The sequence below is a fragment of the Sceloporus undulatus genome, chromosome 3, assembly GCF_019175285.1.
Source record: "Sceloporus undulatus isolate JIND9_A2432 ecotype Alabama chromosome 3, SceUnd_v1.1, whole genome shotgun sequence".
Lineage (NCBI taxonomy): Eukaryota > Metazoa > Chordata > Lepidosauria > Squamata > Phrynosomatidae > Sceloporus > Sceloporus undulatus.
In genome coordinates, this window is record NC_056524.1 from 95535688 (window position 1) to 95649796 (window position 114109).

Genomic DNA, 114109 nt, shown 5'->3' on the forward strand with positions numbered 1-114109 from the left:
TATTATTTTTATTGAATTGTTTTTAACGTATGGTTTGTTATTTATATTGTTATTTCTTGTTGTTCACCGCCCTGATTTTCAGAAGGGCGGTATACAAATAAAATTTTATTATTATATTATTATTAAAAAGTAGCTCCATTTTGGAGCTTCTTTTTCGGTCCGCGCGGGAGTCGGGCCGTGTGAAGGCTCCGGCTCCCCCGCGGACCTACTGGCGGCGGCGGCAGAACGCCGCAAAGCGGAGGTATGTACCCCGCCCATGTCTCCTATTCAGGTGTGGTCAGGTTACCATATAAACCTGATTTATGATGACCCTAAGGCAACACTTGACCACAAACTGATGCCTTAGGGTCATCATAAATCAGAAATAGCTTGAAGGCAAAGAAACAAACTAGCACTGAAATAGGTTTCAAGTGGCTTCTACCACAAAAGCATAAGTTTTTGCTTTCCTTTGCCTCAGGCAGCAAAATATCTTGGGCCAGCCCCACCTGGTATGTTTGCATGATTTTAATCTGAAAAATGGGTCAAAGGGGAAAGGTTGAGTCTTCCTTGCCACAAACTAAACCACCTCCCATCTAGTCTGGGTCACAGGCACAATTGCTTTTCATTGCTTTTCCCCACTCACTCAGGGCTCAGAGACCCTGAAGTCTGCCATTGACATATCACACCTGCTGGCCTTTGTGTTTATTCACACAGTGTTGACATTGTTTTGCTAGGGCAACATAATAACTGAGGCTTTGCATGGTCATTATCAAACTAGACAGATTAAATCTGTGAGAATGGGGAAGGTGGCTTTTGAGAAGTCTCCTTACCATGGACACTTGTCATTGTTCAAAATTCAGGGTGCTGGAAAAGTAGCATACTGAATCTTGTGGAGATCCTCCACACAGAGAGACTCATGAGGAAAATGCACAGGATGGGAATAGGACTGGCATACAATTACTAGTCTGGGAGGGATGAGGAATTGCTATGACAACAAAAAATCCACCACAAACCATTTTCAATTTTATTTCAGTGTGCACCATAACAATATATTTAAATCTTTTTTCCAGTACAGTTGGCACAGTTCTTCAAAATTGAAATGAACAAGAGTTCCATTTCAGGAATTCTAGCCTCCTCCCTTCACCCACACATCCTGCAGTAACTGGCACACTAGCAAATACGATAGTGGAAACTGTTGTATCTTAAAAAGTTAAGACACAAAGTACTGTCATAAATTTCTTCATTCCACATTTGAAGAGAAAAACCCATAGTGCTATAAAGCACAGTGCAAGCCCACCACTATTACCTGCCCCTTTTTATATAGTGGCCCCAGTCCAGAGATCCTTTGGCATGGCAGCAGGCTGTGTAAAACATCCCCACTACATTTGATCATTTCTCTACCAAACTGATAGCTGTGCCAACCAAGCCAAAACAAATCACCCATTCTGCCTCAGAGCTGAACTTTTTTAACAATGAATCTCAGGCACCAGATTTTAAATGTCAATTCACAGAGCCATCTTAGTATGATTTCTTCTTGATAAGTGTCTTAAAGTCTTAGGGTTTTATTGGTAAAATTTATTCCAAGGAGGTGTGGCACTATCTGCCTCTATGGGCATCACTAGGGAGGTACGGACCACCCCTCCCCTAAGTAGGGATGACAAACCTACTCCCCAAACATTTACCTTTGGGCTGTGGCTTTCGCTTGTGTCCCATTAAAATGTTGGAGCTGTGGAAGAGATGGGGTGATTGGGGTGAGGCTCAGATTGGGAGAGGAGAAAGGAGAGGGCCATTTTGTTTTGTTTTTAAGAAAATAAAAAATTAAAATTAAAAATTACATTTTTGTAAAAAATAAAATTAGAAATTATTTTTTTACAATTTTCTATAAATACATCACATCTTACCAAAGATATACTTTAACTAGATGAAACTATGTACATATAAATACATTTAGGCTATGTGTATGATATTGTAATTTAAATGTATAACTTTAATTTTGCTAGTTGTTTATGTCACAACTATTGCCATTACACTCAGTGATACAGGGGAATTGCAATGTATGAGTAATATTAGTACCAAAAACAACAACAACAACAACAACCCATGTTACTAGGGATTCTGTATGGTGTGGTATGGGAGAAGGTCAGTGGAGGAGGGGGGTGACACAATGAGTTACCACACTGGGTGATGCCAACCCTAGTGATGCCACTGCCTTCTTCTTAAGTCTGAGAAAGTGTGAATTGCCCAAGATCACTCTGTGGGCTTCCGTGACAGAGCAGGGAATCAAACTTTGGATGATTACTTGAAAAGCAAATCTCACTCTTCACACAACAAAACAAATTGAGGGTATACTTGATTAAATCGGAAGCACAAACAGAATGACATGAATGGCTAAACATTTCTTAAAGCTAGGTTTTATTAAAAGCTGAAAAAATAAAACAACTCCCATCAGGCCCCTAAAAAGTAAGAGTAAAGGCACCAGGCAAATAGGCCTGAATATTCCCTGTTTACAGAGCCACAACAAAACATTTCTGCCTCATTTCTGAAGAGGGAGGCAGAAAGACAAGGCTTTCTGTCTTTGCTTTTAGCACACAGACAAGGTTTTATGAAAGAAGACAGTCTCTGACAAATTCTGAGACCCAGACATTTATGCCTTATTCAGAACCTTAGAAAACATGTTGGATCAATATATGAAGAAGGAAGCCTGCTAGTTCTGCCTGCCACGTCTCCCGTGTCATTTTTCTCAGAATGTCACAGAGTTTCCACTACATGTGGAAGCTCTGTTTGTGACTGGAAACCCTGATTTATTTATTTATTTATTTATTTATGGTGAGTCTCCACATATAGCAAAACTCTCTTGTTCTTGTTCAGATTTGTCTCTGCCCATGTGAGGTGAACAATGGAGTGGGGGACAGAGTAGGACACGTTCCTCTTTCAGGGTGATTTTACACATTTCCTAAAAGCCTGAATTCACCAACATTTTTAAAATATCATAGCCTTAGTCAAATAATTATCAATGGAAGAATAAAACTGGTCTACTGACCTGGGCAGACTTAGCATATTGCCATCATTCATTTATTTATGTTTTTCTAATCATTACGGACAAATAAATCTGGGTGCCATCCAAACCCCCCACTGTACTGATGGTCCCTATATAAATAGACAATTTAGTATAAAAACAGGTTTTTAAACAGAAAACATGCATTTTAGACACATTTAATATTTTATTCATAAAGATTTCTTTAATAGACCTCTAGCTCTAGAAAGATCATTCTTCAATTTTTACTATAGTGCATTGTTTCATATTGCACAAAATCTCAATGAGATTATTTATACATAAACATAATATAGTGCATAAACAGCTTCAGTGATCTTCTTGAAGTCATTTTTTCCTAATTCCTTAAGGGGTTAAACAACTGCTCCACCTAAAAAATAGAAATATTAGAATTCATTTATATGAAATATGCAACATAGGTACTTTAGTCTTATGTCCAAAGTGCACTTTGGTGTAGACACACACTAGACAGGGCAGGGAACCGTCTATTATCCCCTCTGTTGTAAGCCACCCGGATTCCCAGTGATTGGGCAGCATATAAATAAATCCTATTATTATTATTATTATTATTATTATTATTATTATTATTATTATTATTATTATTATGCCCCATTCATCCAAGGGTGAAAGATCAGACATTCATAAGCAGTCTCCTTCTGTACTGCTTATGAATATCCTTCTAACACCAGGTGGAGTTTCTTAAATACCAGACTTGCTTGTTTTTATAATTTTATATAAAACTAATCAGATTATTTTAAAATTCAATGGCTGCTGATCAGCTGTGATAATTTTGTAATGTTTTACATAGCATTTTGTGCATTACTAGTGATAAATTGAGTCTCTGTCCAAGCAATATTGGGGCTGTACACACTGACACTTTGTGTCGGCCTGTATGGGTGGTGAGGGCTGAGCATCCACACGCTCAAAGCCCTTACCGTGCTTCCCGGGTGCCATTTTGGTGTTCACCCATCAACACAGCACATGCCATGATGATACATGCTGGGCACAGCGCCCTATGGCACCCATTTTCGAGGCTTCTTTTTCTCCCTCCAGAGGTCCAGTGTATGGTTGCCACGGCCTAAATCTGGGGCAAACAGGGCAGCATCCTGCCACCCATCTGTACAGCCCCATTGACCCCAAGTGAATTTTCAAATTGAAATTCTAAGCGGAATGTTACCATTTTGAATTCTGATCATCTCAATTTCTGAAAACCTAATACTGTATGTTTATTACCTCCTGGATTCACCACTCAGTGTGTGTATGCATGATGTCATGCACAGGTATAGACACATAATCTTGTTATTTCTTTTGTGATGACCATTGGCTATCAACAGCAAAAACTGACTGTCTGACCAACTCTGTGAAAATTAGCTATCCTTTATGTGGAATGTTAATATTCCTTGCTCTTACTAGACTTTGATTTTATTTTTTAAGTGTGTGCTAGTTTGTTTTTTGTTTTGTTTTGGGGTTTTTCTTCTTCTCTTTTTCACCCACTAGTCCTGTGTTTTGGGGAAAAGATAGGGCAGACATAAAGTAATTGATGATACAAGCAAGTGAATAACTTATCCTGTCTTCTGGCACTTCACTTAGTCTTTCCCATTTGTTAGGATAGAAGGCCATTATCTCATCTTTTATACCACATGCTATGCATACCACTGATTCTGAGCTCCACTCTTCATTGCTCTGATAAGGAGATCAGTAGCTAGTCAAAGTAAAGAGTAATTAAACTATTTTTCATTCATCACAGAAAAAGGAGTCTATACCATTTAAAATTCAGACTTGTGTATCCTGTATACTCAGAAGCAAATTCCAATTAATTCAATGGCACTTATTATGTAAATGGTTATAGGACATCAGCTTAAATCACTGGGACTAACTCAGAGAAAGATCACTCATTTACCCTGATCTGAAGTCTATTGTAGACAGGTTTATCCAGTGGAAGCAATTTTTAAAAGTTCATTTCTTTTTAAAGTTATAACCAGTTATATAATATTGCTGTTAGTCTTACCTCTTGGTTTAAAACAGTATCGCTTTTGCTTGTAAGACGTATAGCCAGCTAGTGCTCCAACAGCTAACAGCACTACTACAGCCACAACTGGGGATGTAATCTGAGCGGCTGAACTAGAATCAACTGCAGAGGGGAAAGGAACAGCAACACAGTTTCTTCAGAAATACACCACTCTATTCTGTTTTTATTGTAAAAAGTGGATTATCACTTTGACCCATACTTTCTAGGGTATTCCTGTATTGCAAATATGTGCACATTTAAAAAGCAGAACAAAAACAGTCTGGATAATCCCCAGAGCATTTTTTTTTAAATATAATTTTAATGAGACCATTCACAATGAATGAAAAATGACTATAAGGATTTTAACAGCCTCATGGGAAGAAGCAAAAATTATTCTTATTAGTAAAAAAAAGAGAATGAAGTAAGGAGAGAGAGAGACATAAATTCATGCTCAGCCATGACCAGTCTTAAAGGCTGTTATGATATATAAAGTATAGTCATTTTTTTCACTGTCTTTATTTTACATTTCATTATTTCTAATAGTGTGCAGTATTTCAAGTGTCAGAGTGCAATTGAAGAAAATTGAGAAAAAAGTAAGTCTCACTGAAATCTCTTGGTGTGATCAGAAAAAGTGTTAGGAAGTTATATCAATTAATTTAAACTTGAGGATGGAACCAAACTAGAAATTGTATTAATTCTCTCTCTCTCTCTCTCTCTCTCTCTCTCTCTCTCTCTCTCTCTCTGTGTGTGTGTGTGTGTGTGTGTTTGTTAACTGCCTCCAAGTCAACCTCAGCTTATGGTGACAACCTCAGTTTATGTCATCAACAGGTTTAGGTTTTGTAGACTCAGGGCCATGGCTTCCTTTATTGAGTCTATCCACCTGTAATAGAATCTTCCTCTTTTCTTGCTGTATTCTATCTTACCTAGCACTATTATCTTTTCTAGTGAGTCATATCTTCTCATGATGTGTCTAAAATGTGACAACTACAATGGAGATTGCAATCAAGAAATCAGAAGAAGACTAGGAGGTGGAAGCGCAGCTATGAAAGAACAAGATAAGATCTTAAAGTGTAAAGACATCTCACTGAACACTAAAGTTAATTCTGTCCATCCATTATATTTTCCATAACTATCTGTACATGTGAGTGTTGGATGGTAAAGAAAGCTGATAGGAAGAAAATCAACTTTTTTGAAATATGATGCTAGAGAATAATTCTGTGTATACTGTGGAATGACAAATAAATGGGTCCAAAACAAATCAAGCCTGAACTTCCCCTGATTGCCAGGATATAAACTTGAAGCTGAACTCTGCACATCACATTACACATCCCATACCTTCAACAGCATGTTTAAGCAGCCCAACTGAGTGAAAAGCAGTTTCAAAGACAACAATCAAGATAATGCTTCTTATCCAGGCCAAGGCCATGGTCTATTTTCCCTTCCAAAAGTCACCCCACAACCATTTACAACCAAAAGGCCAGTTTGCCTACATACAGCAGCTGTAGAAGACAATAGCAGCTGGTGTGCATTTGAAACGAGGTAAGAACTGATAGCACATTCCAGATGGGGTTGCACAACTCCTTTTTGTTTAAAACAAAATTGAGCAATTTAAGGGTAAATTTGAAAACATATGAATATATGAATACATAGTACAGGTCCATCATATCTCCTTGAATGAAAATAATGTACCAGATTTCACTTACCAGTATTTCCCCCTTGATCTGAAATATGTGGTCTTTCGCCTGAAACAGAGGTAATAACATGTTTGTTTGTTTTTCAGGAAAATCTATCAAGAAATACCAAAATCATATAAAGACCTATCTAAACATTGTATTCTTTTTAATGTTCTTGTGTTTAACTACTTTTAACACTATTATTAGTTTTATTATATTTTCAATTTTTGTGTGAGATGAAATTTAAAGCACTATCTGTTTTCCCTGTTGTAAGCCTCCTTGAATCCCAGATTGGAAAAATTAGGAAAACAACAATATAAATAAATAGCAGCAATATATTGCTTTATTTGCTTAAAACACATATAGCTCCAATTGTAGAGTTGAATTTATTGCTTTAAGTCATTTCTTGCTTTAGTAACTGATCAAGAATAAGAGCAACATTAATACTACCAAACTATGTTTTTATACAGGATATAAAATAAGAACAGGGAAAAATAGTTCAGTCATAGTTTCTTCCCACTGAATTAAGATCAAGGGCACTGATGCCCGCACATTGCCCTCCAGAAGTTTTTGGCCTACAGCTCATATCAGCTTTAGCCAGATCTTGGAGGTAACTTCGCTTGTTGTCACTCTAGAAAGTGAGACCAGTGGCCTTCAGCCACATTTCTTTGAGTATCTTGGCTGTGGTGTCACTTTAGTTTATTCTGATTCTGAATGATGTGGCCAGCTGCAGGCAGGATTCTGTGCTAGTCTGAGTGGCAGATAATTGTTTTAAAGTAAAAAATAATAATGATAGAGAAGCAATCTTTTAGCCACCCCATATAGTTAAGGTAGGCCCATTACAGACGGGCTTAAAGTACGCGCTCCGCTCATACTAGGGTTAGGAAGGGGCGTCACTTCCTGACCCTTCTAACTAGCATGCGCGGAGCACGTACAAAATGGCGGCACCCTATACACATAGGCGCCACCATGGCTACGTCACGACCACACCACATCCAAACAGGGCGGCGCGGAAGTGACGTACTGGGGCCGTGCAAGGGCGCCTGGGGAGCTCTTTCCGCGGTCCTGGAAGGAACTCCGTTTCGGAGCTCCTTCCACCTTTGTGTCGCTGGGCGCAGCCTTTACATGGCTGTGCCAGCGACGCAGAGCAGAAAGGGGCCAAGTGGCCCCTTTCTCCTCCTCCCCACTGCCACTGGGTGTCCTTGGGGCTTGAAGCCCCAAGGACACTCCTTTCCAGGCCGCGGGGAAGCGGCCTTTTGCCGCTTCCCCGCAGCCTGGAAAGCAGCAGATTGGGGCCTCAGAGGCTGCCGTTGTGGCAGCTGAGGACCCGATCCGACGGGGAAAGGGCCGGTTACAGGCCGCCCCAAACAGGCAGTCTGTAACGCGTCGTAAACACAGCAACACTCCCCTCAACCAGCAACCTATAACACATGAACACACACACACACATCCCACTGCAACCAAACATGACAACCATATAATGACAACTATTTAATCTGGGAACTTGAATTGAGCAATGTAATGAATTAATTTTATTAGTAATGTTTAAACTTCTGGCCCTAGCCAGCCTGGCCAATGGTAACAGGTTATGGGATTCCAAAAACATCTGGAGGACCAAAATTCTGCACCCCTCCTAGATGAGATTTGAAAGTGCAAAATACTTCAAAGAGGTACTTGGAATCCAGCTCAAGAACGTAGCATGAATATGGGGCTTTAAGCCTTTGCCCCCGCCCACTGTAGTCCTGGATCAGTGGACTCTTCTCCATGCCTGCAGTGTCTAGGGCCAAAGAGTATTCTCTGTTTTTAAATGGAGTTTTGCCAAAATAATTTGCCAAAGGCCATTAGTTTTATGAAATAAGTTTAACTATAAAAATACAATGACATCATCAAATTACAGTACAAAATATTAACAAGCATCAGTTGATTTTAGATACCAATAAAATATCTTAAAGGCACCAGATCCCATCTAATCTTGGAAGCTAAGTGGTGTCAGCCCTGTTTAGTACTGGGATGAGAGACTGCCAATGAATACCAGGTGCTCTGGGCTATAGATCAGAGGAAGGAACTAATGAAACCAGCTGTGAGTACTCATTGACTAAGAAAACCCTATGAAATTCATGAGGTTTCAGTAAACTGACAGGTGACTTGAAAGTGCACATACACACAAGCAAATAGAATAGGAATCCAGAGTGGCCTCTGGTCGCTCTGGGGGCATGCATCATCTGCACACCCATCTCCGAAGTATCCAGAAGCCACTTTATCTCGCCCCTCTGCATAGGGCCTAAAAGATGTAGCCATGTTGAGGAATGCAGAAAAGGACTGCAGATTAGCTGAAAGAACCTAAACTATTATGCCATACCTGCTGGAGGTAGAGGTTTCCCATCGTTGAGATCCAAGTCACTAAAATCATCTGAAAATATGAAATTGTAATATTACTTTTTCTCTCAAAATTCTCTTTCCAAGTTTTTCCCAATCTTGTGCTTCTTCAGAGACTTTCTTTTAGCAACTAAGCCTGTATTTGCAGACACTTTTCTGTTTCATGTATGAAAGATTAAGTTCCCTCTCTTCAAATTAGAACCATTTTATTTCATTATATTCAATACCCAACTCAACACAATGTCTCTACATGATTTGAGGCATGTGCCTTTGGAAAGAGCAAAAGGAAAAGAAAGGGTTTTAACTTTACTCCTTCCAGAGACAGAAACGAAGGATTTTCCCATTGGAAAGAGCAAAGGGGAAGAAAAGGGCTTGCATCTTCCAAATGTTGAAACATCACCAACCAATGGATTTTGCCTTTGGAATAAGCAGAAGGAAAGGAAAGGTCAACTTTGTTCCTTCGGAAAGCTGAAACGCCACCAACTGATGGATTTTGCCTTTGGAAACAGCAAAGGGGAAGGAAGGGTAGGGCAGAAAACTTTGCTCCAGTGCCCTCCCAAATTGACACCACACCAACAAAAGCCCCAGCTTCTGACACTCACTTTCTTCTCTCCTTATCTCACTACCTGCCACATGGTCTGAACCTGAAGGGGATGCTGAAAAAGCATTCCAAGTACCTCCCTTCTCTGGAGAGTCAGCTAATCAGTATCTGAGGTCAGTGCCTTGAGATACTGTCCCCTTGGGGTGGCATGGCCCACTGTTTAAGAACCTAGGTGGCAGACAATGAAAGACTTAAGCAGCTCCTGCCAGTCACTTTTCTAAACCTTTTACTTTTAAAAATCTATACAGCCAGCATTGTATGGGGCATAAACACTTGCACAACCACTAGGTCCACAAGTGGTGGCACATTCCCCACACTCCTGCAAAGGAGGTATTCATGACATCCTTGCATGAATAATTCCAGTCGTTGTGAACTTTGGTCACAGCCATTATGAAAAGGCTGGGATGCTGGAGGACCAGCTGGGTTGTCATGCCAACTGAGTCAGGCACCTGGGCACAGATCTGTTCCTAACCACAGCAAGTGCTACTGTATTCTGGTGTAACCTGACACACTGGTACTACCTGCCTTCACCTCCTTCACCTCCTTTTCCACCCAAACCCATGCAACTATGCTATGGATTTTTCATGCTGCCAGCACCAAATAAGATTTTGGTCCAAGATTTTCAGATATGTGTTTGTGCATAAATGCCTTCTCATTAGTTCCTTAATAGCCTTGTATATACTTCAAGACCAAATCTTCCAACCACCATATCATTGTGGTACACATGGACTAGTCTGGCCAAAAAACAACAACAACAAAAAACCACACACAAAAAACCCAACTTTTTTCCTAACTAGGGAAGCACATAATCAAAACATATATTGTGAAAGATTTGTTTTAAAATAGCCATTTAAATTTTCCATACGATATTCTTACTTGAATTGCTGTGCTCTGTTTGCTGCAGGGAAAGACATGTAAATGGTTGAAGGTTGCAGTCACCACCACCAATGCATGTTTAACCCATTAGAAAAGGAGGAAAACACATATCCAAAAATACAAAATCCACATAAAAATAGCAGGAACTCACCCTGCCCCATGTGTTCCTAAAAACACTAAAAATTGCTGAAACTGCTCACATTTGGAGAGAACAGGAATAGTCCGTCCTCCTTGTACATCCCCTGCTTCCCACAAATGGTGTGCAAAACTAGGTCACAGCATTCCCAATGCAACAGAAAATATAAAAGATATCATAGAAGCTAGTTATTGTCTTCTGGCCTGGGAGGGAGTGAAGGGGCAGGTCCAACGCCATCGGGCCTGAAAAAGAAGAGCCCTCCCTCCTTGCCAACTGTCATCTTCCAGCCTGGGAGGGAGTGAAAGGGCAGGCCCAACGCTATTGGGCCTGGCCTCTATTAAGAAGCAGAGCCCTCCCTCTAGTCCATCTGCCTTGGTCCAGGCCTGAGAGGGAGAGAAGAACTGCTGGATCTGATCCCCTTCTCCACCACCATTCCCTTCTCCTTTTCTGTCATGTCTTTTTAGATTGTAAGCCTGAGGGCAGGGAACCGTCTAATTAAAAATAATAATAATTGTAAGCTGCTCCCTTTAGGGCTGAAGGGCGGGGTATAAATACCGTAAATAAATAAATAAATAGAAATCATTCTATAACATAGAATAAGTCTGCAAGTTTAGAGGATCTACAGTATGTCTGTACACATGACCTCACAGAATTTCATATTAACAAATGGCCACCGCTGGTGTGGCTAAGGGTACTGTAAACTTTATCACAGTCCAAGCAGCATGGCCCCACAGCCCTCTATGATCCTCCATCACATAATAAACACATGAAAAATTGGCTAAAGCCAGATACCTAACCCAATAAATCCAAATTACCCAGATTTAAACTAGTAGTTTTGATTTGACTTAGATTAATTTAAGAGGCATTAACACTACTGGTATAAACCCAAGCAATCTAAGACCAGTGATTTATGGATTTACACAGAACATATTTTTTTAAAAAAATAAAAAATAAAGAACACTTACGACCGCCAATGCTGCCATGACCACCACTGCTACTGCCACCACCAATGCTGCCACCTCCTCCTCCTCCTCCTCCTCCTCCTCCAATGCTGCTGCTGCCACCGCCAAGTGCATCCCCTAGATTAAAGTCAGAATCTAAAACATATTAAAGCAAGTTGTAAATATATTATCAGTGTCAAGGGAAACAGGTGTTTTCAATAACAAGAGCAAAAGATTAGGAAAAAAGAATGAGTAGGAGCAATTCCAACTGAATTACAAAATCTATCACATTTTAATGCCCATTAATCATACTAAAAATTATAATATTACAGCAACACTAGATAATGTATTCTGGGATTGCTCTGATCTTATCAGATGTGTTTAAGGTATGTTTTGATAGGGAAACAAACAATGATAGGGATACAAACCTGTCAACATCTCTTAAAGTTTAGGAGATGCCCATGAGATCTTCCCCCCACCAAAGAACAGGACCTTCCTAGAAACTTTCTAAAAAGGATGTGGTAGTGGCAGTGGTGATGGAGTTGGAAGAGGAGCAGGAGGAGGGGGATGGGGTGGGAGACCCCTAAAATACTAAGTGAAACAGCTGATAACAACACAATTTTTAAAAGATATTAAATGAACCTCCCTCTTTTTTAGATCTTAACATTGGTGGGTTACAGACCGCCCGTTTGGGCGGTCTGCACCCACCCCCTTTCCCTGGGGTATCAGGGCCTCAGCAGCCAGACGGCAGCCACTGAGGCCCCGATCCGCCGCTTTCTGGCTGCAGGGAAGTGGCAAAAGACCACTTCCCCGCAGCCTGGAAGGGTGTCCTTTGGGCTTCAAGCCCCAAGGACACCCCGCGGCGGTGGGGAGAAGGAGAAAGGGGCCGCTTGGCCCTTTCTCCTTTGCGCCGCTGGGCGCAGCCGTGTGAAGGCTGCGCCCAGCGGCACAAACCAGGAAGGAGCTCCAAAAGGAGCTCCTTCCTGCTCCGTGCTAAGGGTGCACTAAGTGCCCTGGCATGCAGCGACGACGTCACGTCCGCGCCGCCCCGTTTAGAGGTGGTGCGATCGTGACGTCATCATGGCGGGGCCATGTGGAATGGCCGCTGCCATTTTGTGCGCACAGAGCGTGCACTAGGTTAGGGGGGTGCAGAAGCACCGCCTTTCCTAACCCTGTACGCGCAGAGCGCGTACTATATGGCCCGTCTGTAACGGACCTATGAAAATTATTCTTACCATCATTTCCATAGCCGCCATGTGGTTTAAGATCAGATAGAGATTAGGTCTAGAGTTCCCACCTTTAATGATAAACATTTCCAGATTTCATCACGGCATAAACAGAAATCCAAACGAATACCTCTATTATAAATCCTTAAGTGGAAAAAAGTTTACCATCACTTCCATGGCCACCTGCATGTGGTCGAAGGTCAGGATATAGATGAGGTCTGGGGTTGTCACCTATTAAGTATAAATGTTTCTGAATAGGAATTCCATCAGAAGCACTTTTTTTCCTTTACCAAAAGGATAATCTTCCTACCTTCTTTTAAATGCTGTTTTCACATAATGTTAAGATCATGGGATGCTGAGTTTGCCAAGCTTGTTTACTCTGATACAAATGTGACATGAAAACAAATGTTTTCAGAAGTGTAATTTTGGTCAATATTAACCACAAATTGTCAAGCAAGATTCATGGGGATCTGTACAAAACAGGTTCTGTTTTAAACTTAGTGACTGTAAACAGAACATTTATGATCCTTCTGCCAACATTAATAATATGAAGCTGGCCAGGTAACTATAGAGATCAAAGTTTAACATACTGTAATATGGTCTCAGTTCTGAATAGGTGTGTTGTTTCTATTTATCAGATGATACATTTGATGCTTTATCAGTACCGTAAAGCTATCAATTAAAAAAAAAAAACTGGATTCCCCCGACCACCAAAAAACTATATCCCCTTGGTTCAGTTCAGGCTTTCTAACCACTGGTGTATTGCTCCCCCCAGGTCAATCTTCAACAGATGTTCACATTTTGTGTGTGTCTTTGGTTTATTATCTGTACTCATAAAGGTAAAACCAAAGATATACCACTTCATGAAGCAAACAGCTGATGAAAAATAACTAGCTTCTTATATGATGGCCTGCCCAAATATTTTACCAAATATTTTTGTAGAGTTTTTTTATTTATAATTCTTTGGCACTAAGCCCAAACCATGTAGAAAATATTCACTCTCACAGTTTTATTCTATAAAAAAGGAAGGAAGAAAGTATTCAGTACAAGTCAATTTCCAGGCCTCTGCTGCCACTTTGAGATACTACTTTTTATTCTGCATGTTTCTACTATCAGTAATGCAAAATTCTTTTTATCTTCATAAAACTCTATCACATAAGCCAAAATGACCAAAGGAGAATATGGTTGGTAAAAAAAACAAGTAAGAGATTAGCATTTTCTAACAAAATTCAGTAAATAATTTATTCTTGGGGAACATTAAAAAAAAAAGCCTGAAATGATTACTACACCAGTAATATCAGTGCATTTGAAAGCTACGTTTACAGTTTCATTTGTAGGTTTAGATCTTATATGCACATATCTAAGCATTGTGACTTCAATTATTCAAACTCAACTGCCATCTAATACTCACCCACTGGTGGCCTTTTGGTGGCTGGATTGGGCCGCATGGTAACTAAACCAGAGAAATCAAAGTCAGTCTATGGTTAGCTTACTTTTAAAAAAAACTTCTACCAATATGGCTAAATAAAAAATAGCTAGAGCTTTTATTGACATGGCTGAAGCTGCAATTATATTCCCAGTTACCAAGGTGTAAGATCCATTGCTAGAGTACATATGCATACAATTGCACTGAGGAACATGTTCAGACTTTCTTTTAAAGTATGGAGTACTCAATGGCTTCACTAGGTTTATATTTGGTTGTGTAATTTTAATTAACAAATTATTAGTGTTAGATAGCTCTGTATTCAAACATACAGTGCAAATGCTATTCTGCATACCTGAAAGAAGGTTATGTTTTAAACTTATATTTAAAAGAAGGATCCATAAGCCAAGATCCAGTTGGGCACACAAATTATGATCTGTGCACCCCCTGTATTTTTCCCTTGAGCTCTTCTCCTGTACATCCCACAGCTCCTAAAGCAGTCTTCTTCACACTGCTTTACTCCAGACGTGACGTGTTGAACTACAACTCTCATCACCAGCCAGCATATATATTCTAGCACACAGACACCACATTGAGGTACACTACCCTAAAGAACTATCATTTGAATTCCTGTAAATCAAAACAATGAATTCGTTCATGAGATATATGTACACAAGTGCTCTTCAGAAGAGGAAAAATGAGGGAAATAGCATATACAGCACAATGGTCTCTGTCAAAGCAGGGAGTGGACTCCAGCTCTTGTTGAATTATAATGTTAAGTAGTCTCACAATTGACTATGCTGGCTGGAACTAACGGGAATTGCAGTTCAACAACAGCTGAAGTCCTATAAGTGATGTATACTGTCATAACCACTTTTTACACCATCATATATGATTTTTCAGTTGTTGTGAGAGCAGGTAATCAGTACCTCTTTGTACATTTACCCTACCCCACCCCCTCAGCCTTTGAACATAACAGGCCTTTTCAGCACTGGAATACAACCTTACAATTAATGGCCAAGGAAGGGTGTGGGTGTATATGGCTGCAGTTCTGGAGCCAGGAAAAAGAAGAACAGACATTGTCCTTCTAGATGTACAGCAAGCCACTTGGCTTCTTTCTGGACCCTACAATACAGCAGATTGTCTCCCATGACAAAGACCCAGTTTGTTTCTTCCTTATACTGGTATAACCTGCCTTAATTCAATCCTTCCTTTCAATCCACTACCAAGTTGTGTAAAGAGTAATAAGGTGACATCAGAAATATATGTAAGCATGCATGTCTCTCATTCATAAGGTCTCCATTCAGTGACTGATGGTGTATGATGAAAGAAGATTCTCTTCAATGCTTTGCATAAACAATTAATATTAGCATTGCTGTTTTTTTACCCACACACTTACCTGTCCCAAGGGCATCAGATAAATCAAAATCACCAAATCCTGTTAAAAGAGCACAAACATTAAATCAAGGATTTTAAAAGAACTTTCATGCTTTATTCTTGTGCTAAACTGAAGTGCTGCACATACTGTACATTCCACATGGTGTCACTACTAACAGGCCTTGTGTGTTCCATACAGATAGGTGTAATGTCCGTACAATATAACTATATGATTCACTGCTGTTTTGTGGAGAAACTTAGAATCATAGAATCACAGAGCTTGAAAAGAACACAAGGGCCATCCAATCCAACTCCCTCCCATGCAGGAATACAAAATCAAAGCACTCCTGACAGATGGCCATCCAGCCTCTGATATTATTATTATTATTATTATTATTATTATTATTATTATTATTATTATTATTAACCTTTATTTATAAAGCACTGTAAATTTACACAGCGCTGTACATACAATCTTTTTAATTGGACGGTTCCCTGCCTTCAGGCTTACAATCTAAAAAGACATGACACAAAGGGAGTGGTGGTGGGGAAGGGGCCTTTCTAGTAGGATAATACATATAAAATACATAGCAATATAGGAAATTTAAATTTAATCTGTTTAAAGTCTTCCAAAGAAGGCAATTCCACCACACTCTGAGGCACATATTCCATGGTTGAATGGCAATTATGATCAGGAAGTTCTTCCTAACATTTAGGTGGTATCTCACATTATCTTCAGCAACTACTGGGGATTTCTAGGACTGAGATAGGGATCCTGCATCGAATGCCGTAAGATAGCTTGTGAAGAAATTGGAAAAGTTGTTGTGGCTGCTGCTGCTGTTGCTGCTACTTCCAGAATTCTCACAATCATCAGCATCACTGCTTGACTCTGTTACCCTAAAAGGTGGGGTCTCCTTGGGGGATTTATTATCTCAAAAGGAGGCCTGTGAGAGGAGGGTAATTTTGGGAATCTTTTCACCTGTGTATACCAGTACTAATTGCAGAGAGACTCCAGTTTCAATGAACATAAAGGTTTTATTTAGCAATGTGCAAAGGTTCATGCAAACACACAAAACCACTGCAAGCTTAAGAACCACACAGGACTAACAGACAGAAAGATGTGGAAGGTTGAATAGAGAGAGATCAGGAATTAGAAGGGGTGATAATTACCAGTCCTGAAGATAGGTCCACTGAAAATGAAGCATGGCTCAGACAGCATGTGAGGGTCACATAGTGAGTAAGAGGGGCCGTCTGTGCACAAATAAGGCTAGAGCTGGGCCTGATATTTATATCTTATTCCATAGCCTTGAGGGGTACTTGGTGCTACTACACTGTGTAACAAAGGCTTTGCTGTCAATTTGGCTGATGGTTTTAACTTTGGAGTGACAAAACAGGGATTGGCTCTGGAATAACTCTGCAATAGTTGGACAGAAAGGATGACCAGGAACACAGCATGGGGTAAGGTAGAAGATTGTATTTAACTCCTTTTACTTTGAGACTTGCTTTGTCTCTGAATGTGAAGAGATAGGGGTTCAAGTAGTAAACCCAGCTTACTTTGATTTTAGTATCATCTAGGTCTCCTCCAATTTCTCAGGTCAGTGTATCTTCTCACATGTGTAACTTCCTAGTGTTCTAAAAGTCATTGTGACCTCTCAAAAACATGCCTGATGCTAGATATCAAATATGAAACCCTATATCTAGTGAGAGAGGTGTAGGATATGTTAATAACTCTCCATGAGGGTCTGTATATACCAACTTATAACATCTGAAATTTGGAAAATTTACTTTGCATAATACAAGCTGATGCATAAGGGGCCCATCATGGGGAAGCTGCTCTTGGTAATCTTGACTTGATGAGCACAAAATACAGACCAGCTAAAAGTGTAGATTCTGCTGGCAGTTTGTAGAATCTAGCCCTTGGTGATAAAAGCTCCACTTGAATTTTTCCTACATGAAACATGTTATGATTGATGCACACAATTCAAAACTGAGACTCTCTAAATAAAACACAATGATCTTATTCATAAAACTACACTAAATCCAGTCCACCAGGAAAAGACATGAAACTTATCATGCAGCCTGTAGGGACTAGAAGCCAAGTTGGCCAAAATTCTGAACAGTTTATTTATACATTTCCAAAGTAAGATTAATGGGATTATTCACAAATAAATATTATTTTCTTTTAATCATAATATCCTCACAATTAATCCCTAAGGAAAAAGAATGGTGTTTTTGATAATGTTAAGAAGAGCATCCAGTTGGAACACAAGTGGTTGTTTCCTTTCTTCAAGTTATTTGCTTGAACTCCATACAATCTACTTCTCTGGAACAACTAGTCTTATATTTGACCACAAATCAAAAGAAATGCACAGAACGGAACTCACATAAAAATACCATAAAACAACATAACAATAATATTGTGATGTCATAGTTTTCTTCTTGTCTGTGTTCTATCCAATTTATAGTCTATCTCAAAGCTATTTAAGCTCATGAGGTATTATGAAAGACAAAAGTAGTGTGACACATAGGAAAGGAAGAAGTTATAAAAGGAGCAAAATGTTTTGCCAGTGAAATAATTCTTCTATGAGTGTCAAGAGAAGTGCTGGTATTGAAATTCTGGTTATTTTCATCCCATCCACAGACAGTGCCAATGTCAAACTTTTCATATTCTAAGAATAATAGTTTTCAGTGGACCTATAGTGTCTATTTAAATACTGCCAGCAACCTAAAACCATTTATGATTATATTTTTTGCTGTGGACGGGTGGTGTTTATCGTTGTAAATATGTTGTGTCTACTCACATCTCTGGATGATATATTAATCTCAAAATAAGTCAGAAAGTGGTGAGCCACATTCCCACCATGTGATGCATCTCTCAGGCACTGACACCTAATCATCCATTATGCCACCTCCTTACTTATTTTAACTATTTAGAATCTGCTTCAAGGACAGTTTAATGCACTGGTATTAATGCAGAGATAAAAAGTAGATAAAGGTGCAGTACAGACCGGCGCTTTGTGCCAGCCTGGGGCCAAAACTAGGACTTGGTAGCGTGGAGCGAACCCTACTGCACACCACGGGCGCCATCTTGGTGTGTCGCCATTTACGAGGGGTGTGTGATGGTGATGTGGGATGGCACAACACTGCTCCAGGGTGCTTATGGCACCTCAGCAGCAGCAGAGAAAGGAGCCACTTTTAGTGGCTCCTTTTTCCCAGCGCATCATTGCCACACCGTTTGATTGGAGCGGCCACGATCCGAGAAAGAAAGGGGTGGCCTCTGTCTGCCCCTTTCTCCTAAACTGTTTAGGCCCTTAGTGCCTAACAAATTCCCTGTAAAAGCTTGAAAAACCTCAGTTCTAGGAACATCCTATAAATATTGTCTCATTGCAAAGTTATGGAAGCACAGTACACTAAAAGCAGTAAGGATTATCTGAAGACTTGTAGGCAGCCAGTGAGTGTAAACAAATTGGTTAAAAATTAATCTGTTTCTATTTCCCTGTGGAATATCTGTACAAACTCAAACAGAAGTGTTTTCACTGCATAGCTTTCTTCCAATGAGACTAAGGTTTGATTTGAACAGGCGAAGAGTATGTAGAAAATTCCATTGTTTGTTCAGATTCATTTTCCAAAAAGGAATTCTCCTGTGAACTTGACAACCTGAGGAGGGTTGCCTTCTCATAGCAGTCTGAGAGGCAACTGAGAGAACAGTCCTGAGCAACTGAAGAGCAGACTGTTGCTCTGTTCCTCTGGGTCTCTGATGAATTTTGCACTGAAGTGTCTGTATTTTAAAGAGGAGGGAAGTGGGATGTGATCTGACTCAAGTGCTTCATTACTCATTTCCCTCTAGACACAACTGCCTTAGCAGTTTCTCTTATAACCCCCAAGGCGATTCTGTTACAAGATGTGGGTTTTTTGTTTAAGTGGAACTGCAACTGAAGCTGAAACAAAAGAAAAGGTAGCCTTTCAAGACAGGTGACTAAAAAAATGCAATATTGGTATGCACTGATCAGTAGGATCACAAATTTCTATCAGGAAAACACCAGAAATGATAATTTAGGGGAGTTAGAAAGTGGAAAGGATGGGGGATGATTTAAATCACATTATACTGTATTAAGGACCTTTATAGCCAGCCTGGTAGTGGTTTGAGCACTGGACTATTACTCTGAAGATCAGGGTTCAATTCTCCATTCACACAGAATTCCACTGGGTCACCTTTGGTGAGTCACACACTCTCAGCTCCAGAAAATCTTGTGATAGACTCATTTTAGGGTCACCATAAGTCAGAAATGACTTGAAGGTACACAGCAACATATAAGACCTTAACATACTCAAACTGAAAGCTGGTGGAGGTACAGGTGTAGCATAAAATAGAGAGTAGAAGGATTATGCTTTGGAAATCCTTGGGATTGTTCCTGATTTCTATACTAGTTTTAGTTGACCTCTCAGGCAGGCCAGCCTCACCAATTCATCTGCCACTCATGTCAGAGCAGCCATCCAATAAAACTAATGGCTGCCCAATGCTTCAAAGGCATTTTATCTTACAGATGACATTAAATTCTATGCACTGACTGTTTTTCAAGGACACTGACACCTCACTACTGGCTCCCATGTTTGTTCAAGACAAAATATGGTTGCACACACACTTGGATGCCATTTTTAATTGTGCATAGCACTTGACCCACTCAGCATTCCCTGCCTATTGAACATGTGTAAGTTTCACTGAGCTGTTAGGAGGAGTGCTCAGGGTTTCTTGCCTCTTCCTCATTTCTGCTCCATTTTGGTTCTATTTCTGTCAGCACTCACCTCCTGATCTCATAGTTAGAGGGAGCAGTGCATCTCTGAGCACTCATCTTTGTTTTTTTCTTATGTAAGTGAATGGCTACTGTTCACTGACATAGAAGAAACAGAGAAAAATCAGAATGCTCCCCTTGGTGACATTGGTGCATTGAAGGCAAAATCTGCCCTCTGACACCGGACTGTCAATGCTCAACTCATAGGGTTCATGCAGGAAGAGTGTAATCTGTAATCTTAATCCCCCAAAGTTTTGTAGCAGTCAAACCAGTGCTGTGTCAAAGCACCAGGATATTTTTTATTTTTGGCAGGAAAGGTGACATCATTTGCCATTCTCTTTAGATATACCTGTTCTTTCCATGCTTCACTGTAGTCCTCACATTAGTGGGAAGGGGCGGGGGAGAGACTTTCCCAACAAAAATACATTATTGCAAACTATTCCTCTCTTACAGTGCAGTTGTGATGTAAAGTATTCCAGGGCTGTTTTTAATAGTCAAGTAAAGCCCATAAACTTAAAAAAAAGTGACACCTGGTTAAGATAAAACTTCCAGAAGTGGTTTGTGGATATGGATCAGTACATTTGTCTGATGGATTCTCCTTGCCTAAAGTTGGTCCCCATGCCTGAACAGGGATTCAGACCCTGATCTCCCAGAGTCCAGAACTCAGACTGCTACACCACAGTGTCTCTAGAGATACCAGATAGTTCCTACTAAGAGGAATCTCACAGAAAGATGTCATGAATCCACACAAAGAGATGCATCATATCATGCTGGGGTTGGAGATGTTGGACTATCAGTGCTTACTAGCCTGGACAGCTATGTATCACCTCTAGTGTCATTAAGAGGGTGTTTCTACTGGTTGCTGGGTAGAACAAGTGGGAGGATGTTCTAGTGTTCTTGCCCTCCTTCTGAGTTCTCCATAGGCATTTGTTAGAATAAAAGTTTGGACTAAATAGTCCTGTGGTCTCATCCAGCATTCATCTTCTTGCATTTTTTACAATCCCAATACTCAACTCTCTATCGCAGAAAGAGTTTTGCTATACTTTACCTTCCCTCCTACTCACCAGTAGCTGAAATTATTGAAATTATCAAATGAATAATCAAATTCATGCCACTCAACTTTCTGGAAAATGAAAAAAAAAAAGTCAAAGAATGTGTTTGCTCCACCCAGATGAGAATGCCCTAATTTTATAATCTGGCATGTTATATGCGCAGGTTTGAATAATTACTAGGGCTGACAATGGTTGATTAAATCAGTTAACTAACATCATCATCACACAAATCAAACCTTTCTCATACAAAGCATATGGTTTTAATACATCCCATTGTGTTCCTCACAGATACACAAAACTAGGAAATGGTAAATTTATTTGGAGATCATTAAGCTTCTCTTATGACTTGATATGTCACCTGACCTAAATAACAATATGTCATAATGCTAGGAAAGGGAGAGGGTAGCAGAAAGAGAAGAAGACCATATGCCAGATGAATGGACTCAAACAGGGAGGTCACAGGCATAGATTTGCAGAAGCTAAGCAGAGCAGTGGAGGAGAGAGGGTCTTGTAGATGTGTCATCTACAGGGTCAACTGTTAACATCAGAGTTATAAGTAAAGATGGATTTTGTGCATGTAAGTACAAATAGATATTTGCAAACTTCACAATAAATCCAAGCCTAGATTGCCAATTTGGGATATTATCACATTTGACTTTCAAGCTGCCATAAAAGGTCACTAATAGTACCTTTTGTGATATCTATTACATGATGCTGCCTCTCTCTCATCATTCCTTGTCTTTCTATCATGGTCAGCCCACACACATCTGGTCATTGACTGGGAACACTTATCAATAAGCTCCCAATTCTGCTAGTTATCAGGTGTGGAAAATCATCCTGTTGCAGTTCCGGGATCCATGTGATGTCAGTGTCTCCTCCTCCCCCCTAGCTCCCTTCCCTTCACTATTCTAGAACATCTGGGATTGTTGTTGTTCTTTTACTTCCTTTTATTCTTTAAAACCATAGAGTTTAAAACTGCTGAGTTAGTATAACTCTGGAACTGTGTTAAGAAATCACACACATACATATGAAAGACACACTGGGTAGGGCATAGGGTAGAGAGGTAGGGTTAAGGATGAAAGAGGAAGAGAGTGCAAGGGACCAGCTAGAGTCTCGTCGTGCTAAGGGAGGGATGTACAGTTGGGAATGCCCCCAAACTGATAAGTATGCATTTTTCTTCATTAATGCACTCACAATGAGAACAGAGGTGATGTGATAAAGTCTTCAGTTACAAATTATTAACCAAGTATCATCTCCTGGCCCAGCCACCCTCCAAGTGTATCTTAACAACCAGCAGCCATTCTGCGCAGTGGAGTTCTGTTCTGCTAGCAACTGAATTGCATCAGGATTAAGTTTCTAGCCCCTCTCACCAGATATCTGCAGTCTGACAAGGAATTACATCAGGGTTCCTGCTTTTGATTGTCACAATCTTCCTTGTTAGTAGGAGAGGGCTGGGAATGGCATCCTGCTGTGTCCCAATGGCCTACCATCACTTAGAGCAGCTCCCTGGAAACTGAGGTGGGATTTGAGGAGTTTTTATTTGGGGAAATAGTGCCACAATAATTAATACATAATACTGTATAGCTGAATATAGAGTGCTTAACAGATTCATAACTTTATGTTCTGAATATGTAACTGTAATACAGGATGCTAGTCAATGTTTCCATTCTGAAGTTTAACATAGATACATATTCTTGGCTGTGGATATTTCCAAAGCAAAGGAACAATGGAACTGCTGCAATCAGACATACGGTATATTTTGGTTTGCTTACTCTATGCTAGAGTGATGTCCCATACTGGAGATAAAGCACTATACCTCTCTTTAAAAGCTTTTTCTATCACAATACCCTAAAATCTAAGATTCCTTAAATAGAAAGGTCTTTGCCAGCAGAAACAGAGCAGGGAGAGTTCCAAATGGACCTCTCAGGGAAAGGAGTTTCCATAATTTGGGAGCAGCCATTGAGAAGGCTGGTGTTCCCACATGCCTGGGATGGTGGTGGGTCCAAGAGAAAGCCTTCCATTGAAGATTTTAGAGCACAGGTAGGTTCATATAAGGAGATATGGTATTTTTTTGGGGGGGGATCTGAACTCAAGCTATGTAGGGCTTTAAAGATCATAGCCAGCACTTTGAATTCTTCCCAGAAAAGGATCAGCAGCCAATGGAATTGTTTCAGCAAGGGAATTATATGAACCCTTTAACCTCCCCTGGTCAGTAACCAGGTCACAGCATTTTGGACCCACTGACTTTTCTGAGCAGTTTCCAAAGTCATCTCCACATAGGTTGTGTTACAATAATCTAAATGTGATGTAACCAGGACATGTGTCAAGGAAGCTAGAGCTGACGTACCAAGGAACAGACAATTTTAGCTGTGCAAACACACTCTTGGCCACCACTGAAACCTGGGCATCCAGGCTCATTACTGAGTCTAGGAGAATGCCCAAGAATTGTTTCCAGCCAATTGTTTTGATAGGAAAGAAGACACTGGGGCAGTACAGACAGATGGCTTCGTGCCGCCCATCTTTGCCCCATCTGTGCTGCAGCATCCGCATGCACCCAGAGTAATTTGGGTGCTTGGATGCCCTTACATCACGAGGCTGCACCCCGTGTAGATGGGGCTGCAGCCTTCTGATGTAATGGTGCCAATTGTAGGGCTCGGCACATATAGATGCTGCACCGAATCAAGCCCTACTATTGCCGCAAATGGCCTATGTGTACCGGGTCATAGTCAAGGGAAAGTGTCCATGCCAATAATAAGTAAGGTATGTGTACAAAAATAAGGAATTGGTCAGACCTTTCTTTTTGTTACCTTTCACTGCAAAATTATAGGGAAAATAGAGCTAAAAAAAAGCAGGAGATTGTACAGTGTCAATTATCTTAGACAATGTATGTCCTATAAAACTTGCCATTCCACACACAGGGCTGTCTATGCATGTGGAAATCAAAGTCTCAGAGTTGCATAAATAGGCTACTCCCTGTATGATATTTCCCAGAACTAGAAAGTCCACATTCCAGACTTAATTAGTGTTTATGTTTAGAAGCCTGGCACTGTCAAAATAAGAATCTGGATGCAAAAGATTGCATGGATTATCATCCTTCACCTAATTCACACACATTTTTCCCCAATTGTCATTCTTTTCAATTATTCACTGTTTGGTTATGTGATAAACTGCAAAGCTTGATAAATACACCAGTTTACAAGATATGAAAGCACATAGAAAAACTGGGCTCAGTTTTATCTTAATTAAATTACCATAATTTATATTAATTAAATAAATTCCAAAGTCTGTGGTTCATAAAAATAATTAGTGCAGCAATGTTCAGAATACTAGATCAAGAGTTTGACATCCATTACAATAGACCCATATGGATAAATCGCTTGAGTTGGTATGAATATTAATTCTTTGAAAGCACAAACATGCAGCTCAACTTGTATCTCTCTTATGACTTTATCGCATGGGGGGAAAATTGGGAGAAAAGCAGGAGTTCAGATGTACATTAGCCCGTGAAAACTGCATGATCATGGTGAAGATTTTCACACGATGTCATAATTAAAGAAGACTTATGCTGGCAAGAAACAGGTAATAACCAGCAACAAATCATTCACACAGAAATCCCACAAATGATTTGTTGTTAGTTATTACCAGTTTATTGCCAGGATAAGTCTTCTTTAATGTGACATCATTTGAAAATCTTCACCACGATCATGCAATTTTCACAGGCTAATGTCCATTTAAACCCCTGCTTTTCCTTGATTGTTTCAGTGTGATAAAGTCCTTAGTTTCATTGCAGAGCATCTGGTGCAGAATAAGACAGGTGGCTCTGCGCACTTTGTTTCATCACTGTCTGGTGGGGTGTAGACTCACTGGGATTTGGCGCCTACACAGGACTGGGGAAGGGATTTAGATGGTCTGACCCAGGAGACTTATGGATCCATACAGATTCCTAATGGGAGCTCCCTGTTGCCTTGGCAGATGATCCCAAAGCCCTGGCTGACCACTGGGCAGTTGTGGTAGTGAAGAAATAATTCTTCTCTTCCACCATTGCATATGCACAGTGTCATCCAGTGAGCAATCTCAAGTGGTCAGGAGTATTTTATGCTCTGCTTCACAGGAGCAGACTACTTGGCAGCCTGCTGTAAAGAATTTGCATGGCACTTTGCAGATAAAATTGTGCAGATCTGCTCTAACTTGGAGGTTTTAATCGATATAAGTCCAGTGGATGTAATCTTAGCACTTGCTTGTCCTATGTTTTTAGATACATTTCAGTTTGTGCAGCCTGAGTATGGGGACAGGATCCTTAGAGAAGGGAGAACTGCCATGTGTATGCTGGATCCTTGTCCTTCCTGGCTTATCAGAGGAGCCAGAGGGGACTGCCCAAGTGGGTAAGGAAGGTGGTGAATGCTTTACAGCAGCAAAGCAGAGTTACATCCTGCCTAAAGGAAGCTGTGATAAGGCCTTTCCTAAAAATATTTTTAAAAACCTCTCCCTGAATCCCACTTTATTATACAATTATCGATCTGTCTCCTATTTCTCCTTTTTGGGGCAAGGTTCTGCAGCATATAATGGCCTCCCAAATCCAGAGATTTCTGGATGAAACAGATTATCTAGATCAATTTCACTCTGGCTTCAGACTTGGCTATGGGACAGAGACAGCTTTGGTCACTTTGCCAGATGACCTACACAGGGAATTGGGCAGGGAAGTGTGTCCTTTTTGGTTCTGATGGACCTCTCAATGGCTTTCAAAACTATCAACATAGTGTTCTTCTGAGACACTTCTCTGGGATGGGTGTTGGGGGCACTGTTTGGGGTTCAGTGTCATCAATATGCAGGTGGCACTCAACTATGTCTTTCCTTTCCACCTAACTCTAAGGAATCTGTTTTGGTGCTGAACCAGTGCCTGTTGTCAGTAACAGACTGGGTGAGGGCAAACAAATTGAAACTTAATCTGGACAAGACAGATATGCTCTTGATCTGTCAAAAAGCTAATGAAGAAACAGATTCAATGGTCTCACTTGATATAGGTCAGTATCCTGCAAATGTGCAATTAGGAAGTAGAACTTTTAAGGGCTCCAAAATGTTTCATTTCAGAAGTGAAACATTTGAAATACAACACCATTAACAAATCGGCAACATCATGAATTAAAAACTCTTCATTTCTCACAACTATTGAACCTGGAAAAAAGCTATATGGCACTTACCTGAAACTGTGAGCAGGAAACAACCTGCACCCAAAAGGGCAGCTACCAACTTCACCATGGTCTTGTTATGTTCTGTCTTGTGTCTCTTCTTATCAAAAACAGTTGAAGATGTTACAGATTCACAGTTTCAGTGATTTTCTTTCTTCTTTTTCAAACTCACTTTGCAGGTATATTTCCCCATTCAAACATGAACAACGTCCTACTTTGCAGATGTTCTAAATGTACAAATCACAAGCAGAAGACTGGAAAAGCATCAAAATCTACTCAGAAAGTATCTTTGACAAACAAGAAGCAGCAGTATTATGCAACACCGACACACACCCTTCCACCTCTATTAACCTATGAATAAGAGGTATGCAGGTTAAAAAAGGGAAGGACCAACTGTTCACAGCCAATCCAAAAGCATGAAGCAACACTTTTCTCAACTTGTCTCCTTTCCCATAGAGAAAACACCCAACCCTTAGAAATAATTATCATATGATTACACACAGACATTGTGCAGCATGAGTACACTTTATGCTGATCCCTAACAAAGAGATCTTTTTCTATGTACAGATCTGTGCCTACATGTAGACATCTCTACCTGGACTACATTTTTAGTGGTTAATGGGGTCTTCCTTGTTAGATTTTGGAAAACAGGAACAGTGCCAAGCTCTAAGCTACATACACACACATTGCCTGCAAAGAGGTGTCAGAACAAGCCTTGCCATCTGTAGCTGTAGTAATGCAAGAAGTTGAAATACGTCTCAGTTGAAATGTTTTTCTAGTGCAGAAAAGGTAAGTTAACTTAAATGCTGGATGTTGAGATTGCTTATTGGATTGGAAGATATACTGTACTGGAGGAGGTGGAGAACTGTATGATGGCATAGATATTTCTATTTGCATTTGCCAGAGCACAGAACAACAACAATAAATAAATATTACTGTAAAAATGTTGTTGTTTGTTGTTAATGAGGTTTACTGGCACTATAGTGCAGCTGATAACCAGAGTTCTCTGGGCTGTGTACAATATATTTAAAAATATATAAAATACAATGAAAGAGCCAATTGCAGAAAGATATAATAAAACCAAACTAGAATCACAAATAAGATTAACACACAATATTTAAACTGTTCTTGTTGCCAGATACAGGATTACAATAGAAATTGTCTCAATGTGGATTAGAAATCATGTTGGCATGAAAATATATGGCACTGAGGTTAAGAGCAATATGATACTAAGCTTTGTCAGTTGCTGTTGTCAAAGTTTATCTGCTGAATTTTAAGGCTGTGTCTGTTCCATCTGTACATGCCTAACTCTGACTTATGGTGTCTAACATGGGGTTTTCTTTGTAAGACTTCTTCAAAGCAGGGTTGCCATGGCCTTCCTCTTAGGCTGAGAGTATAACTTGCTCAAGGTCACTGGGTTTCCAGGACTGAACAGGGATTCCAGGTCCTGGACAAATCTCACGACATTGATTCTGTACACCAATATTAGTTTCAGTCACATTCAGTTGAGAAATCAGTATCATGAGCATTTCTATTCTCTCCTCCCCCCAAAAAATGACCAAACCCATCTTGTTGCCCTTGTGTGTTTGGAGGTGTGCAGACAGTACCTGATGAAGTCACAGACCCGAAGCAAGTATCAGAAATATAGCAAAGCAAGTGAGACAAAGTCAGGGATACAGGAGGCAATTTCTTATTTTGCTGTGTGTCAATCTAATTCTCATTATTCCTTCTTGTGACTACCAAAATTCAGAGTTCCTTGCCCTTTGGCAGGAGCATACATTTGTAAATGGGGTACAGTGGTTAAGGACATGGACCACCAAGGAGAACAGGGGGACTGGAGCAGGTTCTGCCTGGACTCTGGTTGTGGTCAGTACCATCAATCACAGCAGTTTTCAGCAGTGTTGGCTGATGGGCTGAAAGGAGCTGCTGCCACACTGAGTTAATGCAGTTTTACACCACTTTAACTGTCATGGCTTCATCCTATGGAATCTTGGGATTTGTAATTTGTTGTGGCACCAGAGCACTCTGACAGAGAAGACTATCTCAGAAAAGTACAAAGCCCAGGATTCCATAATATTGAGCAATGGCAGTTAAAACAGGGTCAAACAGCAGTAATTCTGCAGCATAAATGCATCCGAAGACAGACACTAAGCAAGAACTGGTAGGGAGAGTGCTTTGCCCTGGACTTCAACTGGGCATCAGATAGCCTCAAACAGGGATGGCAGCCTGTGCAATATGCTCCCAGCTTTTGTGTTTAATTTTGCATATTTATAGCACACATACATGCTTTCCATGATAGACTGTAGAATCTGCAGCATACCAGCATGTAACTTACTTCTCAGAACAGGAACACACAGACCTGTTATTGTTTACAACCAAAGTTTATGTTCCTGATCGTCACCTCTTCCCTCACACCACCACTAGCAATAATTTGAATGGAAGAAAGGCAGGGAAGCAGCAGTGTTGGTTTTCTGCCTTTGCTCACTTTTGTCTAGTCACACCACACTGAACTCCCATGTCAGATTTGTGAGATGCAGAAGAAATAAAATAGGGAGAGCAGCTGAGATGTAGGATGGAAGAAATGTAGGGAATATGTGCCACCAAACCTGTAACATTTTCTGCAACTTGGCTTGAACAGAGAATGCAGGGTGTGTGTAGAATTTACCACTGGTCATAGTGACTGGGGGATTCTGGGAATTATAATCCAAAAAGTGAATTCTGAAGTGTATCTATACGTAGAGAGTTCTTGATCTCAAGAGTTTCTGTGGAGGCTATAAAACTGCCACTTTTTGGTTTAATTATATGTTTTCAACATGAGTCCCATGTTTCTAAATCCATGATTTAGAAATTAAAAATGACATTTGTATGGGCTGATTTTTTTAAAATTCCAATTCCAAAACTTTCTGCTCCATTGTGACTCACTGTGTACTATACTCTTAAAAATATGATGGCAAAGAAGAGACAGTTTTAGATTTGTTTATTTTTTTTAAAAAAAAGAAATCACAATTATTAGGTCTTAATTTCGAAATGTTTGGCTCTCACACTCCAAGGTTCCATAACTCTAGTTGAAAATGTAACACATCCAAACAGCTATTGATATACTTACACATAATATACACAACATGGGATGAACTGTGATGATGATTTTCATTACACAGTTGAACAGCCTAATCATATGAATGTTTATACAGAAGCAAATCCCTTCAAAGGAGTTTACTTCCAAATACAAATTAATTGTGTGTGTGTGCGCACAACACATGCACATGTTTTTGTGTATTTACACACACACACACAACATACGGTACATTTACAATCCTGTAAGTAAAATATACTGAAGTATAGTATGTATCAGATTGGGCTGTTTGGCACACATTCCAAATATGCCTCAAAGATTTTGTAACAAAATGTAAGTATGTCCTGAGCTAAAGCTTTCAGGAATGGTTCAGGAATGACCCAGGAACATCTTCAGAAATCAGAAGCACTTATATACTGAAGTTTAGCATTACTCCTGCATTACAAAAATGAGCAATATAAAAATTATTGCCACTTAATAAAAGCAATTCACAATCACCTTATGCGTAATCTTGCTTCAAAATGCAAATATCCTCACTGAATTTATTAAGACACACATTTGGTGCAGAATGTATGTCTTGCAGAGTTTACAAATTGTGATGAAAAAATGATCTTTAGTTTAGTATATTACTGTAATGCAAAAAGGACAAATTTAAGGATCCTTGTGGCACTTGCTAGCTTCTATCAAATTTAAACAGGAAATTGCTACGCAATATTTTATTTTATTTCAGAAGTCCATGCATAGAGCAACTGCATTCTGAATGACAAGGCGATTTAGCTTACACCCACATAGTGCTTAGCTAGTTACCAAAAACTAACAGTTTCATTGGCTGAAGCCATTCTTGGAAATGAAAGCATGGAAAAGGGGATTCTTTTAGAAGGATTCCATCTAATGAAAACAGTACAAGTAAGTGTTCCTGATGACCACCTCCAAGGCTTTTCTTCTCAATGAAGAAAATAATATGCAATACTTAGTTTGCACTGTTCTGGTCAGTTATTTGCTACTTTATGGCACTTCAGGGTGGCACTTTATGGCACTGCTTAAAGGCATCTGAAAATGAAGAAATAAAGCTCATTATTGGAGGTTTGTTATCTGTATGTTGAAAAAGAATAATGAAGTACTCACAAGAATGTCTAACTTTTGTAAATACAAAGCAACAAACTGGCAGGGCACTTAGGAATAACAGAGGTAAGTCCAATAGTCAGAGGCACATGCCATCACACAGTTTTGAGAGACAATTATATTAACTCTATTGTTATTATTATTATTATTTTGCTTCAACACAACTCAGTATTATTGGCATTATCACAAGAAGAGGAAAAAGGAATGGGAGGAGTGTTCTCATATGCCTTCAAGTTGTTTCCAACTTATGGTGACATTAAGGCTAACTATCATGTGGTTTTCTTGACAATATTTGTTCAAAGGAAGTGTTCCTTTGAATCACAGAATTATGGAGTTGGAAGAGACCACAAGGGCCATGCAGTCCAACCCCTGTGCTGCCTTCCTTTGAAGATGACAAAGAATGACTTGCCCAAGGCCACCCATTGGGTTTCCATGGTTGAATGGAAATTCAAAACCTGGCCTTCTGAATCCTTGTCCACCACTCAAACCACTATACCAAACAAGGGGGGAGATACTGCCATACCTATGTTTTAACAGCGTGTCTGTGTGCACATATATAACGTGGCTCCAAATGCAACACGTACAAGTCATGACTTTCCTTAAGAAAATCATTCCCAAGTGATAGAAACTAAGGCAGCAGGCATTTCGGCATCCTCAATTCCTACTATAATGCATAGGAAGGCAAAGCTACAATGTCAGAGTTGCTTTAAAATGAAAATGAACAGTAAACTTCATTATTCCTTGAAATGCAAACAGATGCATATATAGGCATATTCCAAATATTCTCAATGTGACCCCAAAATAAAAAAGACTAGATGTGGCTATGCAAAAGGAATCAGAGATTATTCTTAATGGCTGGGGTTGCCGGGGCAAATTCATGTTTGGGTATGTTGCCAAAAGTTATATTCCAATGAGGGTTCATGGCCAAAGGCCAAATAGTGGAATCCAAATTACCTGGCCGCTGCATCTTACTATAACAACTAAGTGTTAAAAGAGGCATTTCATCCTTTTACAGTGGGAGACATACGTACAAAAGCTGGGAAGTTACCAAATAATGGTGAGATAGAAAAGGAATCATAGGTGCGTTACAGACGGGCCCATGAGGCGCCATCATTATGCACGAGGGGCGGCGCTTCCTGACGCGCCTTGCCCCATGTATGTAATGACGTCAAAATGGCGGCGGCTGTTCCACACAGCCGCCACCACTTTGACGTAGTGGACGCTCTGCGTTCGCACGTCGTGCGGCGGAAGTGACGCTGCGAGTGCGCAACTAGCACCTCACGGTGTCTCTTCCACGGCCGAAGATTTTCACGCTCCTTCTTTGCTGCGTCTGGGAACCACGCAGTTTGGATGCTGCGGTTCCCGGACGCAGCAACCAGAAGTGGCGCAAGACTGCACCTTCTGGGCCGTCTGTAACGCACCATAGTCATCAGGACAACTGCAAAGGGCTGGACTGGGATACCAGGAAAGCCAGATTTGATTTTGGGCCCTAAGATTGGCTTGCACGATGCCAGTGATAGCCCCAGATACATAATTTAGCTCATCCTGTATAAGAGGATGGTTCCATGTACTCCTATTGGGAGAAGGAGAATTTGAAGCAGAAATGAGGTCAAGCATTTACTGCCATTCCGAACAACAGAGTGGCCTATTATAAACAAGGGGCCTGAAAGAAGGTGTAGCATACATGTTTATGTGTGTACATTTCATGTGCATGCTTATAAGATGCAGTGTCACACCTCCATGCAACGTAGAGGAACTGCCTCAATGCTCTACCTGCTCAAAGAAATTTATCTAATTTAGGCGTAGTACATACCGCCCCTTTGGGGCAGCCCCTTTTAGTTCCAGGTTGGAGGCCTCATCGGCAGCCCCAATCCGGAGTTTTTGCAGACCATGGAGCAGCAGCAAAATGCCGCTTCTCCATGGTGCGGAAAAGGGGTGTCCTTGGGGCTTCATGCCCCTGGACACCCCGGGAGCCGTAGCCATGGGCGAAAGGGTCTGCTCGGCCCCTTTCTCCCCAGCATCATTCCCACAGCCATTTGGTGGCTGTGAGAATGAGGCGCGCACCCAGCAGCTCCAATTTGGAGCTCTTTCTCACACTGCTGCCAGGCCATTGCGCACATGCTGCACCATTTCGATGTGGAGCGTGTGTGTCGTAACCATGGTGGCCCCTGTGTATATGGGAGGCCGCCATGATTACGGCACCACTACGTACTAGGGTTGCGGGGCGTGCGGATGCTCCACCCCTGGCAACCCTAGTATGTGGCCAGGCCGGCACAATAGTTTAAAATTATGTCCCCCTTTAAAGTTATCATTACAGGAAAAATAAGATTACAGACAAGAGCAACGATTTCCAACTAAAATGTTTTCAAGCCATTGATTAATCAATATGCAACTTTGAGTTTCTAAAGAATAAACCAGAGAGACATGTAATTTCATTAGTTAAAAACATCCTTCTTCTTTTCAAAAGATGTTTCAACAGGACTATTTTAATTCTACTTTGCATGCTTGAAATGTGTTGCATGTTTTTGCAGGAAGATAGGTAGATTCTCTATCCAGATGCTGGTCTTCTCTTCATCTTAAATTCCACTATGATTTCTGCAAGAGTGTACGCTGAACTAAAAAGAGAAAGAAAGAAAAGAAAAACCGGATGTTACCTTATTCTGATACAAGTGCCTCAAATAGACTGAAATATACAGGATGCTACTAGAACTCTCTACATCCCAATTCTAAGCATGTTTATGTCAACATTTTGGTATTTTTAGTGAGTCTGTGGACTGAAATCCGTTCTTTCCCTAGCAGGTAGAGATGATCCCTTTTCCTTCCTTTACAATTTCATAAAAGATGTCAGATAGGGAGATGTGAAAAAATGGTTTAAAAATGTTGAATGGTGTTTTGTTCAGCCAAGATCTGTCCCAAATCTTTCAGTTTTAGCTCAACATTCTAGTCACAATCTCACCATAGCTTCTGTGCTTGCAGGTAACATGAGAACAAAGAATGAGCCATGCTGGACCACGATAAACACCTGAGTAGTCAGCCCACACCATACATGGACTTCATTTATGCAGCTTTCAACTTACGTTGAAGCCATGCTACAATTAAATGAATGGTGTACCTCCCCCCCATTGTTTTCAATGGGGCGTGAGCATAAATGGTTCTCCCCTTATGCAGAGGGGTCTGGAACAGATCCCCCATATAAGGGAAGGGCTGACTGTATTCCAATATGATATTCCTATCATGGCCTGACAGATGCCCCTGGGAAGCCTACAAAGTGGGACATGAATACAATTATCTCACTTTTGTTTCTCAACAATACGCACTGAGAAGCATACTGGTTCTGATCCTGGAAGTATCTGATCTTGTGTTAGTGAATTCCACAGTCTACCTACCAGTATGTGAAGCCTAATTGTGTAAAGTCAACTGAATATCACACCTTTCAGTTTCAGTTGATGACCCGCAGGTTCCAGTATGAGAAAGGAAAAACAGTTTCTTCATAACTACTTTCTCCATGTTATACCTAGCTCTATACACATTTAGCATATCTCTCTTTATCTTTTTTTAATCCAAGTGAAAAATGCACCCATGGAAAGCCAAATGAAAAGGCTACCAAGTTTCCAAATCCCAAGTTCCAGCAAACTGAATAGGCCAACCTGGGCTAACAGGATAACTCCATCTCTGAACATCATTGCCCATGTAGAACTATGGACTAAAATTTCAAGGAACACAACTTTTGAAAAGATCCAGATTGGCTTAACAATCACTTCACTCAAGGAAAAATATGTTACTGAAAACATTTTGTCATCATTCGGAAGTTCAAAGCTACCGGCAATTACAGACATCAGTCGCCACTCATTCCAAGCCCCATGGGCCTTTTTGACAGCCCTGCACAATGGTCTGGCACTATGGAAAGGGAGCAAACTCTGGGGGGAAAACTCTCATCAATAATGAACACAAACAAAAGGAAATCTTGCTGCCTTGTGCTTTTATAGGAAACTTCTTTGTGCTTCATAGCAGTTTACTAGCAACGTTAATCTCTCCTGCTTCCAGCTCGCTTTTACACAATTTCAGCTCTGTCGAAATTCTGTTAACATGTCCCCAGTGCCAATTCCTGTTAAGCTTTGCTGTATTGTTCTAATCCATGGTCCAACAATAAGGGCACTGCTGTCAGACATCCAACACATTCCAGTAACATTGCCCAGCAGCTAGTTGAGCCAATGTAGATGCTCCCCCCCACCGCTAGACTGCAGTTGTACATGCACTTACTAGACATTAAGCTCCACTGAATACACTTACTCCTGAGTAGACTAGCATAGAATTGTCTTTCACACTATTTCTAAATTCACCCCTGTAACTTTTAGGTTAAATACATTCCTCTGATCATCACAATCATTTATTTTTCATTATTTTCTTCTCACAATTGTTCCTTGCACATTTACTTTAAGGATGTCTTTGATTTTAAAAAAAACATTCTGATTTCCATTTCAAAGGCAGTAATCCCATTGCTTCAGTGGAATTTATATTAAGAGTTGATTTACAATCAAGAAGTTAATTCAATCTGCCCACTTAAGTTGGCATTGGCAATAAGATTTAGACTTCCTGGAGATACTTACTTTTTGTAATTTTGCTGAAACCCTCCAAATGTAGATGAAAAATGAAGCTGGCAAACATTATGAGTGACCTAACCTCAAATTATATATTACATAGTATATTAACTTTATATTATATAAGTATATGAATACAAACAGCATAACTAATGGGGAGGGAGATGCACTCTTAAACATGTGCACATATATTGGTGTGTGTGTGTGGGGGGGTGTTTTGCTATGAAAGGATTTACCAAAAGAGCAGTATAACCTATTAGATTGTATACTCCGATTTAGCCAGCAGTTTATACAGCCTGAACTGAACTCCATGTCAAAAAAATTATCAGCAAAACAGGGCCACAAGTGAAAAAAATTGAACCAAACAAGCCAACACAGTTTTGCTTAAAGCTTTTACTGTCAGTATCTAAGTCTTAGGAGAAACATTGTAATCTTTTAGAACTGGGGAAAAGAATGGTACCCATGCTGGGAAACACAAAGTGGAGAGGAGACTTCTGGACAGGCTGAGAAGAAAAAAACAGGAATGTAAGAGGGCCACTGTCTGACCCAGGCCCTGAACCTCCCTATTTGTACCTATTACCAGCATTGTAGATTTGTGTTGCAAGTTACATGAAGACTGCAGGGAAAGAAACAAACTTTATAATCAAGTGGCTGCAACTGGGAACAGAGCTACAGTAGAGCCAAAATGTACTTTCCCCCACTCTCAAAATATGTCAGGCAAAGTGAGGGCACAATCTGAATTCTGTCTCTACAATCAAAGCTACATTTCCTTCCATGTTTAAGCCATATGCTGTTTACTGTTGGAAAAAGTTTTAGTTCGGTGGCAAAGCACATACGTTGAGTGCCAAAGGTCCTAGGTTCAGAACCTAGTCCCTCCAGTTAGGAGCTGGGGAAACTGATGTCTTAAAAGAGCTGCTTCTAGTGAGTACAGAACCATTTGTCTGACTTGTTCTAAGCAACTTCCTACATTCTTACTGAGTTATGTAGGAGGAAGAACACAATACAGCTATTGTGGTAGAATGATTTTGCTAGTAAATACAGAAATATTCTTAAGAATATGAAGCATTTTATTTTTTATCAAACATTTTAAATTGTTGTTTTTTTTAAAAAAAAACATCATAGATCACATATTATCCTAATCATACAATCGCAACTTTACACAAGCACAATATATATTTTCAAACATACATAGTACTGTCTATATTATTTTACAATCCTAACTTGTCATTTAATATATTTGACATTGGTGGCCTTCAGCTATTCTTTTCTTTCTAAAACCCGCTACTTCGAACCCTCCTTTCCCCCTCTCTTTTCATCCATAACTCTTCCCTCCTTAGATTCCCTTAACTTCTTCAACATTTCTTAACTTTCTTTTCCTTCTTTCCCCTTCTTCTTCTTTCTTATATCTCATTCTTTCTTATTACTTTCTTATTTCTCTATCTTCCTTATCAAACTTCAGATTCCTTTTACTCACCATCTATTCACATACTCTTACCTTCAAACACTTTCTTACTCCCTCTACAATTATTTCTTACTTACTTTCCATCATTGGCCAATTGGTTTACCCCCTCTAATACTTTCCCCCCATAAACTTTACATTACAAGAGGTCTAGTAAAGTAATCCAATGAATCAAGGACATAATAAAGTGATTAGCAGATAAGATCTGATTTTCAAAGAACACTTGATGGTTGTGTGAAAGAGAATGATGCCTTTCTAATGCTAAAGTTAAATAATTCAAGCTTTGTACACTGCCTGGATGGGACATGACATAGATTATCACACGAGGGCTATTTACACTTTAATAACGCTGTTCTAACATTATTTAGCAAGAATGATACAATGGCAAAATTACAACACTTACTTTCACACCATATCGCAAGAATGGGGCATTAGCAATTCACAAACCGTAAAATAGCACTTTTATATTTCACACATCAAAAGAAGGGGCTGTGATTGGAGGAAAAAACAAGTACTCTCTCGTTGCTAAGTAACTCTTCTGTGACTCACAAGTGTGACACAAGAGGTGATTCTGCTGAATGGCACACTGGGGGACTGGAGGATTCACTTTATTTCTGGAAGGTTTAATGACAGATTCTCAATGACACTATTGAAACGTGATTGTTCATATTTGTGATAGCACTAATGAAACACTATAGGCAAGCCATTAATGCTTTTTTGTCGTTAATGAGAAGCTGCACTAGCATGATGCATTGATGATGGGACAACTACTGTATGTGTATGACATTGGGTGAAAATCTTCCTGCGATCGCGCAAACATGACAAGAGCATAGCACTTTTCTCCCGTTTCTTATCCCCATGTGATAATCTCTATAGAAACACACATGGTGTCTACACTAATATCCTTAGGAGAAGACAGGTGTATTACAATTGTCAATTATAATAGGAATAATAATAATTTAAAAAAAAAAAAAAAAGACAGTCCTTACCTGGTGGTTCAGCATGTGCTCCTTGTTGGCTTTCCATGTTAACATTCTCTTGATCTACAAACACAAATATAGAGCTAGCATTTTTCTGATCCCTGGAATATTTGGCTCAGGCATTTTATCAAATTCTGTGGAATCCATTCCAACTATAGGCTTCCAATTTTACTGGGAAATGTGAACTTAGTACAATATCTGGATTGTGGAACAGGGATTGTTTGGACTTCTAGATGTTGTTGGACTGTAACTTGTAGCTGTCTAAGGCTGCTGGGAGTTGCAACCCAACAATATCTGGAGAGTTGCATAACATTAAGCGTTCCTGATTTTTTGGATGAAAGGGCCCACAATCCTTACCTCTGGCCATGTTGGAGTAGGCCAATGGAGGCTATACACTAAATCATCTGGAGGATCAAAGGGTCTCTAGCTCTGAATTAAGTTATGTTAGCTCTTTTTTAGAACCCACCCCCATTTTCACTTCTGCAACAATTAAGTGAAGCATTGTGGACAAACATATGAAAACAACAACAAATACAGTGTTTAAATACATACCACTTTGTTTGAAGCAGAGCTTTTTCTTCTGGTAAGCTATAAAGCTTGATACAGCTCCTGCTATTGCCACTACTACTGAACTAATAATACCAGCCAGCATTCCTTGAGAACCTGTGAAAACATTTTTCCCTTAGTTAAATCTAACTTTCTCTCTCCAAAAATCATTTACTAAACCTTGTGGGAGATTTATTTTAAAACAAAACAGCAGCTGCTGGCAATTAACAGAGAAAATACAATGCTTATTCAAATGAAATCCTGGTGTTCAAAAAGGGTGGCTCCCATGTAACTACGTGAAATTCATGTTTGTGAATATTAGATTGTGTAACCTCTTAAAATTATTAACGAACCAATACTGTACTGAGAGTAAAAGGTCCAAACCATGAGCTCAGTTATGCACAAAACATTGCATTAGCATCAATATTAATTTTTCCTTTCAAACTGGAAGCTAAATGTTATGAAGTACTGATTTCTGGCATCATTTTTTAAAATATTGCTCAGAATTCTATGCTTTTAAACAAAACCACAATAAATCCAGGTAGTAGCTTTAGGAAAAATGGCACAAAAAGTGGTAAACTTTCTCAAGTGCCATTGCTGAGGCAAGAAATTGCAAATTTTAACATTAATCATTTTCCATCCAGCTTCACAACATCCTCAGCATTTGCTAGCACTGCTGAGGAATGCAGACTCATGAGAACTGTCAAGGGAATGGATGGAAAGAGACAAAGGAGGAGAAACATTGACTTCCTTGTCAAGGATACCAAGATAAATAAGACAAAGGTTCAAGTTTTGTAAATTCTCTTTTCTCCCCAAAACTGCTCACAAACTCACCACTCAAGGAGATGAGGATAGGGAAATAACTTTTTTAAAAAAAAGCCTGTGGGAGCAATATCATGACTCTGGATTTTAGTAAAGACAGAAGAATGTTTGGAGCAGGAGAAGGTAAGATGGAAGTATACCATACATACTTGACTATAAGTCATGTATAAGTCGAGGGCAATTTTGGGCCAAAACTATGGATTTTGTATGACTCATGGATATGTTGAGGTTAAAACTCAGAGGAATGTAATGAAGGATCTTAGGGGAATGTAATGAAGGATCTAAAGGATGAAGCAAAGAAAGATGATGCCAAAGAACTTGCAGAATTCCCGCAGGCATAACTGTTTGTGCTCATGGATGGATGGATGGATGGATGGATGGATGGATGGATGGATGGGAGAGGAAAGAAAAGTCAGTGCTTCCAGGACATATTACACTATTGCCTTTCACCAGGTGATGGTTCCTTTTTTTTTTTTTTTTTTTTTTTGATAAGCATTAAAATACAGTATTTACATTGACCTGTTTTTGAGGTCAATTTTTTTACTAAAATTTCTAGAGTTATACAGGAGTATATACAGTAAAACCTTTAGGCTGCTTATGTGTGGGTAGATGGGTCTTTAAAAGAAAATGATACTCCAGATAATACAATTCTCCTTCAAAGCATAAATCATACTATCTGCACCCCTTGTTTTAAGTAAAGGTGAAGTCTGAAATTTCAGCAGCATCTAGCAATGGCTTCAGAGGGGGAATCAGCTAATGGACCAGTTGAAGTTGGTAATTGATTTAGAGCAGAAGTGAACAATTTAACCCAGGTCTAGAGGCCACAAACAGCCACTGCTGAACCTAGTAGTATCTTACCTCTCCCAACCCCATGTTCCCCGGTTCTTTTTTTCAAAAATTTGTTTTCTTGAAGAGGCCCCTCACATGGTCAGGAATTATGAGGGGGCATTTTTGCCAGGTTTTTTACAAGACCCACACACAGTTTAGGTGTACAACGAGACATCTTTCAAAATGAAATTGGCTTCTGGTTTTGGAAAAGGATCTCTGGAACTAAACTAGCTCTTGGTGGATAAGAACTTGGTTAAATTAATCCATAGCTCTATGAATATTTTCCATTATAAAAACTGGAGGGCACACTATGGAACTGCATGCAGTCCATGGAGTTGGGAAAAGATTTTCCATATTGGACACTCAGAAGAGAAACGTTCCAGAAGAGAAGCTTACCTTCTGCATTTTCAGAGGAGCCTGAGCCATGTCCACCTAGTAGAGGGATAGTTCTGTTATATATGCTTATTACTCATTGTAAGTCCTTTTCACATTTTAAAAGAAATTTTGTTACATTCTTTCTTTGAGCATACTGGCTGCCCTATGTGTATACCAAGCAACTGTTCCTCCTAATATGTATTTTTAAAAAGCGTTTAGGCCTGTATCAGTTACACCACTCATAGAAGGAAAAGTTAACACTCTTAGCAGGCAAGTGCATTAAAATTGAGTTCAATTGTTCCTATTAACTGTAATCCTGTTGTTGCTGCTGTTGTTAATTGCTCCCAAGTCATCTTAGACTCATGGTGACCCTGAGGACGAGACATCTCCAAGACCCTCTGTCCTCAACTGCTCTGCTGATGTCCTGCAGACCTCCCTGATTGAGTCTAACCATCTGGCATACGGTCTTCCTCTTTCTACGGTTTTCTACCTTTCCTAGCACCATTGTCTTTTCTAATTATTCATTTCTTCTCATGATGTGGCCAAAGTAGTATGCCAGCCTTAATTTAGTCATCCCGGCTTCCAGGGGTAGTTCAAGCTTGGTTTGTTTTAGAACCCAATTGTCTTTTTGGCCATCAACAGTATTCTCAGTACTCTTCTCCAGCACATCTCAAATTAGTTGATTTTCTTCCTATCAGTTTTCTTCACTGTCCAACTCTCATATCCAAACATGATGATGGGAAATACAATGGTTTGACGATCTTCACTTTAGCCTTCAGAGTTATGTCTACACTTTATGGTCCTGTCCAGTTCTTTCATAGCTGTCCTTCCTAGTCCTAATCTTACTCTTATTTCTTGACTGCAGTCTCTGTTTAGCCCAGGGGTAGGCAACCTTTTTGAGCCAGGGGCCGAGTTGCTGTCCCTCAGACAACTGGGGGGCCGAAGCCAAAAAATAAATAATTAAATAATTTTTTAAAAAAAGATTAAATATATAAATAAACCAGGACAAATGTAGGACAAAATTTTCAAATGGAAGACACTTTTTTAAAAAAAATGGAGGACATGAGAAAAAATTTGCTGATTTTTTTTTTAAATGTTAATATAAATGCATGTTTCTGAGGCTTCTATAGACAATTGCCCACCAAAGGCCCCGGCGGCAATCGGCGGCAGGACCGGGCTGGAGCCGGTCCCAAGGCCTTGCCGGGCCGCATCTGGGCCGCGGGCCGCAGGTTGCCTACCCCTGGTTTGGATCAATATTAGATCCAAGGTATGGGAACTCTTTGACTTCAATGAATTTTTGTATATCTTCTGTGGTCATTATTTTTGTTTTCTTAATGTTCAGTATTAATCCATCCTTGACCTTCTTCAGGAATTGCTCCAGGTCTTTGTTTTTGCTAGTAGTATTGTGTCATCTGCATACTTTAGGTTGTTAATGCTCTTTCCTCCAATCTTCACTTTTCCTGCCTCTGTGTCTAATCCCTGTTTGAGGTATTTCTTCAACTGTGCTCACTCAGAATATGTCAAAATATCTTAGTAATATTCAGATGATTAAATCATAGATTAACAATTTAGGATATAGCCACTTTGTTTCTATCTCCCAAGCAACAAATCAAACCAGGACATTGCAGCTGACCAGAACTTCCAGTTACATGTATATTTCATTATCAGCTTACAACCAAGCTGTAGTTTATATGTTTGGAATCCATTAACTGTAGTTTCTAGTCTTCATGCAATGTGAAGCTATGGTTAATTGATTTCTTCACTTGCCTTGCACAAAGAGATGAGCAACACAACAGCAAATGTGCTACATATATTTGAGTATACAGAGCTTGCCTATAACTAGGTTTAATAAGAGGGACTGCTGAACAACTTGTAGAGGAAGCAGTTCATCTCAACCGTTATCATTACCTAGTGTTCCACATTAATTTGCAGCTGTCTCACTGAAGAGATACTTCCCAGTATCTGCTCGGGCATCACAGACTGCCAAACTCTCTAGATAACCCTCTTTGTTTTACCAGTGATATTATGTCTTTGAAAATGGATGAACCAAAGCTTACATCTATTTATTTATTTAGTGAAATCAGCCTAAAATCTCAGGAGGATTTTAAAAAGAAAAACAAGCATCAGAAACTCTCTTAAAACATGATTAGTAGCAACAAAACATCAAGAGACTACTAGGCTCAAGAGACACAAGTCAAAACAAGAAATACAATGAGTTGTAAGTGCTTCTGCTGATTCTGACAAATATTTTGTAATATCAAATAATATAGTGACTCAGCTCACATACCTGCAGAGGGATTAGAAGCACGGCCTAAATTAGGGAGCAAAAATTGTGCATAGCAATATGAGAAGCAAAATAACACTTAGAAAAAAAAGTAATGAAAAACAAATAATTTGCATCGCTTAAACTGTACATGCACATACATGCATTAAACCAAGGATCAGTTCTAATTACATTTTTGTTTGTTTTATTTTCAGTTATTTTATAAAGAAAAACAGTACAAGGAATTGCCAGACAGGTTTTAATACAACATATTACAAAATCAGCCCAAATTAAAATGCAAAGATTAAACAATCTACCATGCACAGCCATTAGGAGGGTAGGGAGCATACAACTGTATTTAGGGAGAACCAAAACAAGGAGTTTCATTCAGTACATACAGAGCCTTACAGAAGTACAGTTTGCTGTGTTAAAACCTGGAACTGGAATTAATTTATTTGTCATTGTTACAAACTGATGCACCTAGGGCCTGAGCAAATAGGACAGGAAAGCATGGGCTAAGCCTGTGCCATCCTTACCCTGGTGCTCACCTAGTTTGGTCTCTGGGTCAGCATGGGGATGGACAGGTGTTCACATACCCTTCCCTACGCTGACCCAGGACTGGCATGCACTCTTTACCTTGCTGCATCTTTGCTTTCACTCAGAAGCCCCACCCACCCCCGTTGCCACATCTGACATGGAAATGGGGTGCTTGGCTACATGGGTGCAGCCATGCGTCTTGTTTCTGCATCAGGAGAGAGGCTTCTGAGTGAAAACGACAGCCAGCACGGTAAGGAGCATGGGGTAGTGGGGTAAAGCCAGGTTTTGCAGTGGAGTTGTTAGGAAATTCTAATATTTTACCCAGGGTAGTTTATAGTATCTTACCCCAGGCTAAAAGTTGTTTACCCTGTGATTGGCCCAGATCTTTGTCTGGTCTGGCAGGATCAGGCCTGATCCTGTCCCCAGCATTTTGGTCCATGTCAGCTAAATTAGATGATGCAAAACCAGGGGAACCCAGGCCTTTTGGCCCATGAGAACATCATCATAGTGATATCTGTTTAAATTTTGTTTCAAAATAAAAAATATTCTGCACTTTCATAGTGATGAGTATCTTGTGTAAGTGAAGTGGAAACAAAGTAAACTAAATGCCATTTTAATTATGAGTCAGCCAGAAATTTGAGATCTTCAGAGGAGGCTTTATTGTGTGTCCAAGTACCTGGTTAGTTTGGTGGGTAAATGTAATATGGCTTTCCCTGTAGCATTTCCTGAACTGTGGAACTCTACCTAGCCAAAACAGTGCTGTTACACATGTTATTCAATGTTTGAATTAGCTATTTTAACTTTGCTTTTAGGAATTTTTAAAGAGTTTTTAATATGTTTTAACTTTGCATTCAATATGTTTTTATTTGTTCATCCTCTTGGGAGCCCTTGCGGGCTGGGATGCAATGCAGAAATACTATACATACATACCATCCAGGTTACAACACAACAAAATGTAAAAAAAGCCAAGTAGTGGGTTAATACATCTGCAAAGTAGTATTAAAAATTAGAAAATTCTTTTTGTTTGATGGGTTGTTTTTAAGCATTAATTTCCAGAGGCTTGTGGTATTTTAGAGTAGCAGTTATTACAGCAGAAGCTTTTATGGAGTCTGTTTGCTTTTCTCAATCTGAGAAGATCTGAGCAGATACTTGTAAAATAGACTTGAAGTGTGATAAATAGGAGAAGCAAAAAAATGGTAGATGGACCCTTGAATTTTGCACAGCATATTGTGAAACCGAATGAACAAAACTGAAACAAATATTCCAGCTGTATTAGAAAAAAATGTACAGCAGGACCAAACTAAAAACATGTCAGATGGTATGATGAGTAAGCTATGCAGCTATCACTTAATGTAGTGCATATTTTAGCATAAAGACTGGAGATAAAACAATATTGTTTTTTGCCTTCTGGTCATTTCTGACTTATGGCATCCCTAAGGTGAAGCTGTCATAGGGTTTTTGCTTTTGGCTGATGCTGAGATAGTGTGACTTGCCCAAGGTCACCCAGTGTGTTTCCATGGCTGAGTGGAGATCCAAACGCTGATCTCCAGAGCCATAGAAAATGTTTAGGCCAACACCATGCTGGTTCTCTATGTATTACAAAATGAATTTGGTAGAAGGAATGGGAAGGTCAGAGAAATCAACTTTTAAAAATTCTGGATGGATGGAGAACAAAATGTCAATGCTGTCATGAGCCCAGAAAATTCTTGAAGGAAGACAAACTGGGAGTCTATAAAATAGTGACAATTCTGGGAATGTAGAACTAGGAATATATTAATCTACAAGAGGTCTAGAAATAAAGCAAATTCCTGAGCAAGTATAGAGACATTGGTTTCCTGTGGCTTCTTCACAGATGTTTTTCAAAACTAGTAGTATCAAAAAATATTAACAAAGTCTGAAATGTCTAACAAATCCGACTCTGTTAACTTAAATCACCTCCCCCTTAACCAACATTATAAGACTGATAATTTATTGTTGCTATATTTTTAAGCATAACATTTAAATGAAAATTAGAAACCTATTCTTATACAGGATGAATAGAAAGAATAGGAATCCAATCTAAAACCAAAGCTGCAATTAACTTTTTCAGACAATCTAACAATGGGGAACACATATTTTTCAGCACATTCATCCTGCCCTGCACCCAACATAAAATCTAAAAATTATTACAGACATTATTACACACATGGATTCCAAGCCTGGAAGTAACTAGTTATGAACAAATAGTTACTTTCATTTAATTCCATGTTCTAGCAACAAAGACATTACTATGTTACATTAGAACTGTAAGTTACTGAAGGATAACTTGACCTGTTTTGTACTACAACTGTGATGTATTAAAAGACATATTTGTGCTAGTATATTTTAGTATTAAAAATATAAAGAAAACCCTTAGCTCCTTTGTGACTGAGAATAAAAACTTTCTGCCATAAGCTTTTGTCTGTTTCATTAGATGCAACCTGAAAGCTTATCCTAGGTATTTCTTTTTATCAGTCTCAGTCTTTTTCTCTGTTTTCTTTCTATCTTTTCATAAGTTACATGTACAGTAGATGTCACCAAATTAAATCACAGAGGAGGAATGTCACATGGTCCCAATGCTGGCTTGTGCTATACCTTGTGCTTTTGATTTGTTCTCTGTTGTGGACATTGGGGGAAAACATTGCAGGCAGGAAGAATGTATTGCAGAACAATGGCTTGTAACATTGTTTTCTTTTTTTTAAATTTATTTTAGTTACTTTTGATAAATGGAAACATGAAAAAACTGTAACTGTAATGGTAATCATGGAATCAATATGTTTGGTTTTAAGAATATAATTGTAACTGTTTACTTTTTAAAATCTGAAAAGGTCATACTTGAAAATATTTTCTATAAATATTTCAATAAAATGACTTCCATGTAAGATTTTTAACAGTAAATTGGAAAAAAAATACACCAGCAGCATTGTACATTTAAAATTTTCTGATCAAAATGTTAAATTCATCATCCTTTTGGCTATCAAAAAAGAGGTTTTCCTTTAACATGTAAGAAGCACAGGTACACTGTACTATTATAGTCGGCTCTCCTTATCCATAAATTTTTTATCCATGCGTTCAAGTATCCATGGCTTGAAAATACTATAAATATATACATCCCCATAGGAAAGGCTTAATTTTGCCCTTTTATATAAGGGACATCATTTTACTATGCCATTATATTTAATGCAACTTGAGCATCTATAGATTTTGGTATCCATGGGGGTTTCTGGAATCAAACCCCAGTCGATAATGAGAGCCCATTGTATTTGTTGAATAGAAGACAAACATGCCTAATAAGATCCATGTAGATGTGCAGAAAAAAAAATCTAAATAACATTTGTTGTTGTTGTGTGCCTTTAAGTTGTTTACAACTTACAGCAACTCTACCACTTGGCAATACTTGTCAGCAGAGGTTCGCCATTGCCCTCCCCTGATGCTAAGAGTGTATGACTTGCCCAAGGTCACCCAACGGTCTCCATGGCCAAGTGGGGCTTCAAACTCTGGTCTCCAGAGTTGTAGTCCAATGCTCAAACCACCACACCACCACTGGATCTTCTAAATAACAAACTGCATTTCATCTTGCCAGTTCACTATCACAAGGAGGCAAACAAAAACAACAACAACCTAGAAACAACCTACAAGTATTTTTGAACACAGGATTTAATAGAAATTTACCTGATCCAGAGTCAGCTGGAGGGTCAGCTGGAGGCACCCCACCCTCATATAAATCTGCATCACTAATTCCTTTAAAACAGAAAGGTGGTGGTCATTATGCAAAGATGGTAACCATTTCCAACCTCAGTAATAACCAAAAAATGACTTACACAGTTGTAAGTTGAACTGTGTAAGTCACTAACAGGATGCCAATCATTGTTTTCTGTCTTAACATGTACACTATGGTGTTTTTGATTCTTTCATAACTTTTGCAATCACAGTCACAATCCTAAACATGTTTACCAGATATTTCTACTAAACAGCACTTACCCCAAGTAGTTTTGTTTAAAATAAAGTATAGCACTTATTACACTAACCTTCAAACATTCATTAAGACAGACAAATATGCTGTTACGCCAATGGACATTCACAACAGAGGGTGATATACATGCAGTTATGTGTTTCATTAGAATCATAATAGTTACCCATCTAATCCATTTTATTACACACCTGCTCCAGGAGTTCTTTTAAATCTGGTCTACAATTTCCTCAAAAAGGTCTGCTGTAGAAGCAACACTGCTTTGCATTTAATTGGGATCACAAGCCACTTTAAATCCTGGTTAAGACCAGAGCAGCATCGGTGCCTAACACTTCACTATCTCCAAAGTCAGCAAATGAAAGGAAATGGGAGGATTTCACAAGATTAAAGAAGAGCAGGGAGTGGACATGCCTGTAATCCACTACAAATCTTTTAGCTGCACTGAAGATATGAGCAGCAGAACATCTACACTGTGCTATTCATCTAGGTCATAGATTCCAGGAGAAGATGAAGTCTGGAAATACAATTCATGAAGCACAAATTCAACTAGTAGCCCCTCTAAGCTCATATTATATTTTGGACTACTGAAACAATGGTCATATATGGAACAGAAGAATTTGCAAAAGATCAAGGGTTGTGATCCTGTAACCAGATATTCCTATTTAGGAATGAATTCAAGGCATCCCTGCCACACACTTCATTAATTATTTTATTTATTTCAAGGATTTATATCACGCCTTTCTCTGACAATGGGATTCAAATCAGGTTACAATAATTTAAAAGGACAGAAGTAAAAATGTTTATTACAAAAGTAAAAAAAAATAATTAAACATTATTAATATTAAAACACAAGTTAAAACTAGTAAAAACTGTAAAAGGCATTTACAGCATACAGCATAAGTAAAACTCATCCACCGAATGCCTATCTAAATAAAAATGTCTTCAGCTGCTGGGGGGAAGAGAGCAGGGAGGGGGCTGTTACTGTGACTTTACAGGTAATTTAATTTGTCTGCAGGATATTGCACAGGTTACCTACTTCTATACCCTGAGATAACACTTCTGTTGGTTTCAAGATGCTAAATATTTCCAACTGAAAATGAATTATTTACTCAAACTCCACCACAGTTTTATTGTAAATACAACATATACTGGAACCTGATAAAGTCACATTTTTGGACTGCTAGAATCCTCCAGCCACGCTCTGGCTTGTACTTCCCATTAAACAGATACAAATTTTAAACAGGCCTCTTCTAGACAAGGTTTATATACAGAACAATAATTTTAGTAAGCCCCAGTTCTTTCCATGTAATGCCAGCTTCCACTGCTACTGAAGCATGCTCAAAACTTTCAATTACTCAAATATAATCATTCTTCTTTTTTTAAAAAAAAACTTTCATAGTGGAACCCATGGCTATTTTAGGCACCGAGGGGCTGTACAAACAGCCCCAAAGGGGCAGCCTTGAGCCGCCCCTTCTTCATCCAGATTGAGCGTGCTGCGGCCCTGATCCTGCCTTTCCAGGGCATGGAAAGGAGCCTCAAAAAGTGGTGGATAGCTGCAGCAACGTGGCTATACGGTGCTCCTACAGCACTACATCATCCAGCCACTGCGCCGGAGGAGTGTCACGATGCCACACACCATGTGGAGCGGTGCACGGCATCACGGTGTCCTGGGGGCAGAGTTACAGCATGCATCATGTGGAGCCTGACTCCACCCCCAGGCTGGCCTTAATGGCCAGTGTAAAGAGCCCCTGAGTCATTCCTGTAGGCTGCTGCCCCTACCCTCAATTCAAAGAAAGAAAGTATAAAAACTGTATTCAGGCATTGGTGGGTAAGAAAAGTGGCACAAAATTCTGCTATGTTTTGCAAACTACCTTTGCCTGAATACAGACAAGAAATTACTGTACAAATTTTAATGCTCACTAGTTTCCATCTAGCTTCACGACATCCAAAACAGAATGGTAAAGTCTCAGCATTTGCTAATTTGCTGGGAGATGCTGTCTAATGAGACTTTTCATGCCAATAGAAGGTGTAGAAAAACTGACTTCCTATCCAAAGATACCAAGACAAATCCAGAAAACCATTGGACAGATTGCACATCTAGAAATATGTCCAACGAAACTTACCCCCTGTGTCATCATGAGTTCCAGGTTTTGGTTGAGGCACTGGTGGACCTGGCTTGTGTGATTCATCATCTAGAGATGGACAGAAAAATAAGCTCAAAATATGAAAGGCAGAAACAAACTAGGCAGCATGACATTATCCTTATTTATTAAAAAAATAATAATGAGTATACTGGACAAGCCCATTCACAATGACAAACAAAAGAAACAAATAAAGGCTACAGTAAAGACCTGAACACAACTCATTCATACATTCCCATGTTACTCTGACAATTCCCTGTTCATCAGCTTCCTCCCCACCATCATTCTATCTCTTTAGCTCTCTTTCATGTGTGTGCACGCATGCACGCATGCGTGCTCTCACACACGTGCACACACACACACACACTTAAATCTACATTATGAATCCTTTAAGTATTTGGTAGCTTTGCAAGGGCAAAGAAACGAATACAGTGGAATACTTCATAGATTTGTGGAAACTGAAGGTTTCTATACGTCCCTGGAATTCCACAGATTTGGTCAAGTAGCCTTTGCAAAACTGTAGTTTTATCCTGGAATCTGGAAATGACCAAGGCCAACTACTCCAAAACACCTTTGGCCAATATAATTCAGCTCCTTAATATTCCAGTTAAAGCAAAGCTGATGATTGGAAAACTCAGAGCAAGCATCAATAAACACAAATTAGAACCCACTTTAGGGCCTCCACTAAACAGAATTTTTTTACTTCTCTTTTGCCATTGTGGCATTGTGAATAATGCCAGTCAATAGAGCTCTTGTGAGTGATGAGAAATGTTATCCAAGTCCAGAAGATCAAGTCATGGAACCTTCAAAGGACCTGTTGTAACGAATTTGCAAAGCATTTGGACACCACAATTTTGACAAAATCAGAGATGCATGCAATCAGAGGTCCTTTCACACTACATTTTTATAGCACAATAATTCTACTTTAACTACCATAGCAATATCCTATGGAATCCAGGGATTTGCCATTTAGAAAAGGGTACAGTGGTACCCCGGGTTACGAAATTAATTCGTTCCGCCGCCGCTTTCGTAACCCGAAATACTTCGCAAGCCGAAAAACCCATAGGCGCTAATGGGGAAAAGCCGCGATTTCGTGTGAAATAGCGCCGAAAAGCACCAAAAAAATTTTCGTAACCCGAAAAAACCTTCGTAACCCAGAACAGTTTTTTTAAATGGATTTTTTTCGTAACCCGGAAATTTCGTAAGGCGGCGCATTCGTATCCCGGGGTACCACTGTATTTAAAATTCTCAGTCAGAGAGTTCTAGTATCTCCCCAATCTACACATCTCAGGGCTCTACCGTATGTAACCATGATACTTGAAGTAGAATCACAGTGCTAAAATTATATACTATGAAAGGGCCTCAGAATGCCACCTGTCTTGTTACACATTCTTTTCAGCTTTATAATCTATTAAGATATATTTAGGATATATTTTGTTATCTGGGCTGACAGTGAGAGTGATCTCATGAATTTCTATCAGCAGGTGAATCAATTGAATATGCAATTTAATCATTTTTTTAAAAATCAGTTTTAGACTTATAAGTTAAGTCCTCCCCATAGGGAAAATCAACAGTGCTCAGCTGAGGATACCTATGTAGAATAGTGTCCTGGAATCTGTCCAAAGTATCTCAAACACATTCTAACATATTAAGGGAACTGGAAGATCAGCATCTGATTATTTGAACTGCAGGCTGAGATATCTAATACCATATAGGACATCATAAAAAAAAAAACATTGACACAAAATCCAACATATAGCAGGCTACCAGGAGTAGTCTTAGATTTTATTTTTAAAAAACAAGAGCATGAGATTTATGAAATGTGAGATCCAAGAGTACAAACAGACATCATACAACACTTTGCCAGGTACAACTGTGTCTAGGGGAACATCTCCCGAGAGGGTGGTGTTCAACTGCAGATATACTTCTAGTATCACAGAATTTGTAAACCATTTCAACACAAATGGTATGTTTTGCACAAGGTCAGTTATGTTTATTTACAGTGTACAAGAGCAACATCTAAAAATGTACAGAATCCTGTTGGGAATATGTTGGAAGACTTTCAGTACTTACCATTCAAGGCATCTCCTAAGTCAAACCCATCATCTAAACAGGAAAAAATACACCATTATTGAAATCAAATATGGAGTCTCTGATTCAAAAAATATTCCAGTAGAATGATAATGTGCTTTTTTAAAAAAGAACAAAAGCAGGACTACATCACACACAAACAGAAATCTGCACATATGACATAGAGGTGAGAGCATGGACAAAATTACCTTCATACCTAGCAGTTAAGTGGTGAAAGAACAGTTTTACCGATTTGCTAAGTGGCTTTAAAAGAATGCTTCGTGGCACTACTATGCTGATAGTTTACAAGTTTTAAGTTCCTTAAAATTTGGAGTGTGTTCCACTGGCTCCAGTCTCAGCGAGTTTATGAATCTACTCTAGGTTTTACTTTGAACTGTCCCACCTTTGCCACCTTTCTTTACCTCTAGCTGTTGGGAAAGCAGGGAGGGAAGGCAACCGTTAGAGCAGGATGTCTGCCAAAATTGCCATGGTTGCACACCAGCTGCTGAATACACTCAATACAGTGAGTTGAACCAAAACTGCCTCACCCCCCTCAGAGAGCCTATAGCCAAGCCAGGGTGGTGACATCACACAGCCAGCACCTCTAGCTGGAATCTGTTTCTCATCACACAGTGGTGGCAGTGGTGCACTTGGATCTTCTTCCTCAGCCATCCAGTCAAAGGTGGGCTACTCACTACAAGTCCAGGCATGGCTGTCAAGCCTTCATGCACTCTCCAGCTTTCCCTCAACTGTTCTTTTCAACCCAAGACGCTGCATAACTAAAACGCTCCCTTGTATAAAAAGAAAATAAATACACTTAAAATGGTATTCCTCCCCCATTCAATATTTCCTATGGCCATAGATGCCTCAATGTTCCGTCAGGAAAAAAAAAAGCCTATTAGTAACGCCTGCCCCATCCACAATCATCTCTTGCAAACAAATGTTAACCTCCCCCTCAAAAAAGAAAAAACCCATCCATCCCAATTTGTTTGAGCTGAAGAATGAATCTCGGTTCTTTCAACCCTGTTAAATGACTACATAGCCAGAAACATTAATTCGACATGTGGCTGAAAGAGTGGACCACACAATGAATAAGACGAACATGCCCCTGTAACTCAGGAGATATAGAAAATGTCAGTCATGTATTGTTTCACTGCCCTTTTTATGGCAATGCTCGCAGACATTTGATCACTCCTATACTTTTGAACATACCTGGGAGATCTGAAACTTTTTATTTAAATTACCTATTATAAGACTGGAACTCGCATATAACTTGTAAAGTGGCACAATTTTCTGCACTAGCAATCACTTGTAGGAAAAGAACAAATGATCAAAGTTAAACACATAATATTGTGTCATGTCTGGTACTGCATGTCTGGTAAAAATCTGATATCACTACTCTACCTTTATTATTTCTATCTTAAGTGTGGAAGCCCATAAAGGTTTATTTATTTTATTTTATTTTAAATGAAGCTATCTTAAATGTAACGGAAATGAATTATTTACATTTCTAGTTGGCAGATTTTTATCCCAAGCAATCTTTTTATGTGTATTACTTTATTTTTCTATGTTATATTTTATATTGATGCTGGTTTTTGACCGTAATAAAGAATTTCAATTTCAATGAATAAAGAGATTCTAGCGTATAATTTACAACAGTTGAAAAAGTAAGCTGTCAAAAAAAAAGGTCATCAAAAAGCATGAGATGCCTGTACACTGAAGAACAATTGCATAGAAGCCTCACAACAGTAATCCTGTTTCTATGAAAAGAATACTTATACTCACCTAGTGGTGGCCGTTTGGTAGGAGAAGTAGGCTGCTTTGTTGGCTCTGCAATAAAAAATATTATTGTTGTTATTATTATTATTATTATTGTTTATTTCTAACTATAATGTACCCCCAAATTAATACCCCCAAATTAATACACATTTGAATAATCAATTAAAAATGAGGGAATTACTCATCTGCATTTGGGTAAACAACTATGCACACCTCCAGTTCTTTTTGCTATTTAATACAAAATATAATAACTAGCTCCCATGTAAGGTATGTGCCTTACATCTCTTTTGATGGATGAGTTAGAGCCTGTACAGACTGGTACTTTGTGCCAGCCTGTGGGCTGAGCCAGGGTGCAGTGTCCGCATGCTGAACGCCCTAGCCCCACCCCAAGGTGCCATTTTGGTGCGCACTGGTTTACATGGTGGACGCCATCATGGTGTGACTCCAGCGCTGCATCTGCATGATGCAGCACCAAAGAGGCATCATAAAGCCGTGCCACCATGGCTTTGGTGCCTCTTTTTGCGCTCTCCGGAGGCCAGATCAGGGCCATGGCGTGCAGTTGCTGCAGCCCTGATCTGGCCAGTGAAGGGGTGGCTTCAGCGCACAGATGGCCACCCATCTGTGCACCAAAGAGCTGCACTGACACCATTTTCCTGCCCAGCTGTTCAAAAAGGCTAGAATTGGTGGCACAATGGAGAAAGTACAGGGATCAATGCTTCTCTTAGATTCTCCTGGAGCAAACTAAACTCTTGCCTCTTACCACTCTACTCAGAAAAGGGGATGGTTCCTTTTTTTATAAGAGTTAAAGTACAGTATTGACTCATGGATAAATTGACCCAGGTTTTTGGGGGTTCATTTCTTGATAAAAGTTTTGGGACTTATGCATGAGTACAGTTTGTTATCGGTATCTGCAGATTTGCCATTTGTGGATTTGACCATCTGCAGATGGCAAGCCCACACTGAGATGGTGCAGGCAGTGGAGGAGGAGGAGGAACCGGCAGCAGTGGCGGCAGTTCCATGCTGCCAGCTGCCTGCCCACCACTAGTGAGAAGAGGGTAGGAGGGAGGGAGGGAGAAGAAGAGAAGGAAGAAGAAAAGGAAGCAGTGGCAGTAGCGGTGGTCCCATGCCACAAGCTGCCTGTGCACTGGTGAGAGCTGGGAGGAAGGGAAGAAGTGGGGGGAAGAAGAAGTAGAGACAGCAGCTCCATGCCTCCAGCTTCCCACCCATTGCCAGGGAAGAAGAGAAGGAGGAGGAAGAAGTGGCAGCAGCCACCTGTCACCCACTACAGGTGAGGGAGGAAGGAAGGCATACCTACGTGAGCACTTGTGAAGTCCCATTGTCTCCAATAGTGGTATGCCTGTGTGGGACAATGGGACTTGAGCATCCATGGATTTTGGTATCTGTGGGGATGGTCCAGAACAGATCCCCCGTGGATACCAAGGGCTCACTCTATATACAGTAGTTTGACTTTTACAAATAAGCCAACAATCCAGCACTTGGTTCCCAAAGCAGGTCAATTACCAAGCACCTAGATACTTGTGCTCTTGATAAACATTTAAGAATACAGAATTGTCTGGGAGGATCCAACAGACTGATCACCACATAAGTCATTCTGTTCTTCATAAAGCAAGACTGTGACAATCAGGTATTTCAGCATTTCTTACATCTCCCAAATTTCAAATTATTCAAGTCAAAATTGTGTTGTCCCCCTTGTTCTGTAATCCTTATGATTCAAAAATTAGTCAAACATTTCACTATTGAATACATTCTTCCATCTTGATTGATCAGGTTAAAGCAACTATTCAAGCAAAGTGTTAAGATGTGGTAGAATCCACATCATGTTATTTTATGAACCAGAATGAGTCTCTTATATGTTTCATAAGAATGTAGCTACATACCAGGATCTTCAAATGCATCGCTCAAGTCGAAGTCTTGTCCTGTTCAATTAAATAATATATATTATTATTTTGAATATATTTAAATGCTTTTTTCATTTTTAATTATACCAGAGTATTTTGCAATGAAACAGATAAAAAACAAACTTCAGAAAACTTTAAAATTATAATACAATAAAATAAAATAAAAAATAGCAGAACAATTTATTACAAAGAATTTATTAAATACTAGGAGCAACTGACAAAGGACAACCTAATAGAAGGAAATTATCGTGGAATAATTGAGACAATTTCATTCCAACACATGATTATAGTTCTAATGTGATGGGCCCAGCACAGCTCTACTGTGGTTGGTTGGTTGTTCATACAGAACCAAAGAACATTTCTACCTTGTTAACCATATTTTCAGGCTACAAAAAATGTACTAATGTACTGATGTCCAGGTGGGTGTCCAGGTGAATAAAAGCAATTTTATGTGGGCTAAAAGCATGCGGATATGGGGCAGAAATGATAGGGCCATTTCTGTCAAAAAGTTTCTGAGAGATATCCTGGGGGAATCAGCAATTTATTCATAGAATCAAAATGTTGGAACAGACCGCAAGAGTGTTGCAGTCCAACCCCCTGCCATGCACGCAGACACAATTGAACCACTCCTGACTGATGGCTATCCAGCCTTTGTTTAAAAACCTCCAAAGAAGGAGACTCCACTATACTCTGGGGCAGAATATTCCACTCTCAAACCGCTCTTACTGTTAGGATCTTCAACCCAATGTTTAGGTGGAGTATCTTTTCCTGTAGTTTGAATCCACTGCTCTATGTCCTAGTCTGTGGAACAGCAAAATAAAAAAATAAAAAAAAAAAAATAAAAAAAAACCAAGCTTGCTCCATCATCTATATGCCATCCCTTCAAATATTTATCAAATATTTAAACATGGCTATCATTTCACGTTTTAACCTTCTCTTCTCCAGGCTAAACACACCCAGCTCCCTCAGTTGCACCTCACAGGGCATGGTTACCAGACCTTTCACCATTTTGATTGCCTTCCTCTGGACACACTCCAGCTTGCCAATATCCACTGCATTCATGTTTTTTTTTTTATGTCAACAGATCTTGGGGAGGGAGAGTACAACCAATAAAATCATTTTAAAAATGCCTTCAATGAATTTAACAAAGTAAATTCAGTATATTGTGTATTGCTAGCTATAATTGTTAGCTATGTTATGTGGCCAACTTGCCCCCACAAAACCTGAAACAAAAGTTGGATACAGCTAAATATATTAAAAATTGTCCAAACTAGAACATCAGACTGCTAAGCACAACAGTCTCCACATGATAAAAAATCAATTACCTAGCTCCAGTAAAGGGTGTGAGAAACATGCAGCCATCCAGGTGTTGTCAAACTGCAGTTCCTAGCATACCTCACCATTGGCTATGATTGTTAGGACTGCTTGGACTTGCAGCCCAACATCATTTGGAAGTAGGGTTGCCATTAGTCCGGACCTCCAAACCGGGACAAATGTAGGACAAAATTTTCAAATGTAGGACCTGGGGGGTCCTACATTTGAAAAAGAGCCTCTCTGAGGGGAGGATTCCTTCTCCTCCTGGGCTCCATTGCAAGCAGCCCAGGCGGAGAAGGAATCCTCCCCTCAGGGAGGCTTTCTTTTCCCCGCCTGGGCTCCGTTTTTGCCGGCGGAGCTCAGGCAGGGAAAGAAGTCTGGCCTCGTCAGGCGAGGCTTCTTTCCCTCCCTCGGCTCCAGCAGAGCCAAAGAGGGGAGGGAAGCCTCCCTGCCAAAGGAGAGAGGCCTACAGAGGCCTCTCTCTCTTTCCCCCGCCACCGCTGTTGCACACTGTGCAACAAATCCCGGGGGCAGGGGAAATCCTGGGGGCGGGGCCAACCCGGGGCGGGACCGTGCGGACCCACCCAAAACCGGGAAAGTCCCGCCCACAGGCAGGATATGGCAAGCCTATTTGGAAGGACACATGATTGCCTGATCTATGAGAGTGTTGTTCTTTTTTAAAAATAAGAAATACAATCAAAGGTGAACAGATTCACAGGATCTTCCGTATGTATTAATCACCAATACAACTCATCCAAATATGTTCCAACAACACAGATTAGTATCTTAAATGTAACATGGTGATATACCACTTGCCATATGCCCACTGTCCCAGGGCCCGTCTACACAATAAAAATTGCCTGGTAAAATGTGACAGGCCCATACGTGATTCAAATGTGTTTGTCCTACTTGGGGGAGGAAGCAAAAAAGCCCTCATAATCCAAAGGAAGAGCTATCACACTTTTTAGTGTAGTATTTCAAACATGTAGACATCAGATCAATCACATGGTAGCCCATTTTGACAGAGGATGGGTAGATGTACCCATCTCCAAAGTTGACGGTCATTTAAATAGTTAAGGGGTAGAGAGGAAATAAGCAAATAGTTCTTCAGCTATCACACCCCTTTTCCCTTTTGCCATTTATTAACTCTCTTTGCCCTTATTAAATTTCTTGATACACTGCTTTGCCTGAGCAGCAAGGAGAAATAAACATTCATTTTTTCCCCAATGCATACACACGCTCCAAGTCAAGACTGAGAGGACCGGAAGCAATGACTGTCCATCCCTCCACCAGTCTCTGGTTCAAAAGGTATTTGGGGGAGGGGGGCTTCCTGGTGGCCATTGTTTCCTCTCCTCTTGCCTACCGTCTGGGAAAAGGGAGGGCTAATTATGTATTAAAACCCTGCCTCAGTTCTTCAGGAACTCAAGGGAGTGGGGGTAGGGTGGGGGAGAGAATACCACTGAAGGCTTTTACATGGTGAAGTCAAAGGCTTTCATGAACATGGCCACATAGCCCGAAAAACCCATAAAAAGCTTTACATGGGTTTTTTATTGTTGTTGCTGCTGCTGTTGCTGCTGCTATTCTGAGAGAAAAGACAAACACTAAATTTTTTTATCCAAAACGTATTTAAAGCCAAGATCATACGACACCAGTGGGAATAGATGACAACCCAAACAGATATCTGTATGTCCTTCCATTTGACTGACAGCTGCATGTGGCCTGCAGAATATACATGTAGGAATGTGTTCAGAGTAGGCAATTGAATGCTGATGCAAAGATAAAAAAATCCATGCCAGTTTGCATACCACATCTATGTAAAGACGTCCCCTTAGATTCCAAACCTGAATGAAAACGTCAGAGCTTAGAAAGATATTTTTCAAAACTAATTTGTTTCTGTGAAGTTATTTCACTGTTTTAACAGTAATTTGTTTTCTCTATGCATTATGATGTTTTTAAAAAGTAGCTTGCTGCATTATTTATTTTTCTGATACTTTTCATTATTTTTATTTTAAATCTCATGATTGATAAAATGATGGAACAAACATTGAAAAAATATTGTTAAAATGCCTCTAAAAAGGGCAAAAATGTTCTTCAAGGTAAAATTTATAAATAAATTTTATTCATTCAATAGGGTAATTTGGTTCCCCTTCACTTTGTTACTTTTAAGATGGAACTTCATTGCACCTTCATTAACAAAGAGAGAATTAGTTGTAATGTTTGAGTTCTGGGAAATGTTCATGTTAATTTACTTCCTTGTCTTCCATTATTATACATTTTCAGGGCTTCATTACTTTTTCCATGGAATATATTAAAGATCTAATTGAATTTCATTTGAAAATATATAAACTAATATACTTCTACTGTCAACTAGAATAAAAGAGGAAAGAGGTAGAAGAGCATGTTTAATTCATAGATCTGAAAGAAAGACTTTAAAAATCATTTGAACTTTGACACAGTCACATCCAAACACTGCATTTGTTTTTAGCAATCCAAACATGCAACTATGCAGTAACTAATTTGCTATTGGACTACTTCTCTTAAAAGTTCATAGGTGTCCAGAGATAAACAGAGGCTATGAGGACATTTGATATATCCCTGAATCTGGAAGAGTAAATCCAATAGTCACCACTTTAAAAATAATAACAATAACAATAACAATAACACTAATAATAATAATAATAATAATAATAATAATAATAATAATAATTATTATTATTATTATTTCAACATTAGCAAACCAGCTACTACTAGGTAACTAGTCACCCAGATCTTTATAAATTCAGGACAGGCAGGTAGAAGCAATTTTTGTCAGGCACTATATTCAGCAGGATCCTTATTATGTCCTTAAAATGTTTAGTATTTGGTTGTAAATAAAGCCAGTATCACAAAGAAAAGAACAGTTCTTAAAAACTGATCACAACATAGTAAATAATTGACTACTACAACAAATAAATTGATCACTACAAGCAATATATCGTGCTTTAGTCAACTTTACAAAATAGTCGGCCCTTCTTATATACAGATTTTTTTATACACAGATTCAAGCATCCACGGTTTGAAAATGTTCAAAAAAAGTATAAATTTCAAATAACAAACCTTGATTTTCCATTTTTTATAAGGGACACCATTTTGCTATGTAATTATATTTAATGGGACTTGAGCATCCACGGATTTTGTTATCCACGGGGGATCTTAGAACCAAACCCCAGCGTACAGCAAGGGTCCACTGTAATCCCATTCTCTAGTTGCTTAACCCTGCTAAAGATACTACTGTACATGCTGACTAGATAGGTCTCCATGTGTCTCAGATTATAGATGTACAGCTCTCTAAATGTTGTGGGACTGCAGCCATTACATAATTGGTTTAAACCATAGTATAAGCCCACTCCTTTTTAAAAAAAATTATTATTCAGTATTTTTTGTATTTAGGTATGATTCCTAGTGTAGTCGTCCCTCTTAGTCTCATAGCTGTTTGGAAGCTTTTCTCCCTTCCCCGCCTCCCTCCCCCCCCAATAGAAGGGACGGGGGAAGAACCCACTTTTGCTAAGCTCTCTTCCAAGTGGCTAGAATTCAGAGACATAGGTTTAATTTGCATTACAGAAATAATGCAGTTCAACACTGTTTTAACTGCCGTGGCTCAATTCTATAGAAATCTGGGTTTGTAGTTTTGTGAGCTGTGTAGCCTCCATCAGGGAACTCTGGTGTGACAACAAACTACAAACCCCAAAATTCCATAGCATTGAGCCATGGCCATTAAAGCGGTGTCAGACTACATTAATTCTGCAGTGCATTTTCAACCTTAAATCATGTTAGTTTGGAATATCTGTATGCTAAGGGATCTTGTAGCACCTCTGAGACTAACTGTGTGAAAAAAGTTGTAGCATAAGCTACATCTTGCATCTGAGGTTTTGTGGAAGAGAATTATGGCAACCCTAGTTGCAAGAAACTTCTTTTGTACATCATTCTGGGACAGAACAGAGGAAGGCTGAATGGAAAGGTGCAAGAAACAAGCTGTATCTGCCCAGGCTTTAGACATATAGGACCACAGCTTTAGACATATAGGGAGAAGTCTCAGCAAACTGGAGGAGGGCAAATGTTGTCCCCATCATCAAAAAGGGGGAAAAAGAGGATCCCAACAATTATTGTCCAGTTAGGCTGACATCAATACCAGGAAAGATTCTAGAGCAGATCATTAAACAGAGAGTCTGTGAACATCTAAAAGGCAATACAGTAATCACAAAAAGTCAACATGGGTTTCAGAGAAAGAAGTCATGCCAGACAAATCTGATATGTTTCTTTGATAAAATTTAGCAGCTTAATAGATGAAGGAAATGCTGTGGATATAGCATATCTTGATTTCAGGAAGGCCTTTGACAGGTTTCCCCATGATATTCTTGCAAACAAACTAGTGAAATGTGGGCTAGACAATGTAACTGTTGCATGGATTTGTAACTGGTTGACTGGCCAAACCCAAAGGGTGCTCAACAATGGATCCTTTTCATCCTGGAAAGAAGTGACCAGTGGGCTCCCACAGAGCTCTGTCCTGGACCCAGTGCTATTCAACATCTTTATCAATGACTTGGATGACAGAATTGGGGGCATACTTATCAAATTTGCAGATGACACCAAACTAGGAGGAGTAGCTAATACCCCAGAGGACAGGATCAAAATTCAAAATGACCTGAATAGATTACAAAGCTGGGCCAAAGATAACAAAATGAATTTCAGCACGGAGAAATGTAAGGTACTGCACTTAGGGCAGAAAAATGAAAAGCACAGCTATAGGATGGGGGACACCTGGCTGAACGAGACTACATGTGAAAGGGATCTAGGAGTCCAAGTAGACCACAAGTTGAACATGAGTCAACAGTGCGATGCAGCAGCTAAAAAGGTCAATGCGATTTTAGGCTGCATCAATAAAAGTATTGTGTCTAGATCAAGAGAAGTAATAGTACCACTCTATTATGCTTTGGTCAGGCCCCACCTGGAATATTGTGTCCAGTTCTGGGCACCACATTTAAAAAGGATGTTGAGAAACTGGCGCATGTCTAAAGGAGGGTGAAGGGTCTGGAAACCATGCCTGATGAGGAATGCCTTAGCTTGGAGAAGAGAAGGTTAAGAGGTGATATGATAGCCCTGTTTAAATACTTGAAGGGATGTCATATTGAGGAGGGAGCAAGCTTGTTTTCTGCTGCCCAGAGAACAGGACCCGGAACAATGGATGCAAGCTCCAGGAAAAGAGATTCCACCTTAACATTAGGAGGAACTTCCTGACAGTGAAAGCTGTTTGATAGTGGAACACACTCCCTCAGAGTGTAGTGGAGTCTCCTTCCCTGAAGGTCTTTAAACAGAGGCTTGATGGCCATCTAGAATCATAGAATCATAGAGTTGGAAGAGACCGCAAGGGCCATCCAGTCCAACCCCCTGCCATGCAGGAAATCCAAATCAAAGCATCCCCAGCAGATGGCCATCTAGCCTCTGCTCTGTTGGGGATGCTTTGATTGTGAGTTCCTGCATGGCAGGGGTTGGATTGAATGGCCCTTGTGGTCTCTTCCAACTCTATGATTCTATGATATAGTCACCTCTTTCCTGTCCTGTTAATACTTCAGTGATTCAAGAGGAAATAGAAAAGAGAGTGTTATTCACATACTAGTAACTATTAGGTTGCTATACAACTGTTAAATGTCCCTGCGGGCTAGTCTACATGTGTATGTATTATGAGAATTGCTGCAGATTTTTGCACATTCATGACATTCTTTGTCTACACTTTTCTGTGCAAATTCACAACTATTCACCCTTCCTCTCTGAAAACATGTTGCCATGTGAATCCATGCCAAGTGAATGGATAATCACATGTCCAATAATGTGCATTTTTGCAGATAACCCAGTAAAAGCCATGAATTCTTTTTCAGAGGAGTTCATAAAGTTTTTTGGGTTGGTGGGGCACAAAAAGCCTGAATTTCTGCAAATCATGTGTGGCCAAATAGCAGTCTATTTGACTGGAATGAGGAGCATTTTGACAGAAGCAACACTTCTATTCATAGACAAAATGCTTCCTGGTGATGGTGGGATTAAAATTGAGGGTTTCAGACCAATTACATTACTATTAATGACCACCTGAGATGAACTTTCATTTTTTCATGTCAAAAGACAAAATTACTGGAAGGGGGAGTGGGAATGGGGGAATTCATATTGAAGTTATTTTCCCCCCTCATCTTGGCTGGATGTTAAAACAGCCTCTCCAATTCATTTGTCATCTGCAATCTATTGAGCAGATGTCGGAACTGGGAAGTTCTCCAGGTGTTGCTGAACTGTAACTCCCAGCATTCCTGATTATGCTGGCAAGAGCTGCTGGGAATTCAACAGGAGAAGGAAGGCTGGACAATTCCCACCCCTGCTGTAAAAGAACACACACTCCTTTAGGCATGAAAGGATACTGTATATCCTCTGATATACAGTAGGCTGGAATGTCTTTTCCCATCTTATCTTTCAAAACAACTCAGGAGATTTGAGGAGGGTTTACATTTTTAAAAGTGAAGGGATGGAAATACAAGTATGAGTCACAATAACAGCCAGCTTGCAACAACATGAGTCATCTCACACAGTGCAGAAATTTGTGGGCATCATTCTTCCAGTGAGGGCAAATCTCTGACAGGATGTTTACCCGTGCTGCCAAGCAGCCCCTTATAATTAGCTCTGCAGCAACGTACCATGAAGTTAGGAAGACTCAGCACTGCACTGCAGTTTCCAGGATGTGTGGGCCAGAAACACTGCCTCTTTTGGAGCACTGTTCAAGCCAGAAAGTAGTCCTTTTGTAGACTTAAGTTTACATTTTCAGGCAAATCCTTCAAACGTTTCGAAAATGCAGTCAACTAAGAACACAGAGCCAGGGTGGGTGAGGTCCAGAGACCTATTTTTGACCTTCAACACCCAAAGTGCACTTTATGAAGTCCACAGAACTGGGAGAAAGGCTACATAGAAGAGGTTAAAAGTCACTTGTAAAAACTCCTTTCAGAGGCTTTGGGGCAGAACAAGACATGGGATGGCTGCACCTTGTTTTAAAAGTAAAACTGCTGCTCCTGGAAACTTCCAGGAATTGAAATATTTTTGGCAAAGGGACTTTGGAGGGTGATTCAACTCTCCTGATTTTCAGGGACAATTCTGATTGCTCCTCTGTCATCCCACTTTTTCAGCTGATTTTACAATGTTTCCATTTTGTCTTTCCTTCTTCATTACCCTTTCATCCCCAGCATACTTCAATTGCTGTAAACTGTAAGGCAAGGGGCTATGCTGACAGTATCATGTCTGGCAGTAGTATTTCCCATGATAGGCAGGCTTTTGCTGAAGAGCCAGATGGGATGTGCCAACAGCTAGTGGACAGTCGCAGCCACAGTAGTGTGTGTCTGAGAGAAAGAGAAAGAGAGAAAGAGACAGAGACTGGGCACCACAATTCAAAATTCTGGGCACCACAATTCAAAAAGGATGTTGAACGGCTGGGGCAGAAGAGGGTGACCAAAATGGGGAATGGTCTGGAAACCACGCCCTATGAGGAGAGACCTATGGAGCTGGGTATGTTTATCCTGGAGAAGAGATGGTTAAGAGGTGATGTGATAGCCCTGTTTAAGTATATGAAAGGATGTCATATTGAGGATGGAGCAAGCTTGTTTTCTGCTGCTCCAGCGAACAGGACCCAGAACAATGGATGCAAGCTACAGGAAAAGAGATTCCACCTGAACATTAGGAGGAACTTCCTGACAGTGAGAGCCATTCAACAGTGGAACACACTCTCTTGGAGTGCAGTGGAGTCTCTTTCTTTGAAGGTGGAAGACTCATCAGGTTAAGTACAACTGTCAATTTGACACCATTCTGTTTAAGTAGATTTGCTACCCTCCTCTCTTAAACTATGGAGCCTAAAAGCAACATATGGAGCTGTGACAGAGAACTGAACCCAGAAAGCCTGTTTCCAATCATGTAACAAACTTCTTTTAAATTCTACAAGTTTGACAGCAGAGGAGTGGTGTCAGGTTTCTTATGTCTTATTTCTCACCTTTTGGGGGGACTTCCTAGTGCTGGATGTGCTTTCCTCACTATTACTTGCTTCTCCAGGAATGACACAACTGTAATCAGTTCTTGCAATCAGTTCATACGTTATCACTAGTGCCTCTCTTAATTAAACAGGAGAAAATATTCCATTTATGTGTTATATTCTAACATTTCCCAACCTTCCTAAGAGGTTGTATAGAATGTTGCAATGATCTGACCCTCCTACAAGTCTGCTTGTTACATGAGATTGCTCAGGACAAGGATGCAAAGCTATTTTGCAGTTTAACTCCCAGAAGCTCAACCATCAAGACATGGCAAGAGTTTATGGGAAGTGGAGCCAAAACATTTCCCACCTCGGACAAAGCAAACCAATGAGATGTTCTTATATCATGGATCCTTACTGCCACACTTTTCTCTTTATAATCTTCTTTAATAGAGTATAATTCATTTGGAAACTGGGCTCAATTTGCTTGAATTGCTGTAGCATTCAAGTGACAGAACTGCCTCCACGCTGTCCACAACTTCTGAATTACGCTATGGGGGTTAAGAAGGGAAGATGCTTGACTAATGTAGACTGGAAGGTTAATTGGTGGTTCCTATATACTTAGAGAAATAAACCATAGACCATAGCAATCCCCAACCCAATCCCCCCCCCCCCCCCAATGAGGTTGAACAGAAATAGCACTAGGTGGCAGCAACAAGAAGATGAAATCACATTGCCAGGAGTATGCTCTACAGGGGTGGTGTGAGCTGGTAGTCCCCATTCACACCAGTCCTCCATCCAGATATTGACTAGACTCGCACAAGCTATGCATTAGCATGGTAGCTGCATCATATGTCTTCATATCATGGCCTAGGAATCTGGCCCCTGCCTTTCATAATCTTGGCAAAGTTCTGAAAAGAGAAGATAGTGCATACTCTTGTCTCAAAGACTGGTGACTGTGAAATTTTAAATGAAAATAAAACTGTGCAAGTTGAGGCTCTCTTAACAGAAACTTGGGATCAGAGGGTTTTGGGTTTATTTAAGGGGGTTTTGGATTTTGGAACACCTGTATTTGCATATACCTAGATGTTGAGATATTTTGGAGATAGAACCCAAGTCTAAACAGAAAATTCATTTATATTTCATGTACACCTTATGCACATAGCCTGGAGTTAATTTTATACAATTTTTAAAAATAATATTGTGAATGAAACAAAGTTTATATACAGTGAACCAACAGAAAGCCAAAGTGTCACTCTCTCAGCCACCCATAAAAAAAGTTTTGGTTTTTGGGATGTTTTGGATTTTAGAATTTCAGATAAGAGGAACTCATCCTATATTTCAAATTCGGATTGCACTCTTCAAGACAACCGCTCAAGAAAGCAGTGCCTGATTTGAAACATATCAATAAAAAGAAAGAAGAAAAGAAATGTACTGAAGTATTTTGGAGGCTGTTTTATTTTAGACCTCTGCTATTCATGACCAAAATGGGCATAAAACAAATGCTCTCAGATTCATCCCACACGCTAAAAAAATGGAACGTGACACTTCCCCCTTTAAAACAACAACTAGAAGTTGTGTTCTCTGTGCCAAATAAATCTAAATTCCACTATGTGTATAATTCTTTGTAAAATGCATATATAACCACAAAAAATGACGACCTTAGCAAAGAAGAGACAAACCGTCAAAAAACAATAGGCAAGATGCACAATTAGACTTGGACAAGAGAACAAGATAGTTGGCCAGCTTTAAATGGGAATAAGATAAATTTATGGAAATTAGGACCACGAAAGGCTACTAACTAGACAGGATATTTATCACCTCCAGTATCAGAAGGAATATGTTTCCATGTATCGGTTCCCAAGGAATTCAATTACACTCATGTCTTGCTGGTGGGCTTCCTATAGACAACTAGTTGGTCACTGCATGAACAAATGCTGGAAACAGGCCTTCATTTGAGTTCTTGTTATGTTCTAGCTCATGTTATGCTCTTGTAACAAAATGAGTTGCAGTACCTGAAAGCACCCTGCCTGCACTATGTGGGATTTTGAAAGGTGGCAAATTGCAAGAAAGGTCAAAAGGTTTAGTAAATAGTATTAGCAGACGATGACTCTTAAATTGTGCAAGCAGTTCAGGATTGTGTACAGTCGCTAGAAAACTATTTACCACATGCATGAGCTTTGTGAAGCTGGCAATGTTTTGACTTTTAGATTTGCAAGTTTTAAATGGTAGTTTCACAGGTCAAAAGTACTAATTTGATCATTACACAGTCAGTCTGTAAACACTTGGGCTGTGTCAGTACTGCAGATATAATCCGGGTTGACACCACTTTTCTTTTACTGTGATGGCTCAATGCTATGGAATTCTTGTAACTGTAGTTTTGTGAGACATTTAGCCTTCTCTGTCAGAAAGCTCTGGTGCAAACTACAATTCCCAGAATTCTATAGCATTGAGCCATGCTCAGTATAGTCAACCTCGATCCTTTCTGCCATGTGATGCATCCTTAGAAATGAATGCTGTGATAGCATCTTGCCATTATTCTTAAAACTTGAACTGTGATAAGTTGACTCTTTTGCTTGACTTCATCTTGGTCAGCACCATGGTAAAGCAAGAGTGAAGTATAATGAGCCTAGTTGCTCTGAAACACCTCAGCCAAACAGCTTCCTTACAATGCCAGGTTTGAACAAAGAAGCACAGCATTGTGCTTGTAATCATTGATGACTTCCTGGCAAAGGCTAAGATGACCTCAGGATGATGAGACATCCTCCTTTTCCAGAACATGTCCTACAGTTCTACCTTCTGTTCAGGAGGAATTCCAAAATGTCCTCTATTTTGAACCTATTTGACACCCAGTGCCAATCTTTTTTAACATATGCATCCCCCAATGAAAGAGACTGTCCATTTCTTTGGGGCTCCTCTGGCATATCCGTATTATGCATGCTTGAGTACATAATAAAATACAGTATATATAATACAGCTGTAAATAAACCATATTAAATGAATTTATATTTCTATGAACGTGTTTAGCTTTTATTTGGTAATGTCTTACAGTTTTCTTAAATGCCCTACATTTTGTGGTGCCTTGTTCTCTTTTATGGTCATGACATCTGGTCACCTGGGTGACATTATAGTTACACCAGCCACATTATTTCTGCCTGTTTCATGGGAAAATGTGAGGGATCCAACACAGCAATTCCTCAAGCCTTCCTCCCGCTGCCACTTAGCAGAAGTAACATCCTCCACCTTTCCCCATGTAGGAGAGAGAACAGAGCACAAAGGGGCCACAGTGTCCATCAAGCTGTATAACTGGGCCATTTCCTAGGCAAGGTGTGTGTGTGCACGTGTACAAAAAGCAGTTTTCACCCAGGAGAGACTGCACCTCCAGTCTTTTGACCCTTTTAAATTACAATACTGTACTATGTAACACATCATTAATTCAATGTGTGGTCAAAAGAGTGGACCATGCATCAAATATATGGGTCCTGGGTATAATTCAGAATGGTTGAAAGAACAAGTTGTTGGAAAGCAAGGAATCAAAATGGGTTGCCGTAAGTAGAAGCCAATTTGACAGCAAATAGCAAGAACAAATTCTATGTTGGACTAATATTATATTTAGTCCCAATCTAACTTTTAAAAAGACAGGAACCTTATGAGCCTTAACTACTGCTTCAATGAAGAAATGTCTATTACAACTTTTTAAAAAAAGATTTGCTCTAGTGTAGATTTACTGTCCCAAATATATCAGGACAGCCTGAGAAACCATTTTTTCACTTCTAGAATCTTGTGACTATAAGATGCATTACTCATATACACAGAACAGCTGTATGCATTCTTTCCACCTGGTTGTGTTATGCATCCTTCATCTAAAAAGACAACAATTTTCAATAACAAAAAAACATAATGGCTTGAACTGCTCCAAAATGACTGAGAATGGTAGAATCCTAGCATTATGTCAATGCTGCATAAAAGAAAACTCTAACCTTCATAAAGCATATCTTCCAAACAGGCCAACTGAGCAGTATGCTTACATTTCAGAATTAGCTAACTGCTGTACATGGTTTTTAAAAAATTTAATATCAACCATTCCATAATGCTAACAAATAGCCATGGAAAATCCTCTTTTATTGTCTCTGTTTTATCACTTTTCAACAATATCATCATTCAGCCAAACATGGACTTGGCTACAATCTTTAACAAGTAAATGTGAAAGCATTTGGATCACTTTTATACACTCAGGTACAGAGCGACTCATCATGTAACTATTTTTTTTCAAAGAATTATTTCATGTTCCGAAACAGGCACAGATAGGGCATCTGAAGTGGTAATACTCAAACCCCAGTTGGAGAACATTTCAGCCTTTCAGGATGCTGTCACTGACCTTACAAGCTGTCATATTGCAACAAAGAAATGTTGAAAAGAGGTTACAAAGTGAGAGACTGAGGAGTTACACAAGAAAACAAAAGGTTCATTTTTATCTCCTCTGGCCTGTTTTTTTTTTTAATTATTAAATGAAGCTACAGATGTTAAATTTATCTGGGAATTATGTGACTACTATTAATAATGAGTTCTGAATAGCCACTGTTAATAACGTGATTTTCACTGTTCGTACTCCCTGAATTCTTTTCTTTCTGACTTCACTGTTTACAACTCCCACTCGCTGTCTTTAATGAAATGGATTATAATATATAGTCCATGCAACCTTACTATGCCATATAGTGTCAGTTATCCTTGAAGGCAACTTCTTATTTTCTTCTGCCACACATCTACCTGGTTTTTCCTCTGTAAATACAGAGGATATTACTAGATGATATTCTTTGTCTCAGAAGAAGGCAAAGACAAACCCACACTGAACAAAGCTTGCCAAGAAAATCCCGTGATAGGTTTGCCTGTTAAGTCAGAAATTACTTAAAGGCACACAATATCAAAGAAAATAAGTTCCATAGAACTCAGTAAGGATTATTCCTGAGTAAACCTCCTTAGTTTGTATAGGCTCTTTGTATCTATTCTACTGAACAAACAAATCAGGGACTTAGACTCCCAGCTTTGCCACTGACAGCTATCCAGATCCACATTAATGTGCAGCTAGAACAAACAGCAATGTAAGGACATCATGACATAAGTATGGGCAATGGACATCCTAGAGGACACAAGGAGCTCCAAAGGCCTTTTGCAGCCCCTGGCCCTTCCATTTCCCCAACAAAGTATGTCCAGTAAATTGGCTAATTGTACCTGTAGAAGTCCTTAGTTACCATGACTGTCCATTTCAGGCTTTCCCCTTCCCTGCCTGTGCCTTCTTAAGCCTAGAATCATCTTTTTTTAAAAAAAAAAGTGGGGGTAGTATGGGGGGAAGTACTTCCCTGGTTCTAAAACAGGTCTGCTGGTGGAGTGGAGAAGAGATGGTCTATCACATTCCCTGAAGCTTCTTGAAGGCTCAACTGGTCAGTTTCTTCACAAAAGGGAGGCAGATAGTATGGGTGACACTCCAAGGAGTTCTCAGAGGAGGGGCAGATGCAACCCTTGAACCCTGGAAGTTGCCAGCCTCTGCCACAGCATATTCACATGGTTCAAATAATGCATTTCTTTAGGGTGTGGGCTTAACAAATGCCATTTCCAGTATTTTATAGTTGGAAATTCCTTAACATAAAATCCACTAAGTACTGTATCATCATCCTTTTTGCCCTACAACTCTCAGCACAGTCAATGGTGAGGGATTATGGGAGCTATAATTCAAAAATATTTGGGCCTTGACTAAAGAGTAAGTATGGAGACAACCCAGTTTAACAACACAAACAGTGTATATGTTTAAAGCTAAATTAATGCTGCACCTTTCTTCAGAACCTTTTATCACCCCCTACTATTTCATGTCCAACTCTACTCTCTCCATTTTCTCTCTTGTCTCTAGTAAGTACTCATACACACTTACATACCCTGCCCTCGTGGCATTTCTCATGTAAAGTCATCTAGAGCAGTGGTCCCCAGACTGTACATTTTAAGGGATTTTGGACTTCAGCTCCCAGAATCCCAAACTATTGACCAACATAGCTAAGGCTTCTGGGAGCAGAATCTCTGAAAAGGCACAGGCGGGATACAGACGGGCAGGGGAAGATGTCTTGGAGGTGTATTCAGCTGAATGCGGAGCCTCCAGACGGCCCGCCCTGGGGGCGTGCTTCAGGTGTTGGAGCTTCACGGGGGGCAGTGAAGACGCCTCACCTGGGTCCGTTTCGGACCCGGAGCTTCCATACGGCCGCCTCGGAGGACGCTGCAAAAAGAGAGGCAGCTTCCTCACGGGCGGCCCAAACCGCGGCTTTTCTTTTCTTTTGCCGCATGAGAAGTGCGCAGCTTCGCAGCTGCAGCGCTAAGCAGCGGCGGCAGAAAGCCTGTCTGCGCATTTAAAGCGCCCAAGCCCCTTTAAACTTTCTCTCATCTACGAGGCCATGGAGGCTGGCATCTATGTGCCAGGGAACCCCAGCATCAACATCACAGGCCAGCAGATCGGGCCCCTGATACTGGCTGACAGTGCCTACCCCATTCGGAAGTGGCTCATGACCCCCTTGAAGAGACAGAGAAGAAGAAAGCAGGGGAGACTGTGAGGGATACCCTGGCAGATTTTTTTCTGACAAGGAGAATCTGAAGGATGGCTCCTGTGCCATCATCTGTGATGTCAGAGTGCATTGTACTGTAATAGCATAAGCACATGAATAAATGTATCCCATTATCCACAGTTTGAGTCTGCCTATCATTCCTGATCTGTGCTGTGGGCATGTTTTGCCACGTGCCTGAGGGGGACACACACAAACACACACACACAAAAGGTCTCCTGGCGCCTGTTTTCCTGGGGCAAAAAGATACATCAGCTCCAACTGCCAATTGCCCCGTTGACAATGTATCAATCCCCCTCAAATTCAAGCTTTCCTAATGGCCAATTTGAATGTATCAATGGGGCACCCAGAGGGCATCTATTGGGGGAGAGATTCAAACTGCTCCTCTGAAAGCTATCATTGGCCTAGGACCACCTTGGCCTAACGGCCCAGAGCCGCAGGTGCCCATATATACCCGTGCGCAACTGTGCAAGACCCCAGGACGGCGATCGACATGGCAGAGCCACGCAGGAGGTTCCCGGTCCGAATCGCCTACTGGACCGATGAGGAGGTCGGGATCCTCCTGGACTCCCTGATGCCACAGGCAGCCGCTCGAAGGGTGATGGCCAGCACGAACAAGCCCAACCGGGGGCATTTTCTCCAGGCATCCCGTGCCCTCGAAGACTTCGGGGAGCACCCCCCGGTTGACAGGCGGCCACCATTCTTTGAGCGGCTGAAGGACTTGTGGATCAGGGGAGATCGGCCCAGACCAGAAGATCGCCGTCCTCCAGGTAAGTCAGAGCTCTTGCCATGCCCTGTCCTCCCCTCCTTGACCCTTCCCTTGCCCTCCTCTCCTTCCTGCATGGTGCCAATGTCATCCCTCCTCTTCCCTTCTGCAGGCGTGCGGCCGAGGCGGAGGCGGAGGGAGGGAGGGCACCCTGCCAGGTCGCCCTCTCCACCATCCTTGGGGGACGAGGATGTCCCCGAGGGTGGGCCACAGCCAGGACCAGCTGCTGTGGCCCCTCCGCAGCCAGAGCAGGCTCCTCTGGCGGCAGGTAGGTCCCCAGGGTGAGGGGTGGGAGTTGCCTGCCTGCAGCCCCCACGATACTTGTGCCCTCGTCTGCCATGCCAGCATGGTAACTTGGGCCTTTCCTTCCTCTTTTGCAGGGCTTGAAGTCCTTGCTGCTGTTGCTGCCGCCGAGGAAGAGGAGCCTGGGCCAAGCCGCCGCCTGCCAGGACAGCCAGGGCACTTGGCCCTCGATGCCAGTGCCCTGGATCGTGTCCTCCAAGCCCGGCAGCAAGGTAAGTGTAGAGGTGAACCCAGGGAAGGGAGTGGGGGCACCCAGAAACCCTGCCTGTGGGAGTGGGTGATGGGCTCCACAGGCTGATCCTAACCATCCTCTTTCTTTTCCTCCCACAGAGAACCGGACGGAGAGGAGGTTCGCTGCCATTGAGGAGAAGGTGGACAAGCTGGCGGAGAGAGTCTCCTCCATGGACGAGACTCTGCGAGAGATCCTCCGCCGGCTTCCCGCCCCACCACCTCCTCCCCCTCCCTGAAGCAGCTTCCCTCTCCTGCCCCCTCTGCCATCCCCCCTTCACCACCCCCCTTCACCCTCCCCCTTCCCTTTGTATATATTGTATATAGTAAAATATTTTTATTGTTGTTATTGTTGTAAATAAAAAACTTTATTTTAAAAAAATTTGTGTGGTTAATTATGCGCAACTGCGGCGGTGTGGCTGTGAGTGTGAATGAGGCGCAACTGTGCAGTCTAAAGCTAGGCAGGAGTGGTGTGAGGTAGCAATCTCCAAACTCTGTCCTCCCAGGCGTTTGGACTTCATGTCCCAGAATCCCAGACCACAGGGCAAGGTGGCTGGGGATTCTGGGAGATGAAGTCCAAACGCCTGGAAGGACAGAGTTTGGAGATTGCTGGTTTGGGGACCAGTGAGGCAGGCATGGTGGGAGGAGAGAACAGGAAGGGTAGAATAGAGTAGATAGGGCTGGGAGGGAAAACATGCCCTGGGAGGCGAAATGATGTCTTTATGGGACATCATGGGACCTAGTGCCTTGTCAGTGCTCCCTGCCCCTTGATCCCAGGCCCAGGCCCCCTGTAGTTGCCCTTTCCCTTTGGGGGCAAGTTTAGAGGGCATCAAAAGATCTTGGGCACATTCAAGCTCTGGGATCTCTTTTTTTTTCCTTTGCCGCATGAGAAGTGCACAGCTTCGCAGCTGCAGCACTAAGCAGCGGCGGCAGAAAGCCTGTCTGCGCATTTAAAGTGCCCAAGCCCCTTTAAACTTTCCCCCCCGCTCTGCCCAAAAACAATGGTGGTCTCCTGCCAGCTGGTGTTGGCATCCTTGTCCGCTTGCACTTTGCCAGTGTCAGCAGCATCATAGATGCCTCCTCTCCTTTGGTCCCCGCGCTCCTGCTGAATCTGCAATGCGCAGCCACAGCTGTCTCCGCTGCCACCGCTGTCCCCCTGCCATCTCCCCTCACCTCCTTTGTACATATGTCAGTATTTACAGTTTTAGCGTTTTTTATTGTTAGGTGAAAATGGCAGAGGAATGTGTGTAGGGGTGCACTTTAAAGTCCAAACTTTCCAAGCAGCGCATGCGTACATGTTGCTCTAGGGTTAGGGTTAGGGTTAGGGTTACGAGGCTTAAAATGCGCCGCAGCTGTGCCTCAGCTTCCACAGCTGCATGGCAGCGGACGTTGCAATTAAAGCCTGACTGCAAACTGCGCATGTTCCAGGACCCCAACTCACTATGCGACGGAGCTTTTAAATGGGCAACTTAAAGTAGCGGCGTAGCAATTCTGGTGTACCGGTGCAGCAGCTCTCATGGCTTCTTCCCCTTCTCGATATGTGTCAGCATCCAGGTAGGACTGCTCCAGTTTCTGCAGTTACTCCAGTTTCTGGGACCATATAGCTATCAGGTCAGCCGTCTCAGTATGAGACCAAGACGTCCCCCTGCCTTTTTTCGGGGTGCTGGTGGATGGCTGAGCCATCCTGCCTGGTGGCAAAGGGGAGCCGCCACACAACTGTGGCAGGAGCAGCCGAACTGTGCCCGTTCCCAGGTGAGAATGGCGCAGGAATGTGTGTAGGGGGTCACTTTAAATCCCAAACTTTCCCTTTTCACTTTCTACAACCAAAACATCCGCCGGCAAAAGTTACAACTTCCCGCGGTTCTAGCAACGCATGCGCACAAGTGGCTCTAGGGTTAGGGTTACGAGGCTTAAAATGCGCCGCAGCTGTGCCTCAGCTTCCACAGCTGCATGGCAGCAGACGTTGCAATTAAAGCTTGGCTGCAAACCACGCATGTCCCGGGACCCCGACCCATTATGCGACGCAGCTGACACGGAGCTTTTAAACCGGCAACTTATATTTGCGGCGTAGCAATTCTGACGTATCGGTGCAGGGGCTTACAGACGGAGTTGCGCAGGTACGCATCAAACAGAAAAGAAGCGGAAAAAAGCAGCACCTTTTTAATGCCGCTTCTTCCCGCTTGGGGCGTGCGGGGGGCGTGTTCATGACGGCATTCAGGTAAAGCCCGTCTGAAGGCTCTACCTTCATGACGTCATGAGTACATCCCTTTTTGCCTGTCTGTAACCCGCCAAAGTTTGGGGACTACTGCTCTAGAGTTTCTGCTCTGGAACTGGAGTCCCACTGAACATATTGAAAGATATAAGTGTGCGTCCATAGGAAAAAATCATCCAAGGAGAAAGAAATATGTTTAAGAAAAACTTTTTAATACTACTACCATGGCACAGCACATAATAGATTCCTTACCTAGCACAGCAAATTGTTTCCTGAAATTATTAACCTTAAAAACATTGATGAGGAATGCAGAAGACAGTCAATACCTATCAAACTTCTAGAGATCACTTTAACTTTAAACTCCTTGAATAGGCCGTTTCTTAACTATAGTCAGCACTCCACATTTTGCGGATTTGATTATTCATGGATTTAATTAATATGTTCTTTCTAGGTCCTACAGCACAACTCTCCTAAAAAGTGACCACAGAATCATGCTGGAGGACCTAGAGATTCCTAGAAGAAAACACTTCTCTAAGTAGATCCTCCAGCACAATTGTATGGTCAAGTTCCAGCAGATGTTAACCATAGAGTTGCACTGGAGAACCTAGAGATTCTTAGAGGTGTCCTCTAAGGTGAAAAAATAGTGGTTCCTTATCTCTAGTTTTCCCACTTTCATGGGGGTCCTGTGCCCTTGGCCCCAATGGATGTGGAGGGCCCACTGTATTCTTCTGCAAAATCAGTACAGACTACTCTTTCACCCCAAGCAGCCAGAGACTTTCACATCAGTGGGCCTGTAAATCTGCTCTGCATTTTAGTCCTTTTCCTAGAATAAATTCAGAACCTTGGATAGCTGCTTGGAAGTTCAGGCTAAAACACAGAGTGGATTCACCATCTCACTGATATGAAAACCACTACTACTCAAACCTTCTCCTCCTAAACTGATAAGCTGCAGATGAGATCCACTGAGTCACTGAATACAAAACCTAGAAGAGGCGATGAATACTTCTTGCCCACAGAAGGTTCTCCTTTGGACCACAGAGGCTCACCCACTCCTCCCTAAAACTCCACCCCATTCAGACAGTGCAAAAGAAATTCCCCCTATCTGCTATCAGTGGGCATAGCCAGCAAAGGATTTGCTGTCTCAGCTGGTGCTTCAGTCACCAGCTGGTCTGAGTCCCAAGAATAACCTCCCTAAAGCTAAGCATTTAAAGTGCCTCCTCCTTCTCCCCCTTTCCTAGTAGGAGCCAAAGACGTCAGAGGGATGTGGCATCAGGGATACAACCATGGACTGGGAGGAGGAAAACCTTCCTCACAAACACTGTTTTTGTTCACTGCCATTGAATGTACTGCCCCGCCCTGGATTTTGCTTAACTTGACAGAATGTGGTTTATCTGACCCCCACACCTTTATCAACTTTCACAGCACTCTAATAACTGGGCGACAGAATGAAAGTATTGCTGAGAAAGGGTGGATTTAAAGAAACTGTTGGTGACTCTAGTCCAGCGGTTCTCACTTTTCACTCCTCATGATGTTTTTGACTTCAGCTTCGAATTCAGCAGCCAAGCTTCTGAAAAATTGGGCCAAAAAGCCTGAAGGACCAAAGTTAGAGAAATGCTGCTCTAATCACTCAGCAGGAAGACTGCACTTCCAGATTCTTTTTAGACTTGTAGCAAGTTCTGAAATGCTCTGTGTGTTGGACAAATGACACATTTTCTCCAGATGTACTATTGCAAGGTCACAGAGTCAGGCAAAGAGCGAACAAGGAGTATTAACAGCACACAAAAGGACTGCAAATTTCCAGTTCTTTGTTCATCTCCCCCCCCCCCCCCATCACCAAGCCACCTTTATCAGTGCTGAATATTGTACTTATAAGGAGAAAGAAGCAGGTTCCTGGATTACTAGACCTGTAAGATCACTCATTAAAAGGAGGAAGGGACTGGGAAAGCAATGTGGCAGCTTTGTGGATATAAAACCCATTTCTTTGAATGTGGCACCACTCCTTAATACCACTGGCCATGCTTTGGTTGATACAGAGTAGCCAACCAAGCTTGATTTTTTCCCTTCCATCATTTGAAAAGTGAGGCTAATGGCTGAAATAGGAGATTACACAGTGACTGTGAATACTTGAGAATTACTGGTTATTTATCACAGTTTGTGAATGTAATCTGAAGATAAGGCCCTGTGGTTTTAAAGATAATAAAATGTGCCTTCAAGTCGCCTGTTGATTTATGGCAACCCTGTGAATGTCACAGTTTTTTTTTAGGCAAGTGACTTTTCCACTTCCTTCCTCTGAAATATAACCTATAGCACCTAGTATTTATTGTTGGTCTCCCATCCAAGAACTATCCAAGGCTAACTGTGCTTAGCTTCCAAGATCACACAGGATCTGATGCTTTTAGGATATTTAGGCCAGGAAGAGATAGTGTGTCATAGTAGTCTGAGTGCAGGACTATGATCCTGGAGACCAAGGTTGGATTCCCAGATCAGCCATGACACCCACTGGATGGCCCTGGGCAAGTCACATTCTCTCAGCCTCAAGGGAAGGCACTGACAAACCCCCTCTGAACAAATCTTGTCAAGAAAATCCCATGATAGGGTCACCATAGGTCTGAAACAACTTGAACAACAAAAACAACAAACCTGGTATTTGTTGGCAATCTCCCATCCACCTACTAACCATGGCCAATCCTGCTTAGCTTTGAAGATCAGAAAGGATCTGGTGCCTTTAGAGAGTTTAGCCCAGTAAAATAATTGTTGTTGTTGTTGTTGTTGTGTACCTTCAAGTCATTTCCAACTTATGGCAACCCTAAAGCGAACCCATCATGAAGTTTTCTTTGCAAGATTTGTTTGGAGAGGGTTTGCCTTTGAGGCTGAGAGTGTGACTTTGGGTTTCCACAGCCATGTGGGGATTTGAAGCCAGAGTCCTAGTCCAATGCTCAAACCACTATGCCACACTGGATGGTATAATACTGTTCATTTATTTTTCCTAGATGGGGTCCCTGAACCTAAATTGGAATCTGGCCGGAGGTTGCATAAAATCCTGTACAAATCCAAGTGAAATCAATGGCTCTTCTACCCAAGTTTCTAATCCATCGCTGAGGCTTGGAAGGGCAGAAGATGTTGCCTTGGAACAGGTACAGAAATCCATACATTCAGGACATTTACTCCAGTCCACCAGGACTAGGTCATCCAGAAGACTTTTTCTTCAGCCACCCCTTGACTGTGGAATGAGCTACTGGAAGAGATTTGTAGGCTGAATATGATGCCTGAATTTAAAAGAGCATTGAAAGCCAGTCTCTTCTGGCAGGCTTATCCAGATGATTTTAAATTGTGAATTCCAAATGGGTTTTAAATTTGAACTGTTTTCATATGTTCACATCCTATTTGTCCCTTTAAACTGATGTGTGTTTTAACAGATGCCTTTTTTAACGGACGCTGTTTGTCTGTTAGTTGCTGTTGTTTCCTGCCTTGATTCATGGGGAGAGGTGGGTAAAAAACAACTTATTCATCATCATCATCATCAATATTATATCCGAGCCAGTTTGACATAATGGGTTGAGTGTTGAGACTGGGACTCTGGTTCAGTTCCCAGCAGGGCCACGAAATCCATGAAACCTTGGGCAAGTCGCACTCTCTCAGCCTCGGGGAAGGCAACGGCAAACCCCATCTGAACAAATCTTGCCAAGAAGACCCCATGATAAGGTGGCAAGAAGTTGGAAAGAACTTGAAGGCAACAACAATGACATTTATTATACTATGATGATGATGATGATTCCTGGACAGGGTCCCTGAACTTAACATAGTGTCTGGCCAGAGGTTGCCTAAAATCCTATACAAATCCTACTGAAATTTTCCTTTGAGGAATAATAATAACAATAATCCTAGACAGAGTCCATGAACCTAACTTAGGCCCCATACAGACAGGCCAAAATAAAGCTGCTTCGGGTCACTTTGGAGGTATGCTGTTTAAATGCTGCATGCACCCTAAGAGGCTGGAAGCTGCGCCAAAGCCATGCTCCAGTCTTAAAGACAAGAGTGCAGCTTTGACACAGCTTCTGGCCTCTTAAGATGCATGTGTCATTTAAACAGCATACCTCCAAAGTGACCTGAAGCAGCTTTATTTTGGCCTGTCTATATGGGGCCATAGTGTCTAGCCTGAGGTTACCTAAAATCCGATACAAATCCTACTGAAATTTGCCCTCTAGGAATAATAATAATAATAATAATAATAATAATATTGTAGACGTGGTCCCTAAACCTAACTTAGTGTCTGGCCTGAGGCTGCATAAAAATCCTATACAAATCCTACTCAAATTTGCCCTCCAATAATAATAATAATAATAATAATAATAATAATCCTAGACCTAATATTCCTGAACCCAACTTAGTGTCTAGTCTGCGGTTGGCTAAAGCCCTATACAAATCCTACTGAAATTTGCCCTCTTGGAGGAGGAGGAGGAGGATGGAACATTTCAGTAGGGTTTGTACAGGATTTTATGAAACCTCAGGCCAGACTCCAATAAATAATTAACAACAACAACAACTATTATTATTATTATTATTATTATCCCCCGTTCCACCCGGGAGGCCCTGCGGCACAAAGGCTGCCAGCTGGAAGGGCGGATAGCCTGGAAACCGCTTAGTAGTCCAGTCTATCGCTAAGTGGGATAGAAATGCCCTGGCGATTGCAATATTGACCTTTTCCTCTCTCTCTCTCTCTCTCTCTCTCTCTCGTCCAGAGCAGAAGCAGCAGCGGGGCTCCAGAAGGCGCCAAAAGCCACAAAGTTGGCCAGGGAAAGGGATGCCCCCCAAAGCTGGGCATGGAAAGAGAAGCCACCCAGATGTCGGCTATGGAAAGGCAACTCTCCACAGACAGAGCATGGAAAGGGAAGCCTCCCCCCCCCCAAAGCTGGGCATGGAAAGGCACCTCCCCACAAGTTGGCCATGGAAAGGGAAGCCCCCCAAATGTCGGGCATGGAAAGGGAAGCCCGCAAATTGGGCACAAAGGGAGGGTCCCGTTTTCCTCGCTGCCCGACCCCATGGGACCCCCCCCTCCCCGGCCCAGGCCTGCCCCTGGCTGGGAAGGGCCCCTGTCTGCCTCTTGGCCTACCTTGGCCGGAGGGGGCCAGCAGCAGAAGCGCCGCAGAGAGCAAGAGGGCGAGGCGCCGCATCCTGCCTTGTTCCGCAGCTGTTCCTCGCCGAGCCCCGAGGCAAACTTGGCAACTTTCTGGTCTTTGCTTTCTTTCCCCCGAAACCCTTCCCTCCTTCTCGCAAAGCCCCCAAATGTCTCCTCAGAAGCCCTCTGCCCCGCAGCCTCTCAGGCGGGACTAGCCCCAAATGGACCCGCTCCAAGTTTGGGAGACACCTCCCTCCCTCCTGAGAGGCTTTGGGGGCCAATGGGGAGAGAGAGTTGGGAGGGGGCAGCCAATCAGGGGAGGCGGAGGGGAGCTCCCCGGGAGGACAAGACACAAGGCAATGAGTCATGCACGCTGGGAAGCCGTAATAGGAAACCCGAGGGCAGCCTTCTGGGGGCTGGCTGGCTCTGGCGCTCTAGCTCTAGTCGGGCGTGGCCCTGTGCAGCTGGAGGGCCTGGGCCATGGAGGCCAGTCCTGGCAGGCTGCTGCTGGAGCCACATGGCCTCCTCACCGCAAAGGAGGACCGGGCGCCCCAAAATGTAGGGCCTTCCAGAAAAAAAGGAGGGACAGGACAGGGCCACAGAAAAGCTAAAAACACTCTGCAGAAATGCTCCAGCTTGAGGCCACTTGAACTGCCCCCCTGGCTCAATGCCAGGGGATGCTGGTTACTGTAGTTTTGTGAGAGATTTAGCCGCCTCTGTTAGAGAGCTGTGTGGTGCCACAATAAACTACAATTCCCAGGATTCCCTAGCACTAAGCCAAGGCTGTTAAAGCTGTCTCAAGCTGGATTATTTCTGCAGTGTGATTTGGACCCTAGAAATATAAATTCTTCCTGGACAGAAGGCTGAAATGAAGGGTAAGTTCTGGAAAAGGAGGAGCTCTGGTCCCACTGAAAGCGCAAAACACTCATAGAAAGAGAAACCTATTCTTCTTAGTCATGCTCAAAGGGGAGGACATTTTGGAATTCCTCCAGGACCAGGGTGATGGCCTCCCCACAAAGGAGGACAAGGCACTGCCAAATGTAGGGCCTGCCAAAAAATGGAGGACATGACCAAATAAAAGTTGAAATATAAATCATATAAATGTAAATTCATGCTTCTTGGTCATGCTCCAAATGGAGGACATTTTGGAATTCCTCCTGGACAAGAGGCTGAAATATTGGACACTTCAGAAAAGGAGGATGTCTGGTCACCCTGCCCTAGAGAGAAGGCTGAAATGTAGGACATGTCCTGGAAAAGGAGGCCATCTGGTCACCCTGTCCATAGGTGGTTTGCAAAAGAGACCACAACATGAAACATGTTGACTATCCTGAAGTCACATTTGCTACACCAGCTGAAGAACAAGGATGTTCAAATGTATTTCAATTATCTGATGGGAATATTTCTGGATACAATCCAGGTATGAGAGTGACCAAGAGAAAGGGATTTCCTAACATATTCCCTGTAAGAAAAACTGAATTCAAAATAACAATTATTGTTGTTTACTGCTATCACATTGACTTCCACTTAGGGCAACCCCCTGAATGAGACCTCCAAGTCTCTCATTCAACAGCCCTGCTCAGGCCCTGCAAACCCTGCAGTCATCCTCTTTTCCTACTCCTTCCCAAGCGTTATTGCTGGAAAACTGGGAGAAAAAGGTAGGTCTTTTTAATGCGGGACAAGAGGTGAAAAACCCCAATTGGGTCCAGGCATAGTGAAAATAGCATGGACCCAATTCAGGGTTTTGAGCCTGCATAATGTAAATCACACACAATAAGCCCAGGGGAAATTGGTGGTTTGTAAGTAATGCAGACAAGCCCCAGTCCTAGTCTTCTGATTTCTTGACTGCAATCTCCATTCTGATTAATGACTGAGCCAAGGAACGGGAAATCTTGAAATACTGCAATGTCTTCATTGTCTTCTTTAAAGTTATGTACCGTAGATCATCTGGTTATCATTATTGTTTTCTTAATGTTCAACTGTAAACCTGCTTTTGCTCTGTCTTCCTTAACATTCTTCAGTAGTTGTTCCAAATCCCTGCCATTTTCTGCTGTTAGAATAGTGTCATCCCATATCTTAAACTGTTGATGTTCCATCCTCCAATTTTCACACTTCCTTCCTTAGAGTCTAATCCAGCTTTGTGTGTGATACAATCATCATGCACATTAAACAAATAGGATGATAAAATGCAGCCTTGCCTGACCTCCTTGACAACTGGAAACCATTTTTTTCTCCATATCCTGCCCTAACAGTAACCTCTTTTTCTGATTACAGGCTATGCATTAAGATAACCAAATGTTGTGGTACACCCATTACTTTTAAGAGTGATCTACAGTTTTTTTATGATCTACACAATCAAAGGCTTTCCTATAATCTATAAAGCACAGGCTGATTTTCTTCCAAAATTCTTTGATGAACTCCATTACCCAGTGTATGTTTGCAGAGCTTCTGAAGCAAATAAGCAGCTACAGAAAGGAAAGCCATTTTGTGAGACATGAGTCCTGGTCCACCCCACTCAGCATTGTCTACTTAGAAAGGCAACAGCTCCACATCTTTTCAAGTGGAAACAGCAATAAGGTTGGCGGAGGATGTTGCACTTTCTGGGTGGAAGGACCTCTCTCTTCATCCTCCTCTTCCCTCTCTTCACAGACAGTCTTGCCCATCAGTACCTCTACAGCAGGAGAGTGACCAGGACTTCTTTCCAGAAGACACACCCAATGCCTCATTTTGAGGAATCCTTCTGACTGGTCCCAGCAGAAGGGTTTGCTTTATTTAGTTTTGGAGTGTGGAGTTAGACACAAAATGTGTAATTGGGGAGAAATGTGCCATTTTAAAACCCATAACATCCAGTTGGAAAAAAAGGTGGAAAACTAAAGACATGAAGTGCTTATTAAGCACTTAAATAAGAGCCTTTGTCAGGCATTCTGCTAGGTTTGGATAGGTACCAATTCTGGAGACACAAATTTGATGAGACAGCATTGATGGCTTTTGCATTGGTATAAGTGTCACTGAATTGGAATTTACATGGCTGCATTGGATTATCCTAGTGGTTCATGAATGAAGACAAATTCATAAATGAATCATTGTTCTATTGAGCTAGCTACTGTTTCCTGTGGAGAAACTGCCACTAGTGTAGTATAAGCAAGCAGCACATTTTGTGTTGTGCTTGTTTGTTTGTTTTAAGTGTTGGGGAAATTGTGCAACTGGAATACCTACTTTGGGGGGGGGGAACCACAAGGGCCCAGCAGATCGCCAGATTTTCCTGCTGTGAAAAAAGCCATTGCAGCAAATGACTGCAGAAGCTTGTAATGAGTGGCAGCACCCACAGTCAGCCAGTGGACAATGAAAACACAAGATCCAGCAACCCTTTACAATCTGCCAATCTGTTATCAACCTGCCTTATGGGAGAGTTTTCACTGATGGCAGAACAAGTTTCAGGCCTTATATGTGCCTTATATATGCAAAGCATTGACTACCATTGAGAACTGTGATCCCCCTTGTGTATAATTTTTTTATATACTATTAAATCACCAACCTTAAATTAATCTTATTTTTATTCATACTACTATTATGTGCCTTCAAGTTGTTTCCAACTTATGGTGAACCTAAGGCAAACCTTTCTTGGCATGATTTGTTCAAAGGAGGGTTGCCATTGCCACCCTCTAAGGTGAGACTGTGTGACTTGCCCAAGGTCACCCAGTGGACTTCCATGGCTGATGGGAGATTTGAATTCCTTTATTACCCATAGATCTCATTTCATTTCTTGTATTTAGTGAGCATTCAAGATGTGAAAGGGATCTTGGAGTCCTAGTAGACCACAAGTTGAACATGTGAACAGTGTACTACTGCAGCTATAAAAAACCAATGTGATTTTAGCCTGCATCAATAGAAGTATAGTGTCTAGATCGAGGGAAGTAACAGTCCTGCTCTATTCAGTTTTGGTCAGGCCTTACCTTGAATACTGTGTCCAGTTCTGGGCACCACAATTCCAAAAGGATGTTGACATGTTGGAACACGTCCAGAAGAGAGCTACCAAAATGGTGAATGATCAGGAAACCATGCCATAGGAGGAGAGACCTAGGGTATGTTTAGCCCGGAGAAGAGAAGGTTAAGAGGTGATATGATAGACATGTTTAAGTATATGAAGGGGTGTCATATTGAGGATGAAGCAAGCTTATTTTCTGCTGCTTCAGATAATAGGACACAGAGTAGTGGATGCAAAACTACAGGAAAAGTGATTCCATCTAAACATTAGAAGGAACTTCCTGACATTAAGAGCTGTTCAACAGTGGAACACATTTCCTTGAAGAGGGGTGGAAGCTCCTTCCTTGGAGTTTTTTAAACAGAGGCTGAATGACCATCTATTGAAGATACTTTGATTCTGTATTCCTGCATAGAAGAGGATTGAACTTGATGGTCTCTTCCAACTCTACAATTCTGTGATTCTAGATTTGATGTTCTTCAGTGCAAGAAATGTTGGGTGGTATGTTTTTGGGAAGACCAATTTTAGAATAATTCTAGAGTTTTGCTAACTTGAATCTAGTAGGTGTGACTTCCACTGTAATTATTTGTTGCTAGTGAAGTGAAGTGGAATGGGACACTTCTGCTAAATCTCTCACTCCTATCAGAAAAGCATTTTACAGTGTTCACTGTGCAACTCCAGATCTACCTTGCACTCCCAAGCTCAACTCAGGCTTGCATCCTTCCGAGGTCGCTAAAATGAGTACCCAGACTGTTGGGGGCAAATTAGCTTACTTGCTAATTAGCTTACTTGCTGTTCACCGCTATGATCTTTGGAATAGCGGTATATAAATAAAAACAAATTACATTGACAATGTGGCTTCACTTGACCAAAAGGAAGGCCCAACTATTCGCATATGAGCTTTACCCAGGAACATTTTAGTCGTTGGATCTAAGGCTAACACAAGATAATGAAAACACACCAGAATGCTCTATAGGAGAAGCCTTCTCCCATCAGAAACATGGCTGACAGTGCTGGCCAGGTTGGCTGATGGATACTGGGAAATGAACTCCAAAGAAGTAACTTTCCCACGCCCCAGGTGTACTGGAGTTCATGCATGTTGTCCCACTTGCAGAATTCTCTGACTGCAGAGAAGCATTTCTGACCCCACCTGCCTCTGGTTGACAACTGCCCATTCAATGGGATCAGAGTGGATTTTGCCTAAGGGGGAGAACAGAATGAAAAAGCATAGGTATCAGAGATGACAAACTGTGTATTCACCCAGTGTTTGTTTCAGAAGTATGACACAATAGGATTCATACCAAACAATTGCCAGCTCAGCAACTGCCAGCTACATACAGTGAGTCACTTGGTCTGACTAGATATCACATTGTTCTGATTCCCTGCCCCCGCCAACCTCAGCATTTTTACCGTTAATATTACATGAAAAATATGTCATATTGTTGACAACTGCTTAAGCTGCTTGTGATTTTGAACGATGGTATGAATTATGTTAATAATAGTACAGTAATTATTTCTTTTTCCACATCTTCTATGTTTCTTTTGGATCAAGAAGTATGTGTTCAGATGCCACATTCACTGGCAACAGAGTCTGTGGTAGCAGGGTCCTCATCACTCCTCATAAACATGACATGTTGAACTATGGCAGGCTTTTAAGGAGCATCTTGCCTTTTCACTCAGTGTGCCTTCTAGGTGACAAAAGAAATGGAGCTGGCAGTTTTATTCTCTAACAATAAGTCATAAAGGGTATGGATGGAGAAACTGGGCAATGGAATGTTGGTGGGCCCATAACATTTTCAGAGGCTCAACTCATATCTGTGTTCTGCCATTCCTGGAGTATATACATTTTATGCATTTACTTAATTTATGGTGCTAATAAAGTATTTTTCTGTGTGACTACAGTGTATCCATACTGCAAAGTTATAGTATTTTGATATTGTTGTAACTCTCATGCCCCTGTGTTACAGAATTCTGGGACTTATAGTCTGATGGGCATATAGAATTCTCTGCTGCAGTCAGGATAGTGCAGTACAGCTTTCTAAAATCCTGGGATTTCATTCTATGAAATCCTGGGATTTGTAGTTACCTAGAATGAAAGCTCTAGGTAGCTCCAAACTACAAATCCTAGGATTTAATAGAATGGAGCCCTGATAGTAAAAGTGGTATCAAAATGCTATAATTTTGCAGTGTGGATACACCCTATATAATGCAATATGCAGAATTGTGTGTGTTTGCAGTTTAATATGAAATCAAGTTGCTTTCCCCCACAATTCATCCTGAATGTCTGAGATAATTTCAGCTATTTATAAAATGACATAACCCAAATCTAGGAATATTGGCCACAGCATTTAGCATCACAGGACAGTTCAGCTTTTCTAGCTAAACCCACACATTTGTCCTCATTTAAATGCATTCAGAGAAAAATGCTGTCATAGTAAGACTTAGTTCAGACAAATTCTCCTCACATTTCTGCAGATCCTATTCTATTGAGAGGAATGGAAGAAATGGCACTTTGTCATAGATAGCTGATATCTAGAAGAAAAATGTCAAGCATGTTTGCTCAGAGATTGCATCTAGCACCAGAAATAGACCTGATAAAGATCCTGGAAGAACAGAAGAAGGAATATGCCCCTAGAGAAGAAGGGTGTTGGCACTTTACTAAATGAGAGGGGGCATATACCTATAATTGATATGCTGGGAAATGTTGTGAGAAGGCAGGCATGGCCCAAAATGATGGGGAAAGGTTTGTACTGTGGATGTCTAGCTACACCAGGGTTGATATTCACAAGCTTCCATTTCCCACAGTGTCCTGAGTTTTGCTTAGTATCAAACTATGACAGCTGCCACTGCCATGCTCATCCCTTAGTTTAATAAGAGAGAATATATCACATTTATGGTTCTTTTTTTAAAAAAAATCCAATGGTCTTTATCATTCAGTCTTCCCAAGTTTTATATTTCTCCATCTCTCCACTCTGTCAATTCCTCTAGATTTTGTGTTTCAATATATCCATATATTAGATTCCAAGCACTGAAATCTAATATATAGCCTCTGGATTGTGGGAGTTCTCCTGCCTGCCACTATTAACCCTCACTAAACACTGATTGGAGGAAGATAAGAACATGTTTAAAGGCTTTTAAACTTCACTCAGCCGGTAAAGAAGCTATGCTTGATCAGATAGGAAACTCAGGGGCCATTCAGACTACTTTTTACCCCGGTTCAGAAACCGGATTAAAAGCGGGAAGTTCATACTAGCCCCAATTCTTCTACACCCAAATTCGAGGCTTGCACACCCGTTCAGGGGCAAATCCCCCTTGGCGTGGGTCTTTTGAAAGCAGAGTTTTACCTGTATCTTTTGAGAAAAACCAGGTGCCAGAGAATGTGAACTTGGCCCTGGTTATGATCAGGTCAAGTTCAGGGGAGGGATTAGGTCAGAGGGAAGGCATGCCTCCCCTCTCGCAGGCAGCTTTTTCTCTCTCCCTTTTTTAATTTTTATTTTTGACAGACTATGCAAATAGTTCTACAGGTTGATACATATTGATAGAATGTGTCTGCTTGTGCTACATTTCCCTTTCTGCTTGCTGCCGGCATGGCAGGTCACTTTGCAAGAGGCTTTTTTAAAATTATTTTTTGTGTGTAATATGCGAATGCTACAATGAAAATGTTACAAATGTTTCCCTTTCAATTTGGCAAATTGATACAATATGTGTATGCTTTTGCTACATATGTATATGTGTATCTTAAGGCATTCTTGGGTCGCAGTCGGAGGGAAAGCAAAAGAATGCAGAGATGGCATACTGGTGAGGTATTATTATTATTATTATTATTATTATTGGAAGAGGATGGCATGGGAGGGGCAAGGGCTTCAGAGGTAGTATTGGGCTGGAAGCGAAGGGGAAGCTGGAAGGCTGCGGAAACCCATGACTTTTGGGGAGGCAGGAGGCTGGCATCCGAGGGGAAGGCAAGAACTTCAAGCATTGGGCTGGAAGTGAAGGGGAGGGAAGAGGTTCCAAAGAGGAAGAAATGCTGGGCTGGAAGCGAAGGGGAGGCAGGAGGCTGGAAGGCTGTGGAAACCCCTGACTTTGGGGGAGTCACACTCTCTCAGCCTGAGGGGGAAAACAATGGCAAATTTCCTTGGAACCAATCTTGCCAAGAAAACCCCAGGATGGGGTTGTTTTCGGGTTGCCATAATCTGTAGTGACCAAAAAACATAACACACACACACACACACACCTGGAGGTTTTTAAATTTGACAAGTTGACAAAATATGTGCACAATGCCACCAGTTTTTTTAAAAAAAGAAGGAGGGGGGGAAAGCACCCATCCAGTTGGCCAATGATTGTAGGATATGTCACCTTTGACGAAAGCAGAAGTGAATTTGATTGACAGCAAAGGAGGCACCATTTTAAAGTGGTACCGCAAATGTGAACTTCAGAGGGGCAAATTGCCCCGATCGAGGTAAAGGATAGTCGGCACTTCTTTCTGAGTGGATTCGATGTGGGGGGACCGAGATCTGCCCAGTTCCATCCAGGGCAAATTGGCAAGTGTGAATGGAGCCTCAGTTTAGCATGGAACTGCACTTCAATTTGTAATGACACTTAGTCCTGAGTAGACGTCCATGGAACTGAGCTATGTTTCATTTATTTAGTGTAAAAACGTCAAAATCGTTCATTATCCGTGGCCCTGCCTATGTTGCTTTGCCCAAGGCTAATCTTATCTGTGCTCCTACCCTGGTCAGAGTAGGAGCACTTCTAGTCCCCTTCCCAAACTGGAATTTGGTCTCTGGGTTAAAAAATAAACTGTTCTCCACCTTTCCTCATGAAATGCTAAGTGGCTGCAATTCATTCTGTGAGCTTGTCAGCTACTGATTTAAAGTCTAAATACTGATTTGGCTCAGTTAAGCAACTTTTAAAAATGTCAGCTGGGGGTGTGTGGCTTGGCTCACCCCAGCGCTGAAAGAATGCATGAAGCATGAATGTTTGCATGTCCATCAAGGCTTAGCCCTGCCATAAACTATAGCCTACTAATGCTGACAGCAGTGTTCTCAAACAGCCCATTCTTTCCAGTTATGAGAAAGAGTTATGTGTGCATTAACATACATATGTCAGGCACTTCCATGTGCAGCTAGACCTGACCAGGTGTGCAGCTATTGGAAGGCAAAATGTGGGAATTCTGCCCATTAGTCCCCAAATTTCTAGCATTTCAGAGAGTGGGACACTGCAAATCAGACCTAGAATTCCAGCTCAACATTAGTAAGAATGTATTGTCAGTAAGAGCCATTGAGCAGTAAAACACACACCCCTCTGAATCTCCTTCTTTGGAAGTTTAAAGCAGAGGATGGAGGGCCATCTGTTGAGGGTGCTTTGATGGCATCTTCCTGCATGGCAGGAGTTGGACTTGAGGGCCCTTGTGGTCTCTTTCCAAGTCTATGATTCTATGATTGTATGATAGAAGGAGCCCTGGTGGCACAGTGGTTAAATGCCTGTACTGCATTTAACCATAAGGTTGCGAGTTCAAGACCAACAAAAGGGCTCAAGCTCGACTCGGGCTTGCATCCTTCTGAGGAGGTCGCTAAAATGAGTACCCAGATTGTTGGGGGCAAATTAGCTTTCAGTTGTAAACCGCTTAGACACTGCTTAGGTGGTATGAAGCGGTATATAAATGAAGCTTGTTTGTTTGTTTGTGTTTCTAGAATACTTAGATTTGTTTGTTTGTTTATTCAATTCATTTATATTCTGCCTTTCCACCCAATAATGGGACCCATAGCAGTTTACAATTTCTTAAAAAACAGCACAGATTTTCAGCACAGATTATGTCAAAATATCAGTTAAAAATATAAATATAAAAGTACTTTTACTTACTGGTGAAAGGGGAGCAAAGAGGGATCAATCCTAGCTTCCCTAAGGAGGAGTTCCAATGTCTGGGAGCGGCCACCAAGAAGGCCCTTTCCCTTTGTCTACCTCTTTTCTTTGTATTTCTGTTATTTCTGAAGGAAAATTTCACTGTGGGACAGCATTCTTATGTTGAAGACAAATGGCCTTATTCCCCTCACACCCAGAGTTAGACATTTGGATCTGATGCAGTTAGAACTCCTTCTTACAGGAAACAGCTCCATGCATAAATCACATGTAGACTCCTTTAATATTTTGGCTGAAAGCCTGGATGTTGGGGAAGAGTTTTGACTGTGGATGTCCAGCCAGGCATGTATTCTAGGGGTTTTATCTAGTTCGTATATGCCCCTCATGCATATTTTTAAAACGTATATTCTTTTTTTAATGTTAATGCACATTTATTTTTGAATGAGTATGTGGCCCATCACCAAGTAATGTGAGATAAAGTAATGGAATAGCTCTGCTGAAGACAAAGCAGAGAGCCACCATCTCGGCTTAACAGCATTTTAAGCCCACCTTCAAAATGCTGTAACAATGCTGATGGCAACTGTTTCAGCCTCATCTTATTGTATGCTTCCCTCCATATTTATTGCTTATGGATGAAAAATATATAAGAAAGAAGGAGGCTTTATACGTTTTTTCTCACCACCCAGGGTTGAATGTGTGGTGCTCCAGACCCTTTTTAGTGCACAATCTTTAAACCTTAAATAAAAAAGCAAGTTTTCTTTTCATTCATTAATATTTTACAGCAGGCAAAGATGTAAACTGCTCCTCTACAAGAAGACCATTCTGAGCATGTGGATTTTACTGGTGGGGCCAGAGAAGCTGAGTAAGTCACTTGGAAGCTCTACTTCAGAAGAAATCTTGGAGTCTTCTAGAAAGCTAAGGAACACAACAACACCCAATTACATATCTAGCAGTCACAAACCACTAACACACACACCCCATAAAAACATGTATATCATTGTACATAGTATCCAGTTCCTCAATTCTGTGGACACATTTGTGTAAATGACTTGTGCTTTGATTCTGGAATTTCCGAAAGAATTGAGGGCCTTCTGCAGTCCACTGGCCCACAGTTCATCACAGCCTTGATCTGCCCCCTGCCCCATATATTAACACCTTAGGTGCCTCTTCAACATTTGTTGTTGCTGTTGTTGTGTGCCTTCAAGTTGTTTTCCAACTTATGGCAACCTTAAGGTGAACCTATCATGGGGGTTTTTTAAGCAAGTTTGCCACTGCCATCTTCTGAGGCTGAGAGAGTGTGACTTGCCTAAGTGAATCTTCTAGTGGATTTACATGGCTGAGCCAGTATTCAAACCCTGATTTCCAAAGTCCTAGTCCAGTGCTCAAACCACTACACCATGCTGGCTCTCTTATCTACAATGTTGATTTGTAGATTTATTTATTTTTTACAAAATCTACAATGTAGATTTTGAAAAAAAACCACATTGGAAAATATTGCCAAACAGCAACAGTGGGGTTCAGAGGGATTTCAGATACGAAGAAAATGCCTTCCAGATACCCCTAAAGGTCACATTTTGGAGCATTTTTGCAACAACAGTGAAAAAAGACCACTGGATGCCCTTGGAGCCATTTTGCTCACCTCTGATCTATATAGATGACATATGTCTTTTAGCTGCTCACTACATGTTCTCTGTACTATTTCTTTATATCACTCTTCTTTTTCCCAGTAGGGTACCCAAGGCAGCTTACAGAATAGAACTAAAACTATATGTTTAAAATGTAATAAAAGTACTAATACAGCACATCCTATTAGAAACTTTTGCATAACCAGTTGAAAATCAAAGCCTTGTGTAAATCAAAATGTCTTGGCTCATTGGCAAAAAGCGAACAGTGAGCAAGATTGTCCTATAGTATCATTCTCCAATCTTTGAAAAAGAAATGTTCTATTATTCCTCCCAATGTCTGGGACGTCATCTGCATGGAAGAAATAATGCAGTTTGACACTGCTTTAACTGCCATGGTTCAATGCTATAGATTTGTAATTTTTGGACTTATTAAGCATTCACTGTGTGAGAGTTTTGATGCTGCAACAAACTACAAATTCTAGGATTCCATAGCATTAGCCATGGCAGTTATTTATTTATTTATTTATGGTATTTATACCCCAACCTTCAGCCTTAAAGGCTATCAGAGCAGCTTTAACGTATCAAATTGTTTTGTTTCTGCGGTGCAGATGCAACCTGAGTCACTTGCTTATATTATTTTCCTCCTTTGAGGGGACGATACACTGCATAGCAAATTGTTTTTGTATGAATGACTGGTAGGTGAGCTAGATGCCAATTTTACCAAAGTTCAAAAACCAATGAAGCAACAGTTATAGTACCATTATTTAGGGCTGGCGAGACGTTCCCTCTACACTGGATTGTAGAAAACCTGCAGTAAATTTGGAGAAAAGCGGTAAAGAGCAAGACTTCGTATTCAAAACATGAGGTAGGAAATGTGAACTTTGGGAATACAGTTCAAGTCCCAGAATCTCTCAGACACTATGAAAGGTGTTCATATTATCTGGGGAACCCAGGGGTTGTAGTCCCAAGCTCTGTTTCCAAGGTATGTTGGGGTCTAAGGGTTCATATACACTGTGGAAATGGTGGAATTTGGCACCACTTGAACTGCCATGGCTCCATCCTATAGAATCCTGGGATATGTAATTTTGTGGGACACCAGCAGTTTTTGGAATAGTTTCAGGTTTCCATAGGCTGGAGCTACAACACTTACAGAAGTATCAAACTGCATCATTTCTACAGTGTAGATGCACCCTAGGGATACACATACATTTTGGCTGTGTAGTGAGAGATGACAGTGAAGATTTTGTGGACTGGGTGCAGACATCAGCATTTGCCAAAAGACACTTTAGAAGGAACAAGATGGGAAAAGCAGGTTTAGGGAAAAGTATGGGCTTCCCCTTATGGCTTTCTAAGAGCACATAATGGATAAACAATAAAAACAACCATCTGGAAGATTGGGTTTTTTGTTTTGTTTTGTTTCTTAATACAGTCACTGTGTGCTTGTTGGCAGACACTGCATTTTCATTTTTGTATAGGCAAAAACACTACCAGTGCTGGGGACCCATTGGTTTTTATTCACTCTCAGCCCAGCTAATGGGCCCTATTAGCAGCAGTCACTTTGACTTCTTAGATTGTTGCCAGCATTGTTGTCTTTTCACTTAGCAACAACTCTTTGGGGCGGGGTGGGTGTAACACAGGTCTTGAATGTTGCTTAGCTGGAAAAGAGAAGAACAGCAGGAAATGATTTATCCTCACAAGGGGATTAAAAAAACTTTTAATTTTTTTTAATTATTATTATTGGTAACTGGTCATGCTTTTGTGTTTTTAAGTTGCCTGGGAGTATTCAAGGGGAGGGGGGAGGGGGGAGAAGCAAAACATGGTTGACTTTGAAAATTAGGGTTTCTGTTACCCATAGATTACAGACATAGAAAATATATTTCTATGTACAGTTATCTCTACACAATATTATAACAACCTACTGAAGGTCTGCTAGCAGAGAAACTGTACGACTTTGCAACCTTGCTGTGCCAGCAAAACACCTGATATGTTGTAAACTCCAGAATGGCCAAGATACACATCTCTCATATTCGGGTTGCCATAATTGTCCACTATTACCAGGGACAAAATGTAGGACAAATTCGAGACCAAACTGTAGGACAACTGCAGGACAAAACTCAGCCCAAAATGTAAGACATTTAAGGCCGGGTTACTGGACTCAGTGTTTTCAAACATATTTATAAATGATTCATTTACATTGGTGGGAAAATCCAAATGGACTCCCCCCCCCATCTGTTCAGTCCAAAAGCCACCCCACACCTGCTTTATCTGCAACAGTTGTCTACATGGCTGCTGTTGTGGTCCCAGAGCAAAGGCAGATCACTGCCTGGCAGGGGCGTCCTTTTACCTTCGCTGCTTGGAATGATGTTTTTTCCCTCATCAGTGTCACTCCTTGTGATACACTCTGGAGTCACAACGAGGCACCAGGAGAATCACAAGTGAGAAAGATCTTTATTTTAATGTTGTTCTTGGGAGGGAAGGCAAAAGGTGGCCCATGCCAGGCAACAATCTGTCCTGGAGTTGTGAGAAAGGCAGTGGTGGCAGGAGCTGACTGAAAATGGTAGCCCCCCCCCCCCCCCCCCCCCCCCCCCCCCCAGCACAAATCAGTATGACACATACAGGAAATATCAGAATTTCCTGGAAACTCCTCAGTTTTAAAAATCTGCATTAATCTCTTTTTACTCCATGTTTGCTGCTGATTGGACCTTGCATTGTGTATCATAATCATGCCAGAGGAGATGCCATGCCTTATGCATCCAGAGCAACACAGATTCAAAGGTAATATGTTTGTTTTTCTCTTGTGTAGACAAACCCAAGCATGATGGAATAGAAGGTATGGTTATTAAATTTGCAAACAACATTATATTGGGGGACAGATTAGAAAATATCTAGAGGACAGGAGCAGAATGGAGGGACTGGAGAGGTGAACCAAAACTGAAAAATACATTTTAACAGGGATAAATATAGCATAGCCATTTGAGTGTTGGGACTGTGAGTTTGGAGACCTGGATTCAATTCCCAGTTCAACCATGAAACCCAGTGAGTGATTTTGGATAAGTCACACTCTCTCAGCCTCAGGGGAAAGCAATGGCAAAGCTCCTCCAAATCCATCCTGCCAAGAAAACTCTGTGATAGGTTCACATTAGGGTCATCATAAATCAGAAACTACTTGAAGGCACAAAGTAACAAACAACAGCAAACCAGATCTAGGCAGGAAAAATGAAACGCACAAAGAGAGTATGGGTAACAACTGTCTTGAAAGCAGTACATGTGAAAAGGATCTAGACTACATGGGTCACAAACTAAATATGAGTGATAGATTGGTTCAAAAAAGCAATGCAGTTTTGGGCTGTATCAACAGGAGCATAGCACAAAGAGTGAGGGAGGTAGTACTGTAGTACCACTCTATTCTGCATTGGTCAGACCTGACCAGGTATACTGGGTCCAGTTCTAGGCACCAGAATTCAAGACAGATAATGACAAGCTGGAATGTGTCCAGAGAAGGGTGACCGAGATGATCAAAGGTAAGAATGACTTAGGAAGCTGGGTATATTTAGTTTGAAGAGACTGACAGTTGACATTCCAGAGACTAGAACATGAACCAGTGGGTTCAAATTACAAGAAAGGATATGTTCAGAAAAGAAATGGAAGACCTTTCTTCTTCTTCTTCTTCTTCTTCTTCTTCTTCTTCTTCTTCTTCTTCTTCTTCTTCTTTGTTTCTATAGTGAAAACTGTTTGACTTTTTCAGAGGGTGGTAGACTCTCCTTCTTTGAAAGTCTTTAAACAGGTTGTGTGGGCATCTTTCATGGCAGGGGGTTGCACTAGATGGTCCTTCTCGTTCCTTGCAATTCCATGTTTCTGTGGTTCTGTGAAGATATACTGACACAACAGTTAAAATGGGGCAGAGGCATGATGACTACGATAGAGGCAGCAAGAGGAAGAGAAGCCCCTTGGGCTCTCTGCTGTGGCCTCGCTCCTAGACTGCCTTGACTTCAATGGTAGGGGGAAATTCTGATTCCCTCCCCCCTGTGATTCAACAACAGCCCCTCCCAAGTTTTCATTACAGAACAGATAGTATGAGTCAGCACCCAATCACAGCATACCACTATGAGTGGGTAAGCCTTATGGAGCAGGATCATGGAGGAGCTGCACTGGAGCTCCTATTGTTTGTGAGGCACTACTGAGGTGCTATTTCCCACCCCACCCCTGTGTAGTTAGTGTTTGATGTGCCCATGTTAAGGAGTACAGCATTATGTATGTGACACAGTCAAATGCCGTATGCTAATGCATACTGGTGCAGTTACAGGAAAAGTAGGAGACATTTTTGAGGCTGTGGTCATTTTAAGCCCTGTAAGTGAATTCACAGATGTGAAGAAATAAATATAAAAATAAATTCTGGAGTAAATCTTAGCTATGCTGCTCTGTAGGGGTGCAAGATAGGAAGCTTGAAACTATAAATCCCAGTAAAATCCAAGTGATGAAAGATGAGGGAGAAACATGATGAAGGTTTGGGGAGGGGACAGGGAGAAGTAGCAGAGGTCATGCTGCCATTTCAGGTTGCTTCCTGCCCCCCCCCCCCATGGTTATTTAGAGCTGTGCAGCCCTTTAGTTGTGCATTACAAAAACAGCTGTAACAACTGGACTCAGTGACTTCGACAGGCAAATCCAGTACAAAACCGTGGAAGGAAGGAGCCAAAGAACAAGAGAAAGAGAGAAATGTAGAGATGGGTTGGTTGTTTTTTTATTTCATTTTTTATTTTTTAACCCAGTTCCAGAGTTCTGCTAAGGCAATTTAAGCTTTTTAAAAGAGAGAAAGGAAATATTAAAAAACATAACAGCCTACTTGGAAATAGCAAAGGGGAGGGGGAAAAGAGGAGAGACATCATGCGACTGCCAGTTTTGGAACTGCTGTGGGGGTGAGGTTTTGCACTTTAGGACTAATGGGGCAGCAGCATGATTGCAAGCTTATTGGTGGGTTTTCCTTATCAATGAAAAGAAGTGAAAAGGGATGGTCTAACAATGCCTCACAGTAAAACAGTGATGAAACAGAGATGACATCATGTGATAAGTATTGTCAAAGGCACTATTCTGTAGCTTCAAGCGCAGATTAAATACCTAGTGTGATAATCTCAGACTCACAAAGGGATTCTGTAAAGATGGAAACTATGGAGAAAAGAGAGATTTCACACACACAACTCACTTTTCACAAAACAACCCACTTTCTCAACATAAATAAATATATAATTAATTAATAAATAAATAGATAGATTCAGGCCATGTAACGCTCCCCCCACAGACATTTATAAGCGAAGACTCTGCCTACCGTTATTTTATTATTGTAGTATTGTTTTTAGATTTTTATCATCTGTAATTTTAATGGATGGAATTGTTTAATCCTTTTTAAGGGGGGGAATTGTATATATTGTATTTTTTAAAGGTTGTATGCCACTTTGATTGTGGAAACAAAAAGCAGGATATAAATTAAAGTTTTATTTATTTTATTATTTATTATTATACTCAACATGCATGGAAATTACAGTAGAGCATCACCCACTTCAGCTTCCAAGTTCCTCAAACTTTCCTCGTCTCGGTTGCCAAATCCCTTAATCACATCAATGCTCTGCGCGGAACTATCTTGTTTGGTTCTTTAGCTTGGTTTAAAGCACCATTCCTTGGTTCTTTGGTTCTTCAGCTCTGGGTTTAAGTCAGAACTCACACATTTGTCTTACAATTATGAGCCTGTGGGACAGCAGTTTGTGAAAAGAGCACAAAGACACTCAGACAACAGTATAATCATTAATCAGAAGCTAGAGAACATAATAATCCACAAACATGGATGCATATATGCTGCTTGTGAGGAAAGGAGCAGGAAGATTTGAATGCTTACTCCATGTTCTTAGCTTAACATCTCCCCCTTTGGTAATTACCATTGTGATCACAGAAATGTTTCTTTCTTTTCACAGCAATGAAAAACTGTTTCTGTATGTGTGTACAGTTAAAGCTGTACAGATCAAGGAATCCAAGCAAGACAAAATTGCTTGAGTGTTGGACCAGCAGAGACAATAACTGGAACAGAATGTTCAGTTCCAAACCCTGAGAGGGCCCCTGTACCATTTTTATAAGCTCCCATATTGTTGTATGCATTTCTCATATTTCACTGTTCTTCATTGATTCTGGGCTGTATTCACGTTGCACATTTATAGCAGCATGGTAGCATTGTAACTGACATGGTTCCATCCTATGCAATCCCAGGATTTGTAGTTGAGGGATTTAGAATTCTCTACTACACTCCCCTGAACTGCATCCTTAGAGCTAATTGGCAATGAATGTTGAGTATTTCACAGAACAACAAAACTTAAGATTCTATAGGGTGGGACCGTGGCAGTTAAAGTGCTATAAAAGTGGGATAACTCTATTGTATGGACATGTCATACTATATCTATTGGAAAGATTTGGGGGGGCACCTTTCTCAAAACATTATTTGTGTAAGACCACTCATGCTTCCCATTTACCACACCAACTGAAGAATGTGTGTGTCTAGATGCATTTTAATTATCTGATATGGATATTTCTAATTATATTCTAGGTGTGAGAATGACCAAGATAAAGAGATTTTCTGTTTTCCCTATAATAAAAACAGAATTCAAAAGAATTATTGTGGTTATTAACTGCCATCAAGTTGACTTTCACATGGCAACACCATGAATGAAAGGCCTCCAAGTCATCCTATCCTCAACTGTCCTGCTCAGGTCTTCCAGACTCAGGGCCATGGCTTCTTAGATTGAGTCCATTCATCTGGAATATAGTCTTCCTCTTCTCCCATTATTATTATTATTATTATTATTATTATTATTATTATTATTATTGTTAATTTATATAGCACTGTAAGTTTTGCATGGCCCTTTACAGAGTTATCAAACAACATGATACCTGCCAAAGGTATACAGTCTAAAATAATAAAATACAAAAACAGTAAATAAACAATGTATCCCATTAAAATAACTAGAGACAATAAAACAAAATAAACAGTAAACCTTTATCTAAAATACTCAAAAATATCAAGGAGCAGCCTGAAATACTTCTGTGAACAGAAAAATCTTTAATCCGGACTTAAAAGTGACCAGGGAAGAAGTGATCTGCAAGTGTTTGGGGAAGCGGTTCCAGGAATGAGGAGCAGCCAGGGAGAAAGGGTGAATCCCAACCAAGGAATAAAAAACTCTTGGCTGGGTAAGAAGCCCTGTGCCCCTGGATCACAGAGCTCAAATGGAATGGTAGGAGGGAATAAGAGCTGACACATAAGTGGGGGGGGGGTAAACCATGCAGGCTTTGAAGGTTACAAGAAGAAGCTTATACCAAATCCTAAAAAGAACAGGGAGCCAGTGAAGAGAAGGCAAAAGATGAGTGACATGGTCAAAAGAGCAAACCAAAAAGATAATCCTAGCATCAGAGTGCTGAATAGAAACCAAAGGACCAAGGTGGGACAAAGGAAGCCCTGTCAAAATAAGTTTGCAGTAGTCAAGGCGAGAAATAACCAGGACATGAATCAAAGTCTTAGCAGTAGAGACTATGATAAAAGGTCTAATTTTGGTGTAGCCTGGATCTGTGGAATAAATGACAACGAGGAATTAAAAATAAAGCCATGGCTATGTGCTTCCTTCACAGGATGGATGGGAATATTATTGACCATAATTGAAAATGTATATTGTGAAGAAGGTTTGGGTAGAAAAATAACTAGTTCTATTTTAGCCATGTTAAGTTTTAGGCGCTGATGAAGCATCCATGTTGAATAGCTGGGAGACATGATGTAACATGTTGTTCTGTGTCAAAGGATAGTTCTGAGGTAGAGAAGTATAGTTGGGCATCATTGGCATAAATATTATATTTTCCTACTGGTTTCTACTTTCCTAAGCATTATTGCCATTTCTAAGGAGTAATGTCTTCTCATGTTATGGCCAAAGTATGACAATCTCAGTTTAGTCATCTTCTAAAGAGAGTTTTGTGCTTCTAGGGAGAGTTCAGGCTTGATTTGTTCTAGAACTCATTTATTTGTCTTTACAGTAATCCACAGTATCGCTAGAATTCTTCTCTAGTACCATATTTCAAATAAGTTTTTTTCCTGCCAGCTTTTCTCATTGCCCAGCTTTCACAACCATACACAGAAATGGATAATACAATAGTATGGACAAACATAACTTTATTATTCAGTGATATGTCAGATACTGCAGCATAAATGTACAATGCAGATGGCAATGAAGAAAGCAGAATGGGATGAAGGGGATTAATCTGTTTTTAAGGATTCATGTAAAATCTTCCAGATGATGTTCCACCTATATAAGGTGTCTCTAAAACAAGAGGAAAAAATAAAACATGGATCAATGACTATCATTATGTAGCCAAGACAGAATGTTTTGCTCTTACTGCATAAATGCTGTCACCACCAATTTTATGTACAGATTTTTCAGTAAATTAATGTACCAAAGGTTCCAAAGGTCATAAAATCTTCTCTTTTGTCTTTTTTGTTGCCATGGTGTTTTCTCCTTAAGACTATGGATGTAGCAAAACATGAAAGCCCTACTGTATGTAAATTGCCAAGTTGTTTGGCTTGAAGGAGAAATACAGCACAGTGCCTAGTGACCTTTTCCATACGCATTACACTAGGCAGTAATGATAAGCAGTTAAGATCCTTACTAAAACAACCCTGGAGCTTCCTTTTCTTCCTCACACAATTATTATCCAAAGCCAGATAAAAGTTTACAAAGAAAAATACAGATTGTGTACATTCCTGGAACATCAAACTGCTCCCAAGTTTGAATAGCAAGCATAACCACAATTGTGCAAAATGCTCCAGAAGGCTGATCTGTGATATTTTTAATCCATTGACTTTTCAGCACAGAGATCTGCCACCCGTGGTGATCAAAGTCCCATTAATGAAGTCATCAACTCATGAGTCATACATATATTTTGTTATTTTAAAATATTATTTAGAACTGTGTGGGGTTTTTTTGGGGGGGGGATGATATAAGCATGGAGTGACAAAAAAGCCATATAATTATTTACAAAGAAATTTCAGTCAAGTGACACTCTACCACAATTGAACTGAAAGATGCTCAGCCTAATGATCATCTTCTTTTCTCCTACCATCTTCTACCAGCCCATTCCATCCCCCATCCTATTTCATCTCTAAACACAGACACTCAGTCTTTTGACCTCCTCCCTTTATTAGTCCATTCCACCCCTGGTAGGGCATACTCGATGAATAGAGGCTGGTTTAATGGTTCATTTAATTCACCAGTGACTACAAATATAATAATTATACAGTCACAGTACTGCTGGAAAAGTTGAAAATGTTGCACTATAAAAGTATCTGTCGAGCAGCGTATGCATGAAAGAACTCCCATATATTGTAAGCTGGGATAAAATAAGTTGTAATGTGCATTCTCACATAGGAAGAAATTGGATCTTCTTTAACAAAACCCAGAAGGGCTACAATGGGGTAGAGATTCTGGCTATCTATGGAATTGTATGTCTCACAATAAAATCTGCATTCTGTGATCTTAAAGAGTCACCATTTTGAGAAAACCATCACTTGTGGAGGCCCACTGGACAGACACATATGAGACAGCTTTCTCTTGTGTTGTTCCATATTCTGTAATGCACTCTCATTTGTGCTGTGATCATAGAACCATAGAATCATAGGCACGTTACAGACGCGCCGATGGGGCGTGCTAGGGTTAGGAAGGGGTGTGTTAGGGTTGAGAAGGGGCGTCACTTCCTGACACCCCTCAACCCTAGTACAGACCGAGTCTGTACAAAATGGCGATGCCCGTCCACACGGGGGCCACCATTTTGATATCATGGACACGTAGCATCTGGATGTTGCGCGGCGGAAGTGATGCCGCAAGTGCACAACTAGCGCCTCATGGTGCCACTTCCGGGGCCCAGAAAGAAGCACCATTTCGGCGCTTCTTTCTGGCTGTGCCCGCTGCAGTTCCCAGACACAGCAACCAGAAGCGGCAGCAGACTGACCATTTTGGGCGGTCTGTAACTAACCATAGAGTTGGAAGAGACCACAAGAGCCATCCAGTCCAACCCCATTCTGACATGTAGGAACTCTCAATCAAAGCATCCCCGACAGATGGCCATCAAGCCTCTGTTTAAAGACCTCCAGGAAAGGAGACCCCACTATACTCCAAGGGAGTGTGTTCCACTGTCAAACAGCCCTCAGTGTCAGGAAGTTCCTCCTAATGTTGAGCTGGAATCTCTTTTCCTGTAGCTTGCACCCATTGTTCCAGGTCCTGTTCTCTGGAGCAGCAGAAAATAAGCTTGCTTCCTCCTCAATATGATATCCCTTCAAATATTTAAACAGGGCTATCATATCACCTTTTAACCTTCTCTTCTCCAGGATAAATATCCCCAGCTTCCTAAGGCATTCCTCATAGGGTATGGTTTCCAGAACCTTCACCATTTTAGTCACCCTCCTTTGGACACGCTCCAGTTTCTCCACATCCTTTTTGAATTGTGGTGCCCAGAACTGGACACAATATTCCAGGTGGGGCCTGACCAAAGCAGAATAGAGTGGCACTTCCCATGATCTAGACACTACACTTCTATTGATGCAGCCTAAAATTGCATTGGCCTTTTTAGTTGCCATATCACACTGTTGACTCATGTTCAACTTGTGGTCTACTTGGACTCCTGGATCCCTTTCACATGTAGTCTCATTCAGCCAGGTGTCCCCCATCCTATATCTGTGCATTTCATTTTTCTGCCCTAAGTGCAGTACCTCAGTCCCAGTCTTGTTGCCTTAGATACAAATCAAGGCTTGGGTCCTCATTTGCATCTTGTGGAGAGGTGCCTGGATGCCACCTTCTCCCAGAGTGCCAGCAGCCCTCTTTCAGAGACCTGCAAAAATCCTTCTAGGTAATCTAAGTCAGCACATACTTTTATTACTTAAATTGGGGCTACAAGAGCCACATGCTGTCAGCTACATGGAAGGCTTAGGTTTTGTCAGTATGAGGTAAGGGATTCCTGAGGAATCCATTTGAAGAACAGGAGGCCCCTAGTCTTGGAGCATCTTAAAAAATAAACAAATTATTATAGCATGAGATGAGATTTGTGGGAACGTACTGGTTTGGGAATTCTGGGAGCTATGATCTAAACAGTAATGCTTCCAAGCTCTGCCTGAACATTTGGGAACCACAGGGAGGTATGGGCAGAACAAATAACAAAATGTCACTTTCTGGACCTAGGAGAAAGAGTTTACTAAGAAGTGGAATTGAACACAGTGGCCATGTACCTCAGTAGCATCTGCATGTAAAGGAAGCTCCATCAGGATGTGGCAATCCAAATACTAATGCCAGACTGACAATGGGAGCCCCTGGCAGAGGTAGGTGGAAGGATTGCCTGTTGTTTGGTAGGCTGTCCTTTAGTATTTGCCTCACAAATATTTGTTTGTCTGGGATACCTTCCAAGACTGGCTTTGGGAGCAGAGACTCTTGTAACTGAAACACAGAAACATACACCAGATAGGTAGCAGCTACATGTTAATTGGTTCTTTAAATGGCCCATCTTGTTAATACCTCTGATCCTAAGCAAATCACTTGGGAGTTTATCACACGGGAGGAATTTCTCTTAATTTCGAATGAAAAGAAAGTGGGGCCAGAACACATTCACATGAATTCGCTAGTTCAGCGAATTTACGTGAATTTGAATTGTGTTCAAACTGACTTCCCATTGCCCGAAAATAGTTTGCCATTGTCCAAAATTGTGTGTGATCACCTCTCACGCAATAACGTGAAATCCCATGACTGCGTTCAGACCATTGCCCAAAATTGCGTGTGGTAGTTGATCACGCAATAACGTTAAACCCCATGATTGCGTTCAGATTGCCATTGGATTATACTTCCAATTCCCTTGTCTGATAAACTCCACAGAAGTAAATTCAATGATGATCAATGCACTTGTGCTTGGGGGCTGAGGGCCTCAACAGACCGATGATAAACACTGGCCTGGGGACAGAATGGGGGCATGGCATCCACACAACGCATGCCCTGATGCTGCTGTCATGCTGTGCACCTGACCACATGGCAGGCAGCGTTACAGTGCTCCTCTGGTGTTGCATCCAGATGATGCAGCAACAAAAGAGCACTGAGAAGGTGCAGCACCAGCAATACTGGCACCCTTTCTGTGGCACAAAAAGGCCAGCTCATGGCTGTAGCATGTAGAGCATGTAGTTGCTAAGGCCCCAGTCCAGCACTGAAAGGGGCAGTCTGAGTGTTTTTATGTTTGTACTGTGCTTAAGACTAAAAACCGTTTTTTAATTGCCAGAAAGAGAAGAGAAGAGAAGAGAAGAGAGAGAGAGAGAGAGAGAGAGAGAGAGAGGCTCTTTACCCGAATTGGTAGAATGATGCTTACATAAAGGAGTGGGGAAAATATTATGAAGGAAATGTACACATTTGGCTTTAATTAATTTGACTGACTCATGCCACCAATGGCAAACATTCCAGCTTCCTTCCTGCATCTAAAATGTATTAGCAATTCAATTTGACTTCAACTAGACTAATCTGGAGTTCATTTCAACATGGAATACAAAAATGATTTCAAAGCAAGAGTCAAAAGATACTTTTAAACTAGTGCCGATTTCAAATCATTTACATAATTAAAATACTTTAAATTAGTTTGTCTGTCTGTCTGTTATGCTACAGAAATCCATATACTTGATTACAGTCCCCAAACTTCATGAGTTATATAATGGGACCAAAACAAAGGTCATATTAGGGTTTTGCACCTGGTCCATCAATTCTGGGAGGACTTCCAAATTTCTGGTACCCAAAGGTGCCTCAGAAGGCACAAAACAGCCAAACTTGATCTTTAGATCTGACTTTTCATCCAGTTGTAACATCAGTCTTTAAACTTTAACATTCTTGTGGAAAGAAGATTATTGTTTTTAATGAATGATAAAAGATGAATGATAAAAGATTTTACACTGTATTCCTTTCTTTCATTCAAGGAAAATCATAAACACCAACTTGGGCAATAGGAGAAACATTTTGCAGGATCATATATGTTATGATTAGCCATGGGCTAACAAAAGCCCTAAAGAGCTCACATACTCATCAGGATCATAGGTCTGGCCATACTTGCTAGCCGTATATTTTGTATATGTTTTAATATACTGGATGATGGGTTATGTTATATTTTTGGCAATGCTGGATGGAAAGATTGTTTATCTTTCTTGAATCAGGCTAATGAGAAGATGTCAGGGAAGGACATACACACTTTGAACTGTCAAGGTCAATTCTGTGGGAACACTTAGTATCAAGACTATAGGAGGGCTAATCTTGGGACAAGAAATTTTTTGGTTTAAAGACTAATGGGGTTTGAGTATGCAAATGTGCTTGAATGCTTGAATTGCTATGTGCTTTCAATATACATCTGCCCTTGCCATACGCGGGGGATCCGTTCTGGCCCCCCCCGCCCCGCCCGCCACATAAGACAAACTTTGCGTATGCTGGAGTCTCATTGATTTGAATGGTGGTGCGCTCCCTCCAGCGCATGCGCCATTTTGTCCCTCACTGCTTACCATCTGCATTAGCTGCGTACGGCAAGGACGTGTATGCTGAAAGCAGACTGTACTATATAACGAACATTTTTCAGTCCAGACAACATTGTTATGCTATGAACAAGCTACCAGTAATTTTCTGGGGCCTCATTCATGTTACATAATAAACCAGTTTTCAAACCAGTTTAAACTGCTTTAAAGGGCTCTTGTTCACACCAGTGCTTAATTTCTCTGATGTGATTTGTGGGGAGGGCAGTGCTAAACCCAGATAAATTCTTTTGAATCTGAGGCATTTACTGCATGTTTTTCAATGATTTGGTTCAACACAAGTGTGAATGCGTAGTTAATTGGATTCGGTTCCCTGTGACGCAATCATCCCTGTGACATCACACATTTTAGAATCCATTTTGAATCAATCAAATTGTTAACGTGAATGTGAAGTGGGTTAAATTGAAATGAGCAGGTTTGACCATGGCAATCCAACTCTGAACGTCTATTTGGTGTCAAATCACTCCATCGATTTGAAACGATCCAACACAAAAATTGATTTATTATGTAGTGTGAATGAGATTTTCTGACTTTGTTGAGGCATGTGTTTCTGAACTGAGTTCTGGGCAGTGCGTGTTAGGAGCTGCCATAAACCACTCCTCCCGCTCCCCCACAAAAAGCAACAGCAGCAACCAAGGAAGGATTTATGATGAGGGGAGTGGATGACAGGAACCATGAATTAAATACTGAGTGAATAACCTGTAACAGGCATACCATCACAGTTGCTTTACCCAAATGTGTCAGTGCAGTCAATCTTAACAATTTGAAATAATCTAACTTCCAACCAAGGTCTGGGCAAATGGCTTGTTCCAACAAACCATATTATGATTAACCATAGGTTGTAGTTTGGCTGAACTGTAGTGACAACAGTTTAAAACTAAAGATTCCAACCTCACACCTGTGCTGGAGGAAGAAAAGGGAACAAAAAGCACAAGTTTGTTTGTATCATGATAAGCATGGTTTATTATGAGGTCCAAATATTATAATATTATTCTATATTATATAGAGTATTTTGACAGTTAAATGTTGAGTCAAGCACTAAAAATGTGTTGCTGCTGTGCTTTAAATGTTATTCCATCCATTGTGTGCATATACATGACTTACTGTTCTTCCCTTCTCTCTCTCTCCCTCCCTCCCTCTCTCTGTTAGGGAGTAGAGTAAAGAAGGTGGGGAGAGAGATTCCAGTAGTACATTATGTGTAGCATCCACAGGCCAGTATTTTGTTGAGCTTTTAGTGTCAGTGGGTGAGTTTTAACTTCTAGGAAATATTAATACCATGGAAACACTCCATCTGTCTTATATCATAGCAGAGCAAACAAATTATAACTATTTTTACAGATGTACAAATTGTCAAACTCCTGAAACCTGTTTATATACCAAGAACAAACTTGTCAATTAAAAATATATATTATTTTTTTTGACAGATGTGCATAGTTTTCAGAGTTCATTACATTCATGTTGTTGGAATCATGAGCAAATACAGTATGAACAGAAAAGCCAAATGAGGCCAACATTTTCATAGGCTATAGTCTTCTCATGAAAAGGTTGGGTTGAGTCAATGCTAAAACAAGATGACAGGCCCAGGACAGACGGGCCAAAATTGACGTGCTGCCACCGATACTAGGGTTCCAGAGCACATAGCATTTGCACACTCCGGAACCCTAGCACATGATGGCAGCAGCATCATGGAAGCCTTCCATCCATACTGGGGCTGCCATGATGCCGCTGCCACCATAGAGCAACCAGATGTCACTGGCAGGAAGTGGTGTCATGGCGGCACTCCTTCCTGCTTCCGGCATCACAAAAAAAGAAGCCGCTTTAGGCAGCTCTTTTTTTGTGTCACATCTGTGCTGCAGCATGGGGATGCTGCAGCACAAACACGGGGCTTACAGGGGCAGCACAGAGCCTCCTGTATCTACTTCCCCTAAGACATTTGTTGTCACAAGACATACCAAAGGAAGACAAATGTTTAAAATGTTTCATACTGACCAAAATAAGAAAAACAATTTTATTTGGAATAACTATATGAGTGATAAAAGGGAGTATAATCCTGCTCTTTGTATCCAAGGGAAAGGATAGAGAAGATCCTGATATTCCAGGACTATAGTAATATAGTATGTGATGACACTCAAGACAACAAATCTTTGCAAGGGTGGTTGTAATTGCCTTCCTCTGAAGCTGAGTGAATGTGGCTTGCCCGAGGTCACCTAGTGGGTTTTCGTGCCCATGTGAAGATTTGAGTCCTGGTTTCTCAGAGTCCTAGTCCAGTACTCAAACCACTACATCACACTGATTCTTTAGAGTCAGGAAGTATGCAAGTGTAAATAATAAACATAAATATCTTGATAATTAATTAATTAAACAATTAAAATAAGACATTGTTTTTATCTATTAATGACATTATGTTTATTTATAAGTTACACTTTTATACCTCCTCTCCTCCAAAATGTGCAAGATGTGCATGGCTCTTTTCCTAACTTTATCCTCAGAAAAACCTGCATGGTAGGCCAGACTGTGAGAGACAGTGATTGGTCAAAAGTCTGCAAATGAGTTTCATAACCTAGTGGAGAATAGAAGTTGGATCTTGCTGCTCCCAGTCCAACACTCTAACCAGGGGGCCATCCTAGAAGATAGGTGCTATTTTTCTGGTTGGGCAAGGGCTATATATATGAGGGGCTGGTCAAAGGGGAAGAAGGTGAATTTACTAGCCTTTTTAGGGGAAAAAAATCATAAAATAAGAAAAAAAATAATTTCTGGCCTTGAAATATATCAACTTGCTGCCAATGTCATAAAATACCTGATTTTTAAAGGTACCAGTTTTGTGTGCAAAAGTGGTTAGAACAGGGATGGCAAAGTATTGTGTTAAAATTGACTTTATGGTTTGCCAACCTCAAAATATGCTCTAGTCAAGGGAGAAAGAACTGTAAGCACCATATCAATGGGACGTAAATATCTTCACCAATAGCATGGTTTGTGTCATAGCCAAAAGTTATTATCATAGTGGCAGTCAATTTAAGGCACATAATACCCTAAAGGCACCAGATCCTGTCTAATCTTGGAAGCTGCACAGGGTCAGCCCTGACTAGTACTTGAATGGGAGATCACCAACAAATATCAGCTACTGGCAAAATCATCTCTGAGTATTCCTTGCCTAAGACAATCCTGTGCAATTCATGGGGTCACCATAAGTCACCAAGCAACTTGAAGGCACATACACAAACAAGGTTCATTTATATATAAGCATAAATTCCATCATAATTAATAAAGTATGGGATTGGTGAGATTTAATTTGTTAATAACGAGTGGGGTTTTTTATTTATTAATTGCAGAATTAATTGTTCCCAGTAATAGTTTATCAAGAACAAGTAGGGAAGACGTTATTTCTGAATACTGAAAGAAGAGTGTTTATTGGCTGAGAATGAAATTTAAATATTAGAAAAAGTAGTCTATTTGCAATTTGCAATTTTTGTCAGTAAGATTAATGGAATGCCACATATCCACACGATCACATTTTCTTTTCAAGACTTTACAGCTTTTCTGAAAGAAAGTTTTGATTTCTTTTCCTTGACCATTTATTTCTTCATACAGTTTATGGCTGTATGAAGAAATAAATGGACAAGAAAGGAAATCTTATGGCTATGTATGTCTATTATTGGTCACCACAGAGAATGATATTCCCATATTCCTTCCACAGCAATTTAACCCCCCACAGCCTACCATACAGCCACTGAAGCTCTTTCTCCCAGTCATTCTGTGAAGGGGATCACAGAAAAGATAAAATCAGCTGCTGAGACCATTGGAGGAGTGTAGCAGACCTCAGCAGATGATGCAATCACTTTGCTTCTGGCTACAGGGACATAACAAGATGCTTCTGGGAGCCTTCCTTCCCACTCTCCACCAGGAATGAATGGCCATGATGGGAATCAGTGGCTCTATGGTAAGTCCAAGGAGTGGTAAATGATTTAGTATAGCATAGGCCGGTTACAGACCGGCACTTAAGTGCGTATTTGTCACGCACTAGGGTTCGAAAGGGCAGTGCTTCCCGCACCGCCTAACCCTAGTGCGGTGACGAACACGCACTAAATGGCGCGGCCTCCGCACGGCCGCCGCCCGTGAGACGTCATGGACGCGCCGGCCTTAGACGGGCGGCGTCCATGACGTAGTAGCTCCGCGCCAGGGGCGCTTAGTGCGCCCTGGACAGGAGCAGGAAGGAGCTCCATTTCGGGAGCTCCTTCTGTGGTTTAGTCCGCTGGGCGCACTTCAGACGGCTGGCCCCCAGCGGGACCTAAAACGAGAAAGGGGCCCAAGCCCCTTTCTCTGCTCCCCGCCACCGCAGGTGTCCTTGGGGCTTGAAGCCCCAGGGACACCACCCCTTTTTATCAGGCTGCGGGAACGGCCTTTTGCCGCTTCCTCCCCGCAGCCCGAAAAGCGGCGGATCGGGGCCTCAGCGGCTGCCGTTCGCCCCACTGAGGCCACGCTCCGGCGGGGAAGGGGCGGGGCCAGACTGCCCCAAATGGGCGGTCTTTAACCCGCCATATTTTGTACATGGAATTGCACAACCATACAGGATTGAAGCCAGGGGGTTGTATATATAGATGGGGAGGGGTGATTATTAATTATTAATATTAGGCTTAATTTATACAGTAGACCCTTGTTAAACTGGGGTTGGTTCCAAGATCCCCCATGGATAACAAAATCCATGGATCTCAAGTCCCAAATATAATGGCATAGCAAAATGGTGTCCCTATAAAAATTGGAAAATCAAGGTTTGATATTTGAAATTTATACCTTTTTTGAACATTTTCAAACCATGGATGCTTGGATCCGTGTATAAAAAAAATCCATGTATAAGAAGGCTGACTGTATAGCGCTGTAGATTTACACAGCATATACTAAACAAAAAATAGATAAAGTAAACCTGCCCTGGCGTACAATCAAAGAAAATAATAAGCAATAAAATAAAAATACATAACCATACAGGAAGTTTTTACAATAAACAGGACAAACAAATTAAAAAATTCCAAATTGCAAATATAGTCATTCAATGCCTGGGAACGCTTTTCTGAACAGGATGGTCTTCAAGCAGGAGTTTATCGTACTGGCCCTGAAACAGGCTCAGTGTGTTCTAAATGTGTACAGCGCGGGTGCACACAGAACAGGATGGGGCCAAAAATCCCTTTTATTGCACGCTAAGCGTTCTCAGAAATGGTGCCCACGGGGATGGAACAGGAACGCAACTGGAACACCCGCAGCAAGGCGGTGTTACAGCATGCGATAAAGGGGGTTCTTGGTCCCATCCTTTCTGTGTGCGCCCATGCATCACATGTTTAGAATGCACGGGCCCATTCAGGGGCAGTACGATAAACTCAGTTTTGAACTAGTTAAAAAGTGATATCCATGTTCATGGGGGAAGGGGTTCCAGGAGGGAGAGGCAGCAAGTGAGAAAAGATAATCCAGGATGGGAAGTGAAATCCTAGGCTGGGACAGCAGACCTTGACTACCAGAACAGAGGGTACACTGGGAAGTTGAGGAGAAAGAAGGTCTGATATAGGAGGGGGCCAGCCCATGGAGACTTTAAAAGTCAGCAACAGGAGCTTATACTGATACGGAAGGGGAAGGGGAGCCAGTGAAGGATGACAATAAAGGAGGGGTATGGTCGAGATGGTGGGCGGATTTAATTGAATGCATGCAGCTGAATGCTGGACAGAAATTAAAGGATGGAGGTGAGAAAGAGAAGCCCTGCCAGAAGGCATTACAGAAATCAAGTCACAAAACCACTAGGCATGGACAGAATCTTAGGCAGCGAGGCAGAGAAATGTTGATGATAGAATGGGGTTAGTACATGCCATTTACCATAAATAAGACAGGCTGTGGTCATGGGGTAAAATGCATTTGAGGGACTTGGTTACACTGACAGGAAACCTCATAACTCATCCTGGAGCCAGAGTGCAGTTTCCTGGTCTAAAGTGACTCCAACAACATCATACTCACTGTGGCGAAGCTGAGTAACACGGATGAAAAGGGTGGTACTAGGATGATCAAACAGGGCCTATGGCAAAACATATCCAGCCACAGGGCTGTCCTCACCACCAATCCAGATTGTTCCAGGTAAATAGGGCAAATAAATAAATAAAAAACGATACAGGATTATTTGGGACTGTTCCGCCAATCAGAACCGTTGGAGGATGTAATCTACTATATTCGCAGCTAGCAACTGAATTTATAAAATTGATAAGATGGAACATCTTGGCAATGTTTGGTTGTATGAGTAAGACAGGCAAGAAATCTTAAAGGAAACATAAAAGGTTATACTCCTTCCAGACATCTTTCCTTGACCTTTCCTTCTGTCTTTCTTCTTTTTGGAATATTCTCGCTTACAAGGTGTTCTCTCAGCACATACTTAGTTATGACAGCACTTCTAGAGAATCTCCTCTGTTCAGATTGACATCGGAACAGAGGAGATTCTCTAGAAGTGCTGTCATAACTAATAGCATGTAATGTAAACTTCTTGCTCTACACAGGAAAAATTCCAAAATTAGTACTTGTTTGTTCACAAGATATGATGCATGAAAATTAATCATCTTAATTTATTATACCAATGGTTTCCAAAATGAGTGAAATAGAGGGAAAAGCAGAAAAGATAAATATAATCCTCGCAGAGAAATGCTTTCATGCAGATTATAGTACTTAGTCTCCTACTATAATTTTATTAAAGTTATTTATAGAACATTTCACATTTCTCTGAAATGTCAAAGTATACCAGTTTTTGTGAGGATCAGTGGGTATATGAAAGGTTTCATTTGACTTGCTTTGATGATGAAATGACCACATTTTGGATTTGGAATATTATTTTTACAGTATTTTGTAATGGCTTACCCACACATAACAAAAGCAAAGGTAAATGTTTGCATACCCCCCATACTGCCACCACCCCGGTTTTGAAAAAAAGTCCATTGCACTCTCAAAACCCCTCAAACTGTTTACATGCTATTTAATGCTGTCCAGGGTTGCTATATATCCTCTTCTTCCACCTGGTAATCTAATTGCATATTATGGTAAATTGTTAGTATTAGGCATGATGATTAATTTATTTTCAGTTATGCAAAGTTAATACAGTAACATTGTACTTTTTTTTCCTACCACTGTTTGAGCCTTAGTACCCTTACAAAAAGTAACTACTCTTTGAGTTGGGCACCCAGACCCATCTGATCTTGGAAGCTAAGCAGGGCCAGCCCTGATTAGTAGTTGGATGGGAGACCATAAATTAATACCAGGTGGCTGCCGGACAGATAGATAGATAGATAAACAGATATTTTCAGGGAGGTGCAGTGTGGGTGTACCTTCCATCCTCCAATGTCACTCTTTTAGCCTCCTTACAGTAGCTCATTCCAGCTTTAAAAACAGAATCAGGAAAGCAGGTAAAAGCAGTACTAATCCTGATGCAAGACAAAAAAAGGAACAGAACAAAATAAAGCAAAGTGGGAGAAATGGTAGTACACAGCACTGGTGAGAGAAAGGCAAAGTGATGCAGGCAATGGCATAATGGGGGAAGGTGGAAAGGCTGGATGGAATGCATCAGAATGGGCCATTTTTGAAAGAAAATTGATGCCAAAGCATTGGGATGTTTTGCTCATGTTTCCGGACAATATTTTAGAACTAAAATATTTCAAATATTGTGCTTTTATTGATCCCTTTAATTGATCCCTAGAAAACCATCCAGAATAGAAAAAAATGGACATACCCACTCAGTTAACCAGTTGAACAATACTAAATCAGAGTGATGGCACAAGCCACAAATTCAAACTGGAGCACTTATTGCTACTTGTTATGGACAGATGAATTTACATTTAGGAAATCACCAGTTTCACCAATCACACTAACTGTATTGATTTTAAGGTGTCTCAGTCCCTCCAGTACCATCAGTACTCTTATGTGATGAGCCTTAACAGGAGACCTGCACTAACTGTTGGTGCTCAACATTTGATGTGAACTTCAAAAAAAAAAAAAAAGAGTTTCAAATTGCACAGCAGGTTCAACAAGCACAGCACAGAACAGGTTTTGGTTCTCAATGGGCTCAGAAAAGAAACTTCCACAAATTCTGGAGTGGGTAATTTACAGTGTTCAGAGACATGGTGTACTGCCCTCAATCCCTTTTTAATTCAGTTTCTAGTTCCTCTAGGTCAGCGATGGGATCTAGAGAGTGTGGTCTCCGAGTTTGCCCTGCAGCTCACAACACTGTTAGTGAATACTGTCAACTGCTAGGAATACTGGGAGTTGTTAGTTCAAACATATCTGGTGGGCCACACAATTTTTTTCTCCTGCTATAGATGAATTTTAACACATTAAGCATTATATTCTCTATGGCCAGCTCACTTTTTTAATTATCAGCAGCCAGTCCTAATAAACTGGGTATTGTGTTAGGCACTGCTGACATATGGTCTCTGTGCATCATATGCATGTTATAACTGATATAGAACACACAGAGAAGATCAATGCAGTCATGTGAATGTTTGGATCTTTCTTGGCTGTGCGGCTTTGCGACAACCATGATGAGGGTCACTTAGGATCTGCAGTTCTAATTCACTATTCTACCACTGTTTGTCTGTCCAAATGGAATAGTACCACACATGATTCCATTTTCAAATCAGTGTTGCTCTTACAAAAAGTGTGCATTAGACCCAAAATCTATTTCTGTATCACTAGTACAGATCTTATATTTGGTCCTTGCAGCTTCTTCAAAATAAGAACTTTATATCTTTCAGAAGCTTCATCATAAGAGGAACCAAATTGGGAAAGGCGCCTGGTTCATACTTTTAGGTTTTGGCAAAAATAAGCCTTTTTATGTGAGTGGATGTATCTGTTAACATATATTTCTAAATTGAATTGAAAATGTTCAGATGTGTCAATGGTTAACTAAGGTTTAAAATGGTTCCTGTTGCAGGCCAGAAAGTCTAGGCCTGGAAGAGCAAGTCTTCAAGGACATGTGCTGAGACATAATATAAACAAATGTATTATTGTTATGCTTTTGTGTAGTATGGTGACTTCATGGGAAAGAGGTGTGTCCACTTGGTGGGAAAGATGATCTTTTGAGAGAACAAAGACTGATGTCACATTCAAGCTTCTAGCATGGACTCTGAAAGAGAATAGATGTATAGTAGCCTGCTGTAAAGTGTAAATAGCAACAAAGTCAATAAACCCTCATTTGAGTGAAACTAGATGTATAGTAGCCTGCTGTAAAGTGTAAATAGCAACAAAGTCAATAAACCCTCATTTGAGTGAAACT

General features: G+C 41.0%; 2 protein-coding genes across 3 annotated transcripts; both read right to left on the bottom strand.

Annotated features, from left to right (window-relative positions):
• Positions 1–3243: 3243 nt before the first annotated feature.
• Positions 3244–26940, bottom strand: LOC121927342 (CD99 antigen-like protein 2). The gene is given in 11 exon segments (XM_042461083.1): positions 3244–3401; positions 5040–5162; positions 6743–6781; positions 9072–9122; positions 11667–11798; positions 12878–12913; positions 12916–12939; positions 13034–13099; positions 14280–14321; positions 15691–15729; positions 26709–26940. Coding segments are annotated over 11 exon segments (627 nt in total). The 5' UTR covers positions 26767–26940; the 3' UTR covers positions 3244–3384.
• Positions 26941–29656: 2716 nt separating this feature from the next.
• Positions 29657–80018, bottom strand: CD99 (CD99 molecule (Xg blood group)). Of its 2 annotated transcripts, XM_042457620.1 has the most exons (11): positions 79755–80018; positions 55176–55214; positions 53284–53328; positions 51502–51534; positions 49411–49479; positions 46990–47058; positions 42787–42810; positions 40521–40556; positions 38481–38591; positions 37938–37991; positions 29657–33506 (listed from the first exon to the last, which is right to left on the bottom strand). In XM_042457620.1, exons 1-11 carry the CDS (start codon positions 79813–79815, stop codon positions 33478–33480), a joined length of 570 nt encoding a protein of 189 aa, XP_042313554.1. In that variant the 5' UTR covers positions 79816–80018; the 3' UTR covers positions 29657–33477. The 2 variants fall into 2 exon arrangements, with proteins under 2 accessions (XP_042313554.1, XP_042313555.1); XM_042457621.1 differs by lacking the exon at positions 42787–42810 and having other exon boundaries at positions 79755–80009.
• Positions 80019–114109: the final 34091 nt, after the last annotated feature.

Excerpts from the sequence above, each read along its gene's own strand:
- CD99 (XM_042457620.1), bottom strand. The coding sequence starts at position 79,815 with ATGCGGCGCCTCGCCCTCTTGCTCTCTGCGGCGCTTCTGCTGCTGGCC. Across the intron at positions 51,535-53,283 it reads TACCAAACGGCCACCACTAG|ATGATGGGTTTGACTTAGGA; the intron begins GTGAGTATAAGT and ends TTTCCTGTTTAG. Across the intron at positions 40,557-42,786 it reads TGCTTCTAATCCCTCTGCAG|GTGGACATGGCTCAGGCTCC; the intron begins GTATGTGAGCTG and ends TCCCTCTACTAG.